The following is a 144179-nucleotide window of genomic DNA, read 5'->3' as shown; positions in this document are numbered from 1 at the left end:
TGTTTTTTCCTGCTTTCTTTTTGCAGTTGATATCCAATTTCAAAGCCTTGTGATCAGAGAATATGCTTGGTATGATTTCAATCTTCTTAAATTTGCTGAGGCTGATTTTATGTCCTAATATATGGTCTATCCTTGAGAATGTTCCATGTACACTAGAAAAGAATGTATAGTCTGATGTTTTAGGATGAAGTGCTCTATATAAGTCAATTATGTCCATTTCATCTAATGTGTCATTTAGGGCTGCTATTTCATTATTTATTTTCTGTTTGGATGATCTATCCATAGCTGTCAATGATGTATTTAAGTTCCCTAGTATAATTGTGTTTTGGTCAATTTCTCCCTTTAGTTCTGTTAGTAGTTGCTTGGTATATGTCGGTGCTCCCTGATTGGGGGCATATATATTGATGACTTTTATGTCTTCTTGTTGTATAGTCCCCTTCACCATTATGAAATGTTCATCTTTGTCTCTTGTTATCTTTTTCACCTTGAAGTCTGTTTCATCTGATATCATTATGGCTACACCTGATTTTCTCTGGGTACCATTTGCTTGGAGTGTCAATTTCCACCCTTTCACTTTGAGTCTATGCTTGTCCTTTTAGCTGAGATGTGTCTCTTGGAGACAGTATATGGTTGGGTTTAGTTTTTTTTATCCAAGCTGCTACTCTGTGCCTTTTTATTGGTGAGTTCAGTCCATTTACATTTAGGGAGATTATTGATATGTGAGGATTTCCTGTCATTCTATCGTTAGTTTTCTGGTAAGGCTGTGTCTCCATTGTTTCTTTGCCTTTTTGTTGTCTATGATTTCTGTGTGGTGGTAGTCTATGATGTTTCTCTCTGTTTCTTCTTTTATTACTGCATATATTTCAGTTCTGGATTTTTTTTTTTTTTTGAGTGGTTACCCTTAAGTTTATGTAAAAGAAAGTTTGACATTTAGAGTATTCCATTTTCTTCAGCACACTTATTTTCTCCATTTCCATATTCCGGTTCAGGCCTTTACTCTCCCTCTTTTTATGTTTTGGTTGCCACAAATTGACCCTGTTGATGGTGGTCGAATAGCCTCCTTTAGTATTTCTTGTAGTGCAGGTCATGTATTAGAAAATTCCCTCAGCTTCTGTATGTCTGAAAAGGTCTTTACTCCTCCTTCATATCTAAAGGATATCTTTGCTGGATATATTATTCTTGGCTCATAATTTCTCTCTTTCAATAGTTTGAATATTTGGTTCCACTCCCTCCTGGCTTGTAGAGTTTCTGCTGAAAAATCTGCTGATAATCTAATGGGCTTTCCTTGAGGAATCTTTCTTTGTCATTGATTTTAGACAGCTTCAATACAATGTGCTTTGGAGAAGGCCTGTAGGGATTGAGGTAATTAAGTGTTCTATTTGCTTCTCAGATTCGAGGATCCAGTTCTGTCCACAAGTTTGGGAAGTTTTCATCGACAATTTGTTTGAATATATTCTCTGTTCCCTTCTCTCTTTCTTCTCCTTCTGGTATGCCCATTGTTCTTATATTGCACTTTCTGATGGAGTCAGAAAGTTCTTGTAGAGTTCTTTCATTTCTTTTAAGTCTCAAGTCTCTTTCTTCTTCCATCTTTGTCATTTCCAAGTTTCTATCTTCGATGTCACTGATTCTTTCCTCCATCTGGTCATCTCTACTACCTAAGCTGGCTATTTCATTCTTAAGTTCTTCTATTGAGTTCTTAATTTCCAGAAATTCTATTTGGTTCTTTTTTAAAATTTCAATCTCTTTCGTAAAATGCTCATGTTGTTCTTTGATTGTGTTTCTGAGTTCATTTAACTACCTTTCTGTGTTTTCTTGCATCTCATTGAGATTTTTCAGAACTACAATCTTGAATTCTCTGTCATTTAAGTCACATATTTCCATATCTTTAAGTTCCCTTTCTGGAGACTTTTCACTTTCTTTCTGAGCTGTCTTGTTGCCTTGGTTATTCATGGCAATTACTGATTTATTATTTCTCTTCCTAGACATCTACAGGAGTGGCTTCTGCAACAGGTTGGTAGGAAGAGGTCTTTCTTTTATTTTCTAGTACTTGTTGGTAGAATGTTTTATTTTCTCTCCGACTGCAGCCTTTTTTTCCTCTCTCACACAGTAGTGCTATGTTTTCTCTGCACTATTCCAGCTTCTCACACAATGGGGGGGATTCCCTGGGTGATGGGCTTCTCCTCTGTTAATAGTTCGCCTGGGTCACAGGGCGCAGTGTCTGTGTGGGTATGCGGAGAGCTTTTGAAGTTCCAAAGCTCTTCCTGCACCAGATTCAGAGCCGTGTGTTTCAGCAGTTCTGTTTACTCCTGCAGGGATCCGCCCAGATAGGTGGGGCCAGGGGTGGGGTGAGTTGTGAGAGGTGGCCCAGAGCAATGGCGGCGACCACCACCACAGCTGGTTCTGCTTCCACCGCTACCTCGCCTTTGCCGGAACTAGTTGGGCTGCGAATCTTTGCCTGCGGTCCACAGTTCTCAGAACAGCAAATTTTCTATTCTTTTGATCTGACACTGCTACTGTTCCACTTCTAGCACCGGGCAGGTGGGGGTGGGGCGAGTTCTGGGAGGGTAGGGAGGGGGCGGCTAGTCTCAGTGCCTAAGGCTTCCATTCTCTGCTCGGCAGTGAGCGCTTAAACCACCATTTTCAGCCTTCTTCCCTCAGTCTTTTCTCTGAGGTCTCTGCCGTGAGCATTGGGTTCAGCTGTGTTATATGCTGCCCCCTCAGCCCTGTGGGCCATAAGCAGAGCCCTAGCAGTCCGAGTTCTTCCCTGTCCCGCAGCTGTGGTAGTTCCGGGAAGCAGCGAGCTCGGAGCACTGAGCTAGGTCTGCGTCCTGCGCCTGCGTGGCTCCGTCTCTGCACTTCTTCCTTCCCTCCTCCACTGCTCACACAATTTGCCCACCTTCAGGTGATTTCAGTAGTGGGTCTCTTCGTCTTGTCTGTCTGCTGTGCAAGGAGTCCTTTGTGGAGTTATTGTTGTTCGGTTAGTTGTAAATTCAAGGGGAGCTTTACAGAGGCTCACCTCACGCCGCCATTTTGATTGTGTTCCTCTGTATTCACTTTTCAAGTCTCACCTTTCAACAACTCCTTCCTCTGTGAATCTCCCCAGTGATGGTGTCAGGATCAGTATCTCCCTACAGTGCTCGCTGAGTCAAAAGTCAGTTGAATGAATGGATGGACTAGCCCAGGGCAGTCACTTCTTGGTTATTTCACTGAGTTGATCTATTGATTTGCTATTGGGTCATGAGAGTCACAAAAATAAATAAATAAATAAATAAAAATGTGGGAAAAGAAGCCAAAAGGAGTTCTTGGTAGCTGTTGAATCTTCTTTTTCAGCTCAGAGCTGAGACCAACTGCCAACCTGCCAAATTCTAGGATGCCTTCCTGCTTACCCCACCCCACCATGACAAGTTCCAGGAGGGTTTAAGAAGTATATAACTGAGGAAAGCGGAGACCCTGTTAATGGAGTTAGGAAGATCTGGTGACATTCACCCTGTACCTGTCTTTCCCTCCAGTGCATATTCTGCCTCCATCCTCTGACATCTGCCTCTCCTACTCATCCTGTGCTCTACTGCAATGGGTAGGATTGCAGTCCATAACTCAGGCATACAAGAAACATGATTGCTACTAATTCTAATTCCAGCCCCTACTTTGTGGAAATGAGGGAATCCTCATGTTAGCCAACACAGATTCTCCTCTTATGGCTGAGGCTGAAATTTGGGGGAGAGAGAGTTCTGGTACTAGTGTCATTTGCAAATGCAGGTCACGGGGGTGGGGAGAAGAGCATCCTTCATCACTTGCATGGTCTCTTAGGGGCTAGCTGCCTTCCTGTCTCCTTCTGTGATGCTCTAGGCTCTCAGAAATCATTCTGTTGAGAGGTTGCCCAAGATTCCCCCTGCTTAGACATCAAGTGCAGCCACTCCCTCTAGGAGAGCCCCCTGCTGCTTCTGCGAGGTCTGTACCAGGAGGCAGGCATAGCTCATCTCTACTCACAGAGGCCACAGACTTCTCTGAAGTCTCAGCCTGGGGACAACCTCAGGACCACTCTCTTTGAAACCTATCCAAATCTATATTCTCATTGTTCCCCCAAGTTCCCCTCTCCTGATAACCTAGGGAATAGTTTTCTAATTAGTGGGAGGTTGGTGGTAAAGTAAGGAGAGTGGAAACCTTATTCTTATTCATCATGCTTTTCTCCCAAATTCATTGTCTGGGTCATCTAGGGGCCTTCTTAGTTTTTGAAACTCAAAGTCAGGAAAGCGTTCCTTTTTATAATCTGCTTGTGGCTGTCCCTCCTTCAGTGGGGCTCTGAGCACACCATGGGCAAGCTCTGGGCAGATGAGGCAGGAATAGTTAGAGAAGAATGTTATCGTCCTTTCTGCCTCCAGCACCTCGACTCCCTAGCCCCAAGGGCTCTCACCTACATCACCTGGTGGCTGCCCAAACCCATGGATATGGTCATGAGCTTGCACCCACCGATGCTACTCTACTCCTGGAACTATATCCTCCTTTTCTCATTCTCTGACCAGGAACTCTGATTTCTTAGGCTAACCTACTCCCTTTTTGTTTCACCTGCTTTCCACTCACTTAGACCTGTACTCTCCCCTTTATTCCAGTGTATCAGTTGCTCCCTTAGTGTGAAGCTCTTCCATGGTGGCTGAGATGGATCAGGTATGCCCGCACTGGGGGTTGGATCTCAAGAATGAGCTGGAGTGGGCCAACATGTCTAAGGTGACCAAGATAGGAAATATTGGGGCAGAGCAGGATAAAGCACCCACTCTGGCTCACATCCTTACGGAGTCCTGTATTAGGCTAAAATTGCTCTAAGAAGACAACCAACAATTATGTGACTTAAAGAACAGAGAAGTATCTCTCTCACACCAATGTTCCAAATAAAAGTCAGCAGGAGGCTCTTCTCCACATGGTCATTTAGAGATTTAAGTTCCTTTCATCTTTTTTTCTATCATCCTATAAGTAAGTGTTTCTCAACCTTGACTTCATTTCAAAATCACCAAGGGAGATTTTTAAAAACCCAAGTGCCCAGGTCTCATTCCAGACCAATTAAATTGAATGTATGGGTGGGAGGAAGTGGGACCTAGATATCAGTATTTGTTAAAGCTCCCCTGATGTCAAACATGAAACAAACATGTGTGAAATGCATTGATCAAGGGCTTATTTAAGATCAAAGTTTCTCAAAGTTGAGTATGGAACAGAATTACTTGTAGGGTTTAGTAGACACAGGTGGCTAGGTCCCCACTCTCAGAGATTCTAATTCTGTTTGGTATACCTTATAAAATTTAATTTCTAACAAATTCCCAGGTGATGCTGATGCTGCTAGTCTGGGATCATACTTTGAGATCCACTGACCTAGTTTCATGATTGAAACTGGGTTCCTGCCCCATCTGGATTGTAATATTTGGAAATGGAAAATGGAGGCATCTACTCTGATTCTAAGGCTGCCGTCTTCTTTTGACCATTATTCTCCAGACCCCTAGTGGACTTTTAAGTGGATAGTTATTCTCAGAAGGAGACTACCAATGAACCTTCACAATCACTCAATAAGAGAAAACATTGGCAATTATACATCTGGCATCCAGGAGTTGCTTTTACCAGATGACCAGGCATTTTGTGCTTTCTGTTAATTATCTCTCCCTCTTGGTTCAACCCACTCTATCCTTTGACAGTAACGGTGCTGAACTAGGAAACAGTGAAGAAGATGATTATGTTCTTCTTCACACATACACTATCTTTGAGGCTTCATGGAAGTTCCTGGTCTAGAACAGGTAGGGATTAAGGTAGAAAGTAGTTTTAAATTGGATTAATTTAGAAATATGGTTATTATACAAGCATGAAATGCAATTATGTTATTATTATACTGGATTAGATAATACCAAGAGTATATTGGCTTATGATTGAAGTATAACTGGAAAAGTTATTAGATCTAAGATCTAAGATTTTACCTAAGGGTTAAAAATAAATGACACACAGCATATATTTAAAGGTAGATGAGAAAAGGTATAAACTGGTTTCTGCTCAAATTCTAGAAATTCAGGTAATTAAAATAACTGATTATGTGACTTAAGTGAAAATGGTGGAATAATCAGTTCCAAGGGCCCATCCCTCCACAGAAACATTGAAAAACCAAGCAAAAACTGAAAATAAACTCTATTAGAACTCTGAAAAATAGTCAAAGGCTTACAACTAAGAAAACAGTAAAAATCAAGAAAAAGCCAACTTAAAAATGACAGAAAAGTTTTTCGGTGTTTTTTTTTTTGCCCTTGCCACACCCCCTCCCCAGTTTGGCAGCAGTTGTGAAGATGGCAACCCACATTCCCAGTGTGGACTCTGGTCCCTGGTTCCAGCAGAAGCAGAGTAGACCTTACTCCAAAATAATTGTGATTTTCTGTTCTGAACTGTCTAAGTGTGCTTGTCATCGTTTTGTCTAAACTGGAACTCACTCAGGGTGGAAAAACAGTGGGCATTCCTTGATAACACTGTAAGCAAATGAACAACCTACTTCTGCCTGGTGCCAAAGCTCACAGCTCTGGCAAACAGCAGAGCATCTAAAGCCTGGGAACAAAGGCTGGGGAGAGGACTTTTTTTTTTTTTTTTTTTTTATATTAGGCCATTCAAAAGTGCCCATGAATACTTGTGCTTAAGAAAGCCAAATGCATGCCCAGGGCAGAAGGTGTGCTCAAAAAAGAACTGAGAAGACCTTAAGCTTTTATCTCTGGCTGATCTCTAGGAAGTGAAGGCTAAGGCAGAGCTATGATAATCACAGTGGATGGAGCAATATAGGAGCAAAACGTTTATATGCTGTGGAAGCTTTGTGTCAGTTCAAATTATGCTGCTAGAAGCTTAGGATGTTAATGGTAATCCATATTACAAACACAAAGAAAATATTTATAAAAAATACAGCAAAGGAAATGAGAAGAGAATCAAGGAGGTACACTACAAAAAAATCAATTAAACAAAAGAAGGCAGTAATGGAGGAAATGAGGGACAAAAATGGTATAAGATATACAGAAAGAAATAGCAAAATGGCAGGATTTAAGTCCTTTCTTATCAGTAATTATTCTAAATGTAAATTGTTTAAACTTTCAAATCAAAAGACAGAGATTGGCAGAATGGATTTAAAAAACATGATCCAAATATAAATTGTCTATAATAAACTAACTTTAGATCTAAAGACATGAGTAGGTTGAAAATGGAAGAATGGAAAAGAATATCCCATGCAAATAGTAACTAAGACAGCTGGGGTGGCTACACTACTATAAAAAAAGTCTTTAAGTAACAAATTGTTACAAGAGACAGAAAAAGTGACTATATATTAATATAATGGTCAATTCATCAAGAAGATATGATAATTATAAACATATACACACCAATAAAAAGAGACCCAAAATAAATGGAGCAAACTGACAGGATTGAAGGGAGAAATAGACAATTCTATAATAATAGTTGGAGACTTTGAATACCTACTTTCAACAATGGATAAAACATCAGTAAGGAAACAGAAACTTTAATACTCTAAACCAACATATATATGTATATCCAACCACACTCTATCCAACCACAGCAGAATATATACTCTTCTCAAAAGCATGTAGAATATTTTTCAGAGTAGATCATATTTTGGGCCATAATGCAACTCTCAAAATTTTTTAAATGTTTAAAATCATACAAAGTATACTCTCTGACCACAATGACGTAAAGCTAGAAATCAGTAGCAGAAGGAAAACTGGAAAATTCACAAATAGTAAAACCTAAACAACATAGTCATGAGCAACCAATAGATCAAAAAATCATAGGGAGACCATAAAATTTTTAGAAATGAATGAAAACAAGAACAACACATACCAAAACTTATGAGATGTGGCAAAAACAGTGCTCAGAGGGAATTAATAGTGGTAATCACCTACATTAAAAAGAAGAAAGATCCCAAATCAGCAACCTAACTATGCAGCATAAGAAACTAGAAAAATAAGAGCAAACCAAACCCAAAGCTAGCAGAAGTAAAGACATAATAAAGATAGAGCAGAGATAAATGAAATAGAAAAATAGAAAAACAATAGAGAGAACTCACAAAACAAAAAACTGGTTATTTAGAAAGAACAACAAAATTGGCAAATTTTTAGCTAGGCTAACAGAAAAAAAGGGAAATTAAGAGATTTAGAAATTAATTTCTAAAGTTAGAAATTAAAGTGGGTTCATTGCTATCGCTTTATAGCAGTTAAAAGTATTGTAAGAGAATACTGTGAATAATTGTCCAACAAATTAGATAATCTAGACCAAAGGGAAACATTCCTAGAAGCATACGAATTACTGAAACTACCTAAGAAGTCTTCATAACAACAACCTATATAACTCAAAAGACCTATAGCAAGAAAAGAGATTGAATCAGTAATCTATCCTCCCTCTTCCCGGCTCCCCCCACCCAAAGCCCAGGGCCACATGGCTTCACTGGTAAATTCCACCAAACATTTAAAGAATAATTAACCACAATCCTTCTCAAAATCTTGTCAAAAATAAAATAGAAGAGGAAGGGACCCCTTCTAATTCATCCCACAAGGCCACTTTTACTCTAATACTGAAGCCACAGAAAGAAACAATACGGAAAGAAACCTGTAGACCAATATCTTTATATAAACACAACAATTCTCAACAAAATACAGCAAACAAAACACAACAGCATTTTGAAAGTATGCACCATGATCCCATAGGATTCAGTCAGGAACAACAAGGATGGTTTAACAGAAGAAAATCAATCAATGTGATATACAACATTAGAGAATGGAGGAAAAAAATCCACATGATCATACCAATTTGATGCAGAAAAAGCATTTCACAAAATCTGAAGCCTTTCATGATAAAAACATTCAGAAAACTAGGAATAGACAGGAACTTCCTCAAAACAGAAAAGGATATTTACAAAAAATTTACAGCTAACATCATACTCAAGGGTGAAAAACTGAAACTTTTCCCCTAAGATTAAAAACAATACAAGGATGCCTGCTTTTACTACTGCTTTTCAACATTGTCCTGGAATTTCTAGCTAAAGCAAGTGATCAAGAAAAAGAAATTAAAGGCATCCAAATTGAAAAGGAAGAAGTAAAACTATATCTATTTGTAAATGACATGATCTTATACATAGAAAAATCCTAAAGAATTCATTTTGAAAAACCCCCTAGAGCTAATAAACAAATGCAGCAAAGTTGCAGGATACAAGATTAACACACAAAAATCAAATGTGTTTTTAAATACCAGCAGTGAACAATATGAAAAGAAAATTAAGAAATAAATCTCATTTACTATAGCATCAAAAAGAATAAAATACATAGGAATAAATTTAACCAAGGAGGTGCAAGACTTGTACATTGAAAACTACAAAATATTTCTGAAAGAAATTTAAGAAGACCTAAATAAATGGAAATACATCCCACGTTAAAGGATTAGAAGACTTAATATTGTTAAGATTGCACCTACAGGCACCTACAGATTCAAAGCAATCCTTATCAAATTCCAGTGGCCTTTTTACAGAAATGAAAAAAATGTATCTGATTCATGTGGAATTAAAGAGGCCTTAAATAACCAATACAATTTTGAAAACAAAGAACAAATTTTGAAAACTTACACTTCCTGATTTTAAAACTTACTACAAAGCTACAATAATTAAAAGAGTGTGGTAATAAGAGTAAACATAGATTAATGGAATAGAATTGGAAGTGCAAGAAATAAAGCCATACATCAATGGACTGTTGATATTCAACAAGGATGCCAACACTGTTCAATGAGTGAAGAATAGTCTCTCCAAAAAATGGTGCTGGGACAACTGGATATGAACATGCAAAAAGAATGAAATTTAATCCTGACATCATACCATATACAAAAAAAATTAACTCAAAATGGATCAAAGGGTAAAGGGGATTAAATATATGGTGATGGAAGGAGAACTGACTCTGGGTGGTGAACACACAATGTGATTTATAGATGATGTATTACAGAATTGTACACCTGAAATCTATGTAACTTTACTAATAATTGTCACCCCAATAAACTTTAATTGAATAAAAAAAGAACTATATGTAAGAGCCAAAACTATGAAACTCTTAGAAGAAAACACATGGGAAAAGCTTCATGACCTTGGATTTGGTATTGGTTTCTCAAATATGATACCAAAAGCACAAGCAACAAAAGAAAAAAATAGATAAATTGCACTTCATTAAAACAAAAAACAAAAAACCAACCAAACAAAAAAACACATTTGTACCTCAAAGGACACTATCAAGAATGTGAAAAGACAACCCACAGAAGGGGAGAAAATATTTGCAAAGCATATATTTGGTAAGGATATAGTACCCAGAATATATAAAGAACTGTTAAAATTGAACAACAAAAAGACAAAGGGCCCTATTAAAAAATGGGGAAAGACTTTAATATACATTTCCCCAAAAAAATACACACAAATGGACAAAAAGCACATGAAAAGATGTTCAACATCTTCAGTCGTTAGGGAAATGCACATCAAATCCCACAAAGAGATGCTACTTCATACTCATTAAGATGACAACAAAAACCAAAACCGAGAAAATAGTTAAGTGTTGATGACGATGTGGAGTACATTGCTGATGGGAAAGTAGAATGGTACAGCCACTGTGGAAAACAGTTTGATGTTTCCTCCAAAACAGAATTACCATATGACCAGGAAGCTCCACTCTCAGGTATATACGCAAGAGAATTGAAAACAAGTACTCTAATAAATATTTGTGCACAAATGTTCATTGCAGCACTGATCACAATAACCAAAAGATCGAAACAACCCAAATGTTCATCAATGGATAAAACAAAATTCCATACAATGGAATATTATTCAGCCATAAAAAGTAATGAAGAACTGATGCATGCTAGAATGTGGATATACCTTGAAAGCATTATGCTAATTGAAAGAAGCCAGACACAAATGTTCACATATTTTGTGAACCACAATCCCATTCATATGAAATATTTAGGATAGGTAAATCCATAGAGACAGAAGGGAGATTGGTGGTTGTCAGGGGCTGGGGAAAGGGGAAAATGGAGAATGATAGTTTGATGAGAACAGGATTTTCTTTTGGAGTAATGAAAATATACTTGCGTTTTATAGAGACGGTAGTTACACAACATTGTGAATGTACTAAATACTAATTTAAAATAGTTAATTTTGTGTTATGTGATTGCATTTCAACAAAAGAAGCTTTAAAAATGTGATTATATATGTCCTAAAAGATCCACTTTTTGCTGTGTTATAGGGTTGTATTAGACAGGATAGGATATACTTGGTGCAGTAACAAACAAACCCAAAATCTCAGTGTCTGAATGCATGAAATTCATTTTTTCCTCCTGCAAAGTGCACTGCAAATCTGATGGCTCTCTAAGGCAACCCCCTTCTAAACTGCGAATTATGCATGCAGGCTGGTTTCACCTTAGATTACCATCTTAATATGCGGCTTCTGGGACTACCCAACACGGTGGCAAAGGATGAGGGGGCTAGAGGAGGTAGACGGGCTTTTCCTTGTTTCATCTAGGTGTTACCTTAGCCACTTCTGCGTACAGCACTGCCCAAAGGAAGGAGCACACAGATAATCCGTGAACATTAAATATCTATTCCACTAGGTTAGATGGTAAGGACTGAGCAAGAACAGAGGTGGAAAGTTTAGTTAGGAGCCTATTGCAGAAATCTGGACGAGATATGGTGGCTTGTGCTGGAGTAGAAGTGGTGAAGATAGAGAAGAAATTAGATTCAATATGTGGTTTGAAAGTAGTGTAGAGAGGATTTGTTGTTGGATTGGAATTGAACTGCTTGGGTTTTAGCCCAAGACATTGGAAGAACAGTGGTTACATTTATTGAGATGGGGAAGCCTGCGAGAGGGACTAATTGTGTGTATGAGGAGGAGGATATCAGGATATTCATTTTGGACATTTAAATTTGTAATGTCTGTGGGATATCATAGCGGAGCTGTTGAGTAGAAAGGTGAATGTACATGTTTGTGGTTCAGGAGATAGGTCAGCCTGGAAGGAAAAAAACAGGGAGTCATCAGCATTCAGATGGTGTTTAAAGATATAGGATAATTGGGATCACATTGAAAATGAAAGTGGACTGAAAAGAGAAGATTGCCAAAAATTGGGTTCCTGAGCACTCCAACATTTAGAAGTCAAAAGAGGATAAGGAGACAGCAAAAATGCAGCCAAAATTTGTTCACAACGTGTCCATTTTATCTAAGTTGTAAATTTATTGGCATAAAGTTGTTCATAACATTCCCTTATTATCCTTTTAAAATCTGTAGAATCTGTAATGATATCACCTCTTTCATTTCTGATATTGGCAATTTGTGTCTATTCTACCCCTCATCAGTTTGGCTAGAAGTTTGTTTGTTAATCTACTCAGAAAACCAGTTTTTGGTTTCTTTCAATTGTATTGATGTCTTCACTGGGCTTTATTATTTCCTTTTTCCTTCTTTGTATTTAATTTGATCTTTCTTTTCTAATTTCTTAAGATGCAAACTGTGATCATGGATTTGAGATCTTTTTTTTTCTAATGCAGGTGTTTGGGGCTATAATTCCCCCCCTGAGTACTGATATATTGATTTTTCATTTTCATTCAGTTCAAGATACTTTCTAATTTCTCTTTGGATTTCTTCTTTGGATTATATAGAAGTATGTTATTTAATTTCCAAATATTTGGTGATTTTTCAGATATCTTTCTGTTATTGATTCCTAACTTAATTCCACTGTGGTCAGACTATGTATTGTGACTCATTTTATAGCCTTGACTATCTTGGTAAATGTTCCATGTGCACCTGAGCAGAATGAGTACTTTGGAGCATTCTATAAATGTCAAACAGGTCAAGTTGGTTGAGAATGCTCAAATCTGTTGTATCTTTGTTGATTTTCTATGTGCTTGTTCTATCAATTATTGAAGGAAGAGTATTTAAATTTCAGAGTATAATATGAATTTGTCTACTTCTAGTATAGTTCTATCAGTTTTACTTTGTATATTTGAGGCTTTCTTATTTGGGTCATAAATGTTTATAATTGTTATATCCTCTTGCTAAATTGACCCCTTTATTTTTATGAAATGACCTTCTTCATCCTTGATATTACTTTTTGTTCTGAAATCTTCTTTGTCTGATATTGATATAACCACTGAAGCTTTCTTTTGACTAATGTTAATGTGGTATTTTTTCCCCACCCTGATGATTCATCTATTTCTGTCTTTAGATTTAAAGTGCATTTCTGTTAGACAGTATGTACTTTTGTTATCCAGTTTGACAATCTCTGCCTTTTAATTGAATGTTTAAACGACATACATTTAATATGATTTTTTGATGTGGTTAAGTTAAAGTCTATCATCTTCTTATTTGTTGCTATGTATCTCAGCTGTTCTTTGTTCCCTTTTAATTATTTCATGCCTTCTTTAAATGGAATGTTTTATAATACTTAATTTTACCTTCTTTCTTAGTCTATTAGCTCTTTGCTTTGCTATTTCAGTAGTTGCTATAGGGTTTATAGTGTATATCTTTAACTTATCAAGTCTACCTTCAAGTGACATTAAACCATTTCACATGAAACAGTGGTTTACAACTGGAAGTGATTTTGTCCTCCAGAGGACAGTTGGCAATGTCTAGACACCAGGGGCCTCTAGCAGGTAGAGGACAGGGATGATTCTAAAAATCCTACAGTGCACATGAGGCTCCCTTGCAATGAAAAATTTCCTAGTCCAAAAGGTCAATAGTGGTGTGGTTGAGAAATCCTGATATACAGTGTAAAAACCTTATAATAGTATATTTACTCTCTCTCCTAGCATTTATGCTATTCTTTTTGTCAGACATTTTACTTATACATGTGTTATAAATGTTATAATACATTGCCATCATTTTTGTTTAAATCCAGTTATCTTTTAATAACCTTAAATAATAAAAAATGTGTTATATACTTATCTGTATAGTTACCATTTCTGGTATTCTTTGTTTCTTTGTATACATCCAGATTTCTATGTGGTATTATTTTATTTATTTTTGAAGGGTATTCTTTAACATTTCTAGTATTGAAAGCCTGCTCATAATGAATTCTTTCAGCTTTCATATGTCAGAAAAAGTCTTTATTTCATCTTTGTTTTTGAAAGAGGTTTTTGTTGGGTGTAGAAATTTAGATTGGTTGTTTTTTCTATCAGTGCTTTAAAGATGCTGTCCCGATGTGTTCCTACTTGTATGTTTTTCAAAGAGAAATTGTCAGTTATCTTTACCTTTGTTCTCTATACATAACATGTCTTTTCCCTCTGACTGTTTTTAAGATTTTCTCTTTTTCACTGGTTTTAAGCAATTTGATTGTGATATGTCTTGGTGTCATTGTCTTCATATTTCTTGTGCTTGGGGTTTGCTAAGCTTCATGGATATGTGGGTTCGTTGTTTCCATCAAGTTTGGAATTTTTTCAGCCATTATTTCTCAGACACAATTGGCTCTACATCCATGGATTCAACGAATCACAGACCAAACATATTCGAGAAAAAAATGTTACGTTGTTGCTGTATACTATGTAGTTGGGCTTACAATGGCTATCTCTGTACTGAACATTTATACACTTTCCCCCTTGTCATTATTCCCTAAACAATACAGTATAACAACTATTTACATAGTGTTTACAGTGTATTCAGTATTATATGCAATCTACAGATGATTTAACGTATATGGGAGGATGTGCATAGGTTATCTGCAAATACTGTGCCATTTTATATAAAGGATTGAGCATCTATGGATTTTGGTATCTGCAGGGTATCTGTGGCGGTGGTTCTGGAAGCAATCCCCCATGGATACAAAGAGACAACTGTATTTTCTATCCCCTCCCCTTTCAGGGACTCCAATCACATACATACTAGGCTGCTTAAAGTTGTCCTACAACTCACTGATGCTCTTTTCATTTTTAAAATGTTTTATTTTCTCTGTGTTTCATTTTGGATAGTTTTTATTACAATGTTAACAAATTCACTAACCTTTCTTTTGCAATGTCTATTCTGCCATTAATCCCATTCGGGTATTTTTCATTTTATACATTGTAGTTTTCATCTCAGGAAATTAACAAGGGCCATTTTTAAAAAAATAACTTTCTTATCCTTATTATGGATCATGTTTTCCTGCATCTTTGAATGCCTGGTGTCTTTGATTGGAAGTTAGATATTGTGAGTTTACTTTGTTGGGTGCAGAATATTTTTTATTATTATAAATCTTCTTGCGCTTTGTTCTGGGATACAGTTAATTTACTTGGAGACAGTTTGATCCTTTCAGTTTTGATTTATTATTTATTTGGTGGGTCTGGAGCAGTGCCTAGTCTCAGGTTAATGATTTTGCATTATTGAGGCAAGGCTTTCCTGAGTACTTCTATTGTGAATTATGATGTTTTCCAGTTGGCCTGGTAAAAACAGGCACTATTCCAGCCACTGCGAGCACTGGGCATTGTTCCCTGAAATAGTTTTGGATGGTTCTTTTCCCCAGACCTGAATAATTTTCTTGCACAAACATGCTCGTCGATACTCTGCTAAATATCCAAGGGTGACTCCCTGTAAGTTTTGGTACTTCTCTCACCTCTGTGGTACTCTGTCCTCTGAATTCAACTGTTGTAGTTATCTCAGACTATCAGCTCCATGTTCTAAAATCAGAGAGTCTGCTGGTTCTGTTTGGTTTTCTCCTCTGTGTACTGCAGAACAGTATTCTGTGCTCTGTTAAATGTTCCAGGGCAGTAGGCTGAGTCAATTGTAGGGCTCATCTCAAATTTTTTCCCATCTCTCAGGAATCCTTGTTTCATTGCCTCATGTCCAGTGAGTTGAAACCCATTGTCTCAACATATATTTTGACTTGATTTCTGGTTGTTCCATGCGGGGGGGTAAATATGGTCCTTGTTATTCTCTCTCAAAATATGGTTTTGTTTTATTCTGAATTTCTCATTATTTCTGACTTCTCAGCATCAAGCCCAGCACCTGGAACAGAGCAGGTATTGGCCATTGGAGGGGCAGGTGGGTGGATGGATGGTGTACGACATATCGGTCAGTGAATGATTGCATGACTAAATGGGAACATGGTCCAACTGAGCTACCAGGACCAGCACAGGCTGACAAAACTGAGAACCAAGGGCTAGGGAGAGACTCTAAGTCGCTGGACAGTCAGTAGAGTCCACTGTAATAACAGAGAAAAAGCCAACTCAGACTGAGTCTGAGAGCTGGCATGGGCATGAGAAGCAGCCAGGGCAGCTCAGTGGTTCTTAATGAAGAAGCAAAGCCAGGGCAGTTAGGACACAAGAGTGTAAGGTCCATGTGAAATCCTGATTTGGTGGGGCTGCTTTTGAAGTTTTAGGGCCTGGTCCACAGGCACCTATATGCTTCCTTCCAGGGTGGCAGTTAGGTTAGCACCAGCAAGAGGGAGCAACCAGCTACTAATTCTTATCTTTGGGCCTTAGCCCTTTTAAACAGATCAGATACTGGGGCCAGCTTGGGGTTTATGAGAATCCAAAATAATCTGTACAATTTATTTGGGTTTTCTTTTGACTTACTATAGGGAATACAATGTAAGATCTTGTTTAGCAAGGTGGTGATTTATCTGTAATGTTAAATTTTAAAAGCCTATAGTACTTTGAGAAAGAGGGAGAAGTAGAGAGGGAGAGGGGTGGGGGAGAAAGAGAAAGAGGAGAGAGAGACTTGGGGAGAAACATCAGATACAATAGTATTTCACACAGAAATCTGATTTTCAAAAGATGGATTTATCCCCAAAGTAGATTGATTATCTCTGACTCTCTTTTGTGCTTCCCTACACACACTTACACACACACACACACACACACACACACACACCCCCCACACCTAAAGCTCGTGGTTGTTGTGAACCTTTCCTGGTGGTTTGTTCAAGACATGAAGAAACAGATGTTTGGAAATGACTGAGCTGTTTTACCCTTTGAAATACTGGGTTTGTACTGCATGCTCTTTTATAAAATGCCCCAAATTACACACAGCTCTGTGACCCAGCTGCTGCATAGATGACCCATCTTACCCACCAGTGAGCAGCCAGGACTAACTACATAGTGTTTGGTGGCCGTGTCTTAATGAGGTTTACAACAATCCTCTGCTCTTTCTTGGGTAAAACTTGTGTTCTGCGTGCTTGGTGACAATTCTGGTTCTCAGGCAGGATTTTTATAAGCTCTTCATTTGTCTTTGTATTCTCCTCTCTCATTTGGTCCTTCTGAGTTCACTCCATTGAAAGTGTCTTTTGACCCCCTGATCACTACAATTTCTATTGGACTTCATAAGAGAAATAGTGCTGTGATTACTCTTCCTTATCTAAAAGTCACTGGCAACTCGGCACAGAATGGGCCACAGAGAGACACAGGAGCCTCATGAAAGCAGTAGGTCTTGAAGGTCAACAACAAAGGGCCTTTTAATAAGCAATGTCATGGGATGGCCCACAGAGGATTCGATCAGTCCTTCTGGTGGTCATATGCAGTGGTGCTATAAACACAGCAGACCACTCACTGCTTCTTGAAATAATCTCCTTTTTTTTTTTTTTACTTTCATGACATTCTCTCTTTCCCAATGTTTCTCCCACCCCAGTTTCTCTGTCTCCTTTGCTGGTTTATCATGCTTCACTTTTACATATTGGAAGCTTCAGAGCTTGGTTCGCCTTTTCTATTTACATATTGCCTCAAGGGGCTCTCATCTGACCTCATGACTTCACATTCCATTTATGTACTGAAGACTTTCAAACTTATGTTCTATCCTGGACCTTTTCCTCAACTCTAGGCTCGTATACTCAGCTGCAAACTTGGAGGTCCAAGAGGTCTCTCAAACATAATCTGGCCAAAACATTCCTCCTATTTCCTCCCCACCTGCACATATCTGCTTCTCTCTCAGGCCTCCCCTTCTCAGTAAATGGCACCACCACCCAACCAGTGGCTCAAGCAAAAGTTCTTAGATGCATCTCACATTCTTCCTTTTCTTAACCCTCACATCAAATCCATCATCAAGATCTGTTGGGTTTATTCTAAAGTATATACCAAATCTGTCCCTGCTCGCTGTCTCCACTATTTCCATCCTAATCTTCCTTTTGGATAGTTGCAGAAGCTGCCAAATAGTCACTTGCTTCTACTCCACCCACCCCACTCCCTGCCATTGCCACTATCTACTCATCAGATGGCTGGCGAGGTAAAATTCTAAAAATGAAAATCTGATACCATTCTCTTACCAAAAACCATCCAGTGATTTTCTATTACAACTGGCTAGAATAAAATTCAAGCATGGAAGACCCTGTAGCTCACAAGACCCTACATGATCCAGCCCCCACCCACGTCTTGGACCCATATCACCCCCGTCTCCCCCATTCCCTCTACTCGCTGCCCTGCTGCTCCTCAAATAGGTGGAATTCACTCTGACCAGAAAGCTTTCCTCTCTCACCTCACCCTAGATCTTCTCATTGCTACCTTCCTCTTGGTTATCAGGCCTCATCTCAATGATCGTCTCTTCAGAGCAGCCTTTCCTGACCACTCGATCCATGTTCCCTCCCAGCTGTCCAGTCATAGTCCCTCTGTCACATAGTATGGCATTCACCACTGGCTGACGTTATTGCATTTATTTATTATTTGCTTACTCATTTATTGCTTTTCTTTCTTTCTCCATTAAAATCTAAGCTGCAGGAGAGTGGAGATTGTATCTTTGTTACTGGCTGCTGTGTCCTCAGTGACTAGAACAATGCAGGCACAGAGTAGGAATAGTAATTATTCATTGACTGAGAGGAAGATGAGGAAACCAAGGCTCTGAGATCTGACCTCACTTGCCAGGATGCACGTCCATGACTTAGCCAGAACACTGGGCCACGTGTGCTGCTGCCTTGCTCCAGAGCTCATGCCCTTCGTACACTCAATGGCTGTCATGAGGAAGAGTTTCATAAGCCTGTCCCTTAGCTGCAGGCATGGACAGGGAGCATGCACATGGCCTGGGAAACAGGGCCAGAAGTAGGCCCTGGCCAAAGACTTCTGGGACCAGCCACTTGAGGGAGGGGGCTGTGTGCCCAGGATGTTGCAGCAGGGACTTATGGAGTCAGCCAGGTAGCCAGCAGCACGCAGCAGGGTCAGCGATGTGTGTAGTGGGCTGCAGAGCTCTGGGTGTGGTTTGGGTGCAGCGCTGGTGCGGTGTGGTGTGGTTTCTGTGGGGACACTGCTGCCACAGAACCTGGCTGTGCACAGTGGGGGGGCTGGCTGTTCTCTCAAGAGGCTCTAACTATGGAGCAACTATCTCAGGCTCTTAGGCATGCTGTCCACTAACAAGATGGAATCAGTCAGCAAAGCAAAGTTGGGTTTCAGTGTTTTGGGTGTTTAAAGAAACCTTTCAAAATCAGGAAGTACCTGGGAAGGCCATGGTCGGCTTGCCATGTCCCCATGAGTCCCCAAGGAAGAGGCTTGGCATTTTTCACAAAGGGTGGCAGGAGTGGAGACATCTGAGGCACTGAATAAAATAGACATCCCTCTAAAAGAGACTGTGATTTATGAGGACAGCACCATGGCCTCCAGACTTTCCTTGACTGAGTCTGGGGATAATTACCAGGCTGGAAGGAAGGGACATGAACAGTTTTTCAGGTTCCAGGGAAGAAAAGGCTGTGTGTGAGTAGGTACAGATTCGTAGCAGAAAGGGGGGGAATTATAGCTAAGGACTAGCCCACAGGATCTGGTGACAAAGTGGGGTGGAGACTTGGCAGCTCGGTTGGACACAAGGCCACTCCAGACACTCTTCTTCAGAGTCTCGAACCTTCAGAAGGTCCTGCCTTATTGAGCCCCTGTCCTGGGTATGCTCTGTGCCCCCCGTTTCCCCGTCTCCTAGAACCTGGTGCTGCATCCCAGGAAATCTTGGTGGATGGTTTGTTTGGATGGAAAAACAGCCTCCCTGGGAGCTTCATTTGAACAGAAAGAAGAGGGGTCCTGAAGGGAGAAGGAGCATGAGCCCCCAAACCTTCATTTTCCCCCACTCTACACCCCACCCCAAGTGTCCTCACAGAAACAGACCCACATAGGTCAATAAGCCCCCAATACAGCCGTTTTTCTATAATTTCCCCTCCACTGGGCCTGATGTGATCAGGAGCTGCCCCTAGCTGTGCACCTGGGCAGCTCCCGTTTGCTTCTTCTGAGAGTACCCAGATCTGACAGGCCATAGCCTCGTGCTTTCTTAGTTTTATGATGTCAAAGATGACTCATTAGGTCGATGCCAGCTGTACTGATTAATCTTATTTATGCACATGTCTTATTTCTCCCTGAAGGTTTGCTGGGAACATTTATTTCTGCTACAGTAGGAACAGAGCAGCATTGCATATTGCAGACATCATCTCTCTGGCCCTCCACACTAATTTCTTTCAAATGACACCAAGGGGCCAATATGTTGCACACACACCTTTGTTTAGATGAAATTTTTGCTTCATTTCTAATCATGTGTGTAAAAAGCTCTGGTTTGGGTTTGTTCAGACCTTTTGGGCAGGGAATTGATCTCCAAACCATTTCCAAATTGCTTCCACTTTGGAATCTTGCTGAGTCTGGCGTTTTCTTCCCTGGACCGAAGGCCTCAATTCCTTTATCAGTCAGAAAACAATACACACCATAATTGCTATGAATCCCAACCCTCATCCCCAATAAAGATTTTAATTTTTTAAAAATTAAAGCTGTGATCTTAGGGCATTAATTGTTTGAGAAGATTTTGTATTATTTTCTTAAATTTTGTTTTGTTAAGTTGGGATTCTATCTGGGATCTTTGCTGAATTCTGTACTTTTCTCCTCACTCCCTACCTGTCTCACTTCTGAGTTGACTCAGGCTAGAACAGCCAGCTATAAATAAAATACCACCTTTCTTGAGTGGGAAATATGAAACAGTAACTTTGTGAAAAATATTACCACTGGACCCAACAATTGTTATTCTGGCACGCAAGACAGGTCAAGCTGCTGGGAAGGAGATAACCAGGAGGTGGAGAGAAACGTAAGGAAAGCTAAACCTAGGGGGACACTGAGGATGAGAATGAAGGAGGACAGGAGCTTCCCCCAAGAGGGGAGGAGTCAGAAATGCCTCCCCTAGTCTGGAGGTCCCAGGGGCCACCTCTCTACCTGTGTTAGGTACCCAGGAAAGTGGGGAGACAGGTCTGTTCCTGGCCCACTCCTCAGGACCTGGTTCTGGTGGTCTGAGGGGTGCATGGAATCTGTGTCTACAAAGCACATTGGACCAGGCTTTGAAAACCACTGTGCCAAGCAAAGAAGAATGTTCAGGATTCCAGAGGCAGAAGAAAACTCTCTGGCAGGCCTGTCCAAGACCTCATGTGCTGGCCTTTCATCCATTCCATAAACACCAAACAGAATCACATCTGAGGTACTGTGTTAGGCAGGGAGGGTATGAGGTACAGTAGGTACTTTCTAGCTCGGCCCTGGGGCTATGTTAAGAATAGAACATATACTCAGGCCTTATTAGACAGTGTGACCCATGCCCGCACTGTGGGAGCCTCACGCTGTATTTTAAAAACATTATTTATGGAGCATGGGAGGAGAAACTACTCAAGTGAAAAAATGAGTGCCATACTTACAAGGTCGGACAATTAAGTTCGTGAACTCACCCCAGGAAAAGTGTTACATACCTCATTGCTGAATATCACTATGGTCACCTTCCAAGTACTCCCCTTGGGAAGCTATGCACCAATGCCAGAGCCTAGTCCACCCTTCAAAGCAATTTTGGAACTCTTTTTCTGGAATGGCCATCAGAGCCATCGTTGTATTACCCTTGATGTCCTGAATGTCATCAAAATGTTTTCCTTTCAATATTTTCTTTATCTTCAGGTACAGAAAGAAGTCATTGGGGGCCAGATCAGGTGAGTAGGGAGGGTGTTCCAACACAGTTATTTGTTCACTGACTTGAGTCATAACCTTTCAACCTATTTTTACATCTAAGGTGATTCCCACACTGAGAGCCCCGTGAATGAAGAAGTCCCTTGAGGAAAACCCTGAATCATTGCCATAGATAAACACTGTAAACATTACTCCAAGTCTTCTCCACAGACACCTACTAGAGTGACTGTGCATTTGGGAAAAGGAAATTCCCATATCTCTCTAGGAATACTATATACTGACTCTGGGGACCCATAATACTATAGTGGCCCCACAGTCAGAGCAGGGGTTTATGGTGTTCAGGTGATAGAGAGGGAATTTGAGCCAAAGTCTGACTCACAGTGGGCTCTGTTGGTCCATGGACCAACTCTAGGGTTGTTTTTCAGGTTTTTGAATGCATAATTGGATTAGATATACTTACCCACATGTTATCTCTGACCTATGAGGTGAGGACTAACTTCCACTCACTCCAAGAGAGTAAACCAGAAGGCTTACTACATGCTTGGGAGGACTGCAGAGATGAATACTACCATAAAAGACTTCAAAGGAGTAGCAGTGATTATGACATTCATATATAACTTACCAGTGTGGCCTGTGCAAAAGTCAGAAGATCTTGGACTGTGGACTGTTGTAAACTTAATCAAATGGTGACTCCAATTTCATCTGCTATCCCAGATATGTGGCATTATTAGAAAAAGTAAACACAGCTCCTGGCATTTGGTATGCAGCTATTGACCTAGCTAGCATACCATATTTATTATTTTTCTCCATACCAATTTATAAGGATCATCAGAATTCATTTGCTTTTACACCACAAACTAAGTAATATACCTTCAAATTCTTGACTCAGCGCCATACCAATCTCCTGCTCTCTGCCATATTATTGTCCACAGAGATTTTAATCATCTTGACACTTGACAAAACACCACACTGCTCTACTATATTGACAGTATTATGCTGATCATATCTGATGAGCATGAACTAACAAGTTCTTTAGATGCCTTAGTAAGATATATATATATATATATATATATATATATATATATATATATATATATATATTAGAGGGTGGACGATAAAAATAATTTCTGGTACCAATTCTATATCAGTCATGGTTCAATCAGAAAAGAGAAATCACATTAATTTGAATACAGAGAGTTTAATATAAACAATTATTTAACAGGGGAATGGCATGATAAAGGATTAGATAGTAAAATGAGTAGATCACTCTAAAGAACACAGGAATAATAGATATAAGGAACAGTCAACACTCCTAGGGATGCAGTAGAGCACCTAAGGAAGAGGTCCCCTATGACTGGGAAATCATCTTAGAGCTGCAGGGTCCATCCTGCTGGAGATGCAGCCTTGCCTTCAGTCAATGGGCTTCGGGTTCCAAAATTGGCTCAGGTGCAGAAACTGGGCAAAGGATTATGTTACGAGCTGAAAGTTTGTGTCTTTGCTCAATTCATGTGTTGAAGCCCTAACCCCCAATGTGAAAGTGTTTAAAGATGGGGCTTTTGGGAGGTGATTACTATTAGATGAGGGTGAGGCCCTCATGATGGGATTAATACTGTTATAAGAAGAGACACAGGGAGGAAAGGATTCTAAGATGGTGATATAGGTAAATGCTGTGCTTGTTGCCTCCCATGACCACATTAAAATTACAACTAAATTGTAGAACAATCAACCTTGAGAACCATCTGAAGACTAGCTGAACAGAACCCCCATAACTAAGGTATAAAAATGAGGCCACGTTGAGGCTGGTAGGAGGGGCAGAGATGTGAAATGGGCTGACCCTACACTGATGGGTACTGGTTGAGCATCAGGAGGGATATCTCTGTGGCAGAGGTCACCCCTGAAGAGTGAGGGGTCCCAGGTTCAACTACAACAGGAGAATACATGCAACACACACAAGGGACACTCCTGGAGCACATAGCACAGTAATCAGGAAGACTGTGCCACTGGGTCACACAGCACACTTACTATATAAAGCCACCTGGTGAAGACTGAGAGACATAGGAGATCGACCTAATACATAGAAATGAACACAAAGAGACAGGTAACATGAAGAAACAAAGAAAAGGAGTGTCCCAAATAAAAGGAGAAAACTTCAGAAAAAGAACTAAATGAAATGGAGGCAACCAACCTACCAGAGACAGAGTTCAAAACACTGCTTGTAAGAATGCTTAAGGATCTTAGTGAGAACTACAACAAAGAGATAGTAAGCATAAAGAACATAGAAACCATATAAAAGAACCTGTCAGAAATAAAGAATACAATAACTGAAATAAAGAATACACTAGGAGTCAACAGCAGATTAGATGAAGCAGAAAATTGAATTAGCAATTTGGAAGATAAACTAGCATAAAACACTCAATCAAAACAACAACAAAAAAGAGAATTAAAAAAAATGAAGATAGTTTAAGGGATCTCTGGGACAATATCAAGTGTAACAACATTCACATCATAGGAGCTCCAGAAGGAGAAGAGAGAGAGCAAAGGATCGAGAACCTATTTGAAGAAATAATGACTGAAACTTCCATAACCTGGTGATGGAAATAGACACACCAGTCCAGGAAGTGCAGAGAGTCCCAAACAAGATGAACCCAAACAGGCCCAAACCAAGACACATTATAATTAAAATTGCAAAGGTTAAAGACAAAGAGAGAATCCTAAAAGCAGCAGGAGAAGGACAACTAGCTACCTTCAAGGGAGCTCCCCGAAGATTGTCAGCTGATTTCTCAACAGAAAATTTGCAGGCCAGAGGAATTGGCATGAAATACTCAAAGTGATGAAATGAAAGGACATAAAATTAGACTACTCTCCCCAGCAAGGCTATAATTTAAAATTAAAGGAGAGCTTCCCAGACAAGAAAAAGCTAAAGGAGTTCATCACCAAACCAGTATTACAAGAAATGTTAATGGGACTTCTTGAAGAAGAAGAAGAAGAAGAAGAAGAAGAAGAAGAAGAAGAAGAAGAAGAAGAAGAAGAAGAAGAAGGGAAAAAAGAAGAATGAGAAGGAGAAGAAGGAGAAGAAGGAGAGGAGGAAGGAGAAATATGAATAATAAAATGGCAGCAACTTCATATCTATCAAAAATTACTTTAAATGTAAATGGATTAAATGCTTCAATCAAAAGATAGGGTAGCTGAATGGATAAGAAAACAAAACTCTTAAAACATATGCTGCCTACAAGAGACTCATTTCAGATAGAAAGACACACAGAGACTGAAAGTAAAGGGATGGAAAAAAAATTTCATGAAAATGGTAAAAAAAAAAAGGTGGACTATAACACTTAATACCAGACAAAAGAGACTTTAAAATAAAGGCCATAACAAGAGACCAAAATGGACCTAGTAATCCCACTTCTGGGTATTTATCCGAAGAAACCCAAAACACTACTTGAAAGGGTCATCTGCATCCATATGTTCATTGCAGCATTACTTAAACAATAGCCAAGATATGGAAACAACCTTGAGTGTCCATCAATGGATGAATGGATAAAGAAGAGGTAGTACATATGTACAATGGAATAATACTCAGCCATAAAAAAGAATGAAATCTTGTCATCTGCAACAACTTGGGTGGACATGGAAGGTATGCTGAGTGGAGTAAGTCAGACAAAGACAAATACCATATGATCTCACTGATATGGGGAATCTAAATAACAAAATAAACAAACAAAACAGAAACAAACTCATAGATACAGAGAACATTTTGAGGGTTGCCAGATTGAGGGGGGTTGGAAAAAAGAGAAGGGATTAAGAAGTACAAATTGGCAGTTACAAAATAGTCATGGGGATGAAAGTATAGCATAGGTAATATAGTCAGTGATATTGTAATAACTATATATGGTGTCAGATGGGTAGTAGATTTATCGGGGTGATCAACCTTGTAAGTTATGTAAATGTCTAATCACTATGTTGCACACCTGAAACTAATATAATATTGTATATCAACTGTAATTGAAAAATTAAAAAAATATTTAAACAAGGAAAAAATATAAAATGCTGCTAAACAAAGTCCCAGCTTACTTCACTCACAGAGTAGTTGCATATTTGGAAAATTCCTTAGTTAAACTGTGCAAAAAGGACTTTATGTTAACATGGAGTTCAGGTCTAAGCCCAAATAATTATGAGCAGGTTTTTCACCTATGATAATGTCTGGGGAAGTATCTGAAAGTCAAGTAGGGCAATTCTCCCTTTTGTGTCCTACATATTGAGAAAGTCAGAATTCTGGACCCCTCCCTACTAAATGCCCATAGTGTGGCCCCATCATTGTGCCCACTGCTCCCCTCTATGAGGACTGGGACATTAAGGGGAGCCCTGTGAAAGCACGCCAACGGTAAGAAGAAAGTAGGCATCCAGCATGCTACCAATTTTTTTCTTTTTGAAGGGCCAGAAAACTGGAACAGTTTGTGTGGAATTAGTTAATAAGACTCACCAAAATGGTGATTCCACCAACTTGCAAATTGCAGCCAGGCAAGAGGAGCTCTCTGTGGCCTCATTTCTGCTGGCCTTACACTTCTGCTAAAACATATCACTCGCTGTGTGACATTTTCATTATTTACTGCTCTGAGGCTCAGAGAGCAAAGCAGCCAGGCTGGTCTCCACTCACTCATTCATTAGTTTTAATTAAACCCTCTAATTTCATTTATGCTGCCACAAACAGATTAACGACTTGCCAGCAAAGAACAGGAAGACTTAAAAAGCACCTTGAGGAGTCTGTGGGTCTCTAAACACAGACCTTGCAGAAATGAGGTGAAAGGTGAGTAGAGGCTCCTGCCAGGCTGCAGGAGGCAAGTGTTTGAAGCTTCACCACTTGGTACACTTGGGATTGACAATGGCTCTGAAGTCTCTTGTTCCTGAGGGTTGATTCATATCTCTTTGTCTGCAGTGACTGACAGTCCTAGTGGCTATGGGAGAGGGGACAGAGCAGAGTGGCATCCTGTGTCCCTGGAGCAAAAGAGCCGAGTGTGTAGGGCGCAGCAGAGATTGTGTTTCCCAATAGTAGGGAAAATGGATACTGACCCAGCCAGCTCTAAAACAGTCTGATGAGTGCAGTTAAGAACAGAGAGCAAGGAGGACTGCCTGTAGCCTGAAGGTGAGTGTTGGGAAAGCTTTATGGAAGGGCTGGGCTTGGAGCTAAATCATGGAGGACCCATAGAATGTCATCATGCTGACAACCCGAAGAGAAGAAGGTCATGGGCAGAGACTCAGACATTTATTTCTCCACTTTCCAAGGGCTGGGGACATTGCTAGCTCCAATCATGAGGGCGAGAAAAATGAATGAGAATGAAACAGGCTGCATTGGGGAGGTTTGATCCAGCAATGTGCAAATGTGATTTTTCTTCCTCTAATAACCACTATCATCAACATTGCTTTTTCAGGTTATTTTTCTGTTCCTGAAAGTGGGAAGGAAAGAAAACTTGATCCCTTGCCAGACAATATTATCCAGGTCATGTCTGGTATTCTAATACAGAGTTAAAACCTTTGTGTCCCTTCAGGCAAATATTCAGCTTATTTGGGTGTTAGGATTGTCGGGCCAGGTCTTCAGAAGCAATGAGCTGCTGGCAGAGGTGAGCACATGGCCTACCCTCCCTCCTAGCCTCCGCTTCCTGCCCAGGTTTCTGTGCCCATGCAGGCAATGTGCTGAGGTGGTATAAGGAACAGTCCCACATAGGGGCCACCTGCTTTTGGTGGAAGCCGGACTGGCTCTCTTTTTGCTTGCTCATTCCTTCGTCTCCTTTGACTGCTGGCAATCTGTGCTGACTTCAGAGTCCCCGTGGATCTCTGCGTTCGTAGGCGACAGTGCAGTGACTGCTGGCTGCCAGTATCTTTGTGTAAATGGCAGGTCCTTTCTGGTACTGTGAGCCCTCAAAGAAGCTATCTTGTCATCCACATCTCTGGCACTGCGCATTGTGACAGCCATCTGGGTCACGGTCCGTATCAGTTCACTTTTAGTACATAAGAAAATGCTCCAGCACACAGTGCTTGATACAACTAAGATTTATTAGATCTCACAATTTTTTGGGTCAGCAAGTAATTTCTGTGATCTGGGTCAGCTCCACTGATCCCTGAGGTCAGTGAAGGCTCAGTTCTCGGTTGGGGCTGGCTGGTACAGGATGACCTCATTCACACATCTTAAATTGGCCTGATATCCACTGAGCTTATTACATGGCAGCTGTCACAAGACTGACAGGAAGAACAACAGTTCAAGACCCAAGGTGCTAGAAATTTTTAAAAAACTGTTTTATTGAAATGTAATTCACACACCATACAATTCACTTTTAAAGTGTAAAATTCAGTGACTTAGGGTATTTGCAAAATTGTGCAACCATTGCCACTGTCTAATGTGTGGTTTTTTTGTGCCTAGCTTCTTTCACACAGCGTGATTGTTTCAAGGTTCATCCATTCTGTAGCATGTATCAGTCCTTCATTCTTTTTAATGGCAGAATAATTTTCCTTTGTATGGATATGCAACATTTTGCCTATCCAGTCATCAGTTGAAGGGCTTTGGGATTTTCCCATCTTTTGGCTATTACAAATAACACTGCTATGAACCTTCGTGTTCAGCTTTTTTGTGTGGACCTTTGCTTTCAATTCTCTTGGTTGTATACCTAGAATTGCTCAGTCACATGGTAACTCTATGTTGAATTTTTGAGGAACTGCCAAACTGTTTTCCAAGCAACTGCAGCATTTTACGTTACCACTAGCAATGTATGAGGGTTCCAATTTCTCCACATCCTCGCCAACACTTGTTATTTTCCATTTTTTGATCACAGCCATCCTAGTGGGTGCAAAGTGGTATCCGTTATGGTTCTGATTTGCATTTCCCTAAGGAATAATGATGTTGAGCATCTTTTCACATTTGTATTTGTTGGCCATTTTTATGTAATTTTGATAAATGTTTATTCAAGTCCTCTGCCTACTTTTCAATTAGTTGTTCTTTTTGTTGTTGAGTTGGAAGAATTCTTTATCTATTCTGAGTAATAGTCCCTTGTCAGACATATGATTTGCAAATATTTTCTCCTACTCTATAAGTTGTCTTTTCACTTTCTAGATAGCATTCTTTGATGAAGAAAAGTTTTTAATTTTGATGAAGTGCAATTGATCTATCTTTTGTTGCTGTGCTGTTGGTGTCATATCTAAGAATCCATTGCCAAATACAATGTCATGAAGATTTACTCCTAAATTTTCTTCTAAGAGTTTTATAGTTTTCGCTCTTTCATTTAGGTCTTTCAGTTAATTTTTGTATATGGTGGATTCCAGCATCATTTTTTGTGTGTGAATATCCAGTTTCCCAGTACCATTTGAAGAGACTATTCTTTCCCTGTTGAATTGCCTTGGCACTCATGTTGAAAATCAATTGACTATAGATATGTGGGTTTATTTCTGGACTCCCAATTCTATTCCATTGATCTATGTAACTATCTTTATGCCAAAATAATATTTTTAAATATAAATTTATCACATCACTTCCTTACTTAAAACCCTCCAATGGATTTGATTTGCACTTGGAATAAAATCTAAATCCCATGCCTAACTTATAAAATTCTAGATATCTGGCTCCTGCCTACCTTGGCTTCAGCCACAGTGACCCAATTTCTAATCTTTAAATTTTCCAAGTTGTGCTTGCATTACCTTCTTTGCATTGTTTTCTGTCTAGAATCCTCTTCTGGCTGATCCCCGTATAGCGATCTTTCTGTCATTCAGACTGCAGTTGAAATATCTCCTATTCAGATACATTTATTAAAGAGCCATCCCAGTTACTCTCTAACACGATATCCAATTTTATTTTTCTTAATAGCATCATTACTTTATGTTTTTATTTAGTGCATTTATTTTTCCCCCTCTGCTAGAATGTGAGTCCCAGAGGAACAGGGGCCTGGTCTGCCTTGTTCACCTCTGTGTCCCCCACATCCAACAGAGCACCTGGCTCTTAGTAGCCACCCAATAGAATGCATCTGTTGAAATGAAATTACCCAAAACCATTACGTAGTTAGTGCTTTCTCTAGTGGTCATTTATTGAAAGCATTCTCTTTGATTCAGCTGTTCAAAGGGAGCTACACTGATAATGAACCAACAAGTGAAATTGCCCCACAATGTACAGCATACTAAGATCACAGGATTCCATTTTCTACAATTTTTTTCTGCAATTATAATAGATATCCTGTAAACATATCCATGTCAGCAGGTTATTCTTACTGTTGCTAAATTCTTTGTTATGTTCCTACTCTCTGTTTCCACTGACATGAAGAATAGATCAATAACTTTTCTTCTCGTGTTCAAAATCATCATAGTTCCCTTTAAAATCTCCTTAATGTATAACTGCAGAAGTTAGTTACAATGCTGGTCACTAATTGTACAATTACACAGAAATAGTGGAGCCTGGAGCCTGCTAAAATCAGGGCACACTGAGATGAACCTGTACCTTCTTCCAAAGTTTGAGCAGAGCTTTGCTCATACACACATCGGTTCTCTTCTTTTTTATATCAGCTTTGGAGAGCAAGGTATTTTCCGGAGATTATCAAAATGACTATAAAATATTAGGGAAAAAGCAATGCCAAAAATTAATTAGCGAGTGATTTGAGAAAAAGTCAGGACAAAGACAAAGTTGGACAGAATATATAAAACAATGAGATTACGAGAGACAAAGGCACAGAACACCATGGTAGAGGTGTGATCCCCAAAGTAAGGAGACTATTCCTCACCCACACCCTGTACTCCCCACCACACACACACACACACACACACACACATTTGAATGGAATCATATGGTTTTATATGTCCATTGCTTTTAAAATTATTTGCTTTATTTTTTCAATATATATTTAGCATTCGTTTTTCTCGTGGTTGGCAACATAATTCTAAATAATATGCTTTGACCTCTGTTTTTAGATTTATCAATTTTGCACAGTATTCAATGAATTTCCAATATATTTCTACTGTATTTTTATTAGTTTTTCCATGTTTATGGGGAATGGAGAACCAAACTGGCACATTGTCATTACTCTGAAGTTTTGAAAAGTGAGTCAACTTAGCCCTTCTGCTTTGTAAGGGTGTGAGGAGAGTTTCTTACACTGAATTCCAAATAGAAAGTAAAGGCACAAGGACGATTCTGGTCATATGTAAATGAGTTAATATTTGTAAAGCACTCAGGACAAAACCCAACCCACAGTAAGGGTTCTGTAAGTGCTTGTTAAGTAAAATACATTTTATTATTTTTCCAAAGCAATAAGTGCTATATTAGAGATATTCGAAATACTGGTTTAGGGATGCGGGGGAGATGCAAGGGCCTAATTCTGTTTAGAGGGTCAAGGAAAGTTCCAGAGAAAAGAAAGTTTGGGCTGAGTTTGGAATTGGTAAGAGCATTCCAGGCAGACCCATGTGCTAACTTACATAGGTAGGCCTGAAAATAACAGGTAGGGGTATGCTGGGAAATGATTAACTGTCCCTCTCCCACCAAAAGCCCAGGTTCATAGTTTGTCCATTCTTGTAAGTAAATGCTCCTACAGGGTCAATTTCAAGTTACTAACGTGAGGTCACTGGAGGAGAGTTGGCTATGGACTGAATTATATCGTTGTCCCACTACCTGCCCCACCCTGTCAAATTCATAAGTTGAAGCCCTAACCCCCAATGTGACTGTATTGGAAACAGGGCCTGTAGGAGGTAAAGTTAAATGAGGTCTTAATAAAGGGGTGGGTCCTAATCTGATGGAGCTGGTGGCCTTGTAAGAGACACCAGAACTTTCTTTCCACCATGTGAAGACACAGTGAGAAGGTGGCTGTCTCCAAGCCAGCAAGAGTCCTCACCATGATTGAATCAGCCAGTACCTTAATCTTAGGTATCCCACCCTCCAGAACTGTGAGAAAATAAATATCTGCTGTTGAAGCCACCCAGTGTATGGTTTTTGTTATGCCACAGATGACTAAGATAGTTGGGATGAGATGCACACAATAGGCTTGTTAGCCAGTAGGCTCTGACTGCAGTAGGACCACAAATAGAATAGTAAGTAGTTTCTTAAATCTTGGGCATTGGCATCTAGGGAGAGAACAGAAATGATGCAGAAAAATCAGATTGGGCAAGACAATAAAATGTCTTGGCTAGTGTGTTATGTAGCTTAGATTTTTACACTGCAGGGGTGGGTCTGAGGCAGAGGAGACATGATCTGAGGAGCATCTGAAATCCCTCTGGCAACTGAAAGAAATGTCTGAGTAGGGAAAAGAGTGGAGTTAGGAGACTGGTTGCAACAGTCAAGGCAAATGTTGAAGAAGGGATAGGTGGGTAAGAGATAGAGGCAGAACAGATGGAACTAGGGGACTGAGCAGATGTAGGGAGGAAAGGAGAGGTCTTGGCTGACATCCAGAAATCTATCTAAGTTTGTAAATGAGTATTACAAATAAGTTACTAAAATCCGTTTCTTATATTTTGTCTTTGTCTGTTCAGGCTGATAACAAAATACCATAGACTGGATGGCTTAAAAACCACAGAAATTTATTTCTCACAGTCCGGAGGCTGAGAAGTCCAAGATCAAGATGCTGGCAGATTCAGTGTCTGGTGAGCCCATTTCCTGGTTCATAAACGGCCATCTTTTCACTATGTCCTCACATGAGGGAAGGGGCAAGGGATCTCTCTGGGGTCTCTTTTACAAGGGCATTCATAAGGGAATGAGCGAAAAGAGGGGTCCTGAGAATTCAGGTGGGCACAGGAATCATAAAAATCTGAGTTAATGCTGCTAATGTGACCTTATTACTACTCTGAAGCTAAGAGGTCAGGAGAAACTTGGCTTAGAGAAAGAATGCAGATTCTTTAATTAACTAAATACAAATTCACCTAAAAAGCTTTATTGAATTAATAAGTGACTGAATCATCATGCCTTTTCTAAATTAAAGGGATCCTAAAAGTGTAACTACAATTCTGTGAGGTCTGATGCATATTTTGTTTGATGTTCCAGATCCACTCTCCATCTCTCTACCCTGCCCTGTGCCCTAACAGGCTGAGCTGTATGGGCATCAACAGGCTTTCTTGCTCTCTGGCTTTCAGTTGGTTTTGACCCGTGGGAGGCACCAGAAGAGGAAATAATGGGGGATGTTGAGATCAGAGTATTTGTTTCCCCAGCCCCCTCTTGCTGAGTGGCCATCGGTTGGTGCCTATCTCTTCTCTGGTCAAGTGTTCTTTTCCATTCAGCTGTTCTCTTCTGAACCTGTGTCTTCCCATTACCCTTTCTGGGCCATGGATGGTGCTAGGGCTGCTGTAAGAGTGTAACATAACAATGATTGGGGGGCTTAAACAGTAAAAGTTATATTCTTATAGCTCTGGAGGCCAGAAATCTGAGATCAAGGTGCTGGTAGGGTTGGTTTCTTCTGATCCCTCTCATTGGCTTGTAGATGATGCTCTTCTCCCTCACATTGTCTTCCCTCTGTGTGTGTCTGTGTCCTTATCTCTTTCTTATAAGGGCACCAGTGATATTGGATTAAAGTCCACTCTAATGATTTCATTTTAATTTAATTAAAAGTATTTAGAATCTTTAAAGACCCTACCTCCAAATACAGTCACATTCTGAGGTCCTGGGGGTTAGGATTTCCATTAATTTGGGGGAATCAATCCAGCACACGACAGATGGGAACAGCTCCTCGCTTTATGCTAGCCTCAGGGGTACTGTGCTATCCTGAGTTTTCCTAAACCCTGCCCATGCCTTTGTAAAAAAGTTATTAATTCTACTCAACTACCCAGTTTGAGTGTACCACCTGCTTCCTGTCAAAATTCTGACTGATACATACTTGATTTCCAAAACAGTACACATTAAAAAGGGGACCTCATTCTCAAAATGGTTGGAAACCACTATGTATCTGGGGGAAATTCTGCTTTCAGATTTAAGTATGAAAACTAGTATCTCCCCAACTGCCTTTCTATTATCAATATTTCATTCAAGAGACCACGGGAATTCCCTATTCCCATTTCCAAAACAAGTTATATTTTTAGGTGGGATAACAGGAGGCTTATGTACATCAGCTAACAGGAGAGAGATGGTGGTATTACTAAGCATTACCAACTCCACTTCCAGTCTTCAAAATGAATAAGGCACTTCCCTACCCAGGCCCCAGAGATCCTTCCCACCAGTCCCTTGTCACTCCCAGAGGACCTTTCTGCTTCTGGAGCCTAGAAAATCCACCCTCTCCCAGTGTTGGAATCCCTGGGCTGAGAGCTGTCATTGGGTACAGCTCCTACCCATTAGGGCTACTCCTTCCTCAGGTGAATATTAATTTCCTTCCTTTGTTCTGAACCTATGTGTGGACATTTTGTTTCTTCAAATTCTCCTTACCTCTTTGATCTGAGGACAGGTATTAAATGATGGTCTCACTAATGCAATCACGACATTCATAAATGCCCACTATGCACACGCACCGCCCCAGCTCAGGATGCCTGTGTACGCGTGCGCGCGGTGAAGAGGGTATAGAGCTAAGCCCTCCCCCTATTTTTCATCTGCTCACAGCCATGCCAGATGATCAAGGGAGGTCACAATGCCTCTTGCGTGTGGCTACACACATGTGCGGAGCTCAAGACAGCTCCCTTCCCTAAACTTATTTTCTCTTTGGAGTTCACGGTTAATTGTAAGCATTTACATTCGCACGGCCTACTCGAATACCTCTCTTTCTTTCTGGAAACACGTCTTTTAATCCTTAGAACTGCCTTACTACAGAGCCATGTTCACCAGGAGTAAAGTGACCGTCCGAAGCCACACAGCTGGTCAAAATCCGAGTCGTCCCTCACACCCCGGTCAAGAAAGGCGGGGCTGCACCCTACTCTCAAACCACGTGGTCTTGCCCGCCGTTCCAAAGCAACCCAGCAGCCCAGCGCATGCGCTGTAGGCTCCACCCTCCGCAAGCCTGTCAGGTCACTGTTGGGGGCGGTGCTTACGACGGGCCCAAGACGCATGCGCCCTGGCCGTTCCCAGTCGAAGTTCTCGGCCGCTGGCTGTGGCGCTGTGGTGTCTACGGGGCGGCGCTTACGGCAGGCCCAGGACGCAGGCGCCGTGGCTTTTCCCAGCCGAAGTTCTCAGCTGCTGCTTGTGGTGCTAGTGCCTACGTTTCCGTACCGGCGGCCGCGTGGCCCTGGGGTGAGTGTTGGCGCGGCGGGGTTGAACATAGGGCGGGGAATGTCTGGGCCTCGCTCCGGCTCCTCAGGCCGCTGCGACCCCGCTTCGTGTCAAAGAGCTAGTCCGCGCGGAAGGCCGGGAGCCGGCACTCAGACCCGGAGCGCCTTCCGTGCGGGCCCACCTGCGGCCGGAAGTGACGATGCGGCGCACGCTCACCTGAGGTGGCAGGGCCCCCACCCTCTGGCCCAGCCCGGGGCCGGCGAGCGAGCCGCGAAGCATCAACTTCTTAGCTTTGTGTCAGGCCCCGCGCGCAGTGTCGGCTAGGCCCTGTTTGATCTAGATTAAATACCAGAGTTGTTATTTGAAAGAGAATCCGACTAAGTACAAGTCAGGCGCGTTGGGCATTGATATAGTCAAGTAGGAGTATGTGAAGGAAGATTGAGCAGTCTGAATATGAAGGCTGTAACGATTTCCCATGTAGCATCCATTGGCACTGCTGTCATCCTCATCCACGCCGCTGTCACTTTTCACCCGGATCTTCTCTCCCGTTATCTCCTTGTTGCACTTTTTCCTCCAATCCGTTATCCATACAGTAGCCCAGGTGGTCTTTTACAAACATCAGTTGGGTCATGCCACCATTATTACGGTGTTCAAAACTCTTCAAAGACATTATAGTTGCACTTGAAGTAAAATTCAGGTTGTGTTTTTTCAGGCTGTGTGTGATCTGGTCCTGGCTACCCCGTCTCTTCTCTTATGTCCCTCCCCCAGCTATGTATGTATGCAGCCAAACCTCCAAACCAGAATCTGTAGTCCCACGGAAACCTCAGTTCTCAAAGAGGAGGACAATGACAATATTGGTTTTACAGATGATTTAAGCCTTGCAAAGCATTAGAAGATATTCTGTGAGATTTACACAATGAATGGAGTCCTTATTATGTCCTTTAATTTAGATATTTATGTAAAATAAATTGTCACTGTGCTCCAGCCTTCTTTCTTTTTCCCAAATGCATCAGCTCCTACCAGCCTTAGAAATTACACATATTGTTTCTCTGCAAAACGTTGACTTTTGGCCTGATTAACTACTATTCATTCTTCAGATACTGGCTCAGATATCACTTAGTCAGTGAGGCGTCCCTGACCCCACACGTACCTCCACAGTGTCAGGTTCCTCTGTTATTTTGTCATAAAAAATCCTGTACTTTCCTCTTACACAGTTACATTTGTGTGTATGTGTGTGTGTGTGTGTGCATACAGAGGGTGCCAAAAAAATGTATACGCATTTTAAGAAAGGAAACAACTATTAAAATTGTAATACTCAATATATACCGATAACAAAAGATGAATACAGTCACGTTTGACTCCTGCAATGACAAGAGGTGCTCAAAGTGGTTACCATCAGTGTCCAGACACTTCTGATTACAGCGAACTACTGCTTGAGCATAGGTAACATCTCTTAAAATGTGTATACTTTTTTTTGGCACTCCCAATATATAGGTTTAGTACATATTTATGTACTAAATATGTATATGTATACTTGTGTAATTCTTAAAAAATGGTCTTAGAGACTAAGCTCTTGGAGACAAACGGTTAACCTAGCACATTGCCTGGTGTAATTGACTCTCAGTAAATATTTGTTGAACGGATGATTTATTTTACTTCTGACTCTGTTTACCTTTTGACGAGAAGCTCCTTGTTTTCAGCTCTCACTCCAGGAAACATGCTCTTTGGTCCAGAGTCTTTCTTCAAGTGGCTTTTTGATGTCTTCCTTTTTTTCATCCTTCCTTCCTCCTTTCACTTTCCCTCCCTCGTTTGCCCTTCCACCCTTCCTCCTCTAGTTTCTTCTGGCTTGATTATTTTTAAATCTACCCAGCTTGAACCCCCAAGGTCAATAAGTTGAACTGTTATCTTTAGCATCTTTACTCCATGCCCCTTTGTCTCCCTTTGCTACTTCTGCTTTGAAAATCCCCAAAAAGTGACATATCCCCTGGACTGTTAATTACTGAAGGAGGAAATTTTACAGCCTTGGGGAGTGTTGGCAGTCTGTCGATTTGGAGGGAGCAACCTTAGGTAGGTCCTCCATACCTGTCACTTATGTTTGTTTCACATTAGCTTTTCTCTTCTATAGAACATTTATTCCAGAATCTTGTTCTTCTCAAGTTTGTCCCCCGATTCAGAAAATGCCCAAACTTCCTGCCTTATGGGATATTTTCGGTATGGTTCACCTCATCTTCTCTCCTCTGTAGCTACAAATTTTCTGGAGTCAGAGAAAGATGTATTGGGCCTTCTGTTTACTTCTATACTTGATCTTTTCCTGCTTCTGTTTCTTGTGCAACATTCTGTGCAGGTTACGTCCCTACTCCCTCTGCAGCTATTGCATTCTATAGTTTTTCTTGACCTAACTTTCCTCCTCCAACCCATTATTACTTTATCATTCCAGCTGTCTCTCTTCCATAGGCAAGCTCCTAGAAGAGTAGGCTGCCTCTTTGTGGCCTCTGTTTCCTCATCTACTCACTTAACTCACTACTGCCTGATTTTTGTCCTATTGTTCCATTGAAACTTCTTTTACTAAGATAACCAGTGGCCTGATAATTTCGAAATTCACTGGACCTTTTCTAGTTTCCTTGTGTGAACTTGCCGTATCATGTCCCACTTTTAACCGTTCCCTCTTCTTCCTTTTCTATTATTAGAAGTTTTCTGCAACATCATTATTTTAACCTTGTTTTATACTACAGTATTATTATTTCATATTTTGGTTGAATTAATGTCTTTCTTTAACTGAATAAGAAATCCTTGCATACGTACAAATAAAAATGAAAACAATTGTTAAGTTCCAGCTAGTATTAAGGCTCTGAGCTAGAATCCTGCCCTCTGTTGAAAATGGAGACTAGTTAATGATAGAGCGCTAAGCTGATCCTTTCTCCTGAAAATAATCAGAAGGCCCCCAAATGGAGGAACTGTCTTTGTTGTTCACTTTTAACCTTTTCAGTGGTAGCTGATTCTTACCCTCTGAAAGGATCTCTGGTACCTGTCATAGCCTTGGGGTCCCTGGGGCTGTCAGCTCTGGTGATTCAGCCACATCTCTTTCTCCTGAGCCCAGGTTGGCACTTCTGGATCCTGGATGCGTTAACTGCCAGTTCATAAGTGCGCCACCAGCCCATCTCCCTGCTTCCTATCTGCTTCCTTCCTGAGATTTCATTTTTGTCACTGAATTCACCCGTGACTCAGTTGTCCAGACCAGACTTATTATTTAAGACTCTGAACCTGACTTCCTTTCAGCACATACTGAGCACCTCCTGTGTATCAGACCCTGGGCCAGGTGTTCAAATCTTAGCTTGTACATCTTTCTTGAACTCCGGACCCAATGCATTGTCCCCTCCTCTCTGTCCACGTGACCTCTTGTCCGTGTCTCTTCTACAGATCTGCCCCGCTGTGGTGTTGCTGACACGCTTCTCCTCCTCTAGAAAGTGAGCCACTCAGCTCAGGATGATGCTAAGCTCCCGGCATCTCCACATCCCAGTGCTTGGCCACTGGGATCATTTTATTTAATGAGGAATGAGTGGGGCTTATTGGGAGAACTTGTCATTTCATAGAAATAAAGTTTCAGTGCTGAAAGCAACCTTAGTTTATTCACAGTTAAATTAACAGCAATGCTGTCTCTTGGTCATTGTGTTGCTTTATAATCTACTTATTAGATAGAGTTATACAGGCAGTAAATATAGTGAATACATTTTCATTCAAGGAGTGCCCGAGTACTTGGAGTAAAATGTGAAAGTTCCTTTTTATTCATCCCTGCCCCTTCTGTTTTCCTTTCCCAACTATCTACAGATCACTTTGAATGCATTCCAGATACACAAATGCAGATATGCATTTTTCAACATAAATGTGTTCATACTATGTGGCTTTTTTCACTTTGATATCTATAGCACTGAATATGCTTAATGCCTATATTTAGCTATTAAAAACGTGCTGTAATAAACATGCTTGTACATATGTATTTCTCTGGAATAAATACCTTGTGCTTTTAAATCTTAATAGATACGGCTAAATTGCCTCCCAAAAGAGCTTTACTAATTTATATTCTCACCAGCATTGTGTGAGGGTGGATCGTCCTTGTCTATGCTGGATATTATCCAGCTTTATGTGTTTGTCAGCCTCCTGGGTAAGAAATTGTATCACGCAGTGAAATGGAGTTATTTTTGAGAATATTTTAATTTTTCTCAGATTCTAATTTGAGTGGTAGTATGATTATATCTTGTTCAGAGTTTGTGTTCGTTGGAGTAAATGTTCAACCTCAGAGTTTCTCGTGTCAGATTCCTACAGAAGCTCTCTCCGTACAGCACTAAATCTAAATCTGTACATTCCCGTTAATCATGCCACTGGGATGTAAATCATTTGTGCCTTAATGCAGCGAAGATGCTCACTGGGAAAGCAGCAGTCACAGGACTTCAGTTGGTTTGGAGAAGACTCTGGGCGCCACTCAGCATCTGGGTAGCTAGCTTTCTTAGCTGGCTACCCAAGTGTCCTTTGTTGATGATACTACATTTTTTTTCTTATTTTTTTTCTTTTGGTCAGTTTTTCTTATTTGTTGTCAGAACTCAAGAAGATAGATTGCTTTTAAGAAAAATAATACTTGGAAACTTGAGATTATTACTTTTGAGAAATCAGTCTGCTTTATAAAATATTTAAGAAATTATATAACTATCAATTTTATATAACCAAAAGGCTTATTGAAAAAATGTTTTCCTTTTAGATATTCTGTAGAGGATGGCAAATGACAAACTACCCCCCTCAAGTCAAACTCAGGAGCAAGACTGTTTACAGAGTCAGTACGTCGGTCACATTGAAGAAGCAACAATGAAAGAAGAAAATGCTGGCGGTGTGGGCATGGAAGACAGCCTCCCTTCTTGTTCCTCTGCTCATGGGCCACCCACTTCCACTCAGGGGTGTCCGCTGGAAGTTCTGAGGAGAGGGCCTGCCCTACTACACATCAGCAGATGTCAGATCCAGGCAGTGGAGCCGAGTGCGCAGGAGCTGGAACTGCAGGGGTTGGATGTGGACGTCTACGACCAGGACGTGCTGGAGCAGGGTGTGCTTCAGCAGGTGGGTAGTGCCATCCATGAGGTCAGCCGTGCTGCCCAGCTCGCCGATGCGGAGAAGGAGTATCAGTTAGTCCTGGATGACCTCACGTGAGTGTGGACCATCTTCTCTCTGATTGCAGAGTCGTGTTTACAGTGATGGACAAATTCAGCTAGTAGCTGCAGTGTTCCTGAAATTTAGGAGAATCATAGGACCTCTTAGTTGGAGGATGGAGTCAGTAATCAGTAAGGGCAGTTCTCGACCTCATGTTGGACCTCAACCCTTTCCCTTGGATCAGTGTTGTACGTGGTAGTTAGGGTCTCAGTCCAGCTCACAGCAGCCTATTGATGCGTGTGTCCTGGAGAGAAAGAAGTAAGTGACCCAGAATCCACAGCGTGTGCACAAAAGTGTTCTCAGGAGAAGTGTACCTACAGTTCTGATGTGTTTTGCTCGAGATTCAAAAAACGTATCTGCCCCCTCACATTTTTCTCTGTCCTGTAGTTTCTTTCCAGTTTTCTGTCCCTAAATTGAGTGTGCCAGTCTTTTGGTGATTTGTCAGATTTGTACTTCTAGAAATAATGAGAAACACCTCCCTTCTTTTCCTTTCTTCCGTCCTGCTTTTGACTCTGTAAAGGAAGATGAAGTCCCATGATGTCCTTTGTGTTTTAGAGGAGAAACAGACAAGGGCTCTGTTGAGCGTAACACATTGGTGGGGTTGGGGTGGGGGTGGGGGAGGGCTGGACCTGGGCTAGAAGGCGGGTGGAGGATTGAGCTCACTCCCTCCCCATTGCCAGTCTTCCCCGCTGTGGCCAGTGTGCTAGGCAGTGTCAAGCAACCAAGAAAGGAAAGGGGGGACTGGGTGGAGAGACGGTACAGTCTTAGATGGACGCTGCTTGGGGAGGGGAAGCAGTAGTATAGGTAGCTGCTGGCACTTAGAGGATATGTTTTTTGTTAACATGTTTCCTGGTGTGTTCTTTTGGCCTCTTGAGTAGCAGGTATTCTTGAATAGTTGAAGTCTAACCTTCAGGTGTGAGGCCCTCAACTCTTTATAATGAACACACCTTTTACATTTGACTTTAGAAATGTGCTCACTGCTTGCAGAGGTGACAGCAGAGTCACAAGGCAGCTAACTCTAGATGGGTGGTGACACATGGTGCTTAGACTGCCAGTAACTTGCATTGATAACATCTTTTAGGCTGAAATCCATAAGGGATACAAATAGCAAATTACCCAAATGTGAAGATTGAATTTATGTTTTGAAAATTAGGCGTTACAATTCTATAGGTGTCTATTAGGTGTCTATTTTAGGAGAAAGGTACTATAAATTGAATTTTTTTCCTTCATGCTACAAAGTGTAATGCTACAGCAAATATGTCTTCTAGTCATGTGAAAGAAAAATGTTGTCAAGGTGTTTGACTTATATAAGGAAATGTTTAAGCATTTTTAGTACTTTTCCAAACTTTAGGAGACTTCCATAATGGGCTTTAAAAAGCCTTGTTGATAATGGGGGAGGCTGTGCATGTTTGAGGCAGGGGGTATGAGGGAATCTCTGTACCTGCCTTTTAATTTTTATGTGAACCTAAAACTACTTTAAAAATCGTCTTTCAAAAAATCCACGTATTATGCATTTTTTCATATAAAAGGGCCACTTATTCCACATTGTTTTAGCACAGTCTCTTGACTAAAGTAGACATTTAAAACGCTTATAGAATGAATGAAGCAGCTGACAAAGGGGAATGAGCTGCTTTAAATAAGTCAGATAAAACACTAGTAGTCACCTTAAACTTCTAACAACTCTTCAGGTTCTATTTGTGGCCAACAAGAATATGCATTCTGGTTTAGTTTCTTTGATCTTTCAGTTAATAAATAAAAGGGACATGTTTTTAGTATTTCTCTATATTATGCTATAAAAAATGTTACCAGAGTGGAAAATAGACATTCTATCTTATTTTTCAGGTCGTGTACGGCATCCCTAAGGCAAATCAATAAAATTATTGAACAACTTAGTCCTCAAGCTGCCACCAACAGAGACATCAGCAGGAAACTAGATTCTGTAAAACGGCAGAAGTATAATAAGGTGATTCCAAATAACACATTAAGTATTGCATTTTTGAAAAAGTCATCATTTAGGCTCATTTAATATTTAGGAAGTGTTCTGTAAAGTACTTTAAGATAATGTTTCTAATAGAAAATTTTTGAATTATTTTCTGTATGTTTACTTTTTCAGCTGTTTCCCTTTAACATCCTCTGTTAAAGAGTATTTTTAAAAAACACACACACATACTCCCACATACATATTTGAGAAAAAGTTACTTTTTTAGCTTTGTGTCCCTCCTCACGGTATACTTTCATAGCCTCTCTAGCTTCACCGCTTTCTTCTAGCCAGCTGAGACTCCTGGGTGTGCCAGCCTCCACTCTGTCACCTCGTCTTGTGAGAACTTTTTCCCGCTTAGCTCCTGCCTGCTCTGATTGTTTACAGTCTACTTCCTGTTGATATAACCATCACCCCTCATACGCTCATGCTAGCTTTCTGAGAAGCTGGCCTTAGGTGTTGTAGTCATCACTCAGCCACACTGGGTCTACACTTATAGAACTTAAATTAAGGGTGGGGAATATCTGTTACTGATGACATTGTTTTCACAAGGTTTGAAACGCTGTGTAGGATTTATGTATGCTTTATGAAAATACATTGCAGTAGATAGGAATGACTAGTTTTGATCATTTTGTTTCTGCCCATCCAAAATGACTAATACATGTCCTTTTTCTTGTAATTGTTTCATTATAGTGAGTAGAGTCTTTGCATCTTTCATTTAAGCTCCACTAATGGGGTATGTAGAGACTCAGTTACATCTCTTGCTTTCCACTCACCAGTCCTATTATCTTCACCACCCCATCTTCTCTCACTTACCTCCAGAATAGCAGCCCAAAACACAGCTAGCAGTGGCTTGAGGCAGCCGGGGTCTCCCCAAATCAGAGAAGGGGCACCTGGCCGCTTGTGGGAGCCTGTGAGTTAATGTGCAGAGACCTTTTCTGACTCTGGGCTTCCGATGGGCTGGGGTTGAAGGAAGAGGAGAAGATCAAATGAGGCTGCTTTCGGCAATAAATCCAACTCAGTTCTATATTGCTGTCTTTAGCAGCTCTTTGATGTTTAGAGATAGACTGTTCAGAGAGAAAGGCTGTTTTCAATGAGATTTTGTTGAGAAAAATTGGAAGAGGAAATGAATGAACAAGTCATTACAACATGGCCTTTATATTCAGGATTTCTTCTTGCCCCACATGCATATTTGGTATTCAAACATTCTTGACCTTAAGAAGAACCAGGTACCACTGGCCTAGTTAATTGGGGAAGCCCTAGGAATGGCCCCATATCTGAGCTCTGGTGATGGAGAGCATGACAAGTCAGAGAGGAGTCTGGGTGAGTGGGCTAAAAGGATATACCTAAATATATGTTTGTTTTAAAGTTTTGTGATTGGGTGGAATACTGTAAAGGACAATTGTAAATATGGTAGGTTATCAAGGGGGACTGACCTTTTCAACTTTTGAACATTCCTGTTTATGTTTCTTATCCCTACAGCCTGTTGAGCTCATAGCCCATTGGCTCTAAGGTCTGAAACACAGAGAAGTGTGATTTACCCAGCTGTAATTGGGGACCCAAATAGAGTAGTTCCACCTCCCAAATCGGCATTCAGTACATGTGAACGTCAGTGCTCAGCACATGGAAAGCTGTGTGCCGCCCAGTCAGGGGGGCGGCGGGGGCGGATATAAATACCTGCCTGAAGGAAATGCTTCGCAGCCTGCTTCCTGCTATAAAAATAGCAGTTGCTCAAATAAGGTTCTCTATAATAATTGGAATATATGAAATTTCCTTTATTTTTATATTGCTCTCAGTTAAAATTTTTAAAATTTGTAATGCTGTCTTTTGTATTAAACAAGAAATCACTTCGTTGCTGTTTTCTGTATTCAATATTTACCATTTAAGGAACAACAGCTAAAGAAGATCACAGCAAAACAGAAACGTCTGCAGGCCATCCTCGGAGGAGTGGAGGTAAAAGTTGAAATAGATCACTCCAGTCTGGAGGAGGAGGATGCAGGTGAGGGTTTTGGGAACAGTGTCTCTGTGTTCTTGAGCAGATGCCTGATGCCCGTAGTCAGTAGAGGGTCTCCTCAGTCCCAGCCTGGGTGGTGAGAACCATGTACATTTCTACACCTGCAGAACCAAATCCTTTTTAAGTCACATGGGGATTTTAGAGAGCGAAAGTAAATTTTTAACTCAGTCTGCTATTGGCTGCTGGCACACGTTTATTATTATGTTTAATAAATCAGAAATTTTAACATTCTTATATAGTTTCATAAAGACAACTAAAATCTCGATTGAATGACATTTTGTAAGCCCAGCATTGTCAATCAGCATTCATAGAATTGCTTTCACATATCTTTTTGAGACATTAGGCAGACTTTCCAAGCATCAGTTTTGTTATTTAAGAAAAGACACCTTCGTTCCAGTTATACTATGGCATGATGTTTAGCTCACTGCCTTAGATGGGCGTCTTCTGGGAAAAGGCATCAGTCTGAAGCGGCATCTCTGTTGTCAGCTTGTATGTACGTGTGTGTTTAGAAATTGTTGGTAGCTGTTCGGTCATTTACTACTTGAAATATAGATTAAGACTTCTTATCATAAGCTCTTCAAGCAAATATTTTCTACAAGCTCCAGAAATTTATTCAATAAGACAAGATAATTATGAAAAATTAATTGAGGCAATAGAAGAAATATCAGAGAGATGTGCTTTTAAAGTTTAATATCTCAGAAATTCATTGGGCCTATGGCTATGCTTTGTGCTGCTGAGGTACCATATTTCTCATTGGTAACAGATTTTTGTTCTTGTCTGGCTGCCTGAAACTTGCTGTTATCTTTTACCTCCTGTTGCTTCTTTGGTAAAACGTTGCCCAGGGTTAATAGTTATTTCTCTAAAATCCAGAAGCCTCTTTCACCCTTGCTCCATTTGGCCTGTGTCAGCAACTGATACTTCTGTGCCTTCCAGGATCCCTGTCTCCTGGTTTTCCTTCTGGTCCTCTGACCATTTTTGTTCAGTTATTTTTTTGGCCAGCTTTTCTGGCTTTATCTTTTTTTTTTTTTTAATTAAAAAAAAATTTTATTGGGGAATATTGGGGAACAGTGTGTTTCTCCAGGGCCCATCAGCTCCAAGTCGTTGTCCTTCAGTCTAGTTGTGGAGGGTGCAGCTCAGTTCCAAGTCCAGTCGCCGTTTTCAATCTTTAGTTGCAGGGGGCGCAGCCCACCATCCCATAAGGGAATTGAACCGGCAACCTTGCAGTTGAGAGCTCACGCTCTAACCAACTGAGCCATCCGGCCACCCCTTGGCTTTATCTTAAATGTTGATTATTCTCAGAATTTCTTGCTGATCCCTGTTGTTGGACCTCCCTGAGTAATCTTGTCCACTCCCCAGGGCTTTTGGGGGCACGGCGGTTCTAGTATCTTACAAATCTGTAAACCTATGGCCTTGCCCTTTTTCTGAGCTCCGGGTTCCTATTATATCTCTACTTGGGGACATCAGTTTGTGGTCTCCCTGACCGCCTTCTTCCACCCTGTCCCTGTGCCCTGTTTGGAGAGACAATGAGCAGAGTGTCCAGGAGCCCAGGCTTGGTGTACCCCAGCCCTGCTGCCCAGGCATAGACCTTGGCTGCGGCCCTTCACGTTTCCAAGTCTGTTCTGAACCCATGAGACAGGCCTAAGTATGGTAGACCTTCATCTCTCCTCACATGCTTCCCTTTCCCATTCTCCATTTCAGAGGTGGTTGTGAGGATTATCTGATAAAGAATCCTTTCCTGAAAGTAGGTAGGATACACTTTGCAACAGTTGGCTTTGCTCCTCTGATCTGGGATGAGATGAGATGCTCACTATCTCCTTTTCTGTTAAATATTATACTGGATAGTATGGTAATGGAAGAAAAATAAAAAGCATAAGGATTGAAATGAAATAAAACCATTATTATTCACAGAATACATGATTGTTTATGTAGAAAATCCAAAAGAATCTATGGATAATTTATTGGAATTAATATATGAATTTAGCAATGTCATTGAATATAAGGCAAATATGTGAAAATTGGTTATATTTCTATATACTAGTAAAAACAAAAAATAAAATTTAATAAAGATGCCAATTATAATCAAACCAAATACCTAGGAATAAATCTTAGCAAAAAATCTAGTTTCCTGCAATGCTTTCTACACTAAAAACTAGAAAATATTATTGAAAAATTAAAGAAGACTTAAGTAAATGGAGAAACACACCGTGGTAATGGATCAGAAGATACAATATTGTAATGATTTCAATTCTACCCACCTATATTTGGGGGGGCACTGAGGAAAGGGTGTGGGATGGAAAGTGTAGGTTGAGGGGTAGGAGGCATTAACAAACTGACTCTAAAATTTATGTACAAATACACTGGGCCTAGAATAGTTAGTTAAAGCAATCTTGAAGAACAAAATAGCAAGACCTGTTATCAAGCTCTAGTAATTAAGTCACTGTGGTAATGGCACAAGGAGAGACAGACAGACCAATGGAACAGAAGGGAGGGTCCAGCAAACAGACCCAGCAATATATGGTCACTTGATTTATGACAGATGTGGCAGTGCAGTGCTGTGGAGAAGAATCATCTTTTTAATAATTGTGCTGGGTTCATCCACGTGAATAGAAAATGAATCTTGGCTCATTACACCATTGCAAAAATAATTTCCAAATGGATTGTAGATCTGCATGTGAGTGGTAAAACAAAGCTTTTACAATGTAATGTAGGAAAACATTTTCATGATCTTGGGCAAACGCTTAATGAGACACAGAAATGTTCACTGTTAGGGAAAAGGTCTGTTAAATGAACTATATTACAGCTAAGGCATTCTGTATGTCAGAAAAGAATGAGAGGCAAGCTGCAGAGTGGGAGAAGACATTTCTACTGTGTGTATCAATCAAAGGACTCAAATCCAGAGTGTATAAAGAACTCCTAAAAATCTTTCTTTTTTAAAAAGGCAGACTGCCTATGAGAAAAATGGATAAAAGACTTGAACATTTTCTTCAAAAGAAAAGATCAATAAATCTATGAAAAGATACGATCGTTCATTAGTCATCAGGAAAATACAAATTACACCATTAAGTAGTACTGCTACATGCCTACTGGCATAGCTGAAATGGAATGGCAAGAATGGGGACTAGTTGAAATTCTCAGATTCTGTTGGTGGAACTTAAAATTGATAGGACCATTTTGGAAAACTTTGGCAATGTCCACTAACGCTTAACCTACCCGGAGAATTATATACATATATACCAGAATATTCATAGCAACATTATTCCTAGTAGCCAAAACCTGGAAATTACCCAAATGTCCATTAACTGTGGAACGGAAATGAAAGATTATAGTGTAGTTATATAATAGAATACTACCAGCAGCGAGAATCAACAAACTAACTATATTCAATAATAAGTGTGAATCTTACCAGCATAATGTTGATTAAAAGAAGCCAGACACAGGAATATGAACATTTCCATTTACATAAAGTTCAAAGTCAGGTACAACCTGACTGTTAATAGTTAGGTCATTATCTTGGGGTGGGGTAGAGGCTTGGAGGCGCCAAGAAGGGCACATCAGGGGTGCTAGTAATTTTTGTTTCTTGATCTGGATGCTAATGCATGGATCTGTTTTTTTCTGAAAATTCATTGAGCTGTACATTTAGGATTTGTGCACTTTCTGATGTATTTCTTTCTTCAGTGCATGTTTAATGAGAAACTGGCCATGTCATTATTAGCCTACAAGAAACGTAGATTTTAGAATATGGATTTCTTCCTGTTAAGCCTCACTTGTTTTGGTATTTTGGTGATAGGTAATTAATTAAATTAATCTTGCCAGAGATTAATTTTAAGTAATGGAAGAGGGATGATTTCTGTGTGACTTTATATTACTTTGGCATAACTTCCAATTTTAGTCCATCTCTTTAGCCAGTTAAGTTCACACACCTAACACAGTGCTATTCAGTAGACCTTCTGCAATGATGGGGATGTCTGTCTCTGTTACCTGTTATGGTAGCCATTAGCCACATGGGCTGTTCAGCACTTGAAATATGACAGGTGCACCTGAGGAACTGAGTTTTCAACTTAAATTTCAATAGCCCCATGGCGACTATCATATTGGGCAGTGCAGATCTAACATTTATGTTTTACCTGTTTAGGTGCACGCTGATTCTTCAGATGTCTGTTTCATTTTACTGTCTCTTGAGTTTCACTCCACCTGAATGCTGATGTTAGCAGTGACATGGAAAGTTGGGAGAGTGCTTCCTCCCAGGTTACTCTTTAATTGATAAGGAAACACAGCTAAATATATCTGTCTCTGTGTATGTTACATATGTCTAAGTCTGTCTTTGGATGCACACAGAGAGAATGTATTTATAATGCCATATTTTAGAAAAGGTTCTTGAGAAATCACCTTTTGGAGCAGGAGTATATTACAGGTGGCATGATGAATGCTGTAATAAATTTGACTCTATTCTTCATAGATAATATGCTTTAGTACGTTGGTATTTTTTTAATATGAGTTATCTATAGGTACCTACTGTGCACTAAATAAGTCTGTGTACTCCTGGAAGGTTTCACACAGGTGCCCTGTGCATTGTTGTTCCTCTTTCAGAAGCGGGGCTGTCCTGCCTCGGCAGCATGCTCATGCCTGTTCAGGAGACTGCTTGGGAAGAGCTCATCCGCACTGGCCAGATGACACCTTTTGGGACCCAGATCCCTCAGAAACAGGAGAACAAACCTAGAAAACTAATGCTCAATGAAGCATCAGGCTTTGAAAAGTATTTGGCAGATCAAGCAAAATTGTCTTTTGAAAGAAAGAAGCAAGCTTGTAAGAAAAGGGCAGCTAGAAAAACTCCAGCCTTGGTGACTTCTGAACTCAACCCAACGCTCAATGAAAACGAACCAAACAAGAGAAGCAGAGTTCTCTCAAAAACAGATAAACGCTTAAAAAAGCACATCAGGAAGCTCCAAAAGAAGGCTCTTCAGTTCCAAGGGAAAGTGGGATTGCGGAAAGGAAAGAAACCCTTGGAGTCTGATGTGCAGCGGCAGGCAGAGGGAGACTCTGAGGGTGAAGAGTCGGAATACTTTCCCACGGAGGAAGAGCTGCGGGAGGCGGCGGGGGCTGAGCTGTCAGATGGCAGCGACTCTGAATGGGGCAAGTGGCAGAAGAAAGTCAAAATGCAGCATATTGATGATGACTTTTTTCCAAGTTCTGGGGAAGAAGCTGAAGCTGCCACAGGAGGAAGAAGTGGTCGGAAAGTAGTGAGATGCCGAGATGATGGAGATGAAGCTTCCTACAAGCAGCGGTTAAGGTCAGTCTGCAGAGATAATGAGCGGATTGGACTGCTTGCTTTAGCTTAGGCTGCAGGTTTATTACTAAACAAGAGTTCTAGATCCAGTTTCGTATGTTAGATGCCCATTTATCCAGAGGTTTGATTTCCTGCAGCCTTAGCCTGCTAGAACCAGCAGATCCCCTGACTCCTCCAGAAGCTGACCTCACTCAGATCTGGGGGCAAGTCCAAGAAGAAGAGCCCGGGGGGGGGGGGGGGGGAAGGACTGGGGCAGGAGGCAGTGCAGAGGCTGGAAGCATGGGCTGTGTCATGTGCCTTTACACCGAGAGTGGCCGCCCTGTGACGGGTCAGCAGAAGGAAAAGGTTGGCTTATGGAGTGTGTATTGGGTGGTTTTGTTTTTTCTTTTGAAGTAGGAAAGTAATTTTAGAGGACTTTCCTTCAAGTAAGAGCTGAGATTTAAGCTTTAGCATATGCAAGAATAAACTTGCTTTCTTAAATCCTCCCTCCTTGTCTTGAAAAAGTCGTCGTCTACAGAATTATAAAGCTCTCTCATGCCAGAAATGTACTTCATATGTACACCTTTCTTGTTCACTCTTTTTTTGTGCTAGAGACTGCCTTTGGCTTTTATTTCCGTGACTTTGTCAGTGTCTGATGCAAGTAAGGTGTAAGACAAAGGAAGGTGAACACGTCACTTGTAGAGTCGGCATGATGCTGCCACACACCTTCTGTGAGCCAGGAACAGTGTGTGATGCATGTTTTTCGACCTCGTCTTCCCAGCACAGCAATGCCGCGGCTTCAGTCTCACACTTTAGCTTACCAAGAGCGCCTTTTTAAATGTTTGCCCCCAGGATGGCTTTTCCCCAATTCTCGACAGGTTTTTCTTGTTTCTCAACGTAGGGAGACCTAGTTAGTTTATTGTGTGTGTTTTAGCTTTCCTCTGACCTGATCTTGATCTGATACTTTTTCTTCTGTTGCTTAACTGCGGATGACCCACATCGACTGCCATATACGTTCCTTTTTATATTTTCGCTGTGACGTTTGACCAGAGTCGAATGATATTTCCATACCGCTGACTGCGGCGTTCGACTTGACCCCACTAGCTCAGTGTTCCAGAAAGGAAGGTTAGGAAAGCAGATGTACATTTTTCTATATTTTTGTGTTTTTCAAGAATGAATAACAATAGGAAATTTTTATACTTTAAAGTAATCATTTAATTTAATAAAATGTAGCACCTTAATTGTATTTACTTAAAAATACAAATAGTGTAATTATTTTCTGTAAATTTTGGACACATTTTGGAGAACAAACTTGAAATTAGTTAATGCAGTGAAAAGGTTAAAGAAGATGCAGCGTAGTTCTTTTCACAAATAATTTGAGGACCTATGACCTAAATCCAGTTGTTAGAGCTGTTGTACTCACATTGTAGTGGTATCTTACGTAGTAATACGTGGTTGAGGAGTGGCTTAAGTTTGTCACTTCTCATTGCAACTTTAAAGTTTTTTTGCACGTTGAATATCTGAAACTTTTTGAGGGATACTGCTCAATAATCTTGAACAGTGAGCGGTATCAGTTTTTTTCTTAACTACTGTAGAGAATTAATAAATGTTAATCTCAACATATTGACTATAAATGGAGCAATATATTTTTCCCATTAAATTGGGTCAATATTAAGTATGTTTTAAATATATCAGTATTTTGATCAAGAGCAATTTATTTTGATTGAATTTTTAATATGGATTTAGTTTAAATTTTAAGTTTTTCTTAATAATGTTAAGATTGTAAAACAATTTATTATTTCTAAAGCCATATCATAAGTCAATTTTTTGCTAAAGTTACAGTAAAACCTCAAATGAATTTCAAAAATATCAATAACACTAATCACCACCAAAATACTATAGCTCTTAAAATTTTATAGCTACAGTTATTAAGGCTGTTAGACTGCAGATATCCATGTTGAAATGTTTGTGCTACATCTCCTCTGGTACTCTTTGTATTGGGGGACGTTAAAAGAAAATAAAATACTCAGGATTGAGAAGTATATTAAGAACATTTTAGAACTGCCAGTCACTCTTTATATTTTGTTACTACTTGTTGTTGATCTTTGTAGACAGATTGAAATTGTAATGGCATTCTCTTGGGTGAAGAAAAAGACTTTAGAATTTCTTATTTTAGCAATGGTTTGATGATGGATGATCTGAATAAAGACCCATATATTTTACAACATAGAAAATGAGTTTTTCTTAGTGGTTAGAATTTTGGCCTGTGTACCCAGGCTATGCATCTTTTTTGAACTTAAATATGTATTAGTCATAGCCCTGTTAATTATAATGTTCTTTTAAACTCTTTGAAGTGAAAGTGGGTGACTCCTATACATCTCATCCCCTTTATTCTCTCAACTTGAAAGTCATAGGTCTTTCATCAGCTCTAGCTTAGTCCTAACTAGATATCTTTGTTTTTAACTAATGCTCTGTGGAAATTTCCTACCAGTCCTTCTTTAGAACTTAACCTTTTCTGGAACTGGATAATAGCACTTAGATCCTACTTTCTGATTTAGCTCAAGACCTCAGATCAGTCTTTGAAGTTTTAACCACTTATTAAACTTCCCATGTATTTTCCCTTTCCCACATTTTTGTCCTGCTTCCTTCTTTGTACTAAATTGCATTTAGAGGCTGTCTCTTCAGTGTGTCCCCTGATTTTCATACCTCTGATAATGTACCAGGATGGATGAACTACTTCTTAGAAGTGAGTATTCTGTCAGTTCTTACATGTTAGTGGTATGCAGATCTTACAAAACATCCATTATTTTTTAATTTTAATTTTGTGGTACCAAACTTTCCATTAGATACCCTAATGTCTCGTAGTAATGAGGTTAAGCTCTTAAAATGTATTGCTGCTTTAGAAAGCTTGGGTCTGGGAGCTCTAGGAGCCAAGTAAAGACTTAATAGAAATAACACATTTTCAGTGTTTGAGTGATGTGTGTCTCTGATGAGCACTTACCTGTCACTTATGTCGTCCAGTCTGTACAGCCAGGACAGCCCAGAGATGCCTAGAAGACCAAACATTCCACATGTTTGATCACATTCACCGCAAAGTGATCAAAGATCAGCGGTCCTTGCTGCCTCTGTTCTCAATTCCCAGTTGAGACAGGTCAACTGCCATTGTTTCGTCTTGGCTCTCACTGCACGAATGCATGTCTGCATTCTAGGACTGGCTTCTAGGGTTTCCGGCAAAAAAACTTGCAGTCTTTTAGGGGATGTAGACACAGAGAGGCCCTAACCAGTGTGAAGGGAATAATGAATTCAGACTGGTTTTTTGGGGAAGACTGTGGAGGCAGTTCATCCCAGCACAGGGCCGTGTCTGTTGGCTAGTTCAGGTGTGTTGATAGGGACCGTAGGATACAGGTTTAACACTTGCCACATTTGTCCAAAACTTCAGGTGTGTCATTGACAAGGAAAACGCTTGTTTTCCTTGGAGGTACATTATTTCTTCAGGGGTCTCGTTTGGATTGCCTTGGTTACTGGTGTGGTGGCAATGGTCTGCAGAGGCCCCATTTCTAAGCTGTCTGCTTCAGGACAGGGAGCACGTAAGCCCCCTCCTCATCAGCCAGCTGCCACCCTGGGCAGTGGTAGTTTGTTCAGGGGGAGACAGAGGTCCTGTTTGGGTTCCTTGGGAAAGAGGGCACCTCTGGTCCATGAGTGATGTCTGCGTTGGGCAAGGGGGTCATGGGGAAAGCATCAGTATTCATGCCAGCTGTTTGCTAACCTTGAGACAGAACACGAATAAATGTCATCACTCTGGCTTCTTTCCCAGCAGTGGTCAGTGCTGCTTGGGTCAGACTTGGGGTGTAGGTAGGGTTATATCCTGAGTGAGAGGGTGCACTTCCAAATAAGCTTTGTCTGCTGCTGGCACAATTCGGGTTAGTGTTTATAGTTTGACTTAAACCCATACCCTGAACCACTTGCTCTTTCATTAGCCAGCCATATTGTTTAACTTGCTAACCTAACAGCCTATATTTCCTTGGCAATAAGCACAGACTAACAAAGGTTCCCAGCCTGCAGGCTGGCTCTGCAGAATCACCTGGGAGCCTGGCCGGTGCAGGTGTGGAGTTTAGAAGTCTAGCATGGGGTTACCAGGTGGCAGTTTTAAAAGGTTTTCCCAGGTGATTCTGATGCACTGTCAAATTTGAGAACCGGTTGATGTATTTAAGTCGATGTATACATTCTTTTCCTTTCTGAGGTTGTAGCTTTTGGCAGACTTGGTTTTCTAAAATCCGCTTTTATGTACCCTGTAAATTGTGTTTACAAAGGACAGGGCCTGGAGAGGAACTTTGGGTCAGTTCACTCAGTTACATGCAGTATTGTCGTGCGGGGGACCCTGCTCGCTGCGCCATTTGTCGTGCGAGGCGGCCTGCAGGGTCTCTGGTTCCGCTTCCCACATAAGAACGCAGGATATAGTGAGGCCAAAAAGGAACACCCACAGAGCCATAGGTAGGGGAGTCATACCACTATAGTCTCACTAGAGGCTGGAGCCACATGACCTGCAACCTGCTGTCCTCTTCTCTGCCTGCCAACCGACCCACTCGACTTGACTCCCGACTCTCTCACCAACCAGCGCAGCCGCGGCAGTTATATCAGGGGCTAATTGGCTAACTGGTTACAGCTGATGGCCAATTAGCCACAGCCGATGGCCATCTACTACCCAAGCCAGCACCTTTCCACGTGAGGCCGAGAGCCTGGAAACTGCTCTCTGGGGCTCTGTCCCCACAAGTACCTACTAGATCATCTGATTCCTATCGGGGCGTGTGCTTCTAAATCACCCGAGGAGTGTCTTCAGGGCTCAGCCTGGAGCGTCTGAGGCAGCAAGTCAGGGGCGGGTAGAGCCGGGCTCTGCACTTGCTCTTTGACCGCGTCCCCACTGATTCCCACTGATTCTGAGGTGAGGTTGATGGCACCCTTCATTGTCATAGACCCTAGATGTTCCCATTTAGGAAACCTTTGAGGCGGTTGGAGTGAATTGTTGGTAAGGATGATGAGGTTTGAGAATGAAATGCTTCTTTTCTATTCTAGTCGAAGTCAGCTTGGTATTACCTTGGACTCAGTCCCCCCTCCCCTCGCCCTACCCCCACCCCCAGTCAGTGAAACACAGTAGAGTTCAGAAACAGACTCACAGACTCTTCATAGATGGTGCCGGAGTCTTCTCAGATTTTGTGGTACTTTGGGCCAAGCAGTGGAGGTCACAGCCTGAAATTGCGTTGAGTTGGTACCTCCGAATGGTTTGTAGGCTTCCCTGCCACCCCCCGCCCCTTTCACATTGATGAGTTCTTGTTTTTCTATAGTAAAATTGTAAGATGAAAAAACTGTCATCTCTATTTGTTATTTTTCTGCCTGCATTCCAGTCTTTGATCCTACTGAGTTTCCCCGAAAATAAGACCTAGCCGGACAATCAGCTCTAATGCGTCTTTTGGAGCACAAATTAACATAAGACCCGGTATTATATTATGTTATATTAAGACCAAGTCTTATGTTACAGTGAAACAAGACTGGGTCTTATATAAATTTTTGCTCCAAAAGACGCATTAGAGCTGATTGTCCGGCTAGATCTTATTTTCAGGGAAACACGGTATGTACGAATATACATATATTGTTTATGACAGTTACAGTAGGCAGTACAAACCCTTTATGCTTTCCATTTCAACTTGATCAGCTTGCCTGTGATTGCACTGCTAAGAGGTAGAATTGGAATTGGGAGCCAGAACTGGGTTGTGTCAATGTCAGTTTGCTTCCATTTGTGGAATTAAGTGGAATGTGCAATATCTAGATGTGATCACAAGGTGGTGCCAAGAATCAGCACTTAGCTGCCTCCGCCTCCCAGGACAGGAAACCTGACCAAAACCGTGAGCCAGTGGGAGGGGTGTGGGGAGATTGCTTGGGAGTTCAGACCTGACAAGTGCAGTGCAGATGGGGGTACAACTGGCCTCAGGGTCTGGTGTAACCTGAACCATAGTCATGATGCCTGTTGATGTAACTGGTTTTTAATACATTTTTGATGTGAAAGATTTGTTTTTCTTCTCCCCTATTTTTTACTTTGTTTTATATGAATTTAAAGATTAAAAAGGACTGATGACCCAATTCGTTACGTAAATCTTACGGAATATCTTCTAATACTCAGCAAGGCTTCATCATTTGGGAAAAAGTGTCTGCATTGTCCTCCCCCTGAGCAGTGGGGCTTCTGTGGCCGGGGGGTGAGTTGGGTCCTGGTTTGCAGGGTTGCGTTGTGTGTGTGCATAATTCCAGAAGAACGTGTCAGTTTTCAGATGCTGAGAGGGATCAGGCCACGTAGGATAAATGTTGAAAAAAGTCTTTTGGCTTTGGCGCTTTGGAGGCCTCAGTGGCCTGAGCAAGGGTGGCACCAGTGGGGGATGGGAGGAGGTCATATGAGAACAACAGTGATAGGTAACATTGAGTGCTGACCACTTGGCAGAGCTTCAGGTTATGTGGGTTCATTGGTGTAATCCTCACAGACCCGTAGGAGATAGGGACCTGAGCCCAGAAACATGACGTAATTTGGAATCTGAAGGTGGTTTGGGTTGGGGGAGCATCTCTCAGCTTGGTCCCATGCCATGGACTCAGAGGAGCATTCATGGTCTCAGCAGCTGGTTTCTCCCATCACTTGATGGTGACCAGCTACACTCTCTCTGCAGGTTCCATTTCTCATCTGAAATACTCCTAAAGGCTGTGCCCCTAGAACCACTCTCTTAGTTCCTCTCTCCATTTTATTGTCTTCATGGAGCCTCTTTCTCTTCCTTTTGCCCATAGCTGCCGCCCTTCACACTGGAATTGTCCTTTTTGTCCATCAGTTGGGTCTTTGCACTAGATGAAGACCCAGCACCTTCAGGTCACACTTAGGCAAAGGCAAAGTACTCTGGGGAGCTTGATTGGCTTGTACCTTAAAACCAACACCAAAATCATTTGATCTCTGAAAATCTGAACTTAGTTGAAGCTTAATCTAGATTTGATCCAGAAACCGAAATATAATGATTTGAAGATTGTTCTTATGATCAGTTTCTGAGAGTTAACGTTTTTCTCAAGAAGTAAAACTGTGTTCTTTTTTTGTTTTCGTCTACGAATCTGTGTTTTAAAGAAAAGAAAAAGTGACTCCCTTAAGGAATTTTCTTAGAGAGCATCTTGGCTTCTTTTAAATGATGAAGCTAAAACACAGATGAAGACTAATTCTGCTCTGTGCTCTGCACACACCTCATTCTCAGCTCCAGTGCGTAATTGTCTGCATCAGTCTTAATTTACCCTGTGAGATCCGGGCTCCTAACTGAGGGTATTTCATCTGCTCAGATGTGCCAATTAAGTCCACCCAGATAGACCATAAAAAGACAGATAAGAAAAGTAAAACACCGAGTATCTCAATTTAGCAAATTAGGCTAATCTGTAAGGGATTCCTAGCTGTCTGAAATAGAAAACCTATTGCACTACAGAAATGCAAACTATATTAAATACCCAGCTTGGTGCCTTGAATATATTTTTAAAAATCAGATTGTACTCGTTGCGCTTCTGTTGTAGAAGTTCTTTCATGGATATCGCAATAAGTGGAGAATGATCTTCAAGTTGAAATTTCACCCCATGTTACGAATGATTTAACTATATAATGTGTGGCTTTTCCCTCACAGTCAGTATAGACCTGAACTGCTCCAGGCTTAGTGGCCCTTGCAACGTAAAAACAAAAATGAAGACAGAGCCGTAAGGTCAGTTTTGAATTTCAAACAGCTCAGTATGTGACTTCCTTGAAGTTTTGGAGAGGGCATGTTCGTTTTATTATTAATAATATGTGATTTCAGGTTACTAATATTTGACAATTCCTGTTAATAGGTATATTTTGCATTTTTTGTGGTTTGTATAAGCAGTTGAGTACATTGGTTTGTTTGTTTGGTATTAAATGTATCTTATGTGTTTGTTCAGCCCAGAGTATCTGTAGTAAAAAGAACTGCTAAACTGATTTTACTGTTATGTGGAAGAGTTGTCAGGTGTCCAGTGAAAAGTGAGTTTTGGCTCTACCCGCATAATGTTGAGGCAGGGAAGAAATCATGTCACGGTACAAAAATGGCCATCTTTCCCCTCCTTAAACTTTAGCACTGACATTTTTTGAGACAAATTTGAATTGAAGCTTTAGAATTTGGTTTGCTCTTGTACAATTGTTTTCATTGTATAGCAATTAAAGAGGTGATTATTGACATATGAGAAAAGAGGTCGTTTTAGGGAGTTTGAAAAATACTGTTTGAGAGGCAAGATTATGTAACAGTACAGACTCTGAAGCTCGATTATCTGGGTTTGAACTTTCACATTGGTGGCCTCGGGCAGGCTACTGTAGATCAATAATACTATCTGCCTCACAAGGTTGTAGGGATTAAATGGAGTAATGCATGTAGAAAACTTAGTGCCCAGCACACAGTGGGCTTCAGGAATTACAAATCATTTTAGTATTTTCTGACTCTAAATTTAAAAAATATATCCATAGTGTGGGTATATGTGTGAGTAATTTCAAACACAACTTGTCCAGGGCTAACTTATGTTACTTAAGGAGGTGATGTTTGGCATAGGGCTTAGAAATCACAGGTCATGGAATCAGAATGCCAGTCTCACTTGGTAGCTCTGAGATCTTGTACGTCTATCTCCTCATCCATAGTATGAGACTCATAGCAGTACCATTGTAAGGGCTATATGAGGATCACACACGATAATACCTGAGGTATTTGACACGTGTCAGGCACTCTGTAAATGTCAGCTGTTCTTGTTACTTGCATGCCCGCTAGGCACTACAAAGATTTCATCAAGCCAGTCAGAGGGTCCATGAGAATCATGAAGAAGGCCTTATAAATATTGATACATATGAAAAGGTGACTTCTCTCCAAAGTAAAAGGCAGTTTCACAGTTGGTATTAGTATGCATAGCTAAATCATTAGCTGTTATAAACTTAGTTTTGTTGATGTTTGGCTTTTTGTACCTTTCATACATTTTTTATTAATACGATCAAGTCTCCACTTAGTGATAAAGTATCTATACTTATAGGTACATTATCAACAGTTGTTTGAGGAGAAATAACAAGTTCTATCTCCTTTGACACACTAGGAGACACTGGACACCTGCCCAGGGGACATTCTTCAAACTTCACATCGTGTTCATTGGTTCTAAGTGAGGGTAGGTCAAGATTACACATTGGTTCCTCACAGTTCTCTCTGTTCTAAGGTCAGTGTTCCAGATCCTTCTGTTGTGCCTTGTAAGGCTTGATTTTCACACTCCTTGCTGTCCTAGACGGATAGCATGTCCTATGCAGAGTGGTCTATGATAATCTTGATCTTGGCTGACAGTAAGGGTGGAATAGTGTGATGGCCTTTAGACTTGGGGCCTGCAATTGACTCCTGCCTGCCCAAGACTGCAATAGGTATTTTGCCATTTGTTATTTTTCATTCACATTTAACCTACAATTAACTAAAACTTCTCAATTTTACTTTCTTGTGTAATCCTGCCAATAATTACAAGGTAGCATCTGTCATGTATGTAGTATAAAAAAAAAAAAAAAAAAAAAAAAAACAGTTTCCAAAGGGTATAATACATATATAATACATTTAGTTCTATAAGAATTTAATATTTAGCTCATTTTGTGGTCAAGGAGACAAATGCAGCGATTGTTAAATGATGTTTCTTAAGTGTGGACCTCTCCTTACCAGTTACAGACCTATAATGCAGCTCTTTGCCTACATCCAGTGTTCACTTCTCAGTGGGTATCTTAAGTCTGTGTGTTTTACTGGCTTCTCCTCTAGTGGCTGCCGCTGGAGGCTGAGGGACTATAGGAGTTAGAAAATCCCCCAGCGAATAATACACTCATGTCATTTTATTTGGTTGCAGCTGTGACTATTACCTGTATGGGTTAAAGAGAAGGATGAATGTGGGAACATCAAAAACATTTTTTTCTTTCTACTGATGTAAATATACTTTAGGGCTAGTTAAACTTCTTTTTTCCTCTATCAGAAGACTAATTCTTTCATAGAAAGTTGAATCTTTTGCCTAGCCTTTTTCACCTGGTTCTAAGGAAGCGTGGACCCAAACTCGGGGCTTCTAATTCTTCCCATCAACTGGTATGCAGAATCCAGTTTCAAAGTGAATCCACTGGGAAACTCCCAAAAAACAGAGCTCAAGACTTGAAAATAACTTGAAAAATTTGTTTCTTATAAAACCTACATTAAGAATGTTTCTGACTTTGCAGTTGCCCTCTGCCATGGCTGAGTCTTTGTAGTGGACCTGTACCATGTTTATCCAGTGGACATAGCCAGGAGTAGTACCTTAATATATGTAGGAGGAGTAGGAAGTACAGCAGGAGGTAGGCTGTAAGTGAGACAGAACAGGAAGTTTCTTGAATCCACTTGAAATGACCCACTTTGACTATTTTCAAGCCATGCTTCTCAGACCCTGATGTTTTCCTTATCCCTCGCCCAATTCTGAACCTCATTCATTCATTCATTCATTCATTCAGTATCTGTGGTGAGGTGGGCATTATACTAGTCTCTAGGGATATAAAAATGACTAAGGTAGTCTCTAATCTCAAGTGGCTCCCAGTCGTAGAGAGAGACAGGTACGGATTTCAAAAGATGCTACCGCTTGGTGAGCATTCTAGTGGACACACCAGATGTGTTCAAGGTGCCAAGGGGCTGGGGAGGCACCTCGAGGACAGGATGCCTTACTGGTCAGGGCTTCTTGGGGGGAGGTCTCAAGGATCCACGGAGTGTGTGGATGTGTGTGTTGAGGGGAGGGAGGCTGGGGACGGCACAGGAATGCAGATGCACAGGGATGAGGAAGCCCCAGGTATGACCTGATGGCAGTTGGCTGTGTCTTCCCACTTATGTGTGTTGAAACACCCTTGATGTGCTTGAAGTTCTGTTTTGAACATAATTAACTTTAAATGGTGGCAATTGACTCTCAGGTGTATTGCTAGGCTTCCATTGACGAGGTACCCCAGTAGGTTACCGCTGGAGGACGTGGTGCTCCTGGTGCGGTGCAGCTGGGAATGCTGTGCCGTGTTGCTAGCCGTCGGGCCCCGCCCGGGTCCAGGATGCTTCTCATCGCTCATTACTGCAGGATCAGCCCCAGGCCCTGCGGCCTGGGCCAGGTTCTCGTTCCTGCGCGAATGTAGCGAAGCCAGGAAGTGTTTTCTGTGCCTGCATCTGATTGGAACGGAAGTTTATGTTTATTACTGGGTTCTCTTCTGAGTGGCTGCCAGTGGAGTGAGCAGCGGGCTGACTGCCGTAGTTGTGTGAGGGAGAGACACTGCCAGAAGCACCAGGCCCACTGGTTTTATGTGGCTGCAGCTGTGACTATTACATGTGTGGAGTTTTTTAAATGAGAGCGTAGAAAACAGGAAAAAATTATTTATTTTCCAAAAACATAAATATTGGACTACTTACTGCCTCCTTCCACTTTTAAAATTAGTCATTTGGCTTATTTATTGAAATAATAGAATTGAGACATTTTAGCCATTTCTGATTTTTAAAATTTCAGATCACTTGGGCCTGGATCTTATTTTTCCAAACCACCCCAACCAATTTTAAGTCATTCTGTGTCTAATTTTTGTTATATCATATAAAAGACAGCCATATTTCATGACAGTTCACTGTTTATAAATCTGTTGCAGAATTTTTAAACTGAGATATTCTAGCAGGTACCGTCTGATGGCTGGTTTTTTAATTCATGGTGATCGTGTTATTCATAATACTTTACTGTGCATCCGTTGATGAACCTTCCTCGTTTTTGTTCAAGTATCCATGTTCAGAGCATTCTCTCAAACTTTGCGGTGCGTTGCATCACCTCATGCGATTGTTCGGGACTGTGTATTACCTTTGCTTCCTCCTCTGTAAGTGATCAGAGTCATAGTTCCTGCCTGGGGTTGTGTGAGGATTTCACACCTATACGTCGGATTACATACGATTCATTAATTCATTTAGCACTTACTATTTTATAAGCTCACGCTAATGAGTGCTTTAACCCTCCCCAAGGTCCAGTGAAGTGGATGCTGTCGACCTCCCATCTCACAGTTGAGGAAACTTAGATGCTAAAGACATTATTTACTTGCTTGGGTTAAGGAGCTCAAAAACGGCAGTCAGGATTTGATTCCAGACCATCCAAGTCCAGGCTTTGATTTTTTGGCCTGCTCTTACTGCGTATGTCAAGCCCAGTTTACTCATAGCACAGAATCCCCCTTTACACCTGCTGGCCAGACAGATCACGCAGCCTGCCAGGCTGCAGGATGAGCGGGTTAAGCACAGTAAAGAGCATAAGACCCTTGATGACATCTAAGGTGGGAGCAGCAACTATTTCTCTCAGGATTCAGGTGAGTCTGGCTCAGGTGAGTCCTCCACATCCCAGTGTGCCTGCCGTGTGGCCCTTGTCGGCCCACGCGCGCTCAGCGCTGCTCTGCTGCAGTGGGCGACAGGCAGGCCTGTGTTTGCTGGAAGGCACAGGAGTGACTGCTGCTCTGTCTAACACAGCAGCGCTTTGCCTGAGCCCATAGGCATGTGATTTCATAACCTGGTCTTTTCTGTCTTGAATATGTGTGTGTGATTCTACTAGGGCGATTTGTCTTCACAATGATACAAGTACTTGTAGGCAATAATGATTTTTGCCCACCACCTTTAGTTATCCTTTAGCCAAACTAAATAAATGTTTGTCTCTTTTCATCTTTATGAAGCGGAAGACACTGGAATGCAATCATTTCTGTAGCGGCTTATGTGGTTTCCTAGGTGCTGTTTGTTCTGTGGTGATATGCTGTCGTATATTTTAGGAGGGAGGGAGGCAGAAGGAGGAAGCTGAAACCCTGTTGCTGCAGAGTGATGTGGTGGGAAATTTAACAGCCACAAAGATTTACTGGCTAAGTCTAAGGAGGCAGCTGTCGTCTATCAATGAAGTTTACTATGTGACCTTGTATGGAATATATTTAATGACTGTTGTGCCAAACTTTTAAAGACAGTATCTTCCAGTGTGTTTCTTTTTCTCCCTGTAAAAAATTATCTTAAGAGTAGTTGTAAAAGGAAGTATTTTTAAGTGGCTATGCTAGTTTTTGTGATTTTTTCCACAAATTTTTATTATCCATAAATTTGCTAAATACAACTATCTTTTGTTATATAGATGTTAGTTTCTGAGCTCTGATAGTAACAGTTTGGTTACTGAGGAACATCTCATCTGAAATTGCTTGTTTGCTAAATTTCAGATAGTGAGTACCAAGAATTCAGATACACACACACACACACACACACACATCAAGAAAATATATGTACGTTGTTTTGGTTTCTCAGTTCCACCAGTAGGTACCTATGTACCCAGGTGTCTCGGCCTTGGCACTGTTGACATTTAAGATGAGGTTACATTTGTTGTGGAGGACTGCCTGGCACATTGTAGGGTGCCTACCGCATCCCCTGCCTCCACTGCTAGATGCTAGTAGTATATCTCCCCTCCCCCAGCAGTTGTAACAACCAAATATGTCTCCAGACATTGTCAGATTAGCCTGGTGTTGTGGGGGATGGCGGAGGATGGCCACTTTGCCCCTGGTTGAGAACCGCTGCCATACGCCTTTGCACGTAATTAAATTTGAAGGTAATGTGAACCTCAGAAGAATAGCAAAGACTGTTATAGCTACCTAGAGGTACTTCGTTTCATCAATTGCGTGGAGATGATTTTTAAGGAAGAAAAATACAAATAAAAGAGAGGAAGAGATTGCCTTTAGAAGTTAAGCACAAAAAGGTCATTAAATTTTTACATAAAAAGACTATCACATATTAAACCTTGTAGTTACATGAAAGCTATTTCCTTAGACGTGGCCCTAGGCTGCCTCTTCCATTGGCTATCCTCTGAAAATTACCAAAACTGCTTATCTATAGGTCCTCTTAGTACCCCGAGAAGCAGTTTTAGATCACCAGCTCGTTTTTCCTTATTGGTTATAATTAAATTCAGCTAACCCTTCTTTTTGGTGCTTTGAAGAGATGGAATTTTCAGCAAGGCAGCAATTTATCAGAGGGTGTGCTTTACGGTCCTCCAGCAGCTCCCTGGGTGTGGTTGCCTGTCACTCTGTGTTTGGCTTCTGCTGGCTTGGTAATCGATCCTGGAAAACACACAATCCCTCTAACTGGGCAGTGTGTGCCATATTATCCTTCCATTTTCTCCGTTACCTTCCCTCTGTTATTCTTGCATGATGAGTGATGGATAAATGCCTTCTTACTGTTGCTGTTCTCGTTCCCTTCCTGTGAGCTCTTTACTTCACAGGTATTTCTCTGTATTATTGCTTTAATTCGTTTCCACCATTTTGTGAAATTCAAAGTCACTTGCATGCATACTGAAAAAAGTCATCCTTTGATTTTGGTAGTTAATAGAATGTGGGGCTATTGACTTTTTTTTTTTTTTAACTCGTGACACAAGTGTCCATTATAGTTACATGAATGCAGAATTAGTCTGGCCAAATGGATGCACCTTCCCAAAAACCTTGGTGTGTTGCTAAGACTTTCAGATGTTTAGACATTTTTTTCTGTTATATATACATAGCATTACCCTTCTGAAATATAAATGTTCATTTTATTTTATATTTGAAAAACATATTGCTAAATTTATGAATTAGATTTTTAGTGAACACATTTTTTTCCTCAGGTATATAATTATTAGTACCTTTATATTGTTGGTACAAATAATGCAATTATTAGTACCTTTATATATTACCATTAAGTAATCAATATGTGAATCTGATATATAGTAATTTTGACCAAAAATTTGCTTTATGTTTAAGATACTGTGCTGTTTTATACTATGACTATCATATCTTTAGCGCAGAAATAGTAATTATAAATAAAATCTGTTGTTTTGCTATATTGCCCTTTTGGAGATACTTAGTTATATTGAAATTTTCATTGAATCTTTTCTGGAATTAAGTTCATATATTTTAGGAACTAGCAGAGAAATTTTCCCTTAGGGTGTGCCAGAGGAGGAACAAGTAGTTTTGATAATGAAATGGGATCTTACAAAAATATTTCTAGTACAGCTATAATAATTCAAATAAGAATTGAATTGAGAAGGAAGGAAAAGAGAATTCTTCTTCTTTGAACATCAGTGTTTTGGGTAATGTTGGCAGCAGAAAGCTAAAAGACCATTCTGATTTGCCTGTTTTTTCCCTGTGCATTATCTAGAATTATCTATTTTAATCTGTTTTGTAACCAAAATAATGGAAATATGATTTTTATTTTTATGGTAGGAGATGGAATAAACTGAGACTGCAGGACAAAGAGAAGAATTTGAAGCTTGAAGATGATTCTGAGGAAAGTGATGCTGAATTTGATGAAGGTTTTAAAATGCCGGGTTTTCTTTTCAAAAAGCTTTTTAAGTATGTGTCATGTGTTCTTTCCTTTATATCTGTCATCAAGCCATTGTGTACAAATTACTATTTTAGGAATTACACAGCAGTTACCTGTGGGCCTTAAGGTACTTGCAGCAATTTATTGCAGATACAGATCCTGTCAAATGAAATTGTAGCCACACGCTGTTCATTACAATTAGATGATAATAAATTGACTAAAGTGCGCATTGGGTATGTTTGTAAACTGATGAATCTGTGTGGACCTGTCTCAGCAGACTGAAAGCAACACATTTAAAAACTATCTACATTGAGTTATTTTTTTGTTCTTAGTAATTTTAAGGAACCAAACCTCTCATTTCTTAAATCAGCTTAATTAGGAAAAGTTGTACATTAAAATCAATATTGGGGAGGTTTTGTTTTTACTTCTATGTGGAAATAAAAAACTGTTGAGATTACTTTCTGAGTGCCTTATATTGTACCTAAGGGTATAATACTTTTGAGCTGACCAAATGCGCATCTAAATATTTTATGTAGATGTTCTAATGTCAAAAGAGAAGATACAGGCAAACACCTTCAGGATTAAGTTGCTCTTTGAAACTGACCATGTTTCACATGTGACGTGGCCCTTCCTTATAGATAGTGGGTGCTGCGTGATAGATGCATACCTGTCGTCTGCAAGGCCCAGGCAAGTCTCCCATGATGAGTGTAAAACTGGGGCACATTTCCAGTCTCATCACTCCTGAGACATACTTAACAAGGTACTTTAGGAAGCCTTCTTCGCTGCAGACAGGAAGTTAAACCATTAAATAGCTTCTTTCTGTCTCTTGGATCATCACTTAGTTGGGTGCAGGATGCAGATTTCTTCGAGATGGTGATGTTTAATCTCCTTCATAGATTCAGCTGTGCAAGATGTTTGTTTAAAAATAGCATGCTTTTTATATTTCCTCTCAAAGAGCTTTCATTATAGTTTTAATTTTTCTCAGGGTGGGGTCGAGGGGAGACAGGGAATAGTTATTTTATCCCACTAAACATATAGGAAAGTTGAATTCTAAAGATATGAAGTGTCCTGATTGGCTTGCTATAATTGGACAGAAGAACTGTAAAGAAATTTAAGTCTGAATCTCTCCAGTAATTTTTGTAGATATTTTATAGCCCAGAAAGGTGGCTACTTTGTTTATTGCATTTCCCAAATGAAAATTAACTGTGGAGAGGTAAAGACAACATTTATTGCCAACTCTTTCCATCTTCTCTAAAGTGATTGCTTATTAAGGAATAGGCCACATAATATCAGTGTTGTACTAGCAGAAGGAATACCCAAATTGTAGATTAAATTTATTTATCAAAGAAAGAATACTTCTACAAGTGATTGGGGAAATATCCTTAAGACTCAAGTTAAATATGCATTTTTGTATACATGTGAAATGTTCTAGCAAAGAAATTTCAGTTACAACCAAACTTTACTTACTAAGAGTATATGATGCAGTATATTGACTATTAACCTTGTTGTAGTTAATGTAAACACATGTTTTTCTTTTAATTTATCTTAATTGCACATTCTTGGAAAGTATTTTGTTTTCATTTTTCATCTCTCAAAAGCAGCATTTTAAATATTTCATAAATGTTTTAAAACTTCTGTTCCTTTTCTTCTGCTATATGTAAAAAAGTAATAGGATTGATAGTCTCCATTTTCCTTTCATGATTAAGTTTTAGCCAGGCCAATTTAATTTTAAGCTGTAGATATATTTTTACTGTATTTACCACACTCTGTGGAATTAAATTAACAGGGTATTGTTGTACACAAGGGAGTCAGAAGGTACAATTATCCATTTAAGTGCTATTTTCTGCAAGATCATGTTTAACTTTTAAAATTCTGTTTTGAAAGTTTGCCCAGCAAATGCATTCATCTGTGTAATTTAGCAATCAAATGACAAACTTCACTCTTTTGACCTTACTTTTAGCTGCACCAGTAAATGCAATCTTGACTTAGTGTGACAATGCCAAGATATACCAATTACCTGTGGTTATTTTGTGATGCTTTGATCGCAAGGGTAGAGCAGATAATAGTAATTTCTTCACTATTGTACAATAGTTTGTAAAAATGTTTTAACTTTCCCCGAAGAGTAATTTTTATATGCTTAACAAAGGTTCTGAAAACAGAATTTCATAACCTGCTTTCTTTTAAAGTATATAATTGTTTTACGATGTTTGTTATTAGAAAATTAAAGCAACGAAAGCTAAGTAAATCAGTCAGGGGCACTGCTGGAAGCAGAACCCGGGCACCCTAAATTCTCATCCAGCCACACGCGCCTGCCAGCCAGTGTGCTGGTGCAGTCTGCGGGCCTTTAGGAAAAGAAAGTCACTCCTGCCATCTTCGTACATTGTCCCCGGTTGTTTTAGGGGATTTCCATGTAGCGATGTGACTTAAGGGACTGCCTAGTAGATATTTTTCCTTAAGTCATTTCTTTAGTGTTAATCATCTTACAAACACAATGCTCTGCTGTTCGAACACCCTTGGAGATTACATTTGTAGACAAGAAAACACCTAGCACACTGTTACTGCCTCTGTTGGGTCACATAGAATCCAAATGTCCTAACTCCCTCCCATGTTCCCTCTGGGATAACAAACCAGTCACCCTTTCTTCTTTCATGTTTCTCCATTGCTGCTCTCCAGACTCTTCCCACTTTATGTTGATTGGCCCCAAACAAAGAGAGGTGTTGGACCCGTGTTGGGGGGAGGCAGTGCAGTGCAGGAAGACACTGGAATGACCCCTGGGAGATTTTGGTCCCTGCTCTGCCCAGAGGAGCTGGCTCCGTAGTTGTTCTGTACCTTTGTAAAAGGAGGTCGGTCCATTGACTAGAATTTGGTGATTCTGGAAACTGTACAGTAGTCTCTCTCCCCTTATCCGAGGGGCATACGTTCCAAGACCCCCAAAGAGTTCCTGAGACCACAGATAGTACCAAATGTTCACCTTTTCACTTAAAGGAAGCACTTCACAGCTTCTCTTTGGCATATCTGAATTGCCAGCATCAGTTGTTAAGTAAAATCGGGGTGACTTGAATATAAGCACTGCGATACCATGACAGTCGATTTGGTAATTGGGAAGGCTACTAAGTGACTAATGGGGAGACGCTGGACAAAGGGATGCTTCACGTCCTGGGTGGGATGGAGTGGGAAGGCACGAGACTTCATCGCGCTACTCAGAACTGTGTGTAGTTTAAAACTTATGAATTGTTTATTTCTGGAATTTTCCATTTAATATTTTCAGACTGTGGTTGACTGCAAGTAATTGAAACTGCAGAAAGCGAAACCACTCATAAGGGGGGACCACTATACATCATTTTTTGGGGAGAGTTTTTTGAATACGTCTTTTTCCAAAGCTGAGATTAGGCTAGTGTAGCCAGTTCACAACCAGCTTTTATTCTAGATGTGGGTTTCTCATCTTTAGCACAACTGATATTTGGGGTTGAATAATTCTTTGTTGTAGGGACTATTGCTGTGCATTGTAAGATGTTGAACAGCATCTCTGGCCTCTACCACTAGATGACAATTGCTCTTTCCTGGTTGTATCAACCAGAAATGTCTCTAGATATTGCCAGATGTCCCCCAGGGAGCAAAATAACTCCCTCCATTGGTCAAGATTATCGCTTGATAATCTTGGAATCAGAAGTTCTGGATTTCATTTCTGGCTTGCTCGTTTTTTTTTTGTTGTTGTTGTTTTTTTAATCAGTGTGACCTTTGGCAAGTTACTTAACCTCTCTGTGCCTTTGTTCCCCAACTATAAAATGCGCTGAACATCTCCCCGCAGAGTGGTTTTGAGGTTCTATGGGCCTGGTCCCTCCTGGCAGTAGGCTCCTTAAGTGGTAGCCTTTCTTCTCTGATTACATACCACTTGTTAATAGGACTTGCCCTTCTTCTCAAATTAAATGATCTTTTATCCAGACTACACTTACTGTGTTTGGATTTTTATTCCTTTTTTCCAGAATTTGTATTCGAAGTGTGCAGTATAATGAGTAAACTTAGTAAAGCAGCAAAATTCTCATTCAGAATGTTTCTTATTTGATAGATAATAATGGCAACAGCTAGAGTCAAACTTTTGGAATTGACTTTGAAGAATACTGGGGGAAAGTTAATTATGACATATTTTACTGAGAAAAGATGAAATAAAACTAGTTCAACAAGGACTGAAGTCCATAATGAGATTTTAGGTGAATGTCCCATGTACCAAATAGTAAACATTTGGGCAGTAAAACAGCAAAACCACTTTCTTTTAAGGTGGAAGGCTCATTAGTCTTGGTATTTTATTTGAAAAAAAAAAATCCTTTGGATTTCAGTCTTTTAACTTAAGTGTTTTCTGCTTTAGATGCCGTTTTAATTGTGCGTACAGTCTTTGTACCATTCCATGATGTTAAAGCTTTAACTCTCAAAAATTCTTTTTGCATTATTCCTTTTTTAAATTTTAGTTTTAGATTATAGATTAAATATGCTATTGGCAGAGAACGGAAAATACCAACTTTTTTTTTTTTTGGTAGAGGGACTGTTACTTCTCTTTGACCTGTATTCCTTATTTAAAATTTTAATATCTCTGATGTTTTTGTATCTATGAAAAAGTCCCTGAATCAAGTTCTGCTTTAAAATATTAAAAAGACCTTTTGTATTCTTGAGTCTTCAGTCTGTTCTTCTTTGCATCTGCTAGTAATATGACAGAATCACCTGTTATGTACTAGTTTTGCGAGCAGCTCTATTATTCCAACTTGTTTATGGCCTTAAAATTTAATTTAATTTTCCTATAAAAAGATAATATGATTACCAAGTGACTTTTCAGCAATATATACTGTAAATTGCGGTATTCTCTGTCCTGCTTTTTGATGCTGTTTACACCTTTTTTTCATAGAAAAGTTATTGGAACTTAAAAATCTAAAAATATTTGAGATTTTTTTCCATAAATATACTAAATGAAAGATAATAAGTTATGCTTATTTACCAAGCTATTTTTAATGTTGAAAAAGAAATAAAATAGTCCTTAATTACCCCATCTATCAGTTTAATTAGAAATGTGTTAACATTCTGTAAAGAAAAATTTGTGATTTTATGTCTAGGTAATCAAAAATGTATGACCTTATAAATATAATACTCATGTAAAACACACATCCAGCATGTTTCTCTGACTGGTACTAGGACCTAGCCAAATGATTAATTCATGAGTACTTTCTGTTATGATCTGTATTACCCACCATTTGCCATTTTCTTTTTCTTGTTGGTGTTTGTTGTTGTAGGTACCAGCAGACAGGTGTTAGGTGGCTGTGGGAATTGCACTGCCAGCAGGCAGGAGGAATTCTGGGAGATGAAATGGGATTGGGCAAGACCATCCAGATAATTGCCTTCTTGGCAGGTCTGAGCTACAGCAAGATCAGGACTCGTGGTTCAAATTACAGGCAAGTGCTCCTCTGCAGACTGTCAGTCTGTGGAGTTCAATTAATATTTCATCAGATGTATTGCTGTGGAGGAGGGTTTTGTGAATTATTGATGACATTTCAATTACAATATTCCTTTAATTCTTTTAGTGGGGGACATCAAAGGAAAATTTTTACGAGACAATGGAGCTGTAGGGCAGGAGAAATTAAACATGTAACACTTTTAATGAATTCCAGGCATTGATGCTTCATTTTGCAGATGAGCCCCACTAGATATTTTGGGTCAATACAGTGTCTAAGGTTAGCTTCTGCAAATGGATTGTTTACAAACTCAATTATGTTAATATCAATAGTTTACACAATATGGAATTTTAAATTAGACATAATACTTTTAGTCCCATTTATTAAATTTTATATTAAAATATTTGTTCTGGCAGGAGACCAGGTGAGCATTACAGTAAGTACAAAGTCTATTCATGGGGAAGTTGGAGCTTTGAAGAAGCCATTCTCCTAAATTTCTTTTATAATCAATATGCATGAGAGTGTTTATAGATAGCGCTTTTTTTTTTTTTTTTTAATGAAATTACTTGTCTGCTCGCTATGCTTTCTACCCTCTTCCCAATCTTTAAGGATTTTATATAAATCCTAAGGCCAAAGCCTAAATGACTATCTAAAATGATAGAAAACTATATTTAGATTTTAATCTTGATTCTCTTTAGGAATTTAAATAAACTATTAAAGCTGTAGTACTCTGAAAGAATAAGCATTTAAACTGTGTTAGTTCGGTATGGTAGGACTGAAGTACTTTATTTTGAAATTGGTACAGTGACTGTTTCCATATTTGAGCTGGACATTGGCTTTATGTAAATCAGTATTGGTAAAAATAATGCTAGGTGAATTATGTGGGCTATTTAATCTTGAACCCAGTTAATCTGAGAGCTTCTTAGAGTCCAGTAGCCTTATCTCATGAGTAACAACAGGGAGATGTTTAGCAGATGATTATGTTCTAGAAACTTCAGGCACTCACTAGATAGGATTGGGACCCGCCTTTAAAATGGTGTCAGTGAGCCTGAGGTCAGCGGCTGCAGAGAGCTCCTGGGCCACACTCTGCTTCATCGGCTGAGAAGTGCTTAGTAGAGAGCCACATACAGACCATAGACTACTGAGTGAAGAAGTTTTTTTCTTAATTTTCAGTTTAGTGCCTTTTTTTATTCCTTACTCTTTTGTCAATTTAGCAGATCAACACTTCTCATGAGTACTGAAGTTTTGGAATATTTTAGGAATATTTATATAAATGTAGGAAGGAAAAGAACAGCATATTACGTATAGTTTGGAGATTTTAAAATACTAAATATTTTGTTGTTATTACAAGGAAGTTGTATTGAAGCAGACATTTTTCTTTAAATATTAGAATTCTGTTACATTTTGCCTAGAAACATGAAAACATTCTAGCTCAAAAGAAAAGTCGGAGTTGAAGATGGGCATTTAGTGTTTTCTTTTCTGTGACTTCATTAGCGTTTGTAGAAATGCTTCTCTATTCTAAATAAGCTCTTCAGTTAGCTTGGCTCTGGAACTCTATGTGGGTTTTTTTTTTATATATATATATATATATATAACTAGAAAGTCCCAGGCTGCCCCAGATAGTTTCTAGGACTGTCTTTCTTTCCGTAAATGATTTCTGGGATTTCCTTATTTCCCATCTCTTTCCTCCCTTTCCCTTCCTATTATAATGAAACTTGTGCCGAATCTAATACTCTGGGCCTAGGAAGCCTAAAATCATCCCTGCAGTGTAGTTTTGATCTAAAAATTAAAACATGCTCTCTTGAGTAGTGACAACTCTACTAGGAGTGAAGTCAGGGCTAATAATGAGCAGCTGTAATCAATTAACTATCAATGCTCATAGCCTCTTTCCATAATGAAATAGTGTGGCATGTTGGCCTGTAGCCCAGATCGTCTTCATTGCAATAGTCCTGGTACAAGAGCTTCCCAGAACGTGGTCATACATCAGCCAAACAACTGGGTTTCTTATGAGTAGAGGTGTGCCGAGGAGCTTGGGCCCTCCACTTCCATGTGCCAGAACAAACTGTGTCACGTTTTCTAACAGTTTTATAACGTGTTCTCCTCTGAAACTAAGTGAACTTGGAGTTCTCCTCTATGCTTATGTCCTAAAGAAATAGTCAGAAGAATACTCAGTGAGGATCAGATGAAACCGAATAGTCAAGTGCGGGGAACCGGAATTGCTTCACTGGCTGGGTTCGTTTCCTCTGAACTCTTGCAAGCTGTAGATTTTGGGGTCCTAATTTGAGATGGTTTTAGTGTTGCAATTTTAAAATCTCTGGGATACCAAGAAGAAACTCCATGGTAAAAGAAAATGTTTTTTTTAATGTATTTTCCATGTGTGTGTATTTTTAAGAGGGAGAAGCAGATTACATGTGGTTCGTAAAAATCTATGCTGGTTATGGTGTTCCTAGTTTATAGTGTACACACTATATTCTTTTCACTTTGCCATTCATGTTATAATGATGGGCCCCTAAATGTTACGGTGGAGAGGAAATAGCTGATTTATCTTTCAAATTCCAGTTAATACTTTAGAGTCTTGGATATCATTTAGTAAACTCCTAATTATAAATAAATGACCTGAGAAAAGTTAAATATTTCAAAGGTAAATGTTTTATTTTGTAATGCCTGGTAAGTTCTAGGCTATAATAGATTTCCATCTTGCAGATTGAAGTATTTGACCCTGGAACTATTGGCTTGTCCTAAATTCATTAGATAATCAATGATAATCAGAGATGAAAGGAGTGGTAGCCAGTTTGGTAATTGATGCTGATCACTCCAGTACAGTGAGCCATTTCTTTTTTCCCCCCTTTCTTTCCGCCTCCCCCACTCCGGTTCAGGCCGTTGTTTCTCAGTCTAGTTGTGTAGGACACAGCTCCCTGGCCCATGCTGGTATTGTGAGCCTTGCGCTACCCCTCGCTGAAGCAGTTGGTCACCAGTCGGCCGCTCACGGCAGCTCACGGCAGCTCTCACTGGCTGCCGGCCACTCACGCTGGCCACCGGCCACTCATGGCAGCTCTCGGCAGCCCACAGCAGCTCATGCAGCCCACAGCAGCACACAGCAGCTCATGATGGCTGCCGGCTACTCACGCTGGCACACAGTAGCCCATGGCAGCACACAGCAACCCGTGGCAGCTCAGGGCAGCTCATGCCAACCGCCGGCTGCTCACAGTAGCCCAGCTCCAGGGAGAGCTGTTGTTCACAATCTTAGCTGTAGAGGGCGCAGCTCACTGGCCCATGTGGGAATTGAACAGGCTACCTCAGCGTTAGGAGCACCGCGCTCCAACCACCTGAGCCACCCGGCTGGCCCCAGTTAGTCATTTCTAATACCCATCTCACCAGTATTGAGGGTTGGAAAGCCGGGGGTGTGTGGGGGGGGTTCAGCTGATGTGACTGTTAATGGATTTGATTGCCCTTCTGTAGTTCAGAAACAATGTAGGTCTGCTCCCAGATTTCCACTTAGTGTAAAAACCTCCATAGTCTTCCATTGGGGGAGAATGGCAGAAATTAAAGGTCGTAATAAGGCCAAATAGATATTCAGCCAGAATAAAACATTGGCCTTAAATAGCAAAGTGTAAGTCGTCATTGTAGAAGTTTGCAGAAAGCATGTCGTAAAAAAAGAAAAAATGCTGTATAACCTGAAAAATGTATAGGTATATATTTATACTTATTTGAAAGTGAGTTTATTTTTAACTATTTTAGCCAGGGTTTTTCTTTTTTTTTTTTTTTTTACGTTCTTCAGACTTGCCTTTTTTTATCAATTGTCAGAATAATGAATTGGGGCTCTAGCAACTTCTACTGGTGGTCACCAGTGAGCTGTTCTCTACTGTTTTGGGGGTGGAGGTGGAGGACATCTTTTTTTGTTTTTAAATTAGTTTCATGTATACAAAGCAACATAATAGTTAGACATTTAAACCCCTCATAAAGTGATAACCCACCCCCCAAGCTACTACCCCGCTGACATCTTATATAGCTGTTACAATACTATTGACTATCTTCCCTATGTTGTACTTCACACCCCAATGCTATATATAACTATATATTTAATTATAGTTGACATTCAATATTATTCTACTTCAGCACATTGGTCAGACATCTACATAGTCTATGACCTGATCGCCCTGGTAAGTCCAGTGCCCTTCTGGTACCTTACATGATCTCTACAACATTGTTGGTTATATCGCCCATACTGTATTAACTACCAATTTGTATTTCTTAATGCCATCACCCTTTTCACCCTGTCCCCAACCCCATTCCCCTCTATCACCTTGATAGATCTAACACCTGTCCAGCACCATACCTTGTTATTACAATATCATTGACTATATTCCTTATGCTGTATCCTACATCACCCTGACTACTGTCTAAACAACCAATTTGTACTTCTTAATCCCTTCCCCTTTCACCCGTCCTTAACCTCCCTCCCATCTTAAAGAAGTCCCTCTAAGAGTCCTTGTAATACTGGTTTGGTGGTGATGAACTCTTGTAGCTTTTTCTTGTCTGGGAAGCTCCTTATCTGTCCTTCAATTCTAAGTGATAGCTTTGCTGGGTAGAGCAATCTTGGTTATATGTCCTTGCTTTTCATCACTTGGAATATTCCCTGCCACTTCATTCTTGCCTGCAAAGTTTCTGTTGAGAAATCAGCTGACAGTCTTACGGGTTGGCCAGGTTTTGATTGGTTGTTTCCTAATCCCTGCTAAGCGCATATTGATGATAACTTTGTTCCCCTTAGAGGATATGGAGAAGCTGGTACATTTAATCCTTTTAGAAAGGAATATTGTCTCGAAAGTGCCACTGGCAGAGTCACGCTCTCCCCAAGAAACATCGAGGGGACCTGTTCTTGGTGAGGGGCAAGCAGGGCGCGGGAATTCTGCTGGAACTGTCGGATTCTGTTGCAGCCTCTGGCTTCTGTAGTCTGAGCCCTTTCTGTAGAGGAGAGGGCAGAGACTGTAGCTGGAGGTTGAGACGATTTGGAAGTAAGTGGGTGCATTTTGTCTCATTGGAGTATGAGGGTAAGCCTCTCATAAATTAAGGCTCATTTTTCTGTTAGAACTACAAGGTGTTTTTCAGTTGTGCAAAAGATTACTTTTAATATTTCAAGCACTATGTGACTTACTCTAAGTTAACAATTTTTTTAAGTTCATGAGTCATTTATTAAGGTGTAGCAAGAAAATAAAAGTCACCCATGATCCCCCAGCTTAGAAACACTCTTAACATTTCAGTGTATTTTCTTCCAGCATTTAAAAAAATGTTTTCTTTTAATAAAGCCAATATCCATTAATGACCTCCTGTGGTTTAGGCATTGAGATCATTTGAAGAAAAGGCTATCTGCCCTCAAGGAGCTTAGGAAGGACCTAACACACAGTGACAGTAAGGGTGATATGTGCTATGATAGGGTTAGTATGGCGTTCTCATTAGTGTGGTTGTACCAAGGAAGGGTCCTTAGCCCGTGTGGAGAGAAAAGGACAGGGAAGACTATAGAGGAGAAGCTGAGGTCTGAAGGACAAATAGATGGTACCTGGGACAAAAGGGTAAGAAGGAAGTGAAGCCAGAGCTGGCAGGTGGAGTGCTGAACCTCAGGGGCAGGTATTGGAGAGGTGAGGCTGAAGAGGTGAGCAGAGGTCAGATCCTGTGGTCTGATAGGCCAGGTTAAGGTGTTTAGATTGTCACAGGAACAGTTCAGAGGCTTTTTAAGCAAAGGGATGAAGCATTCACATTTTGCATTTTGAAATGATCATTCTAGAAAGGGCAGTAACTTAGGTAAGAGATGACGGTGGCCAGAACTGGAGTGTCACCAGTGTAGATGGAGACATAGGATGGCTTTGGAAGAGATTTAGGAGGTCAACGTGACGTGAACTCTATAGGTTGAGTAGAGTGGAGAAAAAGAGAGGCAGACCAAGGATGAGACCTGGATTTCCAGTTTGGGCACCTGGAGAAGAGGTGACAATTCTTTCCTTTGTATTAGGAAACATGGAAGGAGGGCACGATTGGTGGGGGTGGGAGGGTGAATGACATATGGTGCCATGGGGACATGTAAGTGGATATCAGCCAGCAATTAGACATCCAAGAATATGGTACTTTGGACTTCAGGAAAGAGATGTGGACTGGAGACTGGGTTTAGCATCATTAGTGTAGAGAGAGTAATTGAAACTGGGAATTAATGCGATAGCATCGGTGGAGTGTGTGCGGTATGCACCTAACTTCAAATATTCAGCATCCGTGTTGGGCAGAAAAAAGTCAGGGAGCAGGAGTGCCAGTGACTGTTCCAGAGTGAGCGGGGGGTAGGCCTGTGGGTCTGCAGTGTCCTCAGCCAATTACCTCCTACAGCATGAGCTGAGCATAAATCTTATGTTGCAGAGATTCCCAGAGTCACTGTGACGTGTTTAACATTCATCTTATGCGCTGACTGGCACCCAGCTTCCCATAGGACTACAGCTGAAGCAGCTAGAGTCACGACTCTCAGCAAGGCAGAGGGACACCTGTCCCATTGTAACAGGAAGGCAGGGGAGGGCAGATGGCATAGACTTAATCAGGCACCTATGGTGTGCAACATACCAGGGTATTTTGACTGCAGGTAAATAAAACCCAGCCTCTAATTAGGTTAAATGTTCATAATATGTGTGATACACCTAGAAACCTACAGAGGAGGTGGGCTGTAGATGCAGCATAATCAGTAGCTTAGCAGTGTCTTCAGGTACCAGGTACTTAAATTCTCTCCTAAGGCCAATTTTCCTTGTGGTTATAATATCTCTCTTTGCACTGTAGCCCAACTGCCCAGCAGCCACTGGGCTGTTTCCGTGTTCACATGCAGCAGGACAGACCAAGAGAGAAAACTCTCCCTAACCTAAAATGTACAGTAGTCCCCCTTTATCTGAGGGGGTGCTTTCCAAGACCCAGTGGATGCCTGAAACCTTGGATAGTACCAAACCTTATATATGCTGTTTTACCTGTGATAAAATTTAATTTATAAATTAGGCATAGTAAGTGATCAACAATAACGAAATAGAATAATTACAACACTATACTGTAATAAAAGTTCAGTAAATGTGGTGTATCTCTTAAAATGTCTTACTGTACTGCACTCACCCTTCTTTTTCTTGTGATAATGTAAGATGATATAGTGCCTGCATAATGAGGGGAAATGAAGTGAATGATGTAAGCATTGTGATGTAGCGTTAGGCTATTCTAAGGGTGACTTGAACAGAAGCACTGTGATACCACGACAGTCAGTCTGATAACCCAGACGGCTACTATGCGACTAGTGGGTGGGAAGTGTATATAGTGTACATACACTGGACAATGGGAGGATTTGAGGACGGAGCTGGATGTCGCGAGACTTCATCACGCTACTCAGAATGGTGTGCAATTTAAAACTTACAAATTGTTCATTTCTGGAATTTTCCATTTAATGCGTTTGGACTGAGACTGCAGAAAGGAAAGCCGAGGATAAGGAGAATAGCGTCAGTCCTCCCTTGCACTGCGCGAGCCAGTCTCCTAGGCTCCTGAGTGGACTAGTGAGCGTCACCGGGGCCGTGTGTGCCAACAGCCCTCTGCGTCTCCCCACCTCGCTATAGCCAGACTGGTCAGAATCCCATGCAGCTCACGGCTGGGAAGGAAGGGGGGTACCTGCACACAATGGGGTTCTGTTAGCAGGGAGAGAGAGGACAAGAGGATGTGGAGATGGTGGCCATGAGCAGTTTGTCAGCTACCTGTGTGTAGGTAAAATAGGGTGATTCCATCAGTAATCTTATTTTTTAAAAGACTTATTCTGAACATTTTTCCAAGTTTTTAAATACTCTCCATTTTATTTAACAGACCCTTATAGTATTTACTGTATGGTACTGTTGTAAGCACTTTACAGATATTAACTGATTTATCTTTATGTAGCCTTCTATGATCAGTGCTATTATTATTCCCACTTTAAGATGAGAAATGAGGCTCAGAGAGGTTAATGTGCCTAAGTTCACAGTCTGTGTGGGTTCAGCCCCAGGCAGGGCCCCTAACCACTAGCCTGTGCTGTGTTAAAGAATGAGATGATTTAGTCAACCCTTCTCTTATTTAAGGATGTTTAGGTAGAAATTGCACATCAATAAATTGGAAAAATAGGCCCACTTTTCCCAGTGTAAGTAATGCTGTGGTATAAATCCAGTACATAAGTGGTTTTTTGGGATTGCTGGGCGAGCATGTGACGGCCATTGTTGCGGCTCTTGCTGTGTTGCGCTCAGCTGCTTTCCACAACATGCAGCCCGCACTCCATGGGTGGGCTTTCCACTAGAAGCGGCCACTGTGATGGTCCTCCCCTTGCTTTTTATCACATGGAGAAGAGAGTGGCACCGTACGTAAAAGAACAGGCTACAGCTTTCAGGAGACTGGCTCTGGGCATTGCTCCATCTCTTGGTATAACCATGTCTCCTTGGACACGTCACCCTTCCAAACCTTGGCCACGGCATTTCAGTCCTGCTGACTTCCCAGGACTGTGAGATTAAATTGAAATTAGTTGAAATTCTGTGGGTGAAAACTTGGTAGACTGTAAAGGCTCAAACAAATCGAAGATCTTATGTTCCCTTAGGTGAAGGTACACTATGTAATACCCTCACTAATCTGCAATAGAGGAGGAAAAAGTATTTTTGTCACATAATTTTTGTTTGATTTTCTTTTACTTTAGACATTATATTTTAATGTATTTTCTGGTATTTTCTCTTAATACCTGCATTTACTAATAGATGAATGGGATTGAAGACATTTCTCTTGGTTGTATTAACCTCAATACTTTTTCTTTAAAGAAAATGTCAATAGATTTCCATAGCTAGGATTCTCTTTTTTGAGCTATTAAGTTTTGTTTGTTTCTTTTTTGTTTTTTGGCAATTAATCATCTATATGCTGTTATTCATGGTTGTGTTTTCTTCTTGGGTGTTTTGGGTGCAGGTTCGAGGGGTTGGGTCCGACTCTAATTGTGTGTCCAACAACAGTGATGCATCAGTGGGTAAAGGAATTTCACATGTGGTGGCCTCCGTTCCGAGTGGCAGTTCTACACGAAACCGGCTCCTATACCCACAAAAAGGTAACATTACAACACTTCAGAACCTTTTCATTTGTTTTGTCTTAAAGCCCTCCATTTTACATACTTGTGTTTTCTTTCATCCATGTATTTCTCAAATGTATGTTTCTGTGTTTCTCGTCATGCATTGAAACTTGTTACTGATTTAATTAATAGCTCTGTATTTTGAAAACAATTATGAATGTAGGCTTTATCATTCACAGTCCCTAGTGGTGTTGAGACGTTTGTTGTCCAGTGAAACTACTGGGCATGGCCTGAGAACATGAGTGGGACCGTTAGTCAGGGGCCTACATAACAGTTAACTGGCTAGATGGGGGCACTGGCAGCTTTAAACAGTTTTAGGAAGGTGGATATAAAATGTCATGTAATAACTCTTAATTGGCAGATGCATTTGTTAATATGCTTTTCAAACATACTTTTAATTAATAAAAGAACAACCTATCATTTTGAGAATTTTACAATTTGCATTCATTGCTTTTTAGTTAAGTTGTTTTTTGTTCTCTGAAACCTTGATCATCAGAGAACTATATCACTGTATTTTCATACTTGTATTTCCTCACTTATTCATAGTTTTAGCCACATTATCTAAAAGGAGATTTAATCTATGCTCTTGTGAATAACATAGATATATTGTATTATGCTTTTTTATTTTCATCTCGGTCTCACCATCTAGACTACAAGCTCCATAGAGTAGGGATTGTGTTGTCCTCGTTTTTGTATCCCAGGTGCCCCCTAAGCATTTGCTGAGTGAATAATAATTACACATTTTTACTGTGGGTTTGCAGGTTGTTTTATTGACAAGAAATGGCAGTTTATTATGAGTTCTTTCTTTCCTGCGTGTTTGGAGCTCTTGAGTGAGCTCTCGGGTACCCTATGAAAGAGCTCGTAGTGAATGCTGGCCTCGCTGAGTTAGACACATGTGAGTCGCTATACTCCAGTGTTCCTTTAATTTTGCCAATACTCCTTTCCTCCATATTCCCATCTGTTTTGCTATTGTGAGTAAGCAGAACTTCTATAAAAGTGAATCAGGAATATCTAGAATTTAGTAGCTCAAGTTTGGTGAGATGGACTCTTATACTAGCTATTGTCAAAACCACTGACTTTGCCCTGAATTTTAAATGATAAATATAAACTGAGTTAAAATATAAATGCTGTGATAAGAAAAAAAGATGTTTTTAGCAGCATAGTAACAGTTTAGATTTTTTTCTAGTCAAAATGAATTGTTGTAATCATCCTGTTATTACCTGTGTAAACATTTTTTATTCCGTTTTTCACTTCCATTCTCTGTTGACATCTTTTACTTGTATTGTTTTGTATTGTAAATTCTGTAGCTCGATTTATTAGTTGATGTTTGTCTTTAAAAGGCAAATTTTTCATATGTTCTTTATCGTTTTCTTTTGGGCTAGTGAAGTGTGTATATTTCACACCTTCACTTGGAAGTGGCTCACCTCATTCCCTCTGTCATTATAACCTGAAGAACTACCTTCGTATAGACAAAATACATTGACTTGTTAATGGAAATAGACTGACATTGGTCAGTGTCTCTGTGATGCTTCCTTAACTTGTTTAGGGGGCAAATCTTAGCAAACAGATATTTTACTCTTGTTGACAATGATTCCACCTTCTGAGGTTGTTTTGCAGACACAGACACATGGATACACATGATTGATTGCTCATAATTTTTTTTCAGTGCTTTACAGTTCACCAAGGACTTTAACTTGAAGTTTCTGAACTTTTGAGGAAAAGCGGTAGACTTGTGTTTTCACTCTCACCCTTAACTCTTTCTACTGTTCCTTTTCCGTTGTAAAATATCTCAGATCTCTAAAGATGTAAGCTGTCGGCAAAGGATCAAGATGATGTTCTCTTGCATCATTCAAACCATAGTCTCGACTTAGAAACACAAGCAGTTTATTGTTTATTAAGAATGCTAATGTCATTTTAGTAATTGTGATGATGACACATCAAAAATGTGTTAATTCCTTTGCACAGACCTTGTTAGTAACACTTCCAAGATCAAAACTCTGGCTGCTGGATTCAAGCACCAAAGTGGTATTTGATCCTTCTGCTCTGTCCCTTTTTATTTGTATGTATAGACCTTTGTCACCACCTCCTGCACACCTGTTGGCTCACAGATGTGTGATAGATTGCAATAGAGTATGTTTCTTAATCATATTTCAAATATTCTGCCAGTGCCAGTCTGGCCTCGGAGCCGCATCTCACGTCTGACTTCCTTTCCATCCTTATCAGCTGCGATTCCTTTGCTTCATGGGAGCTTTCTGTGCCTGCTGGCTGTCCTGTCTCCATGTAATAGTGGCTCCAGCATAGGGACTTTCAGTGCTGGGGAAGTAGAGAAGAGGATTCCTCTGTAAGATACTTAGAAGAGCAATAATGCCAGAATTGTTCTGCTTATTATTCAAGTGGGTTATCTTTATCATCCTAATGATTTATTGTAGCTGATCTGACTTAAAATTTTGAAATTTTTGCATTTAGAGACCATATCGAATGATCAGTTTCTGAGTGAGGCTCTTCTATCATTCTTCTTCCCTAAATAGCCTTTTAGCTTGCCACCTCATTTGACACTTGATCTTATGTTATCTTTGTTAATATTCTCTTTAGAGCAGAATTTAGAATTATCAAATAAACACCCAGCAACCATGCAAAAAATATGTGGCTGGTATTCCCAACCTACCAGTCAAATCAGATAAAAGCCATCTTAGTCTTCTGAATCTCCTTTTATGATCAGTTGAAATCTCAGTTAACAGGAATCAAAGATTTTCCCTTTCTTGTTATGTTTTATGATCCCTTTTTCTAACATAGAAAAACTTGATGTGTGAGTCAGTAATACCGTGCTTCCCCGAAAATAAGTCTTGGCCAGACCATCAGCCCTAATGCGTCTTTTGGAGCAAAAATTAATATAAGACCTAGTCTTATATTATATTATAGACCCGGTCTTACATTATAGTAAAATAAGACCAGGTCTTATATTAATTTTTGCTCCAAAAGACGCATTAGAGCTGATGGTCCGGCTAGGTCTTATTTTGGGGTGAACATGGTATTTATTTGTTGCATAACTGTAAACATAATATTCCAGGCATTTGATGCTGTTAGAGCTCTAAACAATGGATATGTTGTTTTTAACTGACCTTGAAAAGCTAACCGTTTTCTTGGGGAAAAAAACAGTTGTCACTTTATGTCTCTCCCACCTTTTTCTTCTATGTAGGATACAGAATAGTTCAGATAATTCAAAGAGTTTTATCTCATTTTTATTAATTCATGGCATTTAGAGGCTTACGAGTGGGAAATGTAATAATGGCATAAAGGTTTAAAGCATAGATTTTGTAACTACCAGACCAGGGTTTGAGTCCCGGGTATGTCATTATACAGCTTTGTGACCTTGGGCAAGTCACTTAGCTTCTCTGAGCCTAGTTTGATCTACTGCAAAATGGGATTTTTTGGTAATTTTGTTGGAATTTGTTGGGTTAATATGTGTGTAGGAAAAGGTTACATTTACTCAGGTAATTTTTACTTAAAAACAAAGAATATTGTAGACCTCTTCATCTTAGTAGTTGAGAAAAGAGGCTCCGACATTGTGATTCATTCAATATAAAGACATTGCGGATAGAAGGTTCATACCTGCTTTATAAAAAATGTGCATGGTGATTTACATATAGACCTTTTTTCTCATGTCCAGATACATTTGGCCCCAAATGGAAACAATGAAATAGAATGTTAAAATTCTTTTGGGGAACTACAAGGTGTGATTAAAGAAGAAACCAACCACACCAAAACATGGGCATCTAATGAAACTATCATTGTGTGTTCTTTAAAAAGGCCTGTTTTCTGAAGCACTAAAGTAACAAGACTTGCCTTTTAAAAGCTGGAATGAAGTCAAGTAAAAACATAACAGAAGTAGGAAAGGGCCACACGGTCCCTCAAGCATCCTAAATATTGCAGACCCGTTCCAAGTACACAAATGGACTCCGCAGAGTGAGGTAGTTCCTATTAACTTTAGAGACGGTGTATATACCTAATGGAAGAAATAATAGATGCTGTGCTCGTTCTGTGAGGTGTATTGTAAAATTATGTTGCTGGAGCCCGTTTTTCTTCATCGTCAGCACAAATCCTTGTTTATTAAAGATTTAGCTTGAAGGAAATTTTAATTAATTACAGGTGCAGCAAATCCTGCCTGGGAAGCTGCCGTGCTGTTTGCGTGAGTGGCCTTCTCGTGCCGTGCTCCCTGCGCTCCTGCTGCCTGACAGAGTGATTTATGGCTGTGTTTTCCACCAGTCCACTGTTTGCCCTCTAGGAGCGATTGGTCTCCTGAGCCCCCATAATAATAGCAGTCCTTTCACAGACATCTTTTAGTGACAACAGCACTGCATTCAGTAAGTCAGGCTAATTGCAGATGTACCCTATTAATTGCAAAAGCTAGGAGAGGTTACATATTTTACAAGCTTTTAATTTGAAACCGCCCGAGATGATTTGTCTTAAGTGTTTAGATAGAGACGTCCATAATATTCAACAATTCACCATTATTGAAACTCCAGCCTGGGCAGTTACAGAATTCTGAGATTGAATCAGGTGAAAACAGTCTTAGATGTGTGTTTACCTAATGGCTGTTAAGTAAGTGGAGGTTATCTTTTCAATGGGGACATTTTCAAAATTTTCTTACTCCTTTTTATAAAAGTGTCTTCTTAATTTTTGTTCATCATTATCCATCTATAGCGAACATTACAGAGTTTTTCAAATAAACTTCAGTCCTTAAACATACAGGATGTCATGCGGGAGACCCTGCTCGCTGCGCCATTTGTCATGCAGGAGACCCTGCTCGCTGCGCCATTTGTCGTGCGGGGCGGCCTGCGGGGTCTCTGCTCCTGCTCCCCATACAAGAACGCAGGATATAGTTAGGCCAAAAAGGAACACCCACGGAGCCATAGTGTCATACAGGGAGGCCTGCGGGGTCTCTGCTCCCGCTCCCCGCACAAGAACGCAGGATATGGTGAGGCCAAAAAGGAACACCCACGGAGCCAAAGATGGGGGAGTCATACCACTATATTCTCTCTGGCGGCACTATACTCTCACTGGAGGCTGGATCCACACTGTCCGCAAACCGCCATCCATGCTTGCCAGCCCAGCCGCCATCTTCTTGCTAGCCCCCATTCTTTCTCTCTTCTCCTACTCTGCTAGCGTAGCCACAGCAGTTATATTAGTGGCCAATGGCTCACTGGTTACAGCTGACGGCCAACTAGCCACAGCTGATGGCCATCCCATCACAGTTAATGGCCATTTACTACCTGAGCCAGCACCTGTCTATGTGAGGCCAAGAGCCTGGAAACTACTTTCTGGGGCTCTGCCCCCACACTGGAAAAGCTGAACATCGTTCCACTGGTATGTATTCCAGAGGCTCCGTGTCTCACTTGTTTAACTTGGTGAAGTGATGTCCGGAATCCAGCTCAGGGTCGTGTTCCTGGGAGGTCAGTTGCATGACCACGGTGAGTCTGTGATCCAGCGGCTAGGAGTTCTGGGGAGCACATTTGCAGGGTTTGGTTGTGACCCAGTGGATGTTTTATAAATAAGAGTGGTGTGGGGGCAGAGCCCCAGAAAGTAGTTTCCAGGCTCTCGGCCTCACATAGACAGGTGCCTGGCTCAGGTAGTAAATAGCCATCAACTGTGATTGCATGGCCATCAGCTGTGGCTAGTTGGCCGTCAGCTGTAACCAGTGAGCCATTGGCCACTAATATAACTGCTGTGGCTACGCTAGCAGAGAGAGAGGAGAAGAGAGAAGAATGAGGGCTAGCAAGAAGATGGTGGCTGGGCTGGCAAGCATGGATGGCGGTTTGCGGACAGTGTGGATCCAGCCTCCAGTGAGAGTATAGTGCCGCCAGAGAGAATATAGTGGTATGACTCCCCTACCTATGGCTCCGTGGGTGTTCCTTTTTGGCATCACCATATCCTGCGTTCTTGTATGGGGAGCGGGAGCAGAGACCTCGCAGGCCTCCCTGCATTACAAATGGCGCAGCGAGCAGGGTATGGTGTCGGCTGAAACTCTCCGGAATGTACTGGAGCAGTTTACATGTATAAAAGCTCAGCTTCGTAAGCAGGGTACGGTGCCGGCCAAAGCTCTCCGAAGGACGGTGGAGCAGTTTGTGCCTATGAACACCCAGTCTGAGGAAGACCAGGAGGAGAAGCTGCCGGAGAGCTGGACCCCCGTGGAGGGGTGGGAGGACGTGGATGGTTCTCCCACCAGCACAGGAAAAGCCATGCAGCTGCTGGAGAGATGGAGCCCCGTGGAGAGGTGGAAAGATGTGGACGGTTCCCCAACCAGCACAGGCCAGAGAAAGTGAAGGTCGTTGCAGCCCTGTGGGCCGGGAAGTTCCTGCTCAGGCAGCCCGGATGCGGGACTTATAGTCCCAGGAGGTAACGCTTGCTGAGTCCTCTGTGGGAGATGAGGGTGAGGTCACGGTCGTCCCTCACCCCCAGGACAGCCCTGGCAAATGACTATGGACTATGGGGAATTGCCTTTCATCCCTAATTTAATGGACCGCTTGACTGTTTGTTTGGGAACTGTTGTTAGTGGAACTGGGGGATATTTGCTTTTGTCTCTTGACTGGCCGCCATTGAGAATATGTAAGCACCTTGATTGTGAGTCGCTGTTGTTCCAGCAGGGTACCCTGAGAGGCACAGAGAGAGTGGCAGTGCCCTGAGAGCCCTGGCTGAGTCCAGGAAGTCTGGCTGAGCCCTGAAGATACCCTGGCTGTGCCCAGGAAGTCGGGCTGTTCCCAGAGAGAGTGGCAGTGCCCTGAGAGCCCTGGCTGAGTCCAGGAAGTCTGGCTGTGCCCTGAAGATACCCTGGCTGTACCCAGGAAGTCGGGCTGTTCCCAGAGAGAGTGGCAGTACCCTGAGAGCCCAGGCTGAGTCCAGGAAGTCTGGCTGAGCCCTGAAGATACCCTGGCTGTACCCAGGAAGTCGGGCTGTTCCCAGAGAGAGTGGCAGTGCCCTGAGAGCCCTGGCTGAGTCCAGGAAGTCTGGCTGAGCCCTGAAGATACCCTGGCTGTACCCAGGAAGTCGGGCTGTTCCCAGAGAGAGTGGCAGTGCCCTGAGAGCCCTGGCTGTGTCCAGGAAGTGTGGCTGTGCCCACAGAGAGTGGCAGTGCCCTGAGAGCCCTGGCTGTGTCCAGGAAGTGTGGCTGTGCCCACAGAGAGTGGCAGTGCCCTGAGAAACCCTGGCTGTGTCCGGGAAGACAGGTGGTACCCTAAGAAGTCCAGGAAGTCTGGCCGTGCCCAGAAGCACTGGTGGTGCCCTGAGAAACCCTGGCTGTGTCCGGGAAGACAGGTGGTACCCTAAGAAGTCCAGGAAGTCTGGCCGTGCCCAGAAGCACTGGTGGTGCCCTGAGAAACCCTGGCTGTGCCCAGAGAGCCTGGCTATGTCCAGGATATTGCATTCACCCCCAGGCTCCTCGCACAGGTCCCCTCGCGGAAGACGCTTGTCGCGTAGATTGTGAGGCGAGAGCCTGTAGGGGTGGAGTGTGGGGGCAGAGCCCCAGAAAGTAGTTTCCAGGCTCTCGGCCTCACATAGACAGGTGCCTGGCTCAGGTAGTAAATGGCCATCAACTGTGACTGGATGGCCATCAGCTGTGGCTAGTTGGCCGTCAGCTATAACCAGTGAGCCATTGGCCACTAATATAACTGCTGTGGCTACGCTAGCAGCGAGAGGAAGAACGGGGGCTAGCAAGAAGATGGTGGCTGGGCTGGCAAGCATGGATGGCGGTTTGCGGACAGTGTGGATCCAGCCTCCAGTGAGAGTATAGTGCCGCCAGAGAGAATACAGTGGTATGACTCCCCTACCTATGGCTCCGTGGGTGTTCCTTTTTGGCATCACCATATCCTGCGTTCTTGTATGGGGAGCGGGAGCAGAGACCTCGCAGGCCTCCCTGCATTACAGTGGTACTTTAACTTCTGCTGTCTTTCAAGCCCCACGCAGTTGGAGTTTTCATCTCCCCTTTCTCTGTGCATACAAAGAGCTCTGTGCCTGGAGGAGAATGGGGCATGGAGCACTCCGAGTTTCTTTGCTGTCATCGCATGCCCTACCTGCTTTATGGCTTCTAGCAGCCACTGCTTTTCTGGAGGAGGCATGGGGGTTGAGTTGGGCTAGCTGCCTGCCCAGCATCTCCATAGAAAATTTAGATGTGCAAGAGCTATTGAAATCATCACCGACTTCTAAAAGTCCCAGACTGGTGTGGTGAGGGACTCGGGGTGCAGCAGTGCACCTCCTGGCAGCCTGCTTTCCGGCGGGGCCCATGGCAGTGGGGTAGCACTGGGGGCAGGGAGGAGTGACGCAGGCCAGTCCTGTTTGTGCGGCTGTGAGCCCTGAGGTATTTACAGCTGCGTTCATCATAGGTACAAAGTCGGGTTAAATAGGTGTAGTATGGAGCAGGCACTAGCATTGTGCACAGGGAGGCGGCGAAATGGCGGTCATAGTAATAACGCAGCTCTCACCTGTCGGGCCTTTCCTAGGTACCAGCTAGCTATGTCAGCTGCTCTCTGAAGTGTTACTGACTGTGAAGTGTCCAGTGCATTATGACATGAGAACACAGTTTCCTCCTCTTTATTTTTCTCTTTCAAAAATTTCCCGGCCCTTTTCATACTCTTTTTTATTCTATTGAATTAAAAAATATTCTAATCCTAGTTTGTTAAGATAATACCATTTTTGAAGATGATGGAGTTTATAAAATTTGTATGATTGTGATTACATGAATTATTCTATTGGGTATCCTGATATTTATATACTTTATATTCCTGTAGTAAGCCTTATTAGGTTAATATATTGCTAGATTTTATTATAAAGTAATGACTCTCTAATGTGTTGTATCTGTCAGTTTTGAAAACAGGCTTTTGCTGGCTTTATAGTAATGATTTGGAATGCATTTTATCCTTTTCTCTATTTTGGAACAGTTGAAATAACAATCAATTCCTACTTCGCTCATAAAATCCTCTGGGTGTGGTAGACTTTTGGTGGGAAGAGCATAACATCTCGTCCAAGTTCTTTAGTATTGGTCTGATCGGGTTGTCTCATTTTTCTTGGGTCAATTTGGTAATTTATTTTTCTAACAGTTGTCCTCTGTCAGATGTTCAATCTTTGGTATTAGACCGCACGTGGTGGGGTTAGCATTTGTGTTCTCTGCACCGCCATGGCCCTCCTTTGACAGCTGTCATGCTGCGCCTCTGACTCTCTGTTCTTTGGGGTGACTTTTCAGAGGTTTGTCTGTTCTGCTTGGTCTGTTCAACGACTTACTTAGTTTTTTGCTTCATCAGTTCTACCAGGTTTTTTTCTTTAAGATTCACTAACTTTTATTTTTATCTTACTAATTCTCCCATTTTCCTTTTTTCAGCAGCTTGCATTGACTGCCGAGTTTGATTTCAGCCTTTTTGAATAGAGTGTAAAACATGAGTATTCTTTGTTTGGGCTGAAGCTCTGCTGATAGCTAGGAAAAGGAGCTCACTAATGGTGATACTCAGATCCTTTGCATCTTAATTTTTAAATGTTTTGTTTCCTTTAATGTTACTTTCTCTCTTCTGATTTGTCAGACTCTGAGAGGTTACTACGGTCAGGTCCCCTGAAGGCGATGGCTCTGCCACTTTGTCAGTGCAGCTCTAAGGAACTTGCTTTTGTTTTGTTGTAGTGCTTTTTGGTAGGTAAAGTTTCACGGCTCTTCTTTCTTTGTGTTGTCTCATTTAAAATAGAAATCATCCCTCTTTCTTCTGTTCCCTTCTTTTCGTCTGATATTTATATTTCTAATCCTGCCCTGTTTTTGTTTGCATTTCCTTGGTATATCTTTTGATAATTCCCCTATTTTCTACTTTCCTTGCCTGTCTACTTTGTGTTTCTTTTAATCATGAGACAGTTTTTACCATACTTACCCAGTGAAAAGTCTAGCTGCTAGTAACTCACTGTCATATGGCGACCCCTGACATGTTTAGTCTTTTTTGCCCTGTTGTAGTTTAATAGTTCTACAATCTATTTATTTCTTCATATTTATGCCAAAGTAGCAACTGTTAATCAGTAAGTGGGCATGAATGTTTAGCAAATGTCTTTCAACCAATTGCGGTTAAGAATTAAACACTATCTGTCACCCCGTTCTACACCTGGACAGGGTGAGATTTTTAGTTCTCCTGTATTTTCCCCTATTCTCACTCTAGGTTTTGTTAAACAAAACCGAAATTATAGCAACACTTAAAAATATTTCCCTTTTTATATTTTGGATCCTTTCTTAGCAGTGTTTTAATATTTACTTAATTATTGTTTTAATAATTTATTTTGAGAACTGTTGTATATATTACATGTAATTTTCCCTTAAGGTTTTTTTCTTTTATAGTAAAGTAAGAGGCAGTGTTGCCTAATATTTAGTTAATACTAGCTTTGGAGTTGGCTGCCTTTCCACATTCAAGTCCTGACTCCACCACTTACCAGCTGTGTGACCTGATATATTATTTACTATCCCTAAGACACGGTTTCCTCATCTGTAAAACGGGAGTTAGTAACAGGATCCCTGTTCTCTCTGAGTTGCTGTGTCTGTGACGAGATTCCTGCTGGGGAGGTCTGTTATCTGCGGGCACAGCTTCCGCTCACAGAAAGGGAACATGTCCTCTTCTTAGTGACTGTACCCGCTGGATGTCGCATACTGTACCTTGCGCATCTCCTGCTGGTTTATTTTCTGTCCTTGCCTGTCTGAAGGTAGAGTTTGTTTTTTCTTTCAAGTGTGGCTGCTATTGTAGTTCAGCTCAGTGCAGAGTTCCAGGTTCACTGCTTCCTCCAGAACTATGGAAAGATTTCCCTTTGAGTTCTGACATGTTTAGTGTTACAGAAAAGATGTTCAGCACTGATAGAGCCTTTTTCCTCTCCAGGGAATCTTTTTCTATTTTGTTCTGAAGCTATAGCATTTTCTCTTGTTTTTCTTTATTTTTGGAATTCATACAGCTCGTAGATATATGCCTAGGTCTATGTCTTTTCAAGGTTTCTGCCTGACACTCGGGATATTTTGCTCTGTAGACTCAAGTCTCTCCTTAAATTTTTTTTCTGCATTTAAAACAAATCATTGCTTTTAATTGTTTTTTCTCTATCCTCCTGGAATTCATGTGATAAATCGTTAGAGCTCCAGTATTTGTCTTTCTTATCTTCTTGGCTTTTCTCTCATTTTCTTGCTTTTGTTTTCAAATAAATTACTTTCCATCTACCTTGTTGTTCTAAGTTTAACAAGGACTGACACAAAGGATATTTTGGAAAAATACAAATTAGGTAAATGTTTATATATTATAACTTTTTCTGGTCTTGTTTTGAGCCCCCTTCCCCTATAGTGGATATGTTAGTCAGTGTTTGCCACTTAGAGATGCATGAAACATACAGCAAACTTCCATTGCTGATAATGTACAATTGTAGGTATTATGTTTGTATACATATTTATGAAGTGCTTTGGATTACATCATGATTGGAAGATTGTCATTTTAAGACTCATGCTTATTAACTGAACTTCTTACTTAAAACTGGCTTTACCGTTTTAGGAGAAACTAATTCGAGATATTGCTCATTGTCATGGAATTTTGATCACTTCTTACTCCTACATTCGCCTGATGCAAGATGATATTAGCAGGTATGACTGGCACTATGTGATCTTGGACGAAGGACACAAAATCCGAAACCCAAATGCTGCCATCACCCTTGCTTGCAAACAGGTATGACCTTGTATAACAAGGGGGATTTCCAGGTGGATCGTAGTATTTAATTGAGAATAAACTCCCTGATTTTAGTAACACACTTAGGGAATCTTTTCTTATGCCTTTGCATAAGGAATTTGAAATACACATTTTGCCTTCATGCAGAAAATTCTTTATTCTTGCCTTTAATCATGTTTTTTTAAAATTCTAATTGTTCACATTACTTAGTATCTCTTGTAGGGATCAGTTGTTAGAATGTAACCAAATCCAACTCTAATCCATTGTATTCAGCTTGAACAATAAGAAAAAATTCTTCCCAATTTTTTTATCTGTATGTAATTGAAAAATTAATATTGCATAAAATGTTTATGTTTTGGAGGAGAGAGACCAAAATGATACGTATTAAATAACAAGATTGCGTGGGAGTGTTTTGGGGTAGGGTTGGTGACCATCTGTTAAGAGGTAAATTTAATAAAGAAATATTTTCTTCCCCAAAATAGTTCCGCACCCCTCATCGCATCATCTTGTCTGGCTCACCGATGCAAAACAACCTCCGTGAGCTGTGGTCGCTCTTTGACTTTATCTTCCCAGGAAAGCTGGGCACATTGCCTGTGTTTATGGAGCAGTTCTCTGTCCCCATCACCATGGGGGGATATTCAAACGCCTCCCCAGTACAGGTAATGTATTAGGCAGGTAACACTTTCGGCATTTCAATATTTCAAATGTTCCTGCTCAGTACTATATACTCTGTAGCCAAGTCATTCAGAATATTAGGGAGATGGCCTAGTATGTGATAAAAATCACAAAATTATTTTTGCTTGATAGCTTGGATTTTTCCAGATAAGTTTTTAAAAATCATGTAAAATACTCAAGAGCAGTCAGAAATTATGAGATAGAGCGAATCAGTTCTGGACAGCATATAACAATGCGAACTGGGGTAGTGCATCTTATAAAGTGGTCTGAAGGCTTAAAAAAGAGGAAACTGGAGGGGGATTGTTCAGGGAAGAGTTAATGAGACACGTATCCCTTATTCTGATTCTGGGAAAACAGGCGGAGAAGAACGATGACATTTTAGATTAGGGTAACAGTGTGGAGGCAGCCGCTTTGTGTGGCCACGGGCAGGAAAGAGACACACTTGACTGGACTGGAGATGCTGGTGGGGGAGTAGAAGGTGAGCTGAGGGTTCCGGTAGTGGGAGCCTTGAGAGGGAGGTAGGGCGCTCAGGCAAGGAAGTGTCACTGAGGGTGTCTGAGCAGGACCCTGGGACACGGCTGTTCTCAGAGAGTCACTCAGGCTGTGGGTAGTTGTGGGAGGGAGGCTGGCATTGAGGCACCTGCAGGAATCATGAGCACCTGCACCTGGACCTGCGTGGTGGTCCTGAGGACAGAACTGGAGAGCAAGGACCCTGGGGTGGGGGCGGGCGTTTTTTCAGGCAGAACAAACAAGGTGTGGAGGCTGATAAGATAAAGAAAATGGGGTAGGGGGTCATGCGCTTGCTGCAGCTGACCCCCGAGGTTTCAGGCCTGGGTGATCTGTAGCATGGGGCTGTCACAGATGGGAACATCAAGAGGTGAAGCCGACCTGAGGCCAGAGTCCAGCCTGGGTGAGAGGCAAGGTTTCTGCACAGCTCTCAGGGGGCCTGTATCTGCCAGGTCGTGCCTGAGCCACAAAGCTTTTCACCAAGAGAGACGTTCACATGTTTTGAGGTACCTAATTAGAAAAATAATTTTAGGCATTTAAAATTAGAGGATTGTCAACAACAATTTTAATACCTTTTACATTTTGAGATTGAGTGATTTTCAATGAACTCTGGTAGGGTCTCTCTTCCTCCACTGAATCACTGTTCTGTATTTATCATGTTCTTTTTTTAAACTTTTTATTTTAAAATAATTTCAAACTTAACAGAAAGTTGCAAGAACCATAAAAAAGAACTCCTGTGTACTCTTCACCCAGATTCACCAACTGTTAGCATTTTGCTAACATTCTGCCACATTTGCTCTAGTTTTCCTTCCCTCCCTTACCGCACCTCTGTATATGCACATAAATTTATAGTATTTTTTTCTGAATCACTGAGAGCATGTTGCAGATGATGCCATTTTCCTCCAAATCCTTCAGGGTGTGTTTCTAAAGAACAAGGACATTCTCTTCCATAACTACAGTGTAAACATCAAAATCAGGAGGAAATTTAATATCGATATAATTCTGTGATTGAAAGTATATGTCATTCATATTCTACCAATTCTTCTAGTAGTATCTTTGTCTCTTTAGTCTCCTTTAGTCCAGGACAGTTTCTCTAATCTTTCTTATGCCTTCCAATGACCTTGGCAGTTTCAGAGACCACAGGCTTGTCATTTTGTAGCATGTATCTCACTTTGGTTTATCTTCCATTCTTTGTGATTGGATTCAGATTATGCATTTTTGGCGAGAACATCACAGAAGTGACGTATCTTTCTCATTCTCCATATCTGGAGGTACATGCTATTGGCTTATCACTGTTGGTGGTATTAATTGATAGTTGTCTGATTACTTGAGTGAGGTGCTGTTTGCCAGATTTCTAAACTCTTCAGACGTACCATTTCTCTTTTGGAGTTAATAAGTCATTTGTGGGGAAATACTTTGAGACCATGTAATATGGCTGTTTTTTTCCTTGAAGTCCTTGTTTCAGAAGTTTGTGCACTTTTTTCCCTTTTTAGATTATAAGGTCCTTGGGAGCAGAGGTGTAGTTTTTATTTGTTCCTTTCTGTTTAAGTCCATGGCTGCCACACATTATTGAATCCCAAGAAGATAGTCTGTCAGCACATGTTTTTGTGTCAGGCTGGGGCTAAAATGATGGGAGATGGCCAGCGACTGGAACCTTTCTGTGAATAGTATTCCCAGCCCATTGCGGGGTCCATAGAGGGAAAATAAACATGCTCATAATGCAGGGTAATAACATCCGTTATCAGCGATATACAGTATCAGAGACTGTGGGAGTCAGAAAGGCTTCCTGAGACCCAGACGACTACGCTAGGACCTGGAAGGTAGGGGAAGGTGAGGAGGAAGAACAATAACTATTATACCAAACGTGGGGCCTGCTTCTTGGATCTGTATGTTAAACTTGTGCAGAAGATTTTAGAATTAAAAAGAACCTGAGGAGTCATCTAATTGAACCTCCTTATTTCATGCTCAGAGTTGTTGAAATTCAGCATTTTGTTGACTTGCCTAAGTTCACACAACTCTGGAAGGATCAGAGCTGGGTGGACTTATGATTCTACCTTGTCAGGAATAGGAAGAAATCACGGGCATGCTCAGCTCGGTATCCATTTACCCCAGCACTGGGGAGTTGGAAGTGATAGAGAAATACAGCTGGATTCCCCCTCCCATGTTTTTTTACTCACAGAGAAAAGGACAGGAGAATCAGCTTTAATGCCTGAAGCATGGGATTCTCTAGGAAGGTTGCCCTGGGGAATGTGGCTTGACATCAAGACTAAAATAAGGTTTCTTAGTCTTTCCTGAATTCCTATCCTCACCCCAGCCTAGAGCGTAAGATCTTCCTCTAGGGAGAGTTGGGTGTGACACACAGACCCAGACCTGTCCCCAGCTGTGCTGGGCTCTGACCTTTGTTAGTTCCCCGCAGTGGCTCAGGAGCAGGGGAGCTTCCAGAGGGATGGACAAGCAGGAGAGAACAGGCCACCCAACAGCCCTGTCCTGGTTTTCCAGCATCACCAACCAGCTCACTGGCTGTTTGGGAGGAGAAGTGTGGGTAGAGGTGAGGATGTGAGGACAGTTTCCTTAAAACACTGCATATTTTCAGGAAGAATTTAAACAAGTACTTGTTTCTTTGGTGAGACTATAATGTCTTGTTAAATTCTGAAACTTAATCCTCTCTGCATTACAACCCATAATATGTACCTGTCTTAATGGTAATTTTTATCAATGTCTGAAGGATACATTTATGGGGTTACCTGTAACTAAATGTTGTTGATTAATTGAGCTTCTTTATTATTGTCTGCTATTCCAAGTAAAACCTATTTTTTTATGTTTACACACACACATACACATAAGATAAACACACATGTATACATACTTGAAGTCTTCTTAGGGTCTTTTAAAATGTTTTCTTTTTTACCATGTTAATTCTGTAACGATTTTTTTCTGTATTACGATCAAGCTCTTTTTGTCATTCATTTCGCAGCTAACTTTCTTAAGATTAAACTTTGGTTGCATTTTTTCTTGTTCTATTAAATAGTTATTTACTAGGTTGTTAAGCCTATTTAGATTGTTTTTTAAAGTATCAATAATTTATTGAATTCTTTGTTTGCCCTTAAGTGAATTGCAGAGGGAGTGGTTTCCTGCGCTGTGGGCCTTTGTGTTTGTACGTACAGTTAATACCCATCTCTTGTGGCTGTGCTCCATTACAAAACCAGCTGTTCCATTGTAGGCCAGAGTGACCTTTCATTTCTGGACTCACAGGGCTTTTCTTGATCCTACTCTCCTGAGTCTCCAGTGGGCAGTGATCTCCGCTGATTATCTGGTTGTGTCCATTGGTGCAGCATCCCCCAGAGTTGGCTTTTGATCTTCAGTCTTGCAGGGTCGCAGTTCCTTTGTAGCTTTTGGAGAATACAAGATTATAAGCAAAGATTTGTTTGAAAGCATTGTTTTTCCCTAGAGGGTGGTTGAGAACCAAATAAATCTTGACGTTTGGGTTTAACTATGCAATAATTAAAGTATAGAAGAATAGGGCACAAAATTACCCGTGTTCTTTTGTTGGTACATTTTGGTTAGGGTTTTTTTTTTACTGATATTATGATGAAAGCTACCACCTCCTGGAATATATTTAACTTATACTAATTTTTTCAACCCATTTTGCAGCCATTTCCAACTACAATTGTTGGTGATTCTTTTGAAAATTCTTTTTTTAAGCATTGGAATCAGTTGAGAGGTAAGAACAAACACATTCCTTAAATATGTGGTAATTGTTTCTTCTGTTCTCTTACTAAAGGTTAAAACTGCTTATAAGTGTGCGTGTGTCTTACGGGATACCATAAACCCATATCTACTGCGGAGAATGAAGTCAGATGTCAAAATGAGTCTTTCTTTGCCGGATAAAAACGAACAGGTCGGTAAATCCAGGAGTTACCAAAACACTCCTAAAACATGGGCGTACCTGTCTGTCTGTTCTGCTTTTCATATGCATACTTGGTGAGACTAACTGGTGTCTCAGGTGCTGTGGGGCAGGCTGATCTACATCCATATGTACCTGTATGTGCCAGGTGAGCCCCCTGTGGCATCTGCCCTCAGGAGGACTCTTTTGTCATCCACAGGCTTAGCTCTCTCTTATTAACACACGGATTCCCACAGCTACCCTTTTTGAACTTTTCCATTTGCCTCAAGTCCCCAATTCATTCATGCTACAAATTGTACTAGGTACCAGCCACATGCCTGGGAGATAGCAGTGAGTGAAGCAAACACTTGTTCTCATTAAACTCACGTTCATTTTTAAGGAGAGACAGTCAAAAATAAATATATCAGGTGGCCGGTGACGGTAAGTATGGAGAAAACAATGAGGCAGGGTGAGGGAGATAGATAGGGAGTGCTGAGGGCAAGGATTTGGGGAAGCAGGCTTTTATAAGGGATGGTCAGAGAAGACCTCTGATAAACTGACATTTGAGCAGAGGCCTAAAGAAGGTGAAGGAGGGACTTATAGGGGATTTTGGAGGAAGAGCATTCTAGGTGGATGGAAAGTAGGGGTGTGTTCGTATGTTCGGGAACCAGCAAGGCGGCCAGTGTAGATGGAAGGCAGGAGCAAGGAGAAGGCTCAAAGGAAGTGGTCAGGTCCCCCACCAGATCACCAGAGCCCACAGGTCACGGGGAAGACTGGAGGAGATTCATAGGAAGATACCGAGCAAAGGAGTGATGTCATCTGACTTCAGTTTTCAAAGAATCGTTTAAAATTCCACCCTAGTGCTCTATGAATAGATGAGTGCACCTCCTATTCAGAATCTAAGAGTGAAAGCACTGCAGATTTTGAATGCTGAAACTGTAAAGGACCTGGGAGCTCTGTCATCCAGGCTCCTTTCCTCACTGCCTCTTCCCTCCCCACCAGAGCTCACCTCTACGTTTAGGCCTTGGTCTTAGCATTCCCCTCACGGGCCTTCCCTCCCTGCTGGTTACTCAGGACACAGCCCTCTGAGCTGCATCTAATTCTCAGTCAGCCAGCTGCGGAGGTGTTTATGTGTCCTTTGTCATCTCTCACTTCTCTGCTTCACATCCTCATCAGTTAGAGCAGTTTAGTGTGGCTGGTCTTCCAGCCACGGGCACCCTCCTCTCCATTCAGCATTGCACATTGTTGCTGGATTCATTTTTCCAAGGCTTGTTTCCCTATCAGCATACCTTTGATGTCCCTCTCCCCACAAAGAAGACTGATTTAGCTGTTTGTGTTGACTTATTTTCACGGGAATTCCTGAATGCCTCTTCCTCTGTTCCATGCAGTAGCTGTGGTACATTGCTTCCTGTTTTTAAACATGAGCCACTTTTCCCTCCCTTTGCATATGTTGTTCCCTCCAGCAAGCACATACACACACAAGTTCCATGTGAAGACCCCACAGGCTCCCCACTGGAGCTCTTTGAGGTTGGTATTCTGTTTTCAGACTCTGCATCACACCTAGAATGGTGATTCGCAGACACTAGGTACCTGGTGAATAACTTGTCCAATTTACTTGGTGATTAAGAGGAGAGGCTTTTCTGTTGCCATTTTTAAAGGATTGAAATGTGAATTTAAGAAATTAAGAGTTATAAACACTAAGGTTCAGGTCAGAAAGATTACTCAGGGAGCATCTGAAAGCATTGGAAGGAAAGAAAATGGAGGCAAGTGGAATGAGTTAGCCAGTCCCTGTAAATTCCTCAAGAGAAAAGCTGTGGGCCTGAGCGGAGATGAAGGTGGGACTGGCAGGAGGAGGCGGAGGGCCCAGAGACTCCCGGGTTTCTCACGTGGATGCTGGGATGGCTCTGTTGCAGCAGAGGCTTCAGAAGGACACACAACTCGAGGAGACAGCTGATGAGTTTAATTTAGCTTACTATATTTGAAGTGCGAGGGGACATCTCCTTGCCCAAAAGGCAGTCATAAATGGGTTCAGGACTGAGGAGAGTTCTAGTCTGGGTGTAGCTATGACCTGTGAGCAGGGAAGGTGTTAAAATTACAAGCAGGGGTGAGTTTGCCCAAGGGGTCCATGTAGAATGTGAAGAGAAGCAGCCCAGGGAAAGGGCAAAATTAAGGAGAAGGTAGAGGAGGAGTGAGATGGGAGGACGAGAGGCCCAGGTGGGGAGGCAGGGGCTGGGTCAGGGGAAGTGGAGTCCGGAGGCCCTGAGCACCCAGTGTGTGGCAGCTAGGAACGTACAGTGACCTCGTCCATCACAGTCCCAGTGGCACCAGCAGAAGTGCCCTCCCGTCTTGTGCTGAGTTCATGAGTGACTAGAAGGCAAGGAAGTAGAGCTGGTTTTTGTACATGATACTTTCGGGAGTTTTCGCCCTCGAATTTTGGAGAGTCTAAAGGGTGGAGCTATGTCCTGAGGAAGGTGAGTGGGTTTTCACATCTGGTGGGAAGGTTGAAGGATTGCCTTTGATTCCATATAGGAACCTGTTCCTCGGAGACTAAAGGAAAATAAGCTGAGGCAGATGAAGAAGTAGATACATTTTAGGGAATAAAAACTATAGAGAATCATGCCTGATAGCTTCGGTGTTATTTTTGTTGTTTTGTTTTTGTTTGATTGTTTTTAAGTAGAGGTGGCTTGAGGGGAGTGAGAAGTATTGTCACAGCCATTCTGGGTTTACAGAAGGTGCTGGGCAGGGAGTGCATAGAGGGTTCCCTTGGAGACCAGGAGCGGGCAGTGGCAGGACACCACCCTGGTGGGTGACATTCTCAAGCAGTGCTCAACACTTAACTGGGAAGGAGGAGAGAAGGCAGGTGATTGAGTTAATCTACATTTGGAAGTTTACAGGGCAGTGTCAGTGGGTGGCACGGGTGTGACTGAAGGACAATGCCTTGGGAATATGACTAGCCAAGGAGGAAAGTTGAGCCATGAGGTGGCGGCGGTGGACTTGGGAAACGAGGAAGGTTGAGAAGCAGAATCAGAGCACATGACGGCATGGAGTATTTGCTGCAGTTGGGCTGGCAGGGTGGGGTTGCTGCCAGAGAAGAGTCTGGAAAACCTGAGGACCAGCGCTTAGAACTCCAAGAAAGGGGGCATGCAGATGGAGTCACGGGCCCTGGTCAGGTTTGCACATGGGAGACGGTCGGGTGCTTGTTGGCTAGGACGGAGGAAGGTCTGTCTGTGCACCTGGCCCTGAACTTGCCTGTGAGCAGAAACCAGTCTTCAGGGGCTGTGAGGACAGTGGGGTGTGGACCAAGAGATGGATGGATGACAGAAATGGGAGCTGGTGAGAGGAGGGAGCTGCACTCACTGTTCAGCTCACAGATGTGGCTTCGTTTGGGTTCTTTGAAACAAGAGGTACATTGTTAACATTGCATACATTGTGCTGTTTTGATTAGAAAATTTTGTTGGTATTTCAATAATTTTATTCTGTTAAACTTCTTTTGAAATTATATAGTTTCTCTCTCTTTTGCCCCCATAGGTCTTATTTTGCCGTCTTACAGATGAGCAACATAAAGTCTACCAGAATTTCATCGATTCCAAAGAAGTTTACAGAATTCTCAATGGAGAGCTGCAGGTCAGCCTACTGACAGAAGCCGGAGAAATGAATTGTGGACCAAGGGAAGTGGGGAAAGAAAGGAAACCAGTACTAGTCAGGGTTCACTCTTACTCTTGAACACATTGCAGTGCAAACCTTCACTTAGTTTGGCGCCCTTCCAGAAGTGAGAGAACACACGATTAAATTTCAGCACATCCCCTTCTTGTCTGTGCTGGAGCTGTTACACTTGAATCCAGCACTGTGTGGTCAGGTGGGAGAACAGTGCTGGACAGCAGGCAGGGCCTGTAATGGTGAGTCATGCGGGGCTACTGACCCTGTGACAAATGTCGGGAAGCAGCCACGGACTCTTGGTGTTGCAGGCGCAGGGCGGAGGAATTAACGTCATAAACTTCTTCATACATACCATCATTTCAGTTATTGGCAATAGTCAGCCATCTATGTGGGTACATGTCTGTTCAGTAAGTATGCGTAGTAGGTTTTTAATCAGCATTTAAGTCAAAGCTTCATGTAAATTTTTCAAGTTCTTTGTGTTCCAGTATCTTAAAATGGGAATTGTGTTTTACTTCTCTGACGTGTAAGAAAGACTCTCTTAGTCTTTGTCCTCACTGGAAGTATAGCTGAGTATGCGCCAGGATACACGCTTTCCTGCTTGTACACAGATGTAGATGAAGAGCTAGATGTGGGTCACATGAATGCCACCTGTGTTCCATGACACCTGTAAGCTTTTTCTTCCAAATGAAGTCATTTCAGTTCTTTTAACCATACCTCACAATTTCGTACTTTGTCTTTCATTGGCATCTATAGGAGGTTTTTAAATCATTCACATCTATTCATCTCCTAAATCGCCCCTTATCTTCATGTGCCTCTAAGTTGTGCAGCCCTAGATGGTCTAGATCAGCACTATCCAGCAGACACAATGCAAGCCACATGTGTGATTTAAGATTTTCAAGTAGTCATGTTAAAAATTACAGAAAAGTAAAAGGGTGAAGTCAATTTAGGTAATATATTTTATTTAACTGGATATATCCTAAATATTTTAATATGTAATCAAAGTTATTGAGATATTGTACTTTCTTTTTTTCGTAGTAAGTCTTCAAAATTGGACACAGTTGACGCTTGAACAACTCCAGGATTAGGGGAGCCACTCCCCTCCCCACCCCCCACATAGTCAAAAATCTGCTTTTAACTTTTGACTTCTCAAAAGTTTAACTATAGTCATCCTTTGGTGTTGGTTCCACAACTCCCCGCAGATGCCAAAATCCAAAGATGCTCAAGTCCCTTTTATAAAATGATGTCGAACAATGCATGCAGTCAGCCCTCTACATCCACAGGTTCCCAGCCTGAGATCAAAAATACTGTTTTCAGTCAGCGGTTGGTTGAATCCACGGATGCTAAACCCATGGATATGAAGGGCTGACTGTACATGTAGTTATTGAAAACAATTCAGGTGTAAGAAGGTCCTCGCAGTTCAAACCTGTGTTGTTCAAGGGTCAGCTGTGTTTGCCATTTGTGCCCCATCTCAGTTGGGCTTAGCCACACTTCCTGAGCTCTTAGCCACATATGCCTGGTGTTACTGGATTGGACAGCACAGGGCTGGGGGAGGAAAATGAGTCACAGATGGCTCTTGGGGGAGTTTTGACAATGTTCCTGATTTATTCAGATCTTTTATTGTGTGTCTGTTTAACTGTTGTTTACTGGTTAAAACTATCATACACTTTGATTCCTGGCTTAATTTATAATTTATATTTTTCTGCATGAGGTTTTATGCTGGTGAACTTGATTTGGTTACACTTTGAAAGCTGGGAGAGATGCAGTCCTGCTGGGCAGGGATGGCGTGCTCTCACCCCGTCTGTGTCCTACTCAGTGAACTGCCCTTCAGATCTCTCCCATTTGTGTATTTTCCATGCAGATACATTTTCTGATATTACATCATATTAATGTAAAAGTAAGTGGAACTTCTTAATCTGTGTTACATACCGAACAGCCTCCTTCCCTTCCTTCCTGAGGAATATGATTTTACATGGGATAATCTGAGTCCACATAATTCTTTTATACCATAGATTTTCTCTGGACTTATAGCCCTAAGAAAAATCTGCAACCACCCTGATCTCTTTTCTGGGGGCCCCAAGAATCTCAAAGGTATTCCAGAGGATGAGCTAGAAGAAGACCAGTTTGGATACTGGAAACGTTCTGGGAAGATGATAGTTGTTGAGTCCTTGTTGAAGATATGGCACAAGCAGGGTCAGCGAGTGTTGCTGTTTTCTCAGTCAAGGCAGGTGAGCATCAGCCTCAACAAGTTGGTTCTTTATAACTTACAGTCATTAATTCAAAATATGGGCTAACGTCTAAAACGAGGATCCAAAAGCAGATCTTCCCACTAATACTGAGGTAGCAGCCTGCAGGTCTCTTTGGGAGCTTGGATCCTTGTCTCGAGTTGGTGCCCAGAAGTTGGCTTTTAAAAATGGCTTACTTTCCATGGGATTCTGAGCTGTGGTGAGTTTGGGTCTGAACTCAAATCAATGCCCAGCTATTTACAAAACTTGTAAGAATTAACAATAGGGAAATATCAAAAATACTCTTGTAGCAGTTACATTTATCTGCTTTAAAGCAGGAAACCCTTTTCATTTACGCGTGGTGGGAAGTTGTGACTGTTTACACAAATGTAGAAGCACTCACTGGGGTGTGTATTTGATTTTTTAACTCTTATCCCTCATCCTTTCTCCCAAACAGATGTTGGACATACTTGAAGTATTCCTTAGAGCCCGAAAGTATTCCTATCTCAAAATGGATGGTACGACCACAATAGCTTCAAGACAACCACTGATTACAAGATACAATGAGGTAACATGTGGACGTAAGAGGAGAGTCTGATGGGGTACTGTATGCTGTGGGCAGGAAGGAGCGCCCAGTGCTTTCATCGGGACTGGTCTGTGCATTTCGGGATTATTGGCGTGTGTGTGTGTGTGTGTGTGTGTGTTCTTGAAACCCAAACTTCTATATATTACTGATACTGATAATAAAACTAGGAGCTGTGAGATGGGATCTTGACTAACGAAGGTCTCTCAGACATAACCCGTTCCTTATATTGGGAACATTTTCCATGTGTGGAATAGGGAAGGGCAGTGGTGAAGAACTCTACTGAGTCTTAAATGTGCATATTAGGTGTTGTATGTTTTACTTCTAGGACATGTCCATATTTGTGTTTCTTCTGACCACTCGGGTGGGTGGCCTAGGAGTCAACCTGACGGGGGCAAACAGAGTCATCATCTATGACCCCGACTGGAATCCGAGCACCGACACACAGGTCTGTTCCTTTTAAAAAGGAGTATATTGGTGACATACAGTTAACCCTTGACCAACATGGGTTTGAACTGTGTAGGTCCACTTATATGTGGATTTTTTTCAATAAATACAGTAAATTTATTTTGTCTTCTTTATGATTTTCTTAGTAACATTTTCTTTTCTCTAGCTTACTTTACTGTAAGAGTACAGTATATAATACATATAACATACAAAGTATGTGTGTATCCACTATTTATGTTAAGCTTCCCATCAATGGTGGCCTGTTAGTACAGTTTTGGGGGAATCAGAGGTTGTACTTGTGCATAGAGTGTGAGTATGCAGGGCTTGGCGCGTTGCTCAGGGTCAGCTGTAGTTTACGGGCTGGCACTTGGGAGTGGCCTTAGTGCTCGTGCTAGCTTCACCACGCACTTCCCATCTTGGCTGTCACCTCATCTTCAGCATGAGGAAGACACCCTCCAGCATCACAGACAGGAAGAGCCCAGCAGTCTGTCCATAGCATCCATTGCTAGATGTGGGCTGAAAAGAATGTGACCTTAACAAACACACATGGTTTTTAGGTAGAGATATTGGTCCCTCTTTGTCACCTGCCTGTGTATCTTCCTTAATAGGCCTTAGGTGGGGATAGCCTCATTAGCCAAACTTCTGACTTGGGAGTGGAAGGAAGCAACCAGCTCCCTATGTTTGTTTTATTCAGTGCTTGTCATTAGGAAGGGCCCTTGTTGAGATGTGTCTCTCTGTCTTAGGCCCGGGAGCGAGCGTGGAGGATAGGCCAGAAGAAGCAGGTGACGGTGTACAGGCTTCTGACTGCGGGCACCATTGAAGAAAAGATTTACCACCGGTCAGTACACATGTCTGCCCGCTCCTTGAATGACGACTGCTCTCCTGGCTGCAGTGTATGCAGGATATAGAAAGACTCTGCCAGGAATTTTAAAAAGTCTTTCTGTCTTGGAGCAGTTGTTTCCATAGCTTGAGGGATAATGTGCTTTTTGAAATTTTTGATTTGTTTTTGTATTTTTTCATATTAAAATAAGCCTAGAAGGCTTATTGTAAGTTTTTTGTTTGTTTGTTTGTTTGTTTGTTTGTTTATTTATTTATTTATTTATTTTAAACTTATTGGGGTGACAATTGTTAGTAAAATTACATAGATTTCGGGTGTATAATTCTGTATTACATCATCTATAAATCCCATTGTGTGTTCACCACCCAGAGTCAGTTCTTCCATCACCATATATTTGATCCCCCTTACCCTCATCTCCCACCCCCCACCCCCCTTACCCTCTGGTAACCACTAAACTATTGTCTGTGTCTATGAGTTTTTGTTTCTCACTTGTTTGTCTTGTTCTTTTGTTGTTTTTGGTTTATATGCCACATATCAGTGAAATCACATGGTTCTCTGCTTTTTTGTCTGACTTATTTCGCTCAGCATTACACTCTCAAGGTACATCCATGTTGTCACAAATGTTCCTATATCATCTTTTCTTACAGCCGAATAGTATTCCATTGTGTATATATACCACAGCTTCTTTATCCATTCATCTATCGAAGGACATTTTGGTTGTTTCCATGTCTTGGCCACCGTAAACAAAGCTGCAATGAACATTGGAGCACACGTGTCTTTATGTATAAATGTTTTCAGATTTTTTGGGTAGATACCCAGAAGAGGGATTGCTGGGTCATATGGCAGTTGTATTCGTAATTTTTTGAGGAAACTCCACACTGCCTTCCATAACGGCTGCACCAGTCTGCATTCCCACCAACAGTGCATGAGGGTTCCTTTTTCTCCACAGCCTCTCCAACACTTGTTACTATTTGTCTACTTGACGATAGCCATTCTGACTGAGGTGAGGTGATATCTCATTGTGGTTTTTATTTGCATTTCTCTGATGATTAGTGATGTTGAGCATTTTTTCATATGTCTATTTGCCATTTGTATGTCCTCTGTGGAGAAATGTCTCTTCAGGTCCTCTGCCCATTTTTCAATTGGGTTGTTTGTTTTTCTGTTGTTGAGTTTCATGAATTCCTTGTATATTTGGATATTAGCCCCTTATCGGAGGCACTGTTTGCAAAAATCTTCTCCCATTCAGTTGGTTGCCTCTTTATTTTGTCAATGGTTTCTTTTGCTGTGCAGAAACTTTTAAGTTTGATATAGTCCCATTCGTTTATTTTAGCTTTTACTTCCATTGCCTTTGGAGTCAAGTTCATAAAATGCTCTTTGTCACCCCAATAAATTTAATAAAATAAAATTAAAAAAAAAAGATGATCCTTTGTATTTCTGTGGTGTCCATGATAACTTACCCTTTTTCATTTCTGATTTTGTTAATTAGTGTCTTCTCTCTTTTTATCTTAGTGAGTCTAGCCAAGGGTTTGTCAATTTTGTTAATCTTTTCAAAGAACCAGCACTTTGTCACATTAATTTTTCTATTGTCTTTTTGTTCTCTATTTCATTTAGTTCTGCTCTGATTTTTGTTATTTCCTTTCTTCTGCTGACCTTGGGTTTCACTTGTTCTTCTTTTTCTAGTTCTTTAAGGTGTAACATGAGGTTATTTATTTGGGATTTTTCTTGTTTCTTGAGATAGGCCTGTAATGATATAAATTTCCCTTTTAAAACTGCTTTTGCTGCATCCCAAAAATTTTGGTAGGATGTATTTCCATTGTCATTTGTTTCTATGTATCTTTTGATCTCTCCTCTAATTTCTTCTTTGACCCAGTCGTTGTTTAAAAGTATGTTGTTTAATTTCCATGTATTTGTGTTTTTTCCTGCTGATATCCAATTTCAAAGCCTTGTGATCAGAGAATATGCTTGGTGTGATTTCAATCTTCTTAAATTTGCTGAGGCAGATTTTATGTCCCAATATATGGTCTATCCTTGAGAATGTTCCATGTACACTAGAAAAGAATGTATAGTCTGATGTTTTAGGGTGAAGTGCTCTATAAGTCAATTATGTCCATTTCATCTAATGTGTCATTTAGGGCTGCTATTTCGTTATTTATTTTCTATTTGGATGATCTTTCCATTGCTGTCAATGATGTATTTAAGTCCCCTAGTATAATTGTGTTTTGGTCAATTTCTCCCTTTTGTTCTGTTAGTAGTTGCTTGGTATATTTTGGTGCTCCCTGATTGGGGGCGTAAATATTGATGACTCTTATGTCTTCTTGTTGTGTTGTCCCCTTTACCATTATGAAATGTCCATCTTTGTCTCTTGTTATCTTTTTTACCCTGAAGTCTGTTTCATCTGATATCATTATGGCTACACCTGATATTCTCTGGATACCATTTGCTTGGAGTGTCAATTTCCACCCTTTCACTTTGAGTCTATGCTTGTCCTTGTAGCTGAGATGTGTCTCTTGGAGACAGCATATGATTGGCTTCAGTTTTTTGATCCAATCTCCTACTCTGTGTCTTTTTATTGGTGAGTTCAGTCCATTTACATTTACAGTGATTATTGATATGTGAGGATTTCCTGTTATTCTATCTTTAGTTTTCTGGTCAGGCTGTGTCTCCATTGTTTCTTTGCCTTTTTGTTGTTGTCTATTATTTCGTGTGGTGGTATTCTATGATGTTTCCCTCTGTTTCTTCTTTTATTACAGTATCTATTTCAGTTCTGGATTTTTTTTTGAGTGGTTACCCTTAAGTTTTTTAAAAGAAAGTTTGATAGTTAGAGTATTCCATTTTCTTCAGCACACTTACTTTCTCCATTCCCATATTCTGAATCAGGCCTTTACTCTTCCCCTTTTTATGTTTCGGTTGCCACAGATTGTCCTTGTTGATGGTGGTCGAATAGCCTCCTTTAGTATTTCTTGTAGTGCAGGTCGTGTATTAGAAAATTCCCTCAGCTTCTGTATGTCTGGAAAGGTCTTTACTCCTCCTTCATATCTAAAGGATATCTTTGCTGGATATATTATTGTTGGCTCATAATTTCTCTCTTTCAATAGTTTGAATATTTGGTTCCACTCCCTCCTGGTTTGTAGAGTTTCTGCTGAAAAATCTGATGATAATCTAATGGGATTTCCTTTGTAGGTTACCGTCTTCTTTTTCCTGACTGCCTTGAAGATTCTTTCTTTGTTGTTTATTTTAGACAGCTTGAATACAATGTACCTTGGAGAAGGCCTGTTGGGATTGAGGTAATTAGGTGTTCTATTTGCTTGTTGGATTCGAGGATCTAGTTCTGTCCACAAGTTTGGGAAGTTCTCATCGACAATTTGTTTGAATATATTCTCTGTTTCCTTCTTTCTTTCTTCTCCTTCTGGTATGCCCATTATTCTTATATTGCTCTTTCTGATGGAGTCAGAAAATTCTTGTAGAGTTCTTTCATTTCTTTTAAGTCTCAAGTCTCTTTCTTCTTCCATCTGTGTAATTTCCAGGTTTCTATCTTCGATGTCACTGATTCTTTCCTCCATCTGGTTAATGCTACTACCTAAGCTGGTTATTTCATTCTTGATTTCTTCTATTGAGTTCTTAATCTCCAGAAATTCTCTTTGGTTCTTTTTTAAAATTTCAATCTCTTTCGTAAAATGCTCATGTTGTTCTTTGATTGTGTTTCTGAGTTCATTAAACTGCTTTTTTGTGTTTTCTTGCATCTCGTTGAGGTTTTTCAGAACTGCAATCTTGAATTCTCTGTCATTTAAGTCACATATTTCCATATCTTTAAGTGCCTTTTCTGGAGACTTTTCAGTTTCTTTCTGAGCTGTCTTGTTGCCTTAGTTATTCATGGCAATTAATGATTTATTATTTCTCTTCCTAGACATCTACAGGAGTGGCATCTGCAAGAGGTTGATAGGAAGAGGTCTTTCTTTTGTTTTCCAGTACTTGTTGGTAGAATGTTTTATTTTCTCTCCGACTGCAGCCTTTTTTTCTCTCTCACACAGTAGTGCTATGTTTTCTGTGCAGTATTCCAGCTTCTCACACAATGGGGGGATTCCCTGGGTGATGGGCTTCTCCTCTATTAATAGTTTGCCTGGGTCACGGGGCGCAGTGTCCGTGTGGGTATGCGGAGAGCTTTTGAAGTTCCAAAGCTCTTCCTGCACCAGATTCAGAGCCCCTATATTTCAGCAGTTCTGTTTACTCCTGCAGGGATCTGCCCAGATAGGTGGGGCCAGGGGCGGGGTGAGTTGTGAGAGGTGGCCCAGAGCAATGGCTGCGACCACCACCACAGCTGGTCCTGCTTCCCCAGCTCCCTCCCCTTTGCTGGAACCAGTTGGGCTGCGAATCTGTGTCTGCGGTCCACAGTTCTCAGAACAGCAAATATTCTGTTCTTTTGATCTGACACCACTACTGTTCCGCTTCTAGCACCAGGAATGTGGGGGCGGGGCGGGCTCTGGGAGGGTAGGGAGGGGGCGGCTAGTCTCAGTGCCTAAGGCTCCGTTCTCTGCTCGGCAGTGAGGGCTTAAACCACCGTTTTCAACCTTCTTCCCTCAGTCTTTTCTCCGAGGTCTCTGCCCTGAGCGTTGGGTTCAGCCGTGTTATATGCTGCCCCCTCAGCCCTGTGGGCCATAAGCGGAGCCCCAGCAGTCTGAGTTCTTCCCTCTCCTGCAGCTGCAGTAGTTCTGGGATGCAGCGAGTTCAGAGCACTGAGCTAGGTCTGCGTCCTGCACCTGCGTGGCTCCGTCTCTGCACTTCTCCCTTCCGTCCTTCCCCGCTCGTGCGATTCGCCCACCTTTAGGTGAATTCAGTAGTGGGCCTCTTCGTCTTGCCTGTTTGTGGAGTTATTGTTGTTCGATTAGTTGTAAATTCCAGGGGAGCTTTACAGAGGCTCACCTCACGCTGCCATTTTGATCGGCTCAGAAACTATTTATTTATTTTTAAATAAATTTACTGGGGTGACATTCGTGGGTAAAATTATATAGGTTTTAAGTGTACATTTCTATAATACATCATCTGTACATTGCATTCTGTGTTCACCACCCAGAGTCAGTTCTTCCGTCACCATATATTTGACCCCCTTTACGTCTTTTACCAACTCCCCTCCCCCTTTACCCTCTGGTAACCACTAAACTATTGTCTGTGTCTATGAGTTTTTGTTTATTTGTCTTGTTCGTTTGTTGCCTTCAGTTTTATATCCCACATATGAGTGAAATCGTATGGTTCTCTGCTTTTTCTGTCTGACTTATTTTGCTTAGCATGATAATGTCAAGATCCATCCATGTTGTTGCAAATGGCAGTATTTCATCTTATGGCCAAGTAATATTCCATTGTATATATGTACCACATCTTCTTTATCTAACCGTCTATTACAGGACACTGGTTGTTTCCATGTCTTGGCCACTGTGAATAATGCTGCAGTGAACATAGTAGCACATATATCTTTACAGATAAATATTTTAAGATTTTTGGGTCAGATACCCAGAAGAGGGATTGCTGGGTCGTATGGTAATTCTGTTCTTAATTTTTTGAGGAACCTCCATACTGTTTTCCATAGTGGCTGCACCAATTTACATTCCCCCCAGCAGTGTACAAGGGTTCCTTTTTCTCACAATTAGCCTCCACAAAGGGCTAATATCCAAAATATATAAACAACTCATACAAGTCAAAAACAAAAAAACAAACAATACAATTAAAAAAATGGGCAGAGGACCTGAACAGACACTTCTCCCAAGAAGACATACAAACAGCCAACAGATACATGAAAAAATGCTCAACTTCAGTAGCTATTAAGGAAATGGAAATCAAAACCACAATGAGATATCACCTCACACCTGTTAGAATGGCTGTTATCAACAAGACAAGTAATAACACGTGTTGGAGAGGTTGTGGAGGAAAAGGAACCTCATACACTCCTGGTGGGAATGTAAACTGGTATAACCACTATGAAAACAGTATGGAGGTTCCTCCAAAAGTTAAGAATAAAATTACCATATGACCCAGCAATCCCTCTCTTGGGTATCTACCCCTAAAATCTGATAACATTTATCTGTAAAGGTATATATACCACTGTGTTCGTTGTAAGTTTTTAAAAAATGTTTTTGACCCTGATCATTTTTCTATCTTATTAAACTTCAAGAACTGCTTATGTGTAGACTTCCTAGTATTAGAGAAAAATGTTCCTATCTACTATCTTCTTTCAGAAAAATTCTAAGAAGTGAGAAAATTGAAAAGCTAACATATTAGTATTTAAACAGAGCACACAATTGTGATTACTCTGGGTGTTTTGTTGGCTTTGGCTCAGAGCATCATGGAGAAAGGTTGACCCGGACACAGTTGTTTTCCTCCATCTTTCTGTCTATAATGACTAGGGGAATTAAGCAAAGGTAATTTCAACAGTAGAATGGAGATATTGCCAACTTTGCCACCTCCCCTGCTGAAGACTTTACTGTTGAGCTGCAGCCCAGCTCCTAAAGGGAGGCCTCTGTTTTCCGCCATGCACTGGGCCACGCGTGGGATGGTTCATGTTCTTCAAGAGCCTTGTTGTGAGAGGGCTGGAGACAGGTCCTTAGAGGCAGAGCTTCCTCTTAGAGATACGCGCCTTAGTCTGAAAAATAAGTGATTAGGAAGGGGCAGGACTACTTTATGGAGATACCCAGGCAAGTGATGAAGGTGTAGTGCTTCAGCATAGAGTGTGGATCAGCCGGTGGAAGCTGGTGAGGTGACTCCAAGGGAGAACTTTGCAAAGCCCAGGTGAGATTTCCTCATCACAAGAGGGTCCTGCTAGGGCAGGGCAGATGACGCTTGTCTAGGCATCAGGAGGCTGACTCCTTCCAGCTCAGAGAGGCTGAATCACATGAATGTAAGTGAAAAAGTATTTCTTGAAATGTGATAAATCTTGGAAGTTGCAAAACCCCACTGGGTATAAATAATAATACAAGGCATGATCAAACAATATGGTGAATGTTTAAATAAAAAAATATATATTACAGTAAAAAAAAACATTGCCATTAATGCCCCTCAAAATACTCCCCCTTGCTTTGAACACACTTATCCCATTGTTCTTGTCACTTTCTGAAGCAGTTCTGGAAGTCCTCTTTCATGAGTGTCTTGAGTTGTGCTCTCATGGCTGCCTCGATGTCCTGAATCAATTCAAAACGTTTACCTTTCATGGTCATTTTGACTGGGGAAGAGCAAGAAGTCGCATGGTACCAGATTTGGTGAATAAGGTGGATGAGGACACATCGTAATGTTTTTATTTGACAGAAATTGCCATACCAGAAGTCATGTGTGACACGGAGCCTTGCCGTTGTGATCACAAAATACGGTGAATGCTGCTGCCAAGTGCCATTCAAAGGAAAGGCAGAGATCTTCAATACAGAAAGTGGCGCATTGAACCTTAGTAACAGTGTATGACAAGTTTCAACTTGTTCGGTGCAGTCAGCTGGGTGTGAGCTACAGTTGAGAAAAGGTGTGTTTTGAAGTGTGCCGTAAATCATGATGATAACGCTCCATGTCACACATCGCTTATGGTATACAGCAATTTCTGTGAAATAAAAATATTACAGTGTGTCCTGATCCATCTTATTCACCAGGTCTGGTACCATACGACTTCTGGCTCTTCCCCAAACTCAAAATGATTCAGGACATAGAGGCAGCCACGACAGCACAACTAAAGACTCACAAAAGAGAACTTCCAGAACTGCTTCAGAAAGCGGCAAGAAGGATGGGATAAGTGTCTTTGAAGCGAGGGGGAGTATTTTGAGGGGAATTAATCGCAATGTGTCTTTTACTGTAATGATTTCTTTTTAATTTAAACATTCACCATGTTGTTTTATCACACTTCATAATGTATTATTTCTAACTTAAATTCTGTAAAACATGGGTTGTTTTATGTACTTCGTGCATTGCAGTTTTCTAAGAAGTGTTGGGGATTCTTTGGACATCCGTAGAGCTCTGGGTATCATCTCTTTCTTACATTGTTTTCTAATTAGAACTTTGAGGTAGAGCTAAATATTATTTCATACCAGTTTAATTTTTATCTTTTAGACAAATCTTCAAGCAGTTTTTGACAAATAGAGTGCTAAAAGATCCAAAGCAAAGGCGATTTTTCAAGTCCAATGATCTTTATGAGCTGTTTACTCTGACCAGTCCTGATGCATCCCAGAGCACTGAAACAAGTGCTATTTTTGCAGGTATTACATAAAATAATTTAACTTAAAGGAGTAAATTATGTAAGAATTATGCAGTGTAACATTAGTGTGTTTTTTCCCTTTCTAGGAACTGGTTCAGATGTTCAGACACCCAAACGCCATTTTAAAAGGAAACTTCAACCAGCCTTTGGAACAGACCATAATGTTCCAGTATGCAAAATGTTCCCTGATTCTAATGCATATGCAAATGATGCCACGTCATCTGAAGAGAAATCTACAGCTATTGGAGCTGACGTAAATGCAGTAACTTCTAATCAAGGTGACTTTTTGAGAGATGCCCCTCCAACACCCAGTTCTCCAATTAGCAGTGTTAGACTTGGCGAAGAGATGCATGTTGTGTGTAGACAAGAGGACTCACCAGTGCTGAGTGGGAATGGGGAGTGCTCAGATTCTCCAAGAATCAGCAAAATGTACAGGACATTTGGTGAGGAAAGCATCGATGAAAAGAAAGGTTTTTCTGATCAAAGAGAAAGCTGCCAAGTTCAAACAGAACCCCTTTGGGAAAATGAACAAATTGAAAATAACTTTTATAAGCATAAGTCAAAAACAAAACACAGTGTGGCAGAAGACGAGACCCAGGAGAAACATCTGAGGCCAAAGCAAAAGCCTAAGAACTCCAAGCGTCGACGAGACGCCAAGTTTGAAGGAACTCGAATCCCACACCTGGTGAAGAAAAGGCAGTACCAGCAGCAAGAAAATGAAAACGAGAGTGAGAACAAGGAACAGAACAATGATGATTATGTTTTGGAAAAGCTTTTAAAAAAATCAGGTAACCCTTTTGCTGACTTTGCCACAGTTGTGCTAGGAGCAGACTTTACTGACAGTGCAGGCTGGGCTCTCAACTGGAAGGATTCTTATCTTCTAAAATTCCAATTTGAAATGTATAATTCACATTTTTGAAAATCATATTCACCCCTCTTTTTTGAAGACCTAGGAGAATTTGAAACTTTGGAGAACAGTAGTACTTATCACTATATGCAGGAGGGGGTGCGATGCTTTAAATGGGTTTGGCCTACCTGAATGTTAGTAGAAAGTTTCTATACGTACTGTACTGATCTGGTTTTCCAACCACAGGAGAACAAGTAACATGGGGACAGAGGCAGGGGTATGGCCAGGGATGGGCACTCTGGAAGCAGGAAAGCTGATAGCTAATTTCAAGGCAGAAAAATTAGGAAAGCAGACTCAACGATTGCAGGGGACCCTGGAGGACAGGCAGTCCTGTACGGTTAGTCATCCCCGGGAGAGTCATGTTGTTCAGTCGTTGGTAGTCATTGTGTTCACAGTGTGATGGCCTCGACTTCCAAAAGATTGCTGCTTATAGGTCTCTGTTCAAGGCAGATTTATGTATGGCATTCCAGAAAGAAACTATCCAGGCTTGATGCTTTCTTGTAAAATAGTTTATTGTTAATTTTCTCTGTTTTTTTCTATACTTACTGGTCAGTTTTCCTATTTTGGAAATTATCTGTGTTGTCTAGTTTTCAAATTTATTGGCATAGAAGCATAGGAAATACTTCTTGTAATAATTCTTTTTTAATTTGCTTCTGTTTCAAGATAATTTCCCCCTTGTCATTTCTAATTTTGTATGTTTTCCCCCCTTTTTTCTTGATCAAGTTAAGCTAGTGGTTTGTTTTGTGACTTTTGTTTTTAATAAACCAGGATTTTGATTTACTAATTAGATCCGTGATTATTCTCTACCTCATTAATTTTTGCTTTTATTTTCATTACTTTTTTCCTTGTGCTTTTATTTTGTATTTTGGTGAATTTTTTTTGGCTTTATTTTTATAAAACTTTTTGACTTGGAAATTTAGTTCATTTATTTTTATTCTTTCATTTTTATTGATACAAGTATTTAAGGCTAAGAATTTTCCACTGATAACTGCATTAAATTCTTCTGATATATAGTGTTTTCATGGTCATTTTTAGAAATTCTATAATTCTAGTTTAGATTTTTCCCTTATTGAAGGCTTTCGAAGTATCCAGATAGTAGGGAAAAGGTTATGTTGAAGTTGTGATCAAAGCATTATGCTTCAATTATTGTAAAACGGGTAGTAATAGTCTGTACCTCATCGGGTGGCGATGAAGGTAAATAGCAACAACGTATGTAAGTTCCTGGGTCATGGTGGTCTGTCGGTAAGTAGCAGCTAAAAATAGTCATTATTTTGTCCACCCACAACATGCTGTACTATATAGAAGAAAAGATATGATTGTGTCTGACCTGAAATAAATAACACGCTTATTGTTGCCTTGTTGCTAGTTGGCGTGCACAGTGTCATGAAGCACGACGCCATCATGGATGGAGCGAGTCCCGATTATGTGCTTGTGGAGGCGGAGGCCAGCCGCGTGGCCCAGGAAGCCCTGAAAGCACTCAGACTGTCTCGTCAGCGGTGCCTGGGAGCACTGTCTGGGGTGCCCACGTGGACCGGCCGCAGGGGGCTTTCTGGTGCGCCTGCAGGAATGAAGTAAGAGATGCCCCGCCCCCCTGTGAACAAGCCTGGGCTCCAGGCTTGGCATAAAGTCCGGATGGGCGTGGCTACCTTCTGTTTATCTGCAGCAGTAGAAGGTACTAGGGAGGAATTGGGTCAGCGCATTTGCCTGACTTGGGAAACATTTGTAATCTTACCTCTTAACTTTCATCCCCTGCTTTCTAAAGCTGATTTTTCAGGGGAAGAAGAAGTGATCTGTTTTGGTTAAAAATAGTAAGAGATGCAGCATCACGATTAAACTTTAATAAGATGATTAGCCAGTTTTCAATAATCAGTAATTACTGAAGGAATGCTGTTGTCTAGTAACAGTCAATAATTATTGAATGCTAACAGTGTACTCTTTTAGGAGGGTTTTCCCACCTGGGATTTGAGGGTAGTTTCCAGGTCATTTTGAACAAGGATATGGAATGGTTCGTACACAAGATGCAGCAGTTACTTCCCCGGAGAATAAAATAGAGGAATCGAAAGGGATAGAACAGAAGTATCATGGCTACGAAAGAAGAACCATGCAGCAGAAAAATTTTCCAGGAAGAGTTTAGTTGTTGAAAAGACATTTTCATCTCTTAATCACAAAACAAACACTTACCTACTGTGATTCTTTTTCTTATTTAGAAGTAGATTTGGTCAGAAAAGGAATTCCAGCTTCTCTGGACAGCAGCCTTCGACATCGCCAAAGGAGAAATGCCAGGTAATATGATGATGGCCTGTCTGCTTCTCCTGGGTGAGGCTCATTGGATGGAATCACCATAAAAACTTAACCCGATTCCGATGTGAGGAAAGTTGCCAGTGTGATGACACCTGTTGTGTTGTGTGCTCTGGTTTTCAATGCGCTTTCCTTTGAATCTAAAGGGCAGCTAACTTCATGAAAGGAAGTCTTTTACCCAAGCAAGTTCTGTACCGTGTTTCCCCGAAAATAAGACCTAGCTGAACAATCAGCTCTAATGCGTCTTTTGGAGCAAAAATTAATATAAGACCTGGTCTTTTTTACTATAAGACCCGGTCTTATTTTACTATAAGACCGGGTTCTATATACATAAGACCGGGCCTGATATGATATGATATGATATGATATGATATGATATGATATGATTAATATAATTAATATAATATAATATAATACCGGGTCTTATACTAATTTTTGCTCCAAGAGATGCATTAGAGCTGATTGTCTGCTTAGGTCTTATTTTCGGGGAACAGGGTAGCAGACTCTCCGTTTTACCCTCAGAAAGTTAGCACAGGGATAGGTGACACGTGAGTTGCTGCCCACACAGCCTGCCCTTTCCGGCAGTGAAGTGCCAGCTCCAAAGACCACTACCCTCTGGAATACAGGTCTGGAAAGTAGTCTTGACTGTTTGCAGTTCACTGGCTCCTGGAGCATTGTACCATCTCAGTCTGTCCTGTTATGGGCCGTGACTGCCAGGCCAGGCTCCTTCTGTATCCCTTGTTTGGTCTTTTCTGGGTTAGGATTATGTTACTGATAAAATGTGAAAACTCCCACGTGCCGACTCCAATTTCAGATTACACATAATTCCTGAGCCCATTCAGGAATAGAGAACCTTTGTTGTTTTAAGGAAACACATGAGGTATGACGTGGGAAAGAGTGAAAAGCTCGAAAGGTGAAGAAGAAAAAGAAGTGCAGCTGTGACTTCGTTCTTACCCCACAGTGCCTGCCTAGGTCACGGTAGATTTAGGAGGAAGAGCAAGAAAAGGCCCCCGAGCTCGGGCCTCCTGGAGACCATTTCCTAGATGCTGTCTCTGGAAGTCTGCTCCCCACGCATCTGCTCTCCTTCATTCATGTCACTCAGAAGGTGACCAAGTGAATAGTGGAGTTTTGGGGTTTTTTAAGGACATATTCTTTAGTGGCGGCTGGATTTAGATGCGTGATTGTCCTCCTGCCCTCTCTTAGACCCGTCTCATTCTTTCCCCGTCAACTTCACCGCCCTGGCCACATGTGTTGTTTTCTGGGCTTCAGAGCCTCTGAGGAACCGAGTGGGACTGCAAATTAGAATTTAAGCATATCAGTGCAGTGGTCTTCTTTCTGCAGGTTGGCACCATGAAAAAAGATGGAAAAGAGAACGTTGCGGAGCATTTTAGTGGAGTAGTGGAAGATCCAGAGTCAGCATCCGGGGCCCTCCCCTCATCCTCACTGTTGGCTAAAATGAGAGCTCGAAACCACCTGATTTTGCCGGAGCGATTGGAAAATGAAAGTGTGCAGGGTCAGGCCTCTGTCGCCCTGTCCGCCACCACGGAGCACGACGCCCTTCTGGTAGAGATGAGAAACTTCATTGCTTTTCAGGCCCAGGTGGACGGCCAGGCCAGCACGCGGGAGATCCTGCAGGAGTTTGAGTGCAGGTTGTCAGCTTCACAGTCCTGTGTCTTTCGAGAGCTACTGAGAAGTCTGTGCACTTTTCACAGAACTTCTAGTGGTGAAGGGATTTGGAAGCTCAAGCGGGAGTACTGCTGATCAGCACTTCTAAACTGTTAATTGACTTTTTAACAGACATTTCTGATTATTCACCTGTGCTTAATAATCACGTTTGTCCACAGGTTGGCTGCATTTGATAGTTACTTTGAATGATAATCTACCTCATAATTAAAACTTTAAGGAAGAAGAAATTCTTTGAAACTCAAAAGTTTTAGAAAGACTTGGGTTAATTTTTTTTGGTACTGTGAATTATGTTATAAAATCGGGGGCCTAAAAGTTAATCCTTGGAACACATTTGTTTCTTTCCCCAAAAGATGCTGTTGGAACACATTGCTGCTCATGTAGCAGTTTGTCGACCAGAAATCTCAAGAATTATTTTTATTGATGCTAAAAACATGTCTTACATTCGGTCAGACTTGTTCAATAAATTAGTTCATCAGTATCTGAAAACAGCATTATTTTCGCTAGATAGCTTCTTTAAATGTTTAAATTTATCATATGCCACCCCAAAAAGCTCAGATTTGTTATCTTTTAAATCATATTATTAATTGCTTTTAAACAATCTTTTAAGGTACTGTTACATTGGGAGGTATTTATGTTAGGAAAGCGTGAAATAGCTTGGTAATAAATGATAAGATGTGTTTGCCGGAAGTTGTAGTGTACTCAGTTTACACTGGCTTTACTTTAAGCAAAGGGTATCGTTTTCCCCCCTACAATGACTTGGTTTTAGGAAAATGAAATGTGTTGTCTTAAAGAACAAAAAAAACACAAGCAGAACCAAAAGTACAGATAAAACAACACACACACACACACACACACACACACACGACCATCCAGATCTATCATCATTCCCAGCCCGTGACCACTATTCGAGCACTCTATCTGCTTCTATGCTGGGAGGTAACTTGGAACATTTTTTATTTTATTCATGGTTTGCTTTCCTAAGGGTGTTGATTGCTTCATATTAGGCAGCACTGTTCTCCTGTATTATCTTCTGTCCTGTTGTTTCCCTCTCTCTTTTTTGGTTTGCATTCACTATGACTCCTGTTTAAGAAGTTTGGTGTTCAGTTGCATCTGTTCTGTTTCTGTTATTTATGTATTTATAGTTTGCTGATGGTAGTGTTTTCATTATCAATTTTTCTGAGCCCTGTTTTTCCTGTTTCCTTCTCACTTAAGATCTCAGCTCTGAAGTCTTGTTTTCTTACATTCATTGTATTCCTTACATTTTTTCTAGAGCTGTCACAGTGCATGCAGTTTGTTTCTTGGATTTGTTTTCTCTGGCTTGCTCTTTGTCCTGTCTTTGATTTTTCCATGCTATTCTTGCCTTCTTCCCCTGCCATTTCTTACCTCTTTCTCCTGCTGAAAGTGGGCAGCTGCGTCCAGATCTTCATGCTCTTCCCCAGGACCCAGAGAGTAGGGGTCGGGGAGAGCCTCTGCTGGGCAGCACGCAGCTCTGGTTGGACGACTTGGGCTTTACCTTTCCATCCTGACATTGTGTTCAATAGCTTGGGCCAAGGATCCTTCCCCTTTGTCAGGAGAATTCAGAGTGGGAGTCGTGATTACCACCAGGGTTTTCTCCTGCTTTTTTTTTCTTCAGATTCTGGCTTTTTCTTTTTTTTCCTTTTTTCTGTTTTTAGAGTGATTTATTACATATTAGAAGAGGAAGATAACTATTATTTTTCTCATTTTGCCATCATTATCTAGAAGTCATAGAAGGGATTTTTAAACAGTTCAGTAAATTCTAAACTTGAGTACTTAGGCTCAGAAGGGAGTTGAACTCATGACTATTTTATTTCTGGGAAGTCCTTTTTTAATTTTTATTTTTGTAATCATTAGCCTGTAAGAGATTGTGTCCCCCTTGTTCAGATTGAAGTACTGATACAGGTCACAACCGTCAAGTGTTTGGGCATCATATTATATTGTCTGAAGTCTAAACTGTACAGAGCTAGAGAAGTTATAACCTTCTCGTCAAGTAGCAAATGCCATCAAAAGTTATGATGCAGTAAAAGCAAGGTGGCCCTCACTCCAGTTCTTGCCTCAGCCTGTCACTGGCAAGCTGTGACCATGGGTAGGTCACTGCCCTGCGTGTGTTTCGGTGTGGCTGTCTGTAAACATTGTCATTATTCGTCTGGGTGAGGGGTTGAGTGTGTGTGGGGGGACTTAGAGAAAGATGCTCTAAGTGTAATGGTTTTAACAATATAGAGTACCTTGTCCATTTAGATAAAATCTAATTTTTGGAACCTGAAAAGCTTTGTACAGTGTCAGTAGATTTAATGAGTTTAACATATTTATCAAGCTACAAATAAAGGATCTTAAAATGTGAATTTTTTGTAATTCAATTAATACATAAATAGACTAAAATTTTAAAATTTTTAGTCACTGTTCTGCCTCCCCCCATTTTTGCTCCTGTTCCAGAAGTAAGTACTAGATTTGGTGAGTATTCGTCCCAGCTATTTTCCATGCATTCACACATATGTGTGGCAGAGACTGCTGCTGTAATGTTCATTTTCTCCTCCTTTTGCAGACAGGATTCCCACATTTTATGTGAACACGTGGCTGCTCAGCTAAAGACTCTCCTTCTCAGCCTCCCTCGTTCACTGTGGCCATGTGACCAGGCAGTGGACGTGCGTGAACTTCCACGTTAGGCCCTTAGCTAAGGAGTCGGTGTGCTCTCTTTCTGTCATTCCCCTTTCTTGCTGGCTGAGAGGCCAGTGGGAGCTGGAGCAGAGACATGGGATGGACAGAAGCTGTGCTGAGGATGGAGAAGTTGGCCTGCCACCTTGAACTGCTTTTCTTTCAGCTACTAAGAGCAAAATAAATTCCTGACTTGTTTAAACTCTGTCTTTTCGAGTCTTTTAAAGCAGCTAGTTTTGTTTTATATGTATGATTTACATAAGTGGGATTATGTCATTGTTTTGCAACTAACTTTTCACTTAATGTTATATGCATGATATCTTTTCATTCCTGTAATTGTAACTCTACTACCTTCATAATTGCTGGATTAAAAATTATGTGGATTTTTAATTTTAATGGCTGTAATGAAACTTTCCTTCAATTCACACTCCATAAAAGGACCCATTCTCCACACCCTTGCCAACAGTAGGTAGTATCTTGGGAGTTGTTTTATTTTACTTTTTTAAAAACTAATCAGTGGTTGAAAGTATCTTGTAACTTAAATTTCCCTGATGACTTTTAAAACCAAACACTTTATGTTTTTGGTCATTTGTAGATCCTCTGTTGTGTGTTGCCTGTTCATGTCATATTTGCTTAGTTTTACTATTGGTTATTTATATTTTAGGGTTCCTCCCCCCCCAAACAAAAATGAAAAGGCAAATGTCCCAACTATTATTCAATAATCCATTCTTTTTTCCACTTCTTTGAAATGCCAAGTTGATCATATGCTAAGTTGCCTCTTTCTGAACAATGGATCTAGATGTCTGTTCTACCAACTACAGACATCACTGTCATTTGACTTTGTACTGTTTTGCTGTTTGTAGGCAAGTTCCCCTTTTTTTCCTTCTTCATTGTCTTATTCTTGTACATTTTCTGTTCCAGGTGAATCTTAGCTTATCAGCTTATTAAGTTCCACTAAAATTGTGTTGCTCTTTTTATTGAGATTGCATTACTTTATACATTAATTTGAGGATAATAGACTTCTTTATAATTAATGTAATTTTTCCCATTAGTATTATAATAGGCCTCTTTTTATTAAAATATTTTATATTCTTGTATGAAATTTTAATAACTTCATTCATAAAGATCTTACACATTTCATATTCGTCTTATTCCTAGGTATTTTATAGGTTTTTAGTTTTGGTTGGGAATCTTTAATTTTGCATAAAAATCTGAGGAATTAAAATATCCATGTATCTACTTTGTTTATGATGGCATTTATTATACAGAAGTTTTAAATTTAAATATAGTAAAATTCAGCCTATCCATGTTTTGTTTACTTATTTAAGAGCTCCTTTAATAACCTGAAGTCATGATTACATTCTCATAAATTCTCTTGTAAATTCCATATGGATAGTTGATTTTCCTAGTGCCTTTTAAAAAAATAGCTCATCCTTTCCTTCCTGATTTGTAAAGCCACCTCTATCATTATATCCAATTTCCATGTAATTATAGGAATGTTCCTGGGCTCTGTTCTGTTAAATAGGTCCACTTACCTAACTTTGCCAGTAACCCACTGTTTTAATTGATGTAGCTTTATAATTGGCTGTCATATGAGATAGGATGATTCCCCTCATCTTTCAAAAGTACACTAGTTCTTGCACCTTTGTTCCAGATAAATTTTGGGATCACCTTGTCATATTTGGATTTTGTTGTTTTCAAAATTGTAATGACTGTACAGATTGCTTGGGAAACGTTGTGATACTGAGTTTATCATCTATGAATAGGGCATATCACTCCACTTATAATACACGTTTATTACAAAGACATAATTCCATATGTCTTTCACTTACATTTTATAAGGTTCTGCACAACAATCCCCCCTCCAAAAAAAAAAATTAGTTTCCAGAAATAGTCTTAAGGGCACACTGCAAATGAAGAGACATTTAGTCAAGAAAAATTACTAAATCTTGGTAGGAACAGTTAGAGTCTGGGACTTTTGAGCCAAATCCATTCCTCTCCTCACTCCTCTCCATCTCAGTGTGATGACTGATGCTGTAATCCAGGTGGGTTTAGCCAAGAAAATGGGGTTCCCTCCCTCAGTCCCTAATCAAGGGATATAGTACCTCACTGGGAGGGGCATGCCACCAGCATTTGTCATCCTCTCCAGCTTCAAAGTGCAGGAGCTAAATTCATGGAGTTAAAAAGTGTAATGACAAAAATTCACTAGACAGGCTCAGCAGCGGATTTGAAACAGCAGGAGAAAGATTCAGCCAACTTGCAGATAGATTGATAGAGATTATGCTATCCAAAGAAGAGAGGAAAAAAAGATTGAAGAAAAATGTACAAAACCTCAGAGAAACGTGATACACCAGTAAGTGCACCAATGTATGCATAATGGGAGTACCAGAAAGAGAGGAGCAAAAAGTAGAAGAAAAAATATTCAAACGATGGCTGAAAACTTCCCAGATTTATTGAAAAACATCCATGAAGCTTAATGAACTCCAAGCAGGATAAATGCAAAGGGGCACACATACATCATAGTAAAAATGCTGAAATTAAGAACAAAAAGTCTTGAAAGTAGAAAGTGAAAAATTGTGCATCATTTTACAAGGGAACTTCAACAAGATTAATAGTTCTCAGAAGAAATGATGGAGGCCGGAAGGTAAGGATAACACAGAAAGTGCTCAAAGAAAACAAAGTCAACCAAGAATCCTGTATCAAAGGTGTCATTCAAAAATGAAGATTTCACCTTTCTGAGAAATAAAAAGACTTCCTGAGATAAAAATAAAATTTGTTGCTAGCAGATGTAATGACATACTAAAGAAAGTTCTTCAGGCTGAAAGTGAGTGACTTCAGGTAGTAAAGCAAACCCACATAAACAAAGAGCTTTAGTAAAAGATTTTGTAAAAATGTCATTATTGACAACACTATAAATGCATGTTTTTCTCCTCTAAACTGATTCAAAAAGCAGTTGTATAAAATCATACATATATAATGTATTGCAGGGCCTGTATACATACAGAAATGTAACGTGTAACATTTGCCAATAACAGCTCAAAGGAGATGGGTGGGAGCAAAGCTGTAATGAGCTAATGACAAATGATAAAGTAATATAACAGTGTAATGTTGGATTTGTAACACTAACATGTATCACTATAATACCTCAAAAAACGGAAAAGGCAACAAAGCTATGTAGGAGTGTTTCTATATGTTATTGGGGGTAAACTAGAATAAATCTATAATAGATTCTGATAAGAGTTATATGGTAAACCCTAGAGCAACAACTAAGAAAATAACAAAAAATAGTAGATAAAATAATGAAAAAACTACATCAGAAAGTATTCCTTCAGTGTGAAAGAAAACTGAAGGAGGACAAGAACAAAAAAGTCATGAGACATAGAGAACAAAAAATAAAGGAGCAGATATAAACCCAACTATATTGGTAATAAATGTGAATGAATTAAACTCCAATCAAAAGTCAGATTGGATTTAAAAAAAAGGTCCAACTCTTCTGTTGTTTACAGATGCACACACTAGATTCAACAACACGAAAAGAATGGAGAAAAATTTGCAAACAGCGCCCAGAAAGGTGAAGTGTTATACTAATATCAGATAAAATAGACTTCAAAATGTTAGAGATAAAGAGGAACATTTTATAATGGTGTGCACCTACATAACATGGAAAACAGCACCAACACAAATGGAACGAAAACTGGCAGAAATGAAGGGAGAAATAAATAATAGTAGTTGTAAACTTCAATACCAGATCTTCAATAATGGATAGAACAACTAGGTAGAAGATCAACAATGAAATAGAAGATGTGGCCAACACGATAAGCCACTGAATCTAACATCTATAGAACATCCCACTCAACAATTACAGAATACATTCTTCCCAAGTACACATGGAACATTCTTCAGAATAGATTGTATGCTAAGCCATAAAACAAACCTCAGTAAACGTAACAGGATAGAAGCATGGCCTAAAACAATAAAACTCTTAGAAGAAAACATAGGACAAAAGTTTTATGACACTGGATTTGGCAATGATCTCTTAGATCTGACACCAAAGGCACAGGTGACAAGAAAAAGACATTGTACATGAAAAAAATTAAATTTGTGCTTCAAAGACACTACCAACAGAATAAAAAGGCAACCCACAGAATGGGAGAATACATTGTAAATCATATATCTGATAAGGGATCAATATTCAGAACATATAGAGAACTACTAAAACTCAAACACAACAACCAAAAAACTGAAAAAATAGGCAAAGAAATTGAATAGACATTTTTTTCCAAATGGCCAATAAGCACACAAAATGATATTTAACATCACTAGGAAAATGCAAATGCAAATTACAACAAGTATCACCTCACACCCATTAGGATAGCCACTATCAAAAAAAAAAAAAAAAAGCATTAGCAAGGATGTGGAGAAACTGGAACCCTTGTGCCCTGTTGATGGGAATGTAAAATGATACTGCCACTATGGCAATTTCCAAAAAAAGCTGAACATAGAATTACCATATGATCCAGCAATTCCACTGTTGGGTATATATCCAAAAGAATTGAAAGCAGATTCTCGACATATTTGTACACCCATGTTCATAGCACTATCCACACTAGCCAAAAGGTAGAAACAACTGAAGTGTCCACTGGCAGATGAATGAATAAACAAATGTGGCATATGTAGACAGTGGAATATTACTCAGCCATGAAAAGGCATGGAGTACTGATGCACACTACAACATCAATGAACCTCAAAAATAATTTGCTCTGACAGAAACCAGAGACAAAAGACCACATATTGTATGATTTCATTTGTAAGAAATGTCCAGAACAGACAAATCTATAGAGACAGAAAGTAGATTGGAAATTACCAGAGGCTGGGAGTTGGGGAGTGGATGCAAAGTGACTGTTTAATAGGTACACAGTTCTCTTTTGGGTGGTTAAAGTGCTTTGAAGCTAAATAGAGTTGGTGTTTGCACAATACATGAATGTACCAAAGGCCACTGAATTGTACACTTAGAAAAACTTTCCAGGTGTTCAATAATGCTTTCAGTCAACTTTGGTAAGTTAGATTTTTCTAGAAAGTTGTTCATTTTGTCTAAGTTTTCAAAGTTGTTCCTTTGTGGATAGCATCTGTTCGTCACTAGTGGTCTGCATTTTCTCTCTGATTTGTGTGAATTTATGTTATCCTGTATGGAACTTTTGCTTCTGAATCTAAGGATTCATGTTTTTCAACAATTCTGGAAAACTGGAGGAATTATTTCTTTGAATATTGTCTCTTCCAAGTTTTCTCTACTTCCATCCTTCTGGGACCCTTTCTTTCGAATCTTCTGTTTGAGCTATCCATATTGAATTTAATATTTTATAACTATAATATTTATTTCCAAAACTGCCTCTTCCCCCCACCCCAACTTCCTGATTTTGTTTCACAATACTTTTTACAGATTTTTTCTTTTATGGCTATAATTTTAAACATAATACCCTGTTTCCCTGAAAATAAGACCTAGCCGGACAATCAGCTCTAATGCATCTTTTGGAGCAAAAATTAATGTAAGACCCGGTATTATTTTGCTCCAAAAGATGCATTAGAGCTGATTGTCCGGCTAGGTTTTATTTTCAGGGAAACGGTATTTAGAGTCTCCATCCAATTATTGTGTTGGCTGAATTCTCAGTATGCATCCTGTTCTTTGTTGTATCTGTTGGCTCTCACTCATAGTGGATGTTTGTATGTGTATTTATAATGCTGATGTGAGTACCTGTGGGTGTAAGTCTTCCTCATCAGCATGGTGGTTTCGCATTTGCTGATGTCCTGTGGTATTACCAGCCTGGGGCCAATTTTTGTCTTAATTTCTTGACTTGCAACTTCCTGGATCACATGGTGGTGTAAATTTGAACCCTAAGCCCACATGAGCTAATTATAATTATGAATTCCCAGACAGTGGGTGTGGGAGTGTGGAATGAGGGGGGATAAAAGTCCCCACTAAAAATCCAGGCCCAAACAGAAACGCTTCTCTGTCCCAAGAAGTAGATCCTATTCTAGCCTGTTGTTTTCGGAGGATTGTGGCTGCAAATGGAAGTCCCAGTTCTGACACTTTTTCCCTTGTCTTTTATCCATGCCTTGGTGTTAAATCCAAACTATTAGATTTCAGAAACAGCACTTTACAGTGACCATGGACCATGCTGTTTTTCAGTTTCTTTCTCATTGGTGGACTGTGGCAGATTACTTTGCTAAGATCTCAGCTTTTTCTTATGTTATATATCATTTCTGATTGTTTACAAGGACTTTTAGATAATCTTATCTGTTACACTGCTGAAATAATTACATTTTCTAGTTAGGCATGTTGTGTAAAGGGCTTAGAATAGTGCCTGGCACAAAAATAAGAACTGTTCTTATTTTTATTGTCGCTGTTACTGTTACTGTTATTGTTACGTTAAATTAACTTTATAGTTCTAAGAGTTTGCCAGCTAATTCACTTATATTTTCTAGGTATACCAAGTGTCATCTACAAATAATGACAGGATTGCTTCTTGCTTTTTGATATACCTCGTTTTGATATTATTGCCTCCTTTTTCTTACTGTGCCCAATGTTTTCTTACTTAGCCCAACATTAGCCAGGATTGATGAGGACCACAGCCACCTGTGTCTTGTTCCTACATGAATAATGCTTCCCATGTGACAAGCAGATTTTCTGTAAGTTTCTGGTTGATACTTTTCCCCGTGTTCCTAGCTTGCAAATTATTTTTATAGAATGAATGTTGCATTTTTCATTTACATTTACTGAGATGATAATACTTTCCTTCTTTAATCTGCTAAAGTTCTGAATTGGATTAATATAGTAGATGAAGTTTTTGTTGAATCAACTCACTCAATAATTCCTGAGATGTTTTCAGTCCTGGGGTGGAGGTGGGGATCCCTATTTGGATCATAGTGTGTTTTGCTTTCAATACACTACTGGTTTTACTTGGCTGATACTTTATCAGATTTTTAACTTCTAGGTGCATAAGGGAATTCTAGTTTTTTTCTCTCATTTTTTGATTTGTGTGTATGTGAGTATGTGTGTGTGTGTGTGTGTGTGTGTGTGTGTGTGTATGTGTGAAGGTTATTCTATTTTTGGAAAATGGTTTGGGAAACCTCCCACCTTTTTATGTTCTAAAAAATGTTCATGTAACATGGCATTATGTGAACATTTGCTGGAATGCTGCCTTTGGGATAATGTTTCAGCTTGGTCTTCAGGCTCACTAAGTTGCTTTTCAGCAGTGTCAATTCTGTTACTCTGTCTATGCTTTGCTATTTTTCTTCTAATTTTATAAAACGCATTTCATTTGTTTCTAAGATTTGTCATTGGTCCTTCTTTCATAATACTCTGTTCCTTTGTCTTGGAGGGATTGGGCTTTCTTATCCCTCAATTGTGTTACTGATATGGAAGATCTCCTGTGGCTTCCTCTGGTCGCTTAATTTCCTTGACTCCTGTGCCGCAGTTCACCACTTTGGTACTTCCTTCTTCTGCTGATGGTTGTCCTCAGCTCTGGTGGTTCTTAGTTATGTTCCCATCGATACCTTTGAACTCCCTGTTGGCCTGTGCATGACGCTCCTGTTTATCCCAGTGTGCCTCCCGCGCTGTTGAGAGAGCTGGACCGTGCTGCTGGGAGGAAGTCCAGAGGTGGGTATCAGGTGCATGGGGACTCCCCCTTTCTCCAGGTTGCTTCCAGCCTGGAGGCGTGGCAAAGCCCTGCTCTCCAAGCAACACCCCCACAATGGCTCAGTGGGTTGGGCAAAGGCAGGGGAAGGATGGGAGGGATGGGAGGAGGGGATTGAGGACCCAACCCCTGGCTGATCCTAATGCAATGACCTCCTGCTGCCCTCATAACTCCTGCCTGTGGGCTCAACACCCCTCTCCCTAGCTAGTCCCATCTTGGCAGCAGCCACCTGTTCCATCTGTGGTTCCCTTCTTGTCCTATCCAAGTCTGTCCTTCAGGGACACTTCATAATTTGTGATTCACAATGGCATATATATATATATATATATATATATATATATATATATATATATATATATAGTGTATGTATGATACATATGTATATACAGAGGGTGCCAAAAAGTGTATACACATTTTAAGAAAGAAAAAAACTATTAAAATTGTAATACTCAATATATACCAATAACAAAATATGAATACAAGTCACATTTGACTTCTGCAATTACAAGAGGTGCTCAAAGTGGTTACCATCAGTGTCCAGACACTTCTGATTATGGCGAACTACTGCTGGAGCATAGGTAACATCTCTTAAAATGTGTATACATTTTTTTGGCACCTCTGGTATACCATACACTATATGTGACTTTTTTTATGTGTATGTATTTTGTCTGGAAGGGGCATTAAGCTTTTATGCTCAGAATGTCATTTGATCCAAACTTCCTATGATGACACTGATTTAATTTCTTTAACCTAAATGCATTAACATTTAATTCATGTGAGTAATTTTAGAACATATTTCTAATTTCAGTCTTACTTTATGGCACAAATGGCAAAAGGTTTTTTTCAGAAGTTGCATTTCACTTTTCCATTCAGTGTCTTCCCTTGCTAAATCACTAGGAACAACATTTATGCAAAAGGGGAAGAGGAGGTCACCTCCTGACAACCAGGTCACACCAAGGGGACATTTTATACTTCCAATGACACAAGTGTCAGAAGTGAATGCAAACAAAGTAACTAGAGACGAAGGACACTAACATTTTTAGCCTATTGGATAGGTTTTAATCCTCAAATTAATGGTTGGAGTAGAATTTTGAAATTTTTTTATTTGGAGAATAAAAACTACGTTTTCCTGAGCAAGTAACCTGAGACTAAAATGGAGAATTTTTTTTTTTACTAAAAATAGGAATGAAATTATGGAGGTGAAGAATTTAAAGCATTACCACATTTTCCCATGTATAATGTATTCCTGTGTATAATGCACACCCATGTTTTTGGCCCAAACTTTCAGGGAAAAAAAGCTTTCATTTTAATTTTTTAATTCAAATTTTTATTTGTTTATATTTAGGCACTTGTTTGTTTGTTTTTGTATTATAAAGGAATTTTTGCATTTATTTTTTTAACATATTATGGTATAAGAAATTTTATGTAACAATTGCTAAACACAAGAACAGATACAAGGTAGAAGACATTTTATGTACTGGGAACAAATTTACAATATTTATGCATCTGTAATGACGAGCGGGGAAAAGAAAGAGGAGAACACACTAGAGTGGGATTAATTTATTTAGCAATATCTTATCTATTTAGCAATATGCAATAGCAAAAGACAAAGGCACTTAAAATAATGCGCTAATGACAGAAAGTAAAGGTGGTTAAGACTAAACTATATACATTGATAACAATGTCATGTCAAAGGAGTATACATATAAGTTTAAGAGATCCCAACATGTTTGCTATTGATCAAAAATCACTTGGTTAAATACATAAATAACATTAGTAAGGAGTATCAAAAAACAGTAATAAGCTTTATAGAACAGTAACTATTATAGTAGATGCCAAAAACTCACCAAACTGGGGTAAAACAGCACTGGAAAAGTTATAAATCAAAACCGTGCCAGGTCTGCAGCTGAGAGAAACTCAGGCGTCTCCCACACTGCTGCTTGTTAGTTCCCAAGAATGCTGCTGCTGTTGTCGTTGTTGTTGTTGTTAGAAGTCAGGGTGTCTTCTGATGCTATAAGCTGCAAGCTACATACAAGTTTTCAAGGAGTTAACAATCTGAAGAATGTTGTTGCTGTTGTCATTGTTGCTGTTCTTGTTGTTGGAAGTTAAAACATCTTCTGATGTTGTAGCTGCAAGCTGCATAAAGTTTTCAAGATGCTAACAAGTTCTCAAGAAGGCTAACCATGGGGAACAACACTATAGAGGCCAGGAACCAGGCAGACCTCACCAGGTTCATGGCTGGAAGTCAGGACATCCCCTGGTGTTCTAAGCTGCATGTTGCTGGAAGTCTTCAATATGTTAGAACGATGAAGAATCACCAATGACAAATGACAAAATGATAAAAATTACACTGCCAAATGAGGTCTATCATATATTTTCTCAGATGTACCTTAGAGCCAAGCTCCTTATCATCAATAAGGAGTAACCAAAAGCAGTAATAAACTCTATAAGATAGTAACTATTACAGTAGATGCCAAAGGCTCACCAAACTGTAGTAAAAACAAGAGTGGAAAGGTCAGAAATCAAAACCTTGCCAGGTCTGCAGCTGGGAAAGGTGAGGCATCTCTCACTGCTGCTTGCTAGTTCCCAAGAATGCTGCTGCTGTTGCTGATGTTGCCGTTGTTGCTGGAAGTTAGGACATCTTCTGATGTTGTAGCTGCAAGCTGCATACAAGTTTCAACATGCTAACCAGTTCTCAAGAAGGCTTACCATGGGGAACAACACTAGAGAGTTTGGGAACCAGCCAGACCTCACCAGGTCCGAGGCTGGAAGTTAGGGCATCTCCTGGTGTCATAAGCTGCATGTTACGTACAAATTTCCAAGATGCTGGAATGATGAAGAATCACCAACGACAAAAGATGAAATTATACTGCCAACTGAGGTCTGTCTTATATATTTTTTCAGATGTACCTTAGAGTCAAGCCTCTTGTTCCTGCTTCCCCCTCGGGGAATGGCCAGTTCCGGAAGGGTCCAGCAGTTACTGTGAAAAAAATACTGTTTATCCGACTGAAGGGCCAGTTCATTCGGACAAACAACACCTGCTGCTCTCTCCTGGGACCATGGGTCCAAGGCCTTCCAAAGCCTGGCAACATGCCTGTCACGTCATTCTGATATAACTTAGTTACTTCTCCACCTCATCTGCTGATGCGGGCGAAATAGAGCAAAAACCAACTGAGAGTTAGTCTGGGACAAGCCTAACATGTAGTCTTCTACATGTGAGAGAACAAACAGACAAAACTCACATGCAGTCCTCCACATGCGAGGGAACAAAAAGCTAACCAGTACCTCATGTGCAGTCTCTCACGTGAGGGAACCCCACATGCAGTCTCTCATGTGGGGGAACAAAAACTAACAGACAAAACATAACAGCCAATGAAGGCAAATTTTCTCAATATCTTCCCTACAGCATCATAGAAGGCCAAGAACTCTGTTGTTGCATGTTGGTTGTAAGTTCAACAAAACCAATACCATGTTCCAGGAAACATTATTGATTTCTAGAGTTACACTTTTAACTCATAAGCATAAATAAAAGAATTAAAGACATTTATATAGACACAGAATTAGTACTATCCATGTATAATGCACATCCTTATTTTTCCTTCACAAATTTCGGCAAAACAGTGCGCATCATACACGGCAAAATACAGTATGTGGTAAAGGTGAATGGAAAGTAATTTCAGTCCGTATTAACAAGACCCTCTTCCTACTTCTGTGACCACCTGCCCCGAGCATGTTCAATCCTCCTGGAGCTCTTGCCCCAAACCTTTGTTCTGCGTATTTCCCCTTACGTGTACTGTGGACTTCAGACTTGAAAAAAAGGCTGGAACAAGCTTCAGTTGAGATTATTGCTTTGGATAGTCTCTGAATTTAAGACAGAAAAAGTCTGACTAGTCATCTCATTAGCTAATTTCTAAGTTGCTTCTTATAACTTTCTTCTTCTTTGAACAGAGAGGAAAAGCAGCACCTTAGCTTGTACCAGTTATCATTTTCTTCCTCACAATGAATTTGATGCCCTCAGCCTTGGAAGTATGTATTGCACAAGGCAGTCCACAAACTTACCTTTTGTTTCTCAGGACATTCCGGGTTTTGGGACAGGACGCCCAGCTCAGCATATCCACCTGTGCACAGGGCAGCACGAGGGAAAATGCGCAGAGGGGCGTGGTCCAGTCTCCACCAAAACTGTAACGTGGAGGTCAGTGAAGCAAATTAGGAAAACTGGGCATTTAACTCTTCTGCTTGAACAAAAACAAACTAGACATTTACAACTCTGGAGATTCAGTTTAGTTTTCAGGAGAGGGGATGGGGGAGGAGTCCTGCTCAGATACAATCGCCCTGGGCTGGGGAAGTGCTAACACCCAGAGATGGCTGTTCTGAAAGGAAAGGAAGCCCTTCAGGTTTCCCTCTCTCCAAGGAGACTTTCCTGGCTTAGCTCACAAGACAACGTTTTACTTTAAATTTTAAGCTCTCTTTCCCTGTATTTCCTTTGTTCCTTCCTTGAGTTCTTTCAAATCCCTGCCTTATTTCCTTTTTGTTTTTAGTGGATGATAACCAGTAATTAAAACAAAGCACCGTTTTTATACCTATCCAATCGGGAAACACCTTGTAAAGTGGTGTTGTGGCCGGTGGACCGCCTCACAACCCCAAGAGCGCCCAGGGGTGGACAACCCGTGCCCTCAGGCCGCACTGGGCAGTGCCTGGAGGGCTAGAGTGTGCTAGGGAGAACGGCGGCTGGGGCACAACACGAGTTATTGTTAAGAAATCAGAATGCAAAACTGTACACCGTGGAAAATGAGCTTGTATCAGGATGAAGAGGCCCACGTAGAGGGGAAGAGGTAAATAGCTGTTGTGATTTTACCAAGAGGGCAAAGTGGGTTAAACTTCTTTGTTTTCATTAGTTGTAGTTTTATGATGGTCACATTTTAGAATAGTTTTAATTTGCATTAGAAAGGAGGCTCCCCCTTCCATTTGATAGCCACAGTTTGGAACCTGAAATATGTCCATGTAGGAAGGCAGTATTTTTCACAGGGTTTTCCAGTTGCTTCCGGTTTCCTCCATGCCCCCCCCCTTACCTACCTCCCATCCTGACTGCTCACCAGTTTCTTCTCTCATTGATTTCAGCCCCCACCCCGTCTAGTTTCTTAATTCTGAGGATAAATCTTCATTCTTATGATGCTTCACTCCCTGCATTTCCACTATTTTTGAGTGACTTTTTACTAGTTTTCAGTGAACTACCTCTTAGGTTCTGTTCTTTCATGAAGGCAGAATTAAGTCATATTTTATAGATGTATCTTTTGCCCAGCTGTGACAAATATCAAGATTATGTAAAATTTGTTCCAAATCTTTTTCCTCAACAAATGTGACCAAAAGAATTAACCATCCCAATTCCTTTTCATTTCCTCTCTCCCTAGAGAAGAGTAGATACCTAAAGTTGATATATATAAATAAATCTTCTAAAATTGGCATATAATAATCCAGGCATATTTTTATTCACTGACTATATCCATGTACATATCCATACACCAAATAAAATACTATTTAGAAACATTTAAAAATAAACAGAATAATATCATACTGTGCATATTTTTTTTTGCATCTTGCTTTTTCACATACTATGCTTTTGAGATTTAGTCCATGTTGGTAATGCATAGCTTTTGTTTGTTCATTTTAACTGCTGTATAATATTCCATTGAAATCTAATTCTTTCCTGCGACAGGGGTCCGCATTTTTTTTGCCTTTACCAAGAATAATGCTCTCAACAGCATGACCTGTGCACACGAGCAAGGTCTGCTGGATGCCAGGCACCTAGGTGAGGTTCCATTTTCAGCTCCTCTAGGAACCTACAGATTGCTCTCCATGGCACTGACTTACCCTCCACTAGCAAGTTACAAGAGCTATGCCCTTGCCAGCACTTATTTGATTTAAAAAACATTCACACATTTAAAAATATATATTTTAAATGGATAAATAGTGAAATTGTATCTCATTGTTTTATTTCTCTGATCACTGGTAACGTTGAGCATGTTTTCATTTGCTCAGGAGATCGCTCATGTTCCTTTTCTGTGAATTGCCTGTTTTATATCATTTGTTCATTTCTATTACCCTTTTCTGATTGATTTTAGGACTTACTTACATAATCTAGACACCAACCTTTTAGCTGTATGTTGCAAATGTTGTCTCTGCGTGGCTTGTGTTTTTACTTTCTATAACATATTTTTTATCAGAGAAGTTTTCGGGTGTCAGCCTTCTTATTTATGGTTTGAGCATATTGTTTTATGTTTATGAAATCTTTTCCTTTCCCAATTATCATAAGCATCACCTATATCTTCATCTAAAAGTTTCAGGTTTTATTTTTCATATTTAGATTTTTAATCTTGTGCAATTTGTTTTTGTGGATGTGAGGTAGGAATCTTATTTTATTTTTTTCCATATGGAGAGCTGATTGACCCAGCACAATTTCTTCCCTACTGATTTATAATTTTACCTCTATGGGGTAAGTTTTATTCATATGTATTATATTATAATATATAGTCTTTATACAAAAATACTGTTTCAATTTCTGTAACATTATGATCAGGCTTTCTATGTGAAGTAGACTCTCTACAATCTCCATTTCAAAAAGGGCTTGGCTTTGTATGTGCATATTCGTGGGAAGAGTTTTAACTATTGATTCTACTTAAACAAATAGATATGAATGTATTCTGTATTTCTATTTCTTCTCATATTACTTTTATTAACTTCTATTTCTGTAGAAAATGTTTAACTTTATCCAGGTTTTTAAATTTATTGGCATAAACTTATTCATCTTATTCTCAAATGGTTGTTTAAATTTTGACTGTACCTTGTAATCATTACAACTTCTAAGATTGTTCTGTGTCTTTCTTCATTTCCATGTCATGCTGGAGGTTTGTCTCTTTATTAGTCTCTTCAAAGAACCTTTTCAAAGAAAGAATTTAGGTTTTGTCTTTCTATTATTTCTTTGAGTACTATGCTATTAACTTTCTAATGGACATCAGGTGCTCAGAATTGCATAAGTGAGAATTCTTGGCTCAGGATTCCCGTTATTATCCTGTTGTGACCTGTTTTGTTGTGTTTATGTATGTAAGAATAAGCACATGGGGACCCACTGTGCAGCATGAGAGAGAGGACACCACCAATATCATATCTACCTATTTATTCCACCCCACCTTCCCCAACTGGAAACCACTATTCTGGTTCTTGTGCTTTTCATCCTCTTGCTTCTGTGTTTTTGTGTGTGTATACCTAAAAGTACATTACTTATTTTCAGTTGTTTTTATTAAACAGAGCATCTCAAGAGCATCTCACAGGACATAATATTCTGGGACTTGTGTTTTAAAGTCAATATTACACTGCTGTATTTCATCATGTTACTGCATATAGCTGGACTTTAATTTTTACCATGGTACATTATACTATGTTATTTTGTGAATATTCCACAATTTCTTTATCCTCTTATTGAAAGTGTCAACTGAAGGTCACTACTGCCAATTCAAGCCAATTTGGGGTGCGGTGAAGGGGGAAGAGACTTTATTCAGTATAAACAGCTCAACTGTGAAACAGCTCAGCTGTGAAAAAGCATGGTTGTGAGGCAACCCCTCAGGGTTACAGCTCCATTCCTCTCCACTCTGGTGGATAACACAGTTCTGACGTTGCTTCTCCAGCCAGGGAAACTCAGCCTTCCATGGAAACTGAAAGTGTGCTTCACCAACCCAGATAAAGCTGGCTTATATAGAGAATTCCCATTCCTGGTCCCTAATTGGTCCATTCTCATCCAAATGAGAACTCCAAATCTTCATAGTTTGATTGGTCTAAAAAGCACTGTCCTGATTGGTTGGAATGCAGCCACTCTGATTGGTTGGTGAAGATACAAATGATAGAGCTGTGAAGTCCCGATTTGCTCCACACGTCTTTAGCCCATTGGTTGATTTATGATCCTAGGAGCTCTTTATAAAGGTCAACTAAGATGGCAGGAGTACAGTGCAGGAAGCTTGGCAGCCCAGTCTTTCTCTGAAATGTAGCTTGTGTGAGGGACCTCTGGTCATGAATTTGAGTCCAATTAACCATGAGGTGTCCTTTTTGGCTGGTATATTCTTCTCAGAGTCAACAAGAGACATTCAGTTTTTATATTATGATACTGTGGATATCAACATTCTGATATTTGCTTTCTGGTATACGTGAGTAAGACTTTCTCTTGGACATCTTTTACTGGACATATAACTAGGAGTGGCATTGTATCAGTTGTACCAAATATCATCCCTTCAAGCAAAGTATAAGAAATCTTGGTGATTCATATGAATACTTGATGCTATCGATTTCTTAATTTTTGTGGATCAAATGAGTATAAAATCTCATCCTGATCTTAATTTGATTTCCCTATTCACTAACGATTTTGAACATTTGTTCATGTGTTTGCCTTCCTCATCATTTCTTTTTCCTGTTCATTTTTTGTTGGGTTGTTTGCCCTTCCAATTGATTTGTAGGGCTTCTTCACATTCTTGATACCAATCTGGTATAGGTTACATACACTTTGCAAATATCCTCTCCCAGTTTGTAACTTGTTTTTGTTCTCTAAGGTGTTTATTGATGAACATAAATTCTTAGTTTTGATATAGTCAAATTTATCAAACTTTTATTTTAATGTTAATGCTTGCTGTGTCCTATTGAAAAAAAATTTCCTAGTGTGAATTCAGAAAGGTATATACTTATATTTTTTTACTAAAAATGTTACTTTTGCTATTTAAATACTTAATCCAGCTGGAATTGATTTTTATGCATGGTGTGAGGTAGAGGTTCAATTTCATTTATTTCCCCCAAAGAACATGAGCTTTATCATTTATTTTATAGTTTTAGAGTTTTAGCCTGTTATTCTTTTAATAATGTCTTGAGTTGGACTCTTATTTAAGATTTTTTGGTCTTCCTTGCTTTTTAATACATTCATTTAAAGCTATATATTTCCCTCTAAGTGTCTTTTTGGGTGCATCCTATAGTTTCTACACTTGATCTGAGCCAAAAGGTCGAGAAGCGATTGCATCCTATAGTTTCTAGTGTTATGTATTCATCATTATTTAGTTCTAATTTCCAACTTCCAATATGATTTCTTCTTCACCTCATAAGATGTTTAAAGGTTTTGAATTTTCAAATACATTTGCAAGGTTGACTATCTTTCTGTTATTGATTTCTAGTGTGATTTTACTGTGGTCAGAGAACATGGTCTGCGTGGTATTGAGTTTTGGCATATGTGGAGTCCAGCTTTGTTGTCTAGAAACTGGGCTGATTATGCTGACTATTGTATATACTATAAATCAGGGGTGTCAAAACTTTTTTCAACGTTTTTTACGAAAGACCATATGCGGTAAAATATACAAACAGCCGGGCCGCTCACTCGAGGTGAAGTACGTATTGCTTCACCTGGTTTATTTAAGTAAACTAAATATATCTTTGGAATTTGCTGCGAGCCAAGTAACAATGGATTGCGGACCGCAGTTGGCCCGCGGGCCGTAGTTTGGACACCCCTGCTATAAATGTTTATTAGGTCAGACCTGTAAACTGTGCTGTTTAAATGTTCTGTGTCCTTATTAATTTTCTCTGCTTAATCTATCAGTTACTGAGTGGGGGTTTATAAAATTTCTATTATGATGTTAAAGTTAACCTTTATAAATCTATTGACTTTCGCTTTATCTGTTTTGTGGTTGTTTTATTAGAAACATACAGATTTAGATTTTTATCTTTATGGTGAATTGTTCCCATTATCATCATATGATAATCTTTTTGACACTAATAATGCTTTCAATTTTTATGTTTATTTTGTCCAATGTAAACATAACTATAACTGCTCTTGTTATTTTTCTTCTAGTTAATCTCTTCAAAGTTGCCTTTTCTCATATGGTTTCTAATCTCTTTAATCATTTAAAATAGTGTTACTTAATTTTTTTCATAATGTTTCAAATTTGGTTGTGGTAGGGAAGGCTTGTTAGATAATTCTGCTCATTTTTACTCATTATATTGTATTTCCCTGTATATTTTGGAATTTTAAAACTGGGACCTCATATGTAGCAGGGGTTTTATTTGTTTGTTTTTAATGTAGGAGTCTTTGGGCTGGGAAATTGTTCCTAAAGATTGGTTTTGCTTTTGATTCCTCTGGGATGCCTGAGGTCTCACCCAATTATAACCAATTCTCATGTTAATTTTTTCAGTTTAGAGATTTCCATACCTCCATGATTGTGTACAGGTGGATTGCAAACCTGTGCATGATGTAAGCTTAGGTTTTCAGTTTCCCTTGGGAGAGTCTTCCTCCTTCCCCACCCCATGTGGAGCCCCATTTTAGAGCCCTGGCTCAGTTCCAGCTCTCTGGCTTAAAAGGGCACAATGATTTTCCTCCTCTCTTCTTGTGGGTTGTTAAAGCATAAGAATAATGATCTTTGGTGAGAAACAAAATGTTCCAAATACAGGTATGAATCATCTTTAACATTAAATCAGTGGTGAAGTGAAATGTATACTCACTCTAATAAGGGGACAGTCCCACAGGAAGATCACCAACAGAGTTGTGGACACATGCCTTCATCCCAGGGTGAGTCCTTGGAGGAAAAAGAAGGGGAGTGTGGGGAGAGCATCTAAAGCTGTTCTTTCTAATATGTAACTATTAGGCATGTGTGACTATGGAATGCTGAGATGTGGCCAGTGCCCCGTGAGATGTGCTCTAAACATAAAATATTTGAAAGACTTAGTATGAAAAATAATGTCAATACAGAAATAATATAAGGATAATATAAAATGTTTTGATACATTTTTACATGGATTACATGTTTTTTTCATTTGTTTATTGGTTGGTTTTTTTTGGGGGGGGGATGGAGATATTGGGGCACAGTGTGTTTCTCCAGGGCCCATCAGCTCCAAGTTGTTGTCCTTCAATCTAGTTGTGGAGGACGCAGCTCAGCTCCAAGTCCAGTCGCCGTTTTCAATCTTTAGTTGCAGGGGATGCAGCCCACCACCCCATGCGGGAATTGAACCGGCAACCTTGTTGTTAAAGAGCTTGCGCTCTAACCAACTGAGCCATCCTGGTCACCCCTGGATCACATGTTAAAATAATATTTTTCATGTATTGGTTTAAATAAAACATAATTTACCATCCGTACCCTATCTCCTTTTACTTTTTTTGATGTGGCTATTAGAGAATTTATAATACAATTTGTGGCTCAAATTGCATTGTTGAGAGCCTTGATAGTCAAAGTGAAGTCCTTGGGTCAGCAGCATTGGCATAATGTGAGCCTGTGAGACATGCAGGAGCCCAGGTCCTGGCACCTGCATGTTAACCAGATTCCCAGGTGATCTGTGTGCACAGTAGAGTAGTGGCTCTGAAACTTGAGCAGGTGTCACTACCCGCATTTCTGATTTGGTCGTCTGGGCTGGGACCCACAATCTACATTCTAACAAGACGCTGGGTGGTGCTGAGGCAGTGTCTGAGGACCTCACTTTGAGAACCACTGCTCTAGACTCTGGAGGATAATGGCCTAAATTAGACCTAAATTAGGGGTTAGAGCAAAGTCCTGGGAATTAGCCATTCTGGAACTTGTCTTCCTGGAGTGGGGTGTGGTCCTCCTTCCTCTCCTTCACACCAAAGCCCTCTAAGAGCCAACTAAGAATTTCTACTCTTTCAAATGGATCAGGAGCATAAAAGTCCTTTGAAGGAGGATGTGAATATCACAGGAATGAGAAAAAGTCTTTCCTTTACCCAAAGGTGGGGAAGGGCTTCCCAGCCTCCATTTTCATCCGTTCCTCCACCATTTACCATCCACATCCATTCACCTCCATACACCACTCACCTCCACTCACCATCCACCATCCGCCTCCATCCACCACCCGCCATCCACCATCCGACATTTACCTTCACGCACCATTCTTCATTGACGTCCCTTCGCTCCCTTGGTCCTTATATCCTGCAGGAAGCTTCTCTCATTAACACAAGGATGAGGAAGCTGAGGCTATGAGAGGTGAGTGGTCCACCCAGTGCAGGGCAGAGTGGACATTGGAGCTCATGAGAAGAGGTGTTCTTTCTTTCCCTCTTTTTAGAGCCTCCCTTTAGTAGCACTAGTGAACCTCGGTTGGACTGTTTTGCCCCATGCTGCCACTTTGAGTGCCTCGCTCTGCGACGAGTGAGGGCTTGCTGTCGCAATGACTGTGCTGAATCCTGACCATGCACCAGGACACGCGGGTCATCAAGCACTTTGAGATCTTACCGATGCCCAAAACTGCACATCCTTGGCTTACAACGTGGTTACTCATGCTCGGAGAGGTTAAGAAACATTCTTCAAAATGACATAACCACTTAGAAGATGAACCAGAGACCTCCAGTGAGAAATGTGGATTGAGGTCACAGTTACCTCCCCTCCTTCCTGAAACCATGGTGTAGACACACAGGGTATGAGAACAGAAGAAGAAACTGTGCATGAGAAATACCACAAATATTTTCAAAGCGAACGCAGATTAAGGAGGGAGAGTGACTTACCAGAATAAAGTTGAAGGGGGAGGAAGACAATATGCTGAGGGTAGCTGGAAAGGACTAGACGCACAGGCACCCCTGGAGGCTGGACCCAGGGCAATTACCTCCAGGTCTGAAATCCCACATCCCCTCTGCCACAGGGGAATGCTGACCCTCTGCAGGAACGAACTGGGGGAGCTATGTGCTTCAGGCACCAGGCACAGTAGGTGCTGGGGTGCAGAGATGTCATCAAAATGGAAATCAAGTGGACCTCTGTGTAAAAGGTAAGAGCCAAGCCTCCTTCTCCAACCTGGAGCCTGAATCTCAATGTCCAGATTTAATCCCAGAGGCAGGAAATTGGCAGATTTTTCTCTGGAAAACCCAAATGACTCAGAGGCAGGAGCCTCCCGGGAGGCCCAGCAGCCAGCCAGCTCTGCTCCTGCACACACAGCCTCCTCTGACTGCAATGAGGACAGGCTTTGACATTTGGAGACATGTGTGCAGCTGTGTACCCCTACCCCAATCCAGGCACAAGGTGTTAATTGTCTAATTATCAGCTTTAGAGTAGAATTTGTTTTTTAAAACATATACATACTGGGGGGTGCCAAAAAATGTATACACATTTTAAGAGAGGTTATCTATGCCCAAGTAGTAGTTTGCCATAATCAGAAGTGCCTGGACGCTGATGGTAACCACTTTGAGCTCCTCTTGTCATTGCAGGAGTCAAACCAGACTTGTATTCATCTTTTTTGTTATCAGTATATATTGAGTATTGCAACTAATACAGTTTTTTCTTTTCTTAAAATGTATATACATGTTTTTGGTCCCCTCTGTATATTGCTTTGTTAAAAAAAATTCAAGACAACTAAATTAAAGAAAGCTCCTCTGAGGGACTCTTTCATCACCTCCAACCACACACTGACTCCCTGGGGTGAGTGGCCCTGATCCACCTCTGGTCTCCATGTCAGATACCCCCAGGGCCCAGCAGAGTGAGCTGAGCATGCTCGGAGGATGGAGAAAGGATGTGGTGTCTGCAGTCTCACTTCCTTTTGCACCCGGGTCAGATCTCATAACCTTGGTGGGACCAGTGGGGAGGGGTTGTAAGGGAAACACAGGGGCAGCGGGGTGAGAAGCCAGAGGCTTGTTGGTTTGGTTTTAATCCCTAATGGAGGTTGACTGTGCATGGAGGAGCCAACAGAGCCCATCAAAGACTAAACTGAAGGTGTCCCTGTGACCAATTGCTTTTCTCATCAGCAGCCCCGTCTGCCTAGGCTGCTGTGAGTATGACTTGAGCTGGGCTCTCAGGGAGGGCGGAGAGGCTGGGAGTGTTTCCCACCCTTGGGAGCTTGGGGTGGGCAATCCTAGGCCTGACGGCCCCCTGCGCTCCTACAGGGGTCTTGACAACCACATTCTGGAGCCAACTTGGGGTCCTGTGGGAAGAAGGCCAGGTGGGGCTCAGACCAAGGGGCCTGGCCTCTGGAATCGGAGGTGGGGGATGGGGGCAGGGGAGGGCAAAGCCCAGGGCTACTTCTGGGCTGGATGATTTTCTGGGCTGGATGATTTTCTCAGCTGGCTTTTAAGGATTCTTGCTAAGAGGCCTGGTGTGTAGCCATGAGCACACCGAATACCCAGATATTGGTCTCTACATATCATCTCCCCTAAAAGGAACAAGGCTCACTCTAGGGCTGGGGCAAGTTAAATATATGATAAGCTTGTAACATCTTGTGCCAGAACTAAGGACATGACCCCAAAATATCAGGGACATGTTAAAGGGACAGAAGAGCTAACATAATGGGTCTTCCATTACCAAATCTGGGACACTCAGCATCCAATAAATAATGGCAGTATGGATTATAATCAATTAGATCAAAAAGAATCTATGAGTCCATGCAAATAAATATATAATAAATAAATGGATTAATAAATCAGGGACAAGGGAAAGTTCTTCACTACCATAGAATACCAACTAATAAATGTAGATGGAGTTGGAAAAAATCCCATTTGGCAAGTATCATAGTAAAAATGGAAGAACCATTGATGGATGCTAAGTCTGGAGGGTCTTTATGTAGTCTCAAGTACCTCTCCACAAATTCCTTATTAATTGTAAAAGACAGAATAATAACTGTGCAATGGAGCTATCAGCCCCTCCCCCACATCTGTGTGTGCAAAGCCACACGGTGCTGTGCTGAGTGCTGCCTGAGTGGGGCTGGCACGTGTTACCTGCCTCTGAGTCCTGCTGTCGGGTTCAGAGCAATTACCTAGGAAACATCTCTTAAATGAATAAATGAGGTGATTGATTATGCATTCGTTGAGTGGACCACAGTGTTTAGATATAACTGGGTTCAAACAGGTAATTCAGAAGCCGAATCCTGCTGTCTGGACATTTATTCCTTCATTTCTGAAAGATTTGCTAAGCAGCAGCCCTGCATCAGACATGGGCTGGGGCCTGGGGACACAGGCCTCAGCTCGGAGTGGCATGGCGTGGGCCCCAGCATGGGAAGGTCACACACTCAGAAAGGGGCCAGAAGGTAGGGAGCAGGTGGGGCTGGCAAGGACGATTCTGCTACAGAGGGGACCAGGGGACCATACTGAAGCTGTGGCCACTGCAAAGACCTCCGTTTTTAGGGTAGAGGGGAGGCTAATGGGGTCTGCTTTGGATTTGGAAGGAACTCGGAGACCAAAGAGCCACGACTAGAGTTGCCTTGCTGTGAGGAGACCATTTAGGAAGAGGCCAGGCTGGCGGAGTCCCAGCATCACGCTGAGGGAGGCGGTGAGATATGATGATGAGAGCAGGCTGTGACAAGAGCAGTTATATGTCAGCACATCACAAGTGCTGTCGTGCGGGGCAGCCTGCGGGGTCTCTGGTCCCGCTCCCCACATGAGAATGCAGGATATGGTGAAGCCAAAAAGGAACACCCACGGAGCCATAGATAGGGGAGTCATACCACTATGGTCTCACTGGAGGCTGGGTTCACTGGACGTGCGACCTGCTGTCCGTTTTTCTGCCAACCAACTGATGACTCTCCCCTACTCTCCTTGACTCTCCTCCGTAGCCACAGCAGTTATATTAGCGGCTAATTGGCTAACTGGATACAGCTGACGGCCAATCAGCCACAGCTGACGGCCATCTACTACCCGAGCCAGCACCTTTCCACGTGAGGCTGAGAGCCTGGAAACTACTTTCTGGGGCTCTGTCCCCACAAGTGCTGTTCAAATATTTTCCAAATATTGCCTTATTTAACAGTCAAAACCACCCTATGAGGTAGCTATGACCGTTGTCCCATTTGACAGGCAAAGAAACTGAGGCACAGAGAGATTCAGATCGTGCTTAGTAAGAGGTGGAGCTGTGATGTGAACTGAAGTAGTTGGGTGATGGACAGGATGGTGCGTGAAGGAGTGGAAGGGGCCCAGCCTGACTCCCAGGGTCCCCCTTGTGCAGCCACTAGGGCTGGGTGATGGGAGCAGTGAGGATGTCCTTACAAAGGAATGTGGCCTGGAAAAGCCAGTGGTGTGAGGAGCAAGCCCTGAGTAGAGCCCTGGGGGGAGGGGCCTCTACCTGGGTCCTGCCCAGGCAGAGGGCAGGGGCCTGGCTCAGATGGGGCGGCGCCTCTTTCAGCAGGAGTGACCAGAGACGGTCCTGGTGGGGGGTCAGAAGCCCCTCATTGGGTGACCTGGGCAAGTCCCCTTTCCTCTCTGGATCCCAAATTGTCCTCAGACTCCATAAAATAAAAAATTCAATGTTACTGGTTTGGGCAGTATCTCCCTCGTTTCGGGAAAGGCGTTTTGCCTCCTTTCCCACATGGGAGGGGCTGCCTGGCTTTGGGCTGCTTCCTCTGGGTGTGAAGACAGATTCAGGCCTCTGGGGATTAAGTGGAATTATACTAATTATCAACTACCCATTGATCCCCTGGGACTGAAGGATGGCAAGGGGAACCACCACCACAGAGATGGGGGCCTGAGTCACAGACGCTGCAGGACAGATGAACGTTAGCCAAGAGGCCTTTGAGAAGCCAGAGAGGGGACCAGCCCCACCACATACAAAAACGGAACACAAAGCTAAATAATAATAATAATAATAATAATAATAATAATAATTAATAAGTCATTGGTGCAGTAAAAAGACAAATATATCAATGAACCAGAATGGAATCCAGTAACAGCCCATATATGCATGGGAAATTAGTGTACGATCGATGGGACCAGAAAGAAAAGACTGAATTATTTAATAAATGATACTGGAAACCTAAATATACATTTAAAATATTATGGATAGTTGTAGATAATCATGTAAAAATAAATTTCAAATTAA

The 144179-nt window shown here is 40.7% G+C and overlaps 1 protein-coding gene across 2 annotated transcripts; it reads left to right on the top strand.

Annotated features, from left to right (window-relative positions):
* The first annotated feature begins 34843 nt into the window (after positions 1-34843).
* ERCC6 (ERCC excision repair 6, chromatin remodeling factor) lies at positions 34844-119376 on the top strand. 2 transcript variants are annotated; one of them, XM_019730116.3, is made up of 21 exons: positions 34845-35027; positions 39757-40192; positions 42039-42159; positions 44062-44173; positions 48776-49475; positions 64744-64872; positions 70120-70278; positions 79240-79375; positions 90928-91098; positions 91581-91757; positions 96062-96178; positions 99692-99787; positions 101830-102045; positions 102500-102610; positions 102954-103073; positions 103816-103910; positions 111981-112126; positions 112212-112913; positions 114399-114603; positions 115240-115315; positions 116672-119376. In XM_019730116.3, the coding sequence occupies exons 2-21, from the start codon at positions 39771-39773 to the stop codon at positions 117089-117091; spliced, it is 4431 nt and encodes a 1476-aa protein (XP_019585675.2). In that variant the 5' UTR covers positions 34845-35027; positions 39757-39770; the 3' UTR covers positions 117092-119376. The 2 variants fall into 2 exon arrangements, with proteins under 2 accessions (XP_074193362.1, XP_019585675.2); XM_074337261.2 differs by lacking the exon at positions 64744-64872 and having other exon boundaries at positions 34844-35027.
* Positions 119377-144179: the final 24803 nt, after the last annotated feature.

This window comes from Rhinolophus sinicus, chromosome 15 (genome assembly GCF_057876585.1).
Source record: "Rhinolophus sinicus isolate RSI-liver-muscle chromosome 15, RSI-T2T, whole genome shotgun sequence".
Lineage (NCBI taxonomy): Eukaryota > Metazoa > Chordata > Mammalia > Chiroptera > Rhinolophidae > Rhinolophus > Rhinolophus sinicus.
The sequence above is the reverse complement of the archived record's forward strand: the minus strand, read 5'-3'. Positions and strand labels throughout refer to the sequence as shown.

What these genes read in the sequence shown, in the direction of transcription:
- ERCC6 (XM_019730116.3), top strand. Translation starts at nt 39,771, where the DNA reads ATGGCAAATGACAAACTACCCCCCTCAAGTCAAACTCAGGAGCAAGAC. An exon ending in ATCCGAGCACCGACACACAG is followed by an intron (nt 103,074 to 103,815) that starts GTCTGTTCCTTT and finishes TCTCTGTCTTAG; the next exon opens with GCCCGGGAGCGAGCGTGGAG. An exon ending in AAAGCTTTTAAAAAAATCAG is followed by an intron (nt 112,914 to 114,398) that starts GTAACCCTTTTG and finishes CCTTGTTGCTAG; the next exon opens with TTGGCGTGCACAGTGTCATG.